Raw genomic sequence first — 144,179 nt, 5'->3', positions numbered from 1 at the left:
ATAAACACAAAGAAACAAAAGAAACAGGGACACCATATGTTCCTGGCCACATGCCAACCAGGTGGCCATGGGGAGATAGAGCAGTTTCTTGTCACTACCTTCCCCCTCCAGATACCCACAGCATTTCTTCCTCTTCACTCAAAACTTCCTAGGGAAGACTGAATTAGATTTTACATGTATCATCCTTATTTTGCAGATGAAGAAATGGCTTTTTTTTTTTTGCTTTTGCTGTTGCTTCCCCTCCCCTGTTGGAGAGCAGAAATCTCTCCTCCCAGAACCTCCATTTAAGGAGGGAACACAGGCTAGCCATCTCTTTATTTCTTACCTACTATACTTATCTGGACTTCATCACGCCCCCCTTACTAGGTACCTTCTACTCTTTTGTATATAATCTTCCCCCATTTAATTGCAAGCTCCTTGAGAGCAGGAACTGGCTTTTGCCTTTCTTTGTATCCGCAGGGCTTAGCACAGGCCCTGAGCTAATAAATGCTTAATAATGCTTAATAAATGTTTAATAACTGACTGACTACACATAAGTCTCCATGGCAGGATATGAAGAGCATCTCTACAAGATCCATGGGCACCCAAATACAAAATCTACCTCTAGATGGCAAACTGGAGACTAGGCCCACATAGGAAGTCCCAGTTTCACTCCATCAAGGGGCAAAGTAAGAGTTTTCTGCTCGACTTTCCACCTTCTCAAGAGATATTTCTTTCTCTTTTCTTCTGTTCTTCCTCTTCCCTGCCTTGATCTCTCTTTGATTCTTCCAAGTTAGAAACTTCTAATTTTTCTAATCCATTGGTACCTCCCAGGCTGTGACTTCATAACAAAATAAAATCCTAGATTTGTAGCTGGAAGGAAAAGTGGTTATCCACTCCATTTTTACAGATAAGGAATGGAAACCCAGAGAGGTTAAATGACTTATCCTAAGTTACACAGGTAGTAAGTGGGAGAGTTGGGATTTGAACTCCAGATCTTGATTGCAAAAATAGTAATTTCCCATTAGATATGGGAAACCAATCAGATACTCCCGAGTGGGAGCCCCACTTCCCCTTCCCCATTGAACACTTAAGGCTCTGATACCTGAGCAATTTTCAACACAGAACTTAACCTGAAAGCATGTAGTGAATATGAATAGCAAGAGCTTGGCGTCACCATGAGCAACATGCCCTGGGAACAGACTAGTATGGACTCTCTTCTCCTGTCATGAAGAATACCATTCCCAAGGCTCTCTAATGGTGTTCCTTATATTCTATACATACATCCATATATACACACACATATAACATACATATATATACATATACACATATATATAAACATACATATATTTTTATATACATACACACACACACACACACATATATATATATATAGCTTTAGTTCCGGCCCCGGTGTATATATGTATGTGTTTGGTCATGGCTGGGGAGGAGAGGGATTAGAGAGCTGCCTTGGTTGGAGGGGTCTTTCCTGGCCTCAGCATGCCTGGAGAAGAGGGGGGAGGTTTAGACCTCTGCCCTTATTTAGAGGTTTTAGTCCCAAATCCCCCCAGGTTTCCGTAGCATCTTTCTTTTATTTTCCTTGTCTCTCCTTTGGTGCTTATTTTGGTAGTTTTTGTTCAGCCCTAGGTGTGTGTGTGTGTGTGTGTGTGTGTGTATGTTAGGGGTAAGGGAGAATGTCTTCCCTTAAGCCAAATAACAAGGTCCTGTCGATTTCATCGACTGCCTCACCTAATTCTTCTGTATGAGACAGAGACAAGACTGGATCTATAATTTCATCAGCATAGGGTACTCCCTTGTTAAGAAATGCCCTCTACCAATGCAGCTTGGCACAACCTAAGGTCTTAAAGAGTTGTCTAGACAGAGGTGATAAGCACATGGTCCAAATGCAACCCATAACACTTTTAATGGTGGCATGAACCCGATTGAAATGTAACAAAATAAAAATAGAATAAAAACATAAATAATATTACATTTTTAAAATAAGTCAATATTCAGGGTCCACAGGAATCCTTAGGTATAAAGTAGTGACCCCATTTCTATTTAGGTTTGACACACTGGTCTAGAACATTGGGAGGTTAAGGGATGTGCTCAGGGTGACCCAGCCAGCATGAGTCAGAGACAGGACTTGGACCTTCCTGGCTCCAAAGTTACCTCTCTAACCACTGTGTAATGCTGCCTCTCATAGACTGCTAGAATTGAGAGGGAACTGAGAGATTATAAAGTTCAAACCTTTTACTTTACAAATGAGGAAATAGGCCCAGTGGGGTTAAACAAAGGAAGCATGATTAAGCACTTATATGTGCCAGATATTTTCTAAATATTATCTCACTTGATCCTCACAACAACCCTAGAAGGTAAGTACTATTATTATTCCCATTTACAGTTCAGGAAACTGAGGCAGACAGAGATTAGGTGGCTTGCCCATAATCATACACGACTAGGCGTGTCTAAAGCTGTGTTTGAACTCAGGTTTTCCTAACGCTAGGCCCAGCATTCTATCCAGTGTCCCACCTAACTGCTAAATGAGGCACAAGGTACACAGCTGGTTAGTAGTAAAGCATGGCTAGAATCGAAGTGTCCTGATTCCTAACCCTGTGATCTTTCTATGAACTTAACCAAGATTTTCTTCCAAAACAATGAAATAAACTCTTATCAATATGTCAAGTATTAGAAAATAACCTTAGTTCACCTTGACATCAGACTAGTGAGACTATTAGGACATCGTATTAAGGGAACCCTTCCAAAGAAACCTCAAAGCAGAATTCCCATGCAAAATTAGGTTAAAGTGTCACTACAGATCAGATTCTAATCTCTGCTGCACAATGTGTATAGAGCTGCACATCCAGGAGTTCAGCCACACAGAACAGAAGTAAATTTGTCAATGCAACCAATCACGTGTGCCTAAAATAATCTGGCCTCATAGGTCTCGTTTAAACAAAGGCAAGGCATGTAGACTTGGCTGAAATGCCATGCAATCACATGCTGAAATACCTCTAGCTCCCATGGATTACATTGAGTTTTTCTGGTTTCTCGCCCTTGTCTTTTGACCTTGATCCCTAGAGCAGGTATGGGTGGGGCTTTGGATGACTAACTCCAATCTCCAGCCTTTTCTCTAATCCTAGGAATTTTTTTTTCTCCCTGGAAGAGGAGTACAGTCAAGGAAGCTTGATAACCATGAGTTTGGAAAACTTGAATTTACTCAGCAATCTCTGGACCCAGATTCCAATTTGTGCTTTCCTTATTGAATCCCGGAAACCAGCAACCTTGAAGTAATCTCCCTCTATATAGGCAGTTGGGTAAGTATAGTGGATAGAACACTGGACTTGGAGTCAGAAAGACCTGAGTTCAAATTCTGATCAGACATATAATAATAATAATAATAATAGTGATGATGAGGATGAAGATAATAATACAATGCATCCAATTCTGATATTAAGTATATACAGTCCCACCTTTGGAAAGAGGAAACATGGTGATGGTTTCTTGGTCCCTTACCCTATTTCTTTGACTAGGTGTGAGTCCTTGGTTAGTTTCTACTTCTCTGATTATTGACAGTCAACAAGGAGGGAGATGGAGGAAGAGTACTTGGAGAATCTAAGACCAACCTCTTTCCCAGTCATAGTCTGCTTTTCCTATATTTTTGATTCCCATCTAGTCTGATCACTGATTTCTGACTTTGGCACACTCCATGGGGAAGGAAGTGGCTCAGAAAAAAGTTGTCTAGTCATAGCTTTTCTCTGATCTTAAAATATAGATTCATAACGGCCAAGATCATTTCAGGGTAGGAGTATTTTCATACCCAAAGACCAAGTTACTTGACAAGAAGGTAGATTTACTAGACCAGCTGTGTGTTGGGGTGGAGAGAGAAAAACAAAGGATACATATAGTACATGCTCTTCCAGAATCCTCCGGGGGGAGATGCTTTGATGCAAGGCATAATAATAACACAAAATGAGAGAAAGAAAGAAAGGAAAAACTTTGGAAATCCCCTAAAGTGTGTGTTTGCGGGGGTGAGGGGGTGGGGTGGGAGAGGAGATGAGAACTGATTAGTTCTCCAGACCTTTGTTACCTTCATATAAAATATTGCTCACTCTCCTTACATGGTTAACCTAAAGATCAAAGGAAGTGACACCAATAGGGTCGATTGCCCTGTGGACTTTGTATACCATCTGATTACAACCTTCTGGCAAAGTAGGAGCAGCTGGGACTTTCTGGATACAAGTACCCTGGTTACTTCTGTATCTTGAGTTTCTTCTGTCCTGCTTTCCTGTTGAACTAATGATGCTCTGATGATTTCAGTCCATCTAACTTTGTCTACTTATTCCTTATCCATGCCTTGTTATCTGTTTTCCACTGAGAAAGAAAAGCACAGTCTTGGGATCCTGACAGCTTCAAGTCCAATGATATATAATCTGCCTCCAAGTCTGATGATATGTAACCTGCAAGAAATCTGTCCCATCCACTGAGTACAGAGAAGTAAATGTGTTTGGATTCCTACACAATAAGATAAATTTCAGTATTGGGTCATGTATTTGTAGGTTGACTATCATTTTACTTTTCTTTTAAAAAGTAAATTTTACTTTTTCTTTAAAAAAAATCTGTCTTTTTTTTATCACATCAAATTCATTTCTAAATATATCTCTCCCTTTTCCTCTATCCTCCAACAAGCCACCCCTTATAGCAAGAACAAAGAGAGAGAAGTTCAGTAAAAGTCAATCAACCCATCAATTGTGTCTGACAGTACATGCAATATTCCACACTCTTAATTCCCCATCTCCTTAAAGTGGGGAAAGGGGATTATTCTTATCGAAATACTTAAAATGCTAATTTCTAAAAAAAAAAAAACGCCATGCCTGATGATGAGCAGAAGATAGCAGAAAGCTTTGATATCAGACTTTTAGGGCTGCCCCCATCGATCACTCTAATTTGGTCATTTTCTACTAAACATTAACTTTTCATTCAATGAATAGCACACAAGCCCCTCTGCCCTTCTGACTTTTGCCATTACACCAGGCTGTGTTTTGTTTTGTGTCTTGCTTTCTGGAATGTCTGAAAAAAAAGCCACTGATTTGATGAACTCTCCTCATTTTTTTTTAAAGAGAGGGTAGAGATCAAAGTCTAACCATAAAACGCTTTACCCCCTTTGCTACTGAGTCCACAGGCCAGAAAAGGCAATTCAATGGCTTGGTTAAGTACAGCAAGTTAGAAACATGAAAATGTCCCTTTAAAGTTTGGTTCAGTTGCTAAACTTCTGAATAAATCAGCAAAACTTGTGCAAAGTACAATAATTCATCAACAAGTATTATCTAAGCCTCTACCTCATGACTATTCTGCACTTCAGTTGGCCTGATATATAAATGTAGATCTGAAGAAATGATTTTATTGGGTGCCTGCCCTTTTACAAAAACATGGCCAGGCATACCTCAAGAGAGAAATGGTTAAAAGATGTAAATGTGAAGTTTTCAAAGGAAGAAATCCTAGCTGTCAATAGTCATATGAATAAGATAAATGCACCAAATCACTAATGATTATAGAAATGCAAATTATAGTAACACTGAGGTCCTATGTCATACCCAATGGGTTGGCAAAGATGACAAAAAGGGAAAATGACAATTACTGGAGTATCTGTAGGGAGACAGGAACACAGATGTGCTATTGATGGAGCTGTAATGTGATCTACCCTTTCTGAAGAGTGATTTGGAACTGTGCCCTTAAAGTTACTAATCCATGCATACCCTTTGACCCTGCCATACCACTACTAGGCCTATACTCCTAAAAGATCAATGAAAGAGGGAAAGAAGCCATACGTAGGAGCATATTTATAGCAGCTCTTTTTGTATTAGCAAAAAAACTAGAAACTAAGGGGGTGGGGGATGTGACCACCTAACAGAAAATAGTTAAACAAGTTACAGCATGCAAATGTAATGGAATATTATTGCACTATAAGAAATGGATAGTTTCAGAGAAATTGAGAAGACCCATATGAACTGAGCTGAACAGAGCCAGGAGAACAATTTATACAACAGTAACATAATACAGAAAAACAACTTTGAAAAACGTGAAAATTCAATCAATGCAATGGCAAGCCATGATTCCAGAAGAGTGAAAATGAATTATGCTAACTACCTTCTTGTCAGAGAGCTGATAGATTCAAAATATAGCATGACACCTACATTTTTGGACCCAACCAATGTGGGAATTCACTTTGCTTGATTATGAATATTTGTTACGAGGGGTTTATTGTTGTTATTCGATTGTTGAGAGAGGGAAGAGATAGGAAGGAAAGAAAACAAATGCTTATTAATTGAAAAAAAATTAAATTTAAAAAATGTGGTCAGTGCCTATGCTCACTTAAATCTGAATAGTAATTATACCCTCCCCCCCAAAAAAATTCTATTCTTCTTCATTATTTTCTGTCTATGGAGAAAGACAGCATAAGACTCAAAGACATTGAGTCTGAGTCCAAGCCCTGCCACTTAGTACTTATGTGTCCTTGTTCAGGAAATAGAATACTTCAGGCCCTCCTGACCTCCTGCCAGGACCATTGCAACAACCATATTCTGGAAAATGTGTATAATAATATTTACTTACACCAACTGACTGAATCAGAATTATAATTATAACAATTATAATGGACCAGAAATTATCTCCTACCTAATGTTGGAATCCCTTTCACAACATGGCTGACTGTCCATAAAACATTTATTTAGCCCCTAACTGGTAGTCATTCATCCTTTGCTTGAAGTCCTCTTGGGACCATCCCAATACTTGTTTTTGGAAGGCAGAAGTTTTAGGAAGTTTTTTCCTTACACTGAGCCAAAATCTCCCTACCTGTACATAGGAGATACTGCTCCTCGCTCTGCTTTCTGGGCCCTAGCAAATTAATCAATAAGCAAAATCAGTAGGCATTCATTAAACACCTACTACATCCCAGGCACTATGCTAGATGCTAGGGATACAAAGACAAAAATGAAATAGACCCTGCCCTCAAGGAGCTTACATTCTATTGGGGGTAACAATATATATGAATACACAAGGCAATTTTTAAGGGAGAAGATTAGCAGCTTGGAGGATCAGGAAAGACCTCAAGTAGGAGATGGGATCTGAGCTGGGCTTTAAACCAGAGTAGAGATTCTAAGAGTGTGAAGAGAATACATGCCAGTAATGGAAACAGCCTGATCAAAAGCATGGAGCTGGGAGATGGAAAATCATGGGTGTGGAACACTAAAGATGTAAGTTTGGTTGGACCTAAGAGTATATGAAGAAGATTTATGGGGCAGCTAGGTGGCACAGTGGATAGAGTACCAGCCCTGTATTCCGGAGGACCTGAGTTCAAATCTTGCCTCAGACATATAACACTTACTAGCTGTGTGACCCTGGGCAAGTCACTTAACCCTATTGCCTAGCCAAAAAAAAAAAAAAAAGATTTCATGCATTATAAGCCTGGAAAATTATGTTGGAAGCAGGTAGTAAAGGACTTTGAATGCCAAACAGAGGAATCTGAATTTTAATCTAGAAGCAAAAGGGACCCAAAAGGGAGTTTGTTGAGCATGGTCAAAATTCCTGTAATTTAGGAATATCATTTTAGCAGCTGTGAGAAGGGTGAATGGAAGAGGCAGGCAGGAAAACTATTTAAGAGATGATTGCAACAGTTCAGGCAGGAGGGAAGGAGGACCTGAAGTATTCTTCCTCATACACATGGCAGTCTTTCAAAATATTTGAAGACAGCTATCCTGTCTTCTCCAGGCTAAACATCCCCATTTTCTTCAACAGATGATAATGTACGGCCAGCACTTTGTAACCACAGTATCATATAAATGTCAGTGAATATTGGCGTTATTATTCCTGGAATATACATCTTGCTGCTCTCTATGAATAAATAAATGAATAAAACATTTATTAAGCATTTACCATGTGCAAAACACCATGCAAGCACTGAGGATACAAGTAGAAATTTAAGACAGTTCCTGTTCTCAAGAACGCTCACACTGTAATGGAGGAGACAATACATATGGAAGTTTTCAGCTTCAGGTCAGAATAAAGAGTCTTGTGGTCCCTAGAGTTCAGTGGCAAAGCAGATGTTAGTGCCTCTTCTTTAATGCCATTTCAGCTAAAATCTATGTAGGTCTATGGTCCATGGCAGGGATATCCCCTTTCTGTCCCACCCCCCCATCCTGAGCTGACTTACTCAGAGCATCTGTCTCCATATGTTACCATATGTTCTAGATTTGCAAACCTGCTCACTTTCTACTTCTAACATTTGGAGTCTCCCTGGGCAAGTAAAGCCATTTTGGATTTTTTTTTTTTTTGGTTAGGCAATGGGGTTAAGTGACTTGCCCAGGGTCACATAGCTAGTAAGTGTCAAGTGTCTGAGGCCAGATTTGAACTCAGGTCCTCCTGACTCCAGGGCCAGTGCTCTATCCGCTGTACCACCTAGCTGCCCAAGTAAAGCCATTTTGAAGAGGTTGGGGGAGAGTTGTGATCTAACTTCCCAGAAAAAAAGGAGGGAGCCATTTCAACAGCTAAGCTGAGTCTTCCACTTTATTGAAGTTGTTTAAAAACTGGACAGTCACTGGTCTGTGATGTGACGGGTAGAAGGCATTCAGCCATCAGGTGGGGGGTTGAATTCGCTAGATATCTTCAAGTTGTTTTAAGCTCTGAAATTCTGTGATTCTTCCTCTGACTTAGCCAGGGGTCGAGCAATACTTCATTTCTCACTATTTTCATTTTTTTCCACAGGTACCAACATTACCAAACTACTTTCCTGGCCCCAAAATCACTCAGCAGTATTCATGGAAAAGAATATGGCACATACAAGTTGGAATTATATTTACTAAGCAAAGCAATTTAGCACACACCTTAAAATCCCTAAAATTACCTACAGGCATCCTGCTTTATTGTAAATTTACAGCCCCCCCCCCCAATAGCAACTTAAAAGTAAATGAAGTCATTTCTAAATTGCCTAAGCAGTGAGGATCATACAAAATTAATTGCGATCCACCCTCCTTTGTCTGTCTTCCCTAATACAGTGAGTTCATATACCACTCCACCCATCCACCTGTCATTTCCAAGGCTTTAAAAAAAATGACATTGGAGTTGCCCCTAGGAAACCTGTGGCATGTTTTCACCTGCGCATTATAGACTTTTGAAGTGAGATTAGAATACACCAAGCTATCAAATTTGTATATTTTTTTTAAAACTAAAAACACTAAAAAAATATTTTAGTAACACTACTAAAATAGAGAAAAGGGGACCTCTCTCTTTTGGATGGCAGAATATAAGACATACAGAGTGTCCTAAAAGTCTTAGTGATGTTTTAAGCTTTAATAAGTCCAGAAGAATAAATGCTACAAACTTCAAAAAACTGAAAGGTCAGTCATTCAATTTTAAAATACTTATATATTTCTTATAAATCTCAACAACATCATCATCTTATGCTGTACATTCTTCTGGTAGATTTTTGAACTTTGTAAAAATTTTTATCAGCTACTGCTCAATGACTGAAGGAATTTCAATTGTAATCCTAGCCTTAAGATTATCCAGAGAAGGCAACAAGCATTTATTAAGTGCCTATTATGTGCCAGGCACTATGCCAAGCGCTTTGCAAATAACTCATCTGATCTTCACAACACCCTGGGAGGTATGCACCATTATTATCCTCATGTTACAGTTGAGGAAACTGAGGCAGAAAAAGGTTAAATGACTTGCCCAAGATCACATAGCTAGTAAGTGTCTGATGCTGGATTTGAACTCTAATTTTCCTAGTCTAGCACTCTATCAGCTGTGCCACCTAACTGCTTTGTTTATATATGTAAATGTAAGCTATCCTTAGCCACCTGGCTGCCTCAGTGAGGACCCATAAGAGGGTGGAAGCAGTGGGGAACAATAAGGAGGGAACAGATGTGAAAAATGGCATGGAAACTGAATATACAGGGCTTGTTCTCTGGATATGAAAGGTGAGGATTGGGTAGGAGTCAAAAATAATATCCCTACTCAGTGGAGACTTAGTGAGTGGTGGTGCCACTGATAGAAATAAAAAAGTCAGGAGGAGGAACAGGTTTAAGGGGAAAGATTGATTCATTTTTAACATGTTGAGTTTGAGGTGGCATTGGGACATCCTTTTAAAAAGAAATTGTCTGAAGTTCATGCGTGAGAAAGGTCTGGGAAGCAGAGAAAACAGGAGGGAGGTTGGAAGAAAGAAAGAAAGAAAGAAAGAAAGAAAGAAAGAAAGAAAGAAAGAAAGAAAGAGAAGAAGAAGAAGAAGAAGAAAGAAAGAAGGGAGGGAGGGAGGGAGGAGGGAGGAAGGGAGGAAGGAAGGAAGGAAGGAAGGAAGGAAGGAAGGAGAGAAAAAACAAGAGGGTCAAAGACAGGCCCTTGGGAAGACCCAGTAATAGGAATTAGGAAGAAGAAAAAGCAACTAGTTCAGGAAAGTGTAGACTATGTAAAGCCAATGAAGGAAACAATAGGTTATAGTGCTGAATGTTGCAAAGAACTCAAAGAATACAAGAATTTAAAAGGGGCCACTGGATTGGCAATTAGGAGATGACTAGTGAACTCTGAGTGAGCTGTTGAATAGGGAATGAAGAGAAGCCGGATTTCAAGGGATAGCAAAGAGAGTGTTTGATAAGGAACTTTGGGTATAAATTACTTATTTAAAATGTTTTATAGTGAGGAGAGAAATATGATATTGCTAGATCAGTGGAAAGGTTAAGGGAAGATTAGGGCTTTTTGTTTGTTTGTTTCTTTTGTGTGTTTTTCTTCTTAGATTTGGGAAGACCTGAGCATATTTATAGGCATATTGAAAGGAACCAATTGAGAGGGGACACTGTCAGTGGAAAAAAATAGGGAAGCTGCTGGAAAGTTCACGGAGTTGTCCAAATTATTAATAAATGTCCCCTAAAAGGTCATTATCCTGGGGCAGCTAGGTGGCACAGTAGATAGAATTCTGGCCTTGGAGTCAGGAGGACCTGAGTTCAAATCCAGCCTCAGACACTTGACACTTACTAGTTGTGTGAACCTGAGCAAGTCACTTAACCCCAACTGCCTCATCAAAAAGAAAAAAGAAAAAAAAAGTCATTATCCGCCTAGGCAGCATCTAAATACTAAACTGGAAAGGATACTATCCGGCCAATGATATTCTGTGAAGCATAAGCTCTAGAGCAATGATGTCAAACTCAAATAGAAACGAGGGCCACTAATCCATACACAAGGATCCTTGCCAGCCATATATTGACTGAGTTTTAACACATGATGTTATCCATGTTTTATTGTATTTTTATTTATTTTGTTAAATATTTCACAATTACATTTCAATCTGCTTTGTGGACACATGAGGCCAGCTGTCTGTGTATTTGACACCTTTACTCTGGACCTTGCCACACTCCTATGCTCTACCCCCAATTAAAGATGTACCCTCAAAATAATTTAGATCAATCTTATCTTTTGTTCTAGAGAAACCAGGCCTTAAAACATCATTTAAACAGTAAAGAATGGTTTAAAATAGAATCAGGAAACTTTGGATTTAAATCTCAATCTCTGGGGACAGAAGGGAAAAGGACACCTAGATTCTCAGCCAACAGAGAGTTCTCTAATGAGCACGCATATTTTTCCATTCTAATTATTGCTGTAATCTCTGCCTCTGATGGACAAAGATTCTGGCCACTCCAGTGGTACCTGGGTACGCTCAATGCCATCACCCACTGCTACTGTAGTCCTCCTCTCCTTCCTCACTCTCGTCACAACAACAGCCTTTCACCATTTCATAAAATTGCAGACTCTAGTTTAAACCTCCTAGGCCTCATAGTCTCACCATGCTGTCTTAAAATCATGAGATAGTTCCACTGAGTCACTGGACTATATTTCCCTGGTGCTTTACTTGCATTCAAACTACTTTTCCTCATGATATCTCTAGAGCCAGCCCTGATAATGGGGAGGGTAATGTAATCAGTAAACACTATATTACTGAGGGATTAGCTTTAGCATACAGTAAGGATACCTCTTCAAATAGAGTAAGAGAGTAATGGGTAACAATGCAGAGAAACAAATAATTTTGTTGAACTCAGTAGAGCATAAAACCCCTGAAATTCACTATGCTCTATTAAGACAAATAATCCACATTGCTATATAATGGACAGTGTTTCTTCCTTTTCTATTAAAAGTTGGAGTTCATCAAAAATCAGTAAACTAGCAAATGATGAGTCTTCTGAAATTCATTTCTTTTTTCATTACGTTCATAATTTCTGAACACAGAATCTTATGACTAAAACTGTTGAGGTCTTTAATAATTTAAAATTTTATAAAAAGATAATTAGGCCTATTGTTTATCTCCCTCCAAATAGGGTCAAACTAATCTCTTTGAAGCTAACCTGCAAATCTGAGACATGCCAGACTATTAAGAAGAAAGTGATGAAAAGGCATTGCTGCTTCTTTCTCAGAGCAGGTAAAAGGTACTTTATCTCATGAGATTTCTTCAATGCCTGAACAAAGGCTTTTTCCTTTGTTAACCCTCAAGCATATGTATAACTCTTTTGCTAGGGCTCCCAGACAGTGTCCACATCCCTCCATGCCCTAACAGATCCAAAGCTCAAGCTTGACCAAACTGACTGTATTGCATGATTAGAACCAGAGTCCACCATTTATTTTTATTTTAAATTTTCAATTAATTAATTTTTTTGAGATTGGGTCTTCCGTCGCACTCAGGTAGAAAGTGTAGCGGCCACTCACAGGCCCAATCTCACCACTGATTGGCTTGGAAGTTTTGGCCATCTCTGTTTCCCACTTGGACTCTTTGGGGAGCATGGCGCCTTGTCTCATTTTCCCTCTCAGAAGCTCCCCATATTGGTGCCAGATTTAGTGTAGACAGCTGATTAGCTACAAGGGCCCTAGCTGTGAATCACCATACTTGGCTCATTACTTTTTTTCTTTTTAACTTTCTTTAATTTATTGTGTTTTCTTTGACCTATCCTTTAGTCCAAAAACCAAAGAAAAGATCAAAGAATCTCTGGGACATGATACAATAGAGATAGAATCTGAACAAAAGAAGAATGAGCTAAAGCACCGGGATAAAAGAAAACTTGGCCTCTAGCAAACTCAGAAATCAATGTCAAGAAAGGGAATGAGAAATAAAGTCTGAGTTCTAAAGATAGAAATTAGTGATTAACATAACTGTTCTCCCTCCTAGCTCTGTTCCCCCCCCCATGAATCTTTATTTGTTGCTGATCCAAATGATCGAAATCCAAATGGTATGGAGATGATATGGAGAAGTCTCCCTACATAAGACATCAATATCTTCATTTACATCCTATTTGAGATTGAGTTCTGGACTTGATGATATACCTCCCTGACCAGGGTACTCAGCCCACTTACACAACACTAAGGATGATTAAGGATGAATGATTGTTTCAAAGCTAGTTTCAGGATACCTGGGCTACATCTTTGAACCTGTATTTTAAAAGAGGGAATAGGAGACATCCAGAGAGCCAGAGTTGAACATTAAGATAGAAGACTCTGGGGGAAGCTAGGTGGCGCAGTGGATAGAGCACTGGCCCTGGAGTCAGGAGGACCTGAGTTCAAATCCGACCTCAGACACATAACACTTACTAGCTGTGTGACTCTGCGCAAGTCACTTAACCCCAAATGCCTCATAAAAAAAAAAAAGATAGAAGACTCTGCCTCAGTTGCAAGGATGGGAAACCTTCACACGTGAGGGACCATCAGGAAACCATCTGGTACAAAAAAAAGAATTAAGGAGTTCCTAGGGCAAGTAAGGAACTGCACAAATGTAAATCAACAACAGAGTTCTTTAATTACTTGAGTAATTAGAGAAACAAAACCCATGAACACTGAGGGATCAACTCTCTAGCAACTACAAATGCTTTCTTCTTTTGGGTGGTTAGAGGTGAGGCATTAACCCTAGGGTAGTCCCTAGCAGAGGTACAAGCCCTTAGAGAAAGAAGGGAAATGTATTTGGCTACTTGTGGGCTTGGCTGTAGGTTTTTTCTGTTAATCCCTAGCCTGCATTTGGGGTGTTGTCAGCCTGTGTTCAAGGATGCTGAAGGGCCATTTACTTTTGCTGCAGAGACCAAGACACAAGCCATATTTTAATATTCCTAAGTGACACCCTGGATAAGATAAACATCAAGGCAAACAAATGATTTCTCTAGTCAGTCCTGTGAAATTGAGTCGTGGCATACAGAGACATAACTGAAGAATTTCATTAAAAGAATACTGTACTTTTCTTCATAGGAAATGTAACTGGATTTTGCTTCAGGAAACTGGAAACATATGGCATACATGATAAGCAAAATCCTATTTTTCTTCTTAGGTCTTGGACTACAGCCCCACTGTCTCACCCTGGACGGATGGTGGTATCAGAATTCTTCTACCCAGCAACAGATTACCTCCCTTCAATCAAGTTTGCCTTCATAAGCTCTCATCATTGCTGGATAGCAACTTGGTTGAAGTTTTCTTTTCCCTAATTGCTGCTATTCTCTTTTTATGACTTCTCCACAGTCCCATACAAAAGAGAAGGGGCTCATCAACGATTTAGATGAGCATACTATTACTATAAAAAGGACAAAAAAAGGTCATTTTGTGAACAGAATGACTTAAAAGCTATATTAACATCTGAGGTAATCATTAGATTTGATTGTCCCCAAACCACAGTTGTCTCTTAACCATTACATCAATATTCCCAAAGGATCCAGTCACTTCCCTCAGGACAGACACCCGTGGTTATATTGCACCATGTCGTGTTAAAAATCTTTGGCTCCAGTAAGACACAAAATACTGCCCCCACCTTTAACCAATCATCATGCCACTAAAAATACTCCCCATTTCCTGTAAACCCTTCAGAGGAAGCCACGCACCCAGGATAGGCCCCATTAAGTTTTCTAGGGCTTACATGAGACATGCTGCACATGCCTTAAATGATTCCTTTGCAGGACTCCTGAAAGTGCTCACATTCTCAGGGCAGTTACTACAATCCTAGAACCAAAGCAGTCGTTGTTGACTGCCAGATTTTATTTTCCCTATAAAAATGAGCAAGCTCTGACACCTGGTGAAATGTTATTCTTCCGGATGAGAGCCAATTTTATGAAATCCAAGGCATGTGGTAGACTATGAACGCTTTAAAGGGGAAAAAAAAAGTTTTGGATTCAGCATGCTTTCCATTTCTTAGACAGAGAGTAAGAACTGAAACGATTTTCCTAAGAAGGCCCTGTAACTTGATTCCACCTGAGTTCAGAGCCATGGGATTTGCCATGCATGTAATAAAGTCACGGAGTTTTCCATTTCATACCCTACAAGTATATGAAGGTAATATTTCCTATTAAATATCTGCATTGTTTAAAGAAGCAGCAACAAAAACACAATCTTTTCCAGAAAACTAAATTTTATGCTTGCATACACATTTTCAAGCAACAGAGTCCTCAAATCTAGACTTCAATTTGTTATTGTTGTTGTTGTTACTAGTTGTTTTCCAGTCATGTCTAACTCTTCTTGAGCTTATTTGGGTTTTGGGTTTTTGATTTTTGGCAAAGAGACTACAGTGATTTGCTATTTTCTTCTCCAGCTCATTGTACAGATGAGGAACTGAGGCAAACAGGGTTAAATGAGTCACCCAGTTAGTAAGTGTCTAAGGTCGGATTTGAACTCAGGAAGATGAATCTTCCTGACTTCAGGCTGGGTACTCTATCTACTATGCCACCTAGCTGCTAAATCAGTACTGTCAAACTCTAATAGAAAACAGATCCTTGTGGGCTGCATATCAACCTAGACAAATACAAATTAACATTGTCCATGTTGAGTTGTATTTTTATTTTGTTCAACATTTCCCAATTACACTTTAACTGGGTTCAGGCTCTGGAGTTTTGTGGGTCATGAGACTAGAAGGCCATGAGTTTGACACCTCTACATTAGATGATTTCCAAGATCTCTTCAAGCACCATCTATGATGGTCCCTGAGCTCATTTCTAACTCTAAAATTATGGTGCTAATAGATCAAGAGGTGGAAGGGACCTTGGAGGCCATCTAAGACAACCTCCTCTTTTACAGATGAGGAAAGTGAGGATCATAGAAGTTAAGTGAAATAAGGTCTCACAAGTAATAAATTATGGCAAAGTTAGAATTTGAATTCAGGTCCTATAACTCAAAAGGTTAAAGCAGAACTTGCAACTGCACCAGAAATAGGGTAAAGCCTAGAAGGATACTTGATTGTTTATTTACCTATACTCTTCCTCTAATGTAGCATCTACTCTCGAATTTAATCTGCTATAACATCATGACATGAACATATACTGCCAAGTTTTGATTATCATAGAAATAGTAATTCCATTAATGCAGATAACATAAAATGATAGCTGTCTTTTCCTTCCCTCTTAGGCAACATTCATTTTAAAATAATTCATCTTGTATTTCATCACCACCATCATATAAACATGTAATAAATATTTATACTTTAAAATTAATTTTTATGTATAACATATCCATAATAGCTTCTTAATTGCTCTTATCTTTTTCCACTCCGTTTATTCATTTACCTTTGCATTTCTATGCATATTTCTTTTTTTTTTTTCCATATAGTTGTAGTCAGCATATATATGCTCAGGAAACAACTGAGCATTTGTGCGCATGGTACTAGCCTAGGCATAAGGCCTAAGTTTTTACATTGGGGTTCATGAACTTGAGATTTAAAAACACTTTACAACTATTTCAATATAATTGGTTCCCTTTGTAATACTACATATTTATATATACATATATGACTTTATATATACTATATATGACTATACATGACACTATATATGTACATATTTTACTATACTATATATTTTATTTTATATAAATTTAAAAACATTATTCTGAAAAGGAGTCCATATGCTTCATCAGACCTCCAAAGGGGCCCATGACGCAAGAACGGTTAAGAATCCTTCCACGGGGAAGACAGTGTACGGGGCGGGGGAGGCGGAGAAGACATAAGCAGGAAGAGCTGAGATGCCAGTCACACATAGATCATGGGCTTTGAGAGATGTAAGGGAAGGAACATCAGAGATAATCCAATTTCTTTATTCTGCTGATGAGGAAACAGAAGCTCACCAACGTTGAATGATTTGTTCAAAGTCCCAAAGGTAGCGATTGGCAGAAACGAGATTCAAAGCCAGGTTCTCTGAAACCAGCATTCTTTCCACCCCAGCAATAGATATGGTCTCATCCTTAGCGAACTTAAAACACAGCAGAACAAATAAGAGATCAGAAACAGAGCGACAGACGGATGAATGGACAGACAGACTGGCATAGGCCTGGTAGTTTGGGAAGCAGTCAAGAGGAAAAAGCAATAAAAAATTCTGCTAATGGGAGGGGAGACATAGCTCCCCACCCCCTGCTCCCCTCCAGTTTTACAGTAAGCACGGGGAAAGGTATTTTGGACATGCAGAATTGAAATACAATCACGTTGAATCTAAATGGACAGAGAAATACAGTCCAATAAGTGAGGTTTGGAACTAGAAGGGATTTACTCAGCCAACTCCAGTGACTTCCTATTGCCTCTAGAATAAATTACGAACGTCTTTGTTCAGTGTTGAAATCCCTGCACGACCTGGCCCCGACCTCCCTTACCAGTGCCATTGGGTATTATTCTCATCTCACACTACAGTCAAGCCACATTGGTCTTCTTTGTTTTCCTTATCCAGGATACTCCACCTCCCATCTCCCATATTCATGCCTGGATTGCACTCCCTCCTTTACCTCCACTTCATAGAGTCCCTCTCCTTCCTTTACAATACAGCTCATGCACCACCTTCTGTACGAAGCCTTTCCAGATCTCCCCCAACCTATCTCCACTGCTAGTGCACTCCCTCCCCTACTACCTGGCATTTCACTACTTGTGTGTGTGTTTACATGTGTGTGTATGTGTGTGTGAGTATATAGGCATACACACACATAAACACAATGTACATATATACACATATATGTAGACATATACATACACAAATATATGTACCCACGTATACATACATACATACAAATGTAAACATATAATGTACAAAACTAGTGGAATGCATTTATCAAATATAATGTATAAATATATTTGTATATTTGCATTTATTCACTTTATGCTGTATACATTTTCTGTATGTACTTGTTGCTTCTTCTATTAAAAGATAAGTTCCTGCTAAATAGGAATTGTTTCATTCTTGGTATTTGTATCCCCAGCACCTATAACAGTTCTTTATTATAAACAAGCTCTTAATAAATAGTCCTTTTTGACTTGTCATCTAGTCACACTCATTTTAAAGACAAGGAAACTTGAGTCCCAGGGTGGTTACATAACTTGTCCAAGCTCACAGAGGTATTAAGAAGCAGAGCCAAGCTAGTATGTCTTCAACCTGCACACTGAATTACAGATATTATACCTTTTCCATCAAGAGTGTTTGAGTGCAGATAATTATCAGGGACTCCTATGTCCTATTATGATTGCATCTCTTCATTATGTTAGCTAAGCAATTTTTAAACATCTCTAACTCAGGTTGTAACTAAGTAGGGCCCACACAATACACATGTTCAGTCGGATGGAATTCCCAACCTGGATAGTTAGGTGATAACTATAGGAACAAGCAAATCCAGAATCCTAATGGCTCATTCCTAGTTTCTCATGTCCCACCTATAATCTCCATTCCACTCTTCTTGGCCACACCCAACTTCTGGTCCAATTGAAAAAGTGTTGAACTAGGACACTTGGGTGGGTTCAAGTCCTAGTTTTGATACTAATTAGTCATGTAACTTTTTCTGAGCTTCAGTTATCCTCAGCTGTCACATGAGGGGATTGGCCTACACAGTTTTTCACATTCCTTCTAGCTTTAATAATCTATAATTCTAAGGGTTAGGGAAAGGCAATTAATCATGGGAGTCATCTTTTTTAACTTTTCTTTCCATTTCTAGACATCATAGTATCTGAGAGTCAAAGGAGTCACACGCTTTTACTTTTTTACTGAGACAACTACAAATTCAACACTTATTAAGGGAAGTTGATCATCTGGTATAATTTTGCAATTGCTACTCCTTACTTTTGTGCTTTTTGCTCCAACATGGTAGCAAAAATCACTAGAAATTGTTTGATACTTCACTGCAAATAAGAAAGAAGCGAAGGTCACTGAGCCATCCAGATGGCCAACTTTTCCAGTTGTCTGCCCCTTTAGTTGCTAAAAATGTGCTTATTTTGAGGGCTGTTGAAAGAAAAGTTGGTAGAGAAATTAAATCAGGGTTATCTTACAGTTCTGTGAGTTTGGCAAATCAAAGGCACAGCTCTGTCAAGAGCTATTGAACTCTGAGTTACAGAAACGTCTGAGTCAGGAAGTATTCTCCCAGCAAAAACTACAGCAGAGCATTCCATCATTGTCAACGTTGCCCCTTCTATGAGCAGCCCCTGACAAAGTGGTGGGAACTTCGTGACTGGTCGATTAAACAAGTAAATTGTTTAACAGCTAAGATCTACTTTAGGGTCTACTTACTCTAAATTAGGACACAAGTCCTATTACTATAGTGCAAAAAGATTAATCTTTTTGTCATGGACCCTTTTGCAAGTCTAGTGAAGTTGATAGACCCTTTCTCAGAATGTTTTTAAATGCATAAAATATATAAGATGACAAAGGAAACCAATTACATTACAAATTACCAAATGTTTTTAAAATAAGTTCACCCCCCAAAAATGTTAATGCGTCTAGAATTTCTTAATCCCCAAACGCAGTACAATGACTTAATTAGAATTCACTCTAAGACATCTGTTACACTGTTTTAATCTAAGAACTCTGACAAGATGGTGACCTAAGTTGGACTACGAGGATCAAGAGGCAAAACGTGGGTGTTAGCAAGGAGCAAGAGATCAAAAGAAAAGCCCATAATCCTCAGAACTGAAAGGACAATATCCAACTTCAGAAATGGACTAGCTTAGCAAAAGTTACTTTCTGGGGGTTTTCCCATATTTCATTTCCTTTTAACAAAATATTGAGAATCTGATATGTCAAAAAAGCTAGAGTAAAACACCTTCAAAGGGAAGAACCCAACCTTCATTTCAGCACAGTTCCATTAGCCAATCACATTTAGTTTAACCACTTTGGAGGAAAGAAGTAACTACATGACGAAGCCAACGTTGGACCAGGAGTCAGGAAAACCTGATTTCAGATCTAGCTTCTAGAGACTTACTGCGTGTAATGTTGACAAGTGTAGAGCGGGCTGAAGGGGTGCCTGTTCGTTTATTACCAAAGACTGAAATTTTGAAATCTATGACATCTTCATAAATAAATCGATGCACCAACAGTAGACAACATACAACCCAAGCTAATAACTGACCTGGGAGAATTTCACAGAATCATTACGAGGCTCCTTCAAGATGATCAAATTCTCCTCTCAGTTTAGAGATGGGGAAACTGAGATCCACAGAGGCAAAGTGACCACATGCCTTTCTCCATATAACTAATAACTGATGACACTGGGGAACAGAACCAATAGCTTCTCATTCTTAATCTGACATTTATTCTATCATACCACACCATCTCCCTCAAAGCAGCTGGATGGCACAGCGGATACATCACTGGACCGGGGGTCAGAAAGACCCGAGTTCAAATTTGACCTCAGATGCTTATTAGCAATGTGACCCTGGGCAAATCACTTAACCTCTGTTTGCCTCGGTTTCCTTATCTGTCAAATTGGCATATGAAGAACAGATATTGCAGAGTTGTGAGGGTGAAATAAAATAACATTTGTACTTTGCAAACGTTACAGCACTATATAAATACTAGCTAATATTATTATCATGGATGTAACATTCACCAGATATTGGTGGCTAAAAAAACCCTCAGATTTTGCTCATTCTTAAATTAAGACCCATTACAAGAAATCAAATACCTGGGACTCATTTCTGGGCAACATAATTTTACTATCTTCTTATCCCTGAGTAAGTCTAGCCTGAATTTGGTGCAACCATTTTTTCCCATTACTTATCTGGAAACTCCAGAATCAAGTTGCCCTTGCCACAGCAGTATGTTTCCAGCACCAGCTCTTGCCAAGGATAAACAGAACCCCCCTCACACACACCCCTGGGCTGAACTTGGCAGCTAGAAGGGTTTCAAATATTTATTGGACAACTGCTACATTTTAAGATGTTTGAAATTCCATCTGGTATCAATTCTAGATCTTACATGGTTTTAAATTATCAGAGTTTTCAGATATCATCCTTGTCAGCATGAACTAACATTTTTAATGTATCTATTTTGAGAAACAAACAAAAAAATTCATGCCGCCTTTTAACCCACTCTTGGTTAGTTTTCTTCAGACTCTTCCTTTCCTATCAAGTTGGAAATACATGTTATCAGAAATCATAAGTATTTCTGAAAGGCAATGAAACCAATCATTGACTAGACCAGATGGTGGCATCACACCGCAACCAGCTCGTTCCGTTCCTCAAAAGTCTGGGTCCTAAATAATCTCCAAAGGAGCAGTCTATGCTAGGGTGAATCAAAAATAAGTATTCTAGGAAATAAAAGTGAAGATGTGGATAAAAATATGAATTTACTATTACTGAGAAATGATCTTATAAAGCACAAGTGGAGATGGGGAGGACCTCCAAACCTACTTTATACATAGCCCTTGGCTTTATTTACATGATCCACCATATGTATGTCTATCATTACAAAAATACAACATGACTCCAAGTCTTTAAGTAATGATATTCTAAGATAGCACAAGAAGGGAGCTAATTTTTCCCCTGTAAAATAAGATGTGACAATTGTTCTATTTTCAAGTTAAAATCTCTGTGTTAAAAATGGAGAGAAGCAAAGACAAAACATTTCTTCCAAATTTAAGGAGTTAAATTTTTTTTTGTAACATATCCTGACATAATTGCATATTAGTTCATAAAAAGGGGCAAATATCCTCCTACTCTTCCTCCATTAAGAAAAAAAAAAAGCAAGTATGATACAGTTGATGAGACCCGGATTTAGACTCAGAAATCTGGGCCTGAAATTCCAGCTAGGTGATTATGGCAAATAATTTAACTTCACAGAGACCGTTTCCTTGTCTGTAAAATGGGGGTTATAATAATTGCACTACCTACTTCACAGGGATAATGGGAGGATCAAATGAGATGATATACATAAAATGCTATAAAAACATGAGTTCTTAATAAATGAAATAGGTTTTTTAATTTCAAGCAAGCTTTTTTCTCCACCTTCCCTCTTTTAGCCTTATTTCACACTGTAAGATTGAAATATATTTTTGTAGTATTCATCTTATTTATTGAATTAACTCTGTGCTTACTAGTCTTAACTTAGAAATGGATGTGTGGGACTTTTTCCATTAATTTCCTTCTACTGAGGCAATATCCATTAGTGAGATAAAGCCATGTCTTAAGAGATCGAAGGGAAGTTGGATTCCCAGCTAAGCCATTTGACTCTGAGCAAGTCAGTCTCTCTGAGGTCAGTTTCCTGAACTGCAAAACATGTACTTGAACTATTTATTTTATAAGACTGCATGTGAAAATACATAGTGACCCAAAAGTACTATGTATTCAATTCAAGGAACATGTTATTAAGTACCCACTATTGTGCATACAGTACCTTCTCCATGCACAGTTTGGGGAAAATGTAAATTTTAGACATATTATTTTTTATTTTTAATATATGTAATATATTATGATGATTACTAGTGGACAGCCCCTCATTTGATTTTGTGATTTTGTGATCCTCAATAGGAAAAGTTTCCCTCTTCTGATGCAGAGTGATTAATGGTGATAGTTTATTCAGCTGAAGAATATGCGCTTCACTTTTCCAGCACTTAAACTAGTTTCTTGAATATAGTCTGGTATCTTTAACTAGTTTTGGGACACATTTTTGTTACAGTTTTACTACAGCTCTGTCTATTTTGGAAGCAATGAACTATTTCAAGAGAACTGGAGCCATACCACTTTTCATAAAAAGTACTTACTGCTTTGGTGGGGCTGGACTTCACTGAAAGTTTTTTTTTTTAATAAGAAAACTAACACAGGACATTTCTTCAGGGAAAAGAATTTGTACACTTCCTTCAACACAAAGTTTAAATTATTCTCAGCCCAAAACACACAAGCTCCATATAATATGAGCTCTGTCTCCATCTATTCAGAACATTCTCTACTCAATGATGTTGCAAGTCTCTAAAAGTTCAATAAAAGAAGCCCCTGGCAACTTCTTCCATCTAGTAGTACAGGAGCAGAGAGCTGGAGCAGGTAGGAGTATTACAAGTTATCCAATCTAATTCCCTCAATTTTACAGTGGGGAAAACTGGAACCTAGGATTTTTCTATTTCCATATTTTTTCTATGTTTGGGGTGATTAAAAGGAATGGTCAAGTCATTCCGGAATTGGCATATAGCCAAAAGATAGGAACAAATAGTTTTCAAAAGAAGAGCAAATTTGAAAACTATTTGTTCATATCTTTTGACTGTATGCCAATTCTGGAATGACTTGACCATTGTAAGCAAATTAAAACAATTCTGAGGTTTTACCTAACACCTAGGAAATTAGCAAACATAACAAAAACTGAGAAGTCAATGGTGGAAGGGTTGTCAGAAGACAGGCCCACAAATACACTTCCAGTACAGCCATGAATTCATTCAATAGTTCAAGATATCAATTTGGAATTTTGCACTCATGTCCAAAGCACTTGACCCGATGAGCCTATTCTTCGACATATAGCCAAAGGTAGTCAAAGACAAAAATGAGAGTCCAATGTATTTCAAAATAGTCATAACATCACTGTTTGTGTGTTAATAAATATCTAGAAACAAAGTAGATGGTACCAAATCTCAAAGTACACTACAGAACCTTAATCATCAAAACTATCTGCTAATGATTGAAAACCAGAAAAGTCAATTAGTGGAACTGATTAGGTACATGAGATCTGGACGTAATAAAGCATATTAGTAGGCTTAAGTTCCACAAACCCAAAGAATTCAACTACAGGGATGAGAACTATTGGACAAAAATGCTGGGAACACTGTAAAGCAGTCTGGCAGAAATTATATTTGGGTCATCTCATATCTTGTAACACAATTAGCTCCAGAGAGATCTAAGATCTAGATATAATAGCAAAAGCAGAATAGGAGGGAAGAAGAGACCTTTTATAACTAAGGAAAGGGAGAGCAATTTTATGAAACAAAGAATAGAGAGGATGACAGAAAATAAAGTGGTGAATTCTGAGTGTAGAAAATTGAAAAGTTCCTATGCAAATAAAATCAATGCCTTTAAAATTAGAAGGGAATATATTCACTGAAAAATAATTTGCAAAAAAATTTCTTTATAATGGCCTCATATCCCCACTTCTAGATCTATATCCCAAAGTCATCAAGAAAAAGGGAAAAGGGCCTATTTGCCCAAAAACATTTACAGTAGTTCTCTTTGTGGTAGCTAGGAATTAGAATTCGAGAGAAGGCCCATCAATTGGGGAATAGTTAAACAAGCTGTGGTATATGGTTGTGATGGAATATTATTGTGCTATAAGAAATGACAAAGCAGAATGATTTCAGAAAAACCTGGAAAGACATGAACTGATGCAAAGTGAAGTGAACAGAACCAGGAGAACATTGTACACAGTAACAGCAACATTGTAGAATGAAGAACTGTGAATGACTTAGCTATTCTCAGCAATACAACGATCCAAGACAATGCCAAAAGACTAATGATGAAGCATACTATCTGCCTCCAGAGAAAGAACTGATACGGTCTGAATATGGACTGAAATGTGCCATTTTTCACTTTCTTAATATCTTTCACTCATTCATTCTTTTTTTTTTAAATTCAAGTCTTCTTATACAAAGAACTAATATGGAAATGCTTCACATGACTGCCCATGTGTAAACTATATCAGATTACCTGCCGTCTGGGGGCGGGGTGAAAAAGGCAGGGACGGATAGAATTTGAAACTCAAAACTTTTAAAAACGTTAAAAAAATTTTTTAACATGTAATTGGGGAAAAATTTAAACACTATATATATAAAAAAATAAAGGCCTGGTATCTAAGAATTAAAGATTTTTATAACTACCTGAGAATAAGAGCCATTACTCAATAGATAAATGATCAAAAGATATGAACAGAGAGGTCTTAAAAAAAGAAAAGTTATCATGCAACTACATGACAAAATGTTCCAAATCACCAATAAGAGAATTACAATAAGTTCTTCCCATTAAATTGCAAAAGATGACCACAAAAAGGAAAATGACATTTGTTGGAGGGAAAGTGGAAAGACAAGCACGCTGATGCACTATTGGTGAAGCTGTGAATCAACCCAGCTATTTTGGACAGAAATTTGGAACTATTTTGTTGTAGGAGCAATTTCCTAAACCCTCACCCCACAATGCAAGTTAGGTTAGTTTTGCTATTTTGTTGGAGGTTTTCCCCCCCCTTTTCCTTAAAGGGCAATAAAGCTGTCCCCAGTATTTGACTAACCCAGAAAGCTAAGATTCGGGCAGCATACCTACTCTTAACAAATTTTCTTAGTAACTTCTAGCCACATTGGCAAGGCATAACTTTCTGGACACATAAGTACATAAAAAAAGCCATCCCACTTGGAGTTAGAACCCTTTAGACTGGCTGAGTATCCAAAGACAACACAAATTACCACTCCCTACCCTGCTGTCCAAATATATTTATATGAAAATGGCAGAGGGTGGGCGTAAGGGGTTCTCATCTACCCAAACTAAGCAACAGATATCCTTTCTATGTTATGAATAAGTTAACTTTTTCTGATTGTTTGAAGGCCATACTGGTGTTTCATTTTGTTCCAAGTCTGAATCTGAACAGGCCTGAGTCAGGCCTACCCCAACATTTGACTCAGTAATGCTACTGGGCAGGGTGCATGCACACACAAACACACACACACACACACACACACACACACACACACACACACACACACACACACCCAACGAGGTTAAATAAAAAGGGAAAAGACATAAGTACAAACATTTTAGCATCACTTTTGGTTGTGAAAATGGCCTGCAAACAGACAGTTGTCCATAAACTGGGAAATAGCTTTTCCAAAGATTTTTGCAATTTTTAAAAAAGAGTTGCTTTTTATTAGAGATTCAAATGATTAAATGATAGAACTTGAAGAAGGATAATAATAAAATAAGAAACTTCCAAGCATTGAGGTGGGAAAACATGGAGAAAGAACCTTTGACAGAAATAGCTTCCATAAACAGGCTAGCTAGCTTGGCCTGAGTCACCTCTCCTAAACTGTCCTTTTTATTTCTGCAGGGACTTTTCCTCTTCTGAATCCATGTTTTGGGTTTTTCCCCCTCAATACTCCTTATGTTGATTACCTCTTCCCATCCCACACTCCACCAAGAATTCTCACATAAATGAAAGGCTGTCAGAAATCTTGGGAGTCTGAAAATCTGCCCATTTTAGTAAAGTTTTGGCTTTGGCTAATTTATACATGGCGCAGTAATAGAAACATACCAACTACACATTTGATAAGGGTAAGAAAAATATACAACTATATTTAAGCACTTAAATTAACACAATAAGACTTTTTCCGTCTAATAAAATATCATACATTCATTTAAACACAATTTATATCCTAACACTTTTATGACTTTTTCCCCCAAATACCAGATGCTACTTGAAAATCATTGACCATTAGAATTTCCAAGGTATCTTTGAATAACAAAATTTTGACAAAGGGTTCTTTCCTAGGATATAGACACTTAACAGTTCAAAATGCAAACTGCTGAGTCACTCATAAGCCTAAAGACCAGTTGCTTTACTTTTCTGAAAGATGCTTTGGTTACCAGCAAATCAATCTTATAGCTTTTTTATCCCCTTTAAAGACAGTACATGCTAACATGACCAAAAGCTGCACAAAAAACCACTGAAGGATGATGTATTTCTTGCATGTGTAGTAAACCATATCTAATGGGTGCTTGTATGCTCCAGAATTAAATGACCTACAATGAAATTTCCACCAAAAGGGGAACGACCAAGTGTAACAAATTCCCCAACATTATTCTCTGCTTTCAAAGAAAACAAAAAAACATTTCCCAGACTTGCAGTTTCCAAGTCAAAGCTGCTATACTATTCAACTGTAGAACACAGCTTTTTCCACAAAGAACATGGTGTTTTCCCCCACTGGATCTTTGAAGCCATGGAGCTAAGCCCCACACCCAAAATAATATCTCCACGACCACAGGGCTTCCCATCGTTACAATCACAAAAAAATAAGTACAAATGGTGCCACCCACCAACAAAGTCCCTTTATCTGTTCCTGTATCAAAATATCACGCTGACTTTCAGTTCGGAGCTGTCTTCGGCTGCTAACCAAAATCTTCTTGCTTGATGGCGATATACTTCTGAATTCTGTTTTCTCCTCCTCTTCTGCCCACCACCATGACACCTACCAAATTCATTCCTGTCCAGTTACTCCAAAACTTGCTTTCAAAATAAAATAAAATTACAACAAAATAAAATAAACAAGAAGGTCACTACATAATACTGTAGGTCAAAGTACAAAGAGGTCAGCTGAGGAACAAAGGCACTTAGTAACAGAAGATGGTGACGGAGTCCAGGAGAAAGGCAAATCTCAGTGAGTCAACAATTTAAGCCTAGTGATCCAGCTGACCAGTAGTGATGGTTCTGTGGAAGAAGATTTTTTGGATGATGAAACGGAGTTCTTTTTGTTCCCTTCCTCCTGAAAGGGAATGGTGGCACTGTTGTGAAGATCCGAATTGATGAAGCACCTGCTGCCTCGTATGTAGTCTGCACCCCGGACTAGATGTCTGTCAGTCATAGGCCGGGAAAAACGATGCCGTGAGGAGGAGCTTTCTTCGATGATGGGGGGTATCCTCTCATTACTGAAATACCTGCAGAGGGCATCTTCACCTGTTTTAATATAGTCAGAATAATCTGGATGAATATTCAGACTGACAACTCAAAACCCACCTCGAAATTCTTATAAGCACTCACTCGTCAATATGACCTTCTGATATACAGTCTTCAATTATTTTATTCTTTCTGCTTTTTCAGCGTTCTACCCTTTATGTTGTCAACTAGACTGCAAGCTCCTTAAGGTCGTATTTATTTTACCAGCATCTAGCACACTGTAGGCACTCAATAATATCTACTGGTTCATTTTGATTTTCCAATGTCAACAATTCGCAAAATGGTGAGAGGGAACATTATTGAGATCTAGGTTCTCTCCACCGTTCTCTTTGTTACATGTTATACTCCTGACATGTATGCTAATCAGCAGTTAAGTAAAGGAGACAACCTCTGCCAAGTTGGCAAGACATCCTTAAAACTGCTGATGAGCTCCAGAAAATTTTAATGTGTCGTATCAAGTCAAATATAGGCTGTACCCCCCAAAATGAAATTAAACTTAACGAGTTTATTAATGGATTATTTTAAACATCTGTACATATATTTGTCTTCTCTCAGATTTGATATGGATAGATTTAGGGAGGGACAGGAGGGCAGCGAGGCCTATGTTTATGACAGATAGAGCAAATTGGAATTGCACACATGTATAATCTTCACACTTCAGATCACTTTATTTTAGCTGAATGACATTTCTGAATTTTAGACAGAAATGATAATTACAATCACTAAGAGTCAAAGAAAGCTAGGGATTTATTCCAATATCATAAGGAAAGACCGTAGATATACACACAGAAACGCAGTTGTGTAATACTACAAAACAAAAAGGCAAATCAGGGGAAATGAGGACAAAACTGTAGCACACTGACACTACAAGGCATACTAACATATGTGAACTATTTTCAATAAATTCATTCAAATGACTGTGGAATACCAATTAACTACATGTTTATCCCCCAACTACAACCCGATGGATCATAGATCCAGAGCTGGTAGGGACCTCAGAAACCATAAGGTTCAATTCCCTGATTTTATGGTCGACTTGCTTAACATCACAAAGGTTATTAAAAAGTGGCTATAGGACCTCACAGATAGGCTCACATCTGGAAAAAGAGGCCAGGATCAGGGAAATTCTAGATCCAACATGAAGTTAGAAAGGACAAATGGCACAGAGCAAAACTGGGGTGTAGAAACTAAATCTCACTCACTCTCAAAGAATCTCTGCTCTATGTTTAAATAAACACTCCTACTTCTCAGACGAGGGCTACTGAGAATTCCCTGGGTTTGTATGAAAATAAAATACAACTTGCCTTTTCTTCCATGTCCTCGGGGTCTGGCATACGGGTCCACAATTCCCACCCAGTTTCCATCTGCAGGCATTGACAACGGCCGGGGCTTCCCTATAAAGGCAAGAGAAGGAAGATGACAAGGCATGCATGTTTACACTTAATAGAAATTTTCCGGAACACCAAGCAGTCATTCCACTCATAATGCCACAAGTATTTAAGCAGTAGCAATAACACTTGAAGAATATGGAAAGTATTCCAAAGCATTCTGTTTATAAGGCAAGCAATTAGACAAGGGGCACGAAGAATGACAGGCTACATGTCTACAGAACATAATGACCCAAAACTTTAAAAGGCATGTACTAAAAGCTAAAAGTGTAATCTGATCTCATCCAGCTGGGCTTTGATACTCATCAAGAGTAATGACAGAACAAGGTTTCACTTTAGAGAGATGAATACATGGTTTCGTACTGAGATTTTCATTGAAGTTTACGTTCTCCTCAGATTACCCCCAAGAGGGTGCCAAATTCAACCAGCATTTCCAAATAAGGAAGGGGGAGGGGAAGAGGAATAAGTAAAAGACCAAACAACAGAAAACATCCATAAACTCACCATAAGACTGTGTTTTCTCTCTCATCTTTGTGGGCAGAGCATTAGCTTCCACTGAATAGCCAGGCAACTGATCTGAATCAGCGATAGTAAATCTTCGCCTTCGACTTTCCTGGTCTAAGAAGGAATTGGGGGACTCTGAACCCTTCGAACTTGGCAGTGGCTGTTTACATTTACTGAGGCCTCCGTAAACAAAACTCCCCTTCTCATCCCTGAAAATTCACAACCAACAATTATATTAATTCAAAATGGTCCCTTAACATGGCATTAAAATGAAATAATCATTGTACCTGGTGTCACTTTCAAGAGGAACTGCATATAGTTACTATTCATCTATGGAGGAAAGTCCTGAATTTAGAATCTGAAGACCTGGATCCAAATCCTGGTTTTGGCACTTATTATTTGTGTGACTTTAGGCAGGTCACTGAGTCTCTTTGGGTTTCAGTTTCCTTATCTGTAAAATAATTAATAACATCTAAAAGCCCTCCCCTCTCTAAGTCTATGTTCCAATTAGGAAGAGGGAAAAAGACTCAATAGGTTTTGAGATGTGTTCACTGAAGTTTGTCCTCATATATTTAGGTGCTGCATCCTGTTTCCTAGGAGCACATAATAAGCTCCTTAAAAGCAGAAAGTGGATCACTTTGGTCTTTGTGTTACCAGTGCCTAGAACATAGCAGGTACTTTAAAAAATACATGCTTATTGAAATGAATTGAAGAAAACAACCATTTCATACCAACAGTGTCTCTGAAAATAAACACAAATCCCCTGAAATCTCAATATTATCACGTCCCTTTCAAAGAAATGTAAAATGAAATATTTTTATATGTTTCAAAATTATACAAATATATAGCTCTAAAGAGGTCACAGAGGCAACTTTAAACTACAGGGTCTCTGCTGTGTTAGAAGAGTCGGCTAATAACTACAAAATCACATCAGGACAGAAGTTAAGAATGTAATCTCTTGAATCACTTTTCCCATGCCAAGAGAAAGATTCCTGCCAAGATCTAAGGGGGAGAGAATATTCTGCGCATGACAGATTTGCATGTGTATCTATCTATCTATCTATCTATCTATGTCTCTCTCTCTCTCTCTCTCTCTCTCTCTCTCTCTCTCTCTCTCTCTCTATCTATATATATATATATATATATATATATGTATATATATATATACACATATATATATATATATGTATATATATATATACACATATATATATATATACACACATATATATATACACACACATGAATTCTCCGTGTGTGTGTATATCTACATACACATATAATATATACATGTAGACACATGTATACATTAACTAAAATCTAACTATATGTACACATACCAGATAGCATAAAGAAGTCTTTATTCTAATAAGAGAAAGTGTGACTATTTCCAGAAGTCAGTACCAATACTGATAAAGGTTAAAACACTTCAGCTGGCTTATAAAAGGCTGTATAGCTTCTGTAGGTAGATTTGTATTAAGTGATTTCTATTAACAAAGCCTATTAGATAAATGCAAAAAGTATTGGAACAAATAACTGATCTGCCTGAATCACTTAAGAAGTTTTGATATGCATAAATAACCCACTTGAGTGTTCCTCTGTGCACCAGGAATGCCCTCTACCTCCCCACCTCCTGTGAATCCCTCACCTCTTTTAAAGTATAACCTAGAACTCATCTATCTGAAAAATCTTCTACGAACAACCCCAGCTAACTTTATTTTTCCCTGCTAGTCTATGCCTCCTTCTGAAGTTGGATGCCACGTTGCTTTGAAAAGGGCTCCTTTGATCGAGTTTGTATGGTTTCTCCAACTAGTCTCAAAATTCCATTTTCTTTGACTTCTTCCTCCATATCAGCAGACTTCTCTCCCTATACTTGCATTTTACCACATGCATTACCATGTAGGGATGATGGTTCTTGAAAGCCACCTAAGTCCCAGTAATGGAGTTGATTATGCAGGAAAACCATGGCTAACATGAGATTTTAAATACATGGTAGATTGGAGATTGTTTTTCTATGTAATTTTATGTCATTGTTGTATTTCTATGATATACAGAGAGCAATGGAGGTGCCTTCTAATCCTAACAATTTCTTTTCTCTAAATAGCTCATAAGAACTTAGAAGGAAAGTTAGAAGAGGTCTTTCTTTTCTATGATTAGGCAGGTAACACTACAGTGAGTTTATTTTCTCCTTGAAATATAAGACTTTCAAAAGGTACAGAATGTCATTGTTGACCCAAATTTAATATTGCCTTCTTATTAGAGTATGCACTGTACTCTATTACTACCACATTTCTCTATTTTGGAATAATTATTTAAGATGAATTTTATTATCGAAGATGAAGAAGTGAATACATCTGATTATGCCCAGATTTTATACCTTATCTCATATCCTCAAACTTCAAAATATGTTTGGTCAAACCCATATTCATTATCAATCTGAAATTTTCTACACTAGCCATGAGGGAGGAGGGAACATTAAGAAACTTATGAATAGGATATTACCTTTCTTTCTCCAACTTAATTATTTATGCTGATAATGCTTTCAAAATTCAATCCTACCAAAATACATGTAATATGTGCCATTCAAAACTTTGTTGTCATTAAAAATCCACAGTGAAAAGGAGCTTTGTGTATCCAAAACATGACTACTTGCATACCGGGGAGAGTAGGGGACAGCTGGTGGTGGAGGGATATAAAGATCCAGAATGGCTGATTTCTCTTTCTTCAGTGAGGTGTCCATGGTACTTTCTGGGGACTGGGTGGTAGTAGGTGGAGGAGAGGTCTGAAACAAAAACATTCCAATGATGCAGACAATATAAGGAGAATACTGGTTCTCTAAGCAATCATCTCTACTTCCTCCTCCCCCCAAATCTGCTCGGTCCTGACACTCCCCAACATTCTCAAAGGGGACAGGGTCAGCTGGTATGTTTTACTACCATAACCAAAACTCTCAATTGTACATGGAGCTCGGGCGTTTTTACAAAGATATTACCATCTTTAAATGTAATTCTTGGTCCACAAGAGTCCCTCTACAATTCAAAAAACATATGTCTAAGACTTTTAATCTCAGAATTGAAGAGGCCTTCAAGAAAATCTAGACTAACTCATACGTGAACAAGAACTTCATCTAAATACAACATCTTCAACAAATAGCCATCATTGTCTTTGCTGGAAAACTTCCAGAAAAGGAGAACTCACTATCTCCCAAAGTAGATCACTCCACTTATGGATGTCTCCAGTTAACTGGAAGTTTTTCCTGACCGCATGCCTAAATACATATCTTTTTCAATGTCCACTCCATTGTTCCTTATTCTGCCCTCTGGCACCAATCAGAGCAAGTCCAATTCTGAGGAAAAGTCCTTCAATCACTCGAATACAGCTTTCATGTCCTCTAAATTTTCTCTTTCCTTGCTAAAGATTCCAAGGCTCTTCCATCACCATGTGACATAGTTTTCCTTCTCTGAATGATCTCTAGCTCACCAATGTCCAACTTGAAATGTTGAACCACGGTGTATTTTTAGTTTTATTATTTTGAAATTAGTATGAGCTCAAAGAACACTAAAAAATTCCACTGAGTTCAATGAAATCAGCCACCTTGTCTATTTGGAATTTAACAGCACTTTTTTGTGAATGAGGAAAGAAGAGCCAGGTAGTTGATGGCAGTGGTAAATGAAACGAACAAACATTCAAGTGCTTGTAATGTGTAAGACGTTGTTTTAGACATGGTCCCTGCCTCTGAACTTACAGTTTAGTGGAAGAGACAAGGCAAATAAGTGAAAGGTTGAGTTAAGATCTACTAACTTAAACTAATAAGAGATTTAAATTTAAATAAAAATTTTCACATTAAATGTCAAACTAATTATACAGACAATAACTGCTAAAAGATTTCCCCAAAAAAGAGAGAAAGGACTGGAATGATAAAGGAAAAACTTTATAATGGAGTAGAATTTAAACTGTGTCCTAAAGGATGTGTAAGTGTTGAACAGACAGAAAAGAGGAGAGGACGTGTAGTTATATAGTTCCATCTTTTAAGGGGTCAAAAGGATTTACTGACAGTATAAGCTAATTTCAGCTCCCCTTTATTCAAGGATGAAACAGAGGCATAGAAAATGACATTTTCCTACCGCCCCCCAAACAATTAGACCACAGAAGGCTATCCCCAAATGTCTGTTCACCTTTGACGAGCTCAATGTCTACAATTGTTTTATAACTATTGAATATCTTGTGGATTTGTTGGAACATTGAGTTAACTGAGAGCTATCTTACTACACTGCCTTAAAAAAAAAATGCTCCAGGTTTGAGACTCTGGATAGTAACATAAATTAGAGGATTGTCATAGAACAACCCCCCCAATAAAAATTCCCCTAGCAGTCTGACTCATTGAAAAGACAAACACATTCAATAGTTATCAACATCTCTGTGACTTTTCTTCAACCAAGAATAAGACTAAGAAACAGTTACTCTTTACTTTGTTCCAGCATATAATTTCAGAAGAGAACTGTTGGGTCCTAGAAAGTCAAAAATGGAATTTCATGGCTTCAGGTAAAGGGAACATATACATAAAAGGAAGCATTTTTTTTAAACCAGGCCTGTGCTTTCATGAATATAGGGAGCTCTAGAGCAAAATTCACTCTATCAGTGCAAAATCAGCATCTGTACTGAGGTCAGCCCTTTATCCACTATGGCATGTTGGCTCTTTACAGAAAGCAAAAGAGGATTAAATGTTATATAAGCGGTAAGTTTTAGAATCACAAGGGCAGGTAAATCAGGAAATTTACTGGGCAGAGAATAAAACAGTAATAACAAGTTTCTAAGCTCCACAGACAAGAAAGAAAGACATATTCTTTAGAGCTAACGGCCCTGAATGAAAAAACAAGTAGCCAATTGCATGTCTCCTTTGAGACACTGCTTCAGTCCTATCTGGTCCAGCCAAACTTTGCAGCTGAAGTCTGGAAGATCTAAGCTCAAATCCTGCCTCAAATCCTTACTACCTGTGTTATCCCAGACAAGCCGCTCAGCCTCTCTCAGATGCAGTTCTCTGGCCCACAAAATGGGGACGATCATAGGGTTTGTTGTGAGGACCAAATGAGATGGCACACGTAAAAGTGCTTCGCAGATGCTGATGTACTTCTACAGAACTGCTAGTTATTGAACTGAATACTATATTAAAGAAGCTCTGAATGGTTCAGAGATTGAAATGTGGACTCTGGGTCCACACCCTGCCTCCACCTCACACTCCCTGGGTGAACTTAGTCAAGCCATGAAACCTCTCAGGGCCTGAATTTCCTCATCTATGAAATAAGAAGGTTGGACTAGATGACCTCTGAAATTTTCAGTTCTATGAAGTTCTCTTCTTAAATTTTTTTTCAGTGAACAAATTTATTTGTTCTTCTATGCCCTCCCTTTTTCCCACCTTGATGGGAGCAGAGTATAAGAATTCGGAGAAGGAAAACAACATGGAAGACAAGGACTTGGTTTCTTAAAAAAAAAAAAAGAATAATATTTGAAAATTAAGGGGGCAGCTAGGTGGCGCAGTGGACAGAGCACTGGCCCTGAAGTCAGGAGGACCTGAGTTCAAATGTGACCTCAGACCAAACACCTGACACTTACTAGCTGTGTGACCCTGGGCAAGTCACTTAACCCCAATTGCCTGCAAACCAAAAAAAAAATTTAATTAAATTAAACAGAATAAGCCCAAGATTCATAATTCATAAGTCTAATATAGAAAAATCATTATGAAAACTAATATCCAAAAATGAAAAAAAAAAATGAATACTGGAGAACACAGGAAGGGGGATGGGGTGGAGAGAAGGCATCTTAGAACCTCCAAGAAAAAGAACCCACTGCCCATTTAGCTTGTTCACAAGCTTCAGGCTAACTCTTGGTACCTGAACAAGGGGTGGCTTCCATCGTAGGTTTTTCAGTGGAGCTGGGGTAAAGTTGAAAGAACCTGTAGGGCGTTTCTTGAGGAGGAGCACCACTCCAGTAGGATTCTCTCGCAACTTCCGCACCAGATTTTTTAGCTGCCATCCCACCTTCAAAAGGGAAGTGGATAGGAAGAGGAGGTAAGACATTTTGATAGGTAATCAAAATTCAGAACCACTATCTGAAGGAGAAATCTGCATACATACACTCTAAAAAATGCTTAATTACAAGATGGTGAAGTGGCAATACAAAATAAATCTGAAAATCCTCAATGACAGTCCATGTATACATACATACATACATACATACATGCGGGCATTTTAAAGGCCGTGTAACAATTTATCATACTAGAGGGTTAGCAAGTCTAACCACCAACATCCGTGGGAACCTTGAGAAAGGTGAAAATGCCTCAGCTACAACTCTTAACATCTCCAAATCTGGTGCCCTGGGGCTCTGAAGCACAGAGGCAAAGTGAAAACCACTAAAAGCCCTAATATTGTCCCAGAATAATTCTTTGAAACAACCAATTTTCTTCCTCTAGAAGTTGGCAAGTCACAGCTACAAAAGGTTACAAGAAGAGTATGCCCAAAAGTAGCTTCAAAAACTAAAGAAGAAATCTAGAACATCTGCTTTTAATACAACTTATGTCTGACAAGTCACTCCTTTAAGGAGAAGTCAACAATAGAGGCAACAACAAGGAAACTGCCCTAGATCCAATTAAGATTCTAGGGGGACATACCAAGATGCTGAAAACAAAACAACATTAAAAGGGTTGTTAAGACTCACCACAGTCTGCTTATTAACTTGAATCACCTCATCACCAGCATGAATCCTCTGAGATTTATCAGCAGGAGACTGGATAAGAACAAATAAGACAATTTATCTAGCTATATTCAGACTATGTGTGTGAGGTTCTACTTATGCCCGCACATGGTTTTCCATGTAGAATATGACTGGTGAACCAACAGTAATTCTATTCACTACTCAAACGCGAGGTTTATAGAGAAATGGCTACAGCTAACTAGCCAGATATCTATATCTATACATCTGCTTATTGTTATCTATCTATATGTAGATTATGTGTGTATGTAAGTATATAGAGATATCTATTTATATAGAGCTATATCCACAGATAGAAATATTTACAGACAGGTCCACAAACATATTAATATCTACCCAACTCAAGGGCCATATTGCTTTGGGATGGTCCAGGATCTGTGATTTCATTGGTATTCCCAGTAAGAAACTCTACCAGCACAATTTAGAGTCTTAACAAGTTGTCTGGGGCCCAATGCTCTATAGTAAGTAATGTCAAAGATACAGCAAAGATAGCACCCAGGTCTCCTGATTCTGAAGCTGCCTCTCTCTCCACTACTTGTAGTGATGGATCATACAATTCTTTAAAAAAAAAAATCATCATTACTCTTGACTCCCTATAAATTCTTACTGGCCTTGCTTAAAGACATTATTCTATAAGGCTGGTTGATTAAAAATCATATTCATTTTAACAGGCTGTTATGAAGGGAAACCATACCCTATGAAGAAGAAAGTTGGAATGTTTAGCCTAGAGAAGAGGAGGAGGTCAGGGAATATGGAATACGACAAGGCCATTACGTGGAAATGCCTTGTTCAAATGAATTTCAGAGGCTAAAACTACATCACATAGTAGAAGTTACAGGTTAACACCTGGATGTCATTCATTTCAGTTGTGGTTGACTCTTCGTAACCCCATTTGGGGTTTTCTTGGCAAAGATACTGCCATTTCCTTTTCCAGCTCATTCTGCGGATGAGGAAACTGAGACAAACAGGGTTAAGTAATTTGCCTGGGGTCACACAGCTAGAAACTGTCTGAAGCCAGATTTGAACTCAGAAAGATGAGTCTTCCTGACTCCAGGCCCAACACTCTACGCACGGGTAGCCTAGCTGCCCTAACAACTGGATACCATAATGTTTTTCCCTGTTAAACTAAGAATTTTATAAGAGCATGGGCAATTTCTTATTACCGATAAGGAAACCGAGGCAAACAAAGTTAAGTAATTTGCCCAGGGTCTCACAGCTAGTGTCTAAGGCCTGATTTTAACTCAGGTCTCCCTGACTTCAGGCCCAGAATTCTGTCTACTGTACCACCTAGCTGTACATAAAATTAATTTTATTGATCACTTTTGTTTTATTGTTCAGCCATTTTTTAAGTTGTGTCTGACTCTGTGACCCCATTTGGAGTTTTCTTGGCAAAGATATCAAAGTGGTTTGCCATTTCCTTCCTTCTCCAGCTCATTTTACAGATGAAGAAACTGAGGTAAACAAGGTTAAGCAATTTAACTGGGATTTATATTTTATATATTGTATATTCTTAGATGAGTACATGTTTCTCCCTTGCTAGAATGCAAGCTTCTTGAGAGCAGGGACTGTTTTGTCTTTGTCTTTTTATCTCCATTGACTAGCACACAGTTGCTTAATAGATGTTTATTTATGAATTAATATCCCAGACATATGCTTCTCCCTCATCCAACAGGTATGGCACTCAACAAGAAGTTAATAAGCAAATGACATTAAAGAGTAGAAATCTTCAGTGATGTATTTTAGGTCCACTACTAAGGTATGCATGACTGCAACAGCTATTTTTGAAAACAGTCAACTCCATACCATAACAACCAGTCATGGCTCACCTGAAAGTCTAGTAATACACACAGGGCACAGCGATGCCAGCCAACAACGAATCTCCTACACAGTGCATTACTCAACAGGACGTAAGCCCTTGGAAAGTCTCTTTTCTCTAGAGGCATTTTTTGCAACTTGTCTACTTATCTAGCAGCCAGTCTTTACTTTCCTGTATTTCACCATCCTTGCATCTGTATTTCCAAGCCTGGTTAGTCAAATCTGGAACGTTTCAAGCAAATTCACAATCTCCCTGTTTGTTGTTCTTTTATTAAATGTAAAGGGAAATTCACAGAAACACAGCTTTGAATGCAGGAGAGATCTGAGAGGTTAGAGTCTACCCTCTCAATTTATAGATGAAAAGACTGAGGGTCAGACAGAATAAGTGACTTTGGAAATTAAGGGAGAATTTGAACTGGGGCCTTCCCTGACTCTGAGTCCAGCTCTTTATCCCTTATGCCATGGTCACTCTCTTATGATTCTGAAAGCAGTTTCAGGGGAATGGGATTTTTCCACTTGAAAATTTATTCAGACTCAAAGGGAGCTTTGTTTGGAGTCTCACATTTCATCCTTTAAATCACACATATATACACACAATAAAAAGATGACTCTGGGCCTCTCAGTAGTAAGGTTATAATGTTTCACATGTTTATCAGAGGTTGAACCTGCTGCCAAGCAGACTTGATAGAGATCTGGGACTAAACAGTTCTGTTCAAGTAATCCAATACAATCAGTTACTGGACCAATAGATGAAAAGTTCCAACCCTGTGAAAACCGAAAGGTAGGAATCCTCTTCCTTCTCAACTATCCCAAACCAACTAAGAATCTGCGTGATTCTCACTCAACTTACTAGATGCTTTGGAGGACCAAGTCAATAGGAACAAAAGACCTAGGTTATCTGGAATAGGTACCAATTTCTAGGGGATGGGTTCAAGGACCATTTCGATACCTTTGTACAAAATACATCCTTCGAGGTGACCCTCCAATGGTGACAGGAGATGGGATTTGCATAGGGATGGCCAAGACTAACCCAAATAAAATCAATATAGCAAGATTTGATAGAAAAACTGGTGAATCTTAGGTTGGTATTTAGCTGAGGAAGAGGCAGGATTGGTGAAAGACACCATCTTATACACTTTCTTCTACAAGTTGTGTTCACTAGGGTTCTAGATAAAAAGCTAATCACTATCTTAAATCATGTTGCTATTTTCTTGTTAAAAAGAGGTTTGTTCAAATCAAAGATAACAACACGGTGAAATATGCCTTACAATATAACTTCGCGTCATAATAAAGCCCAAAGATTTATATGAGAAAACAAAATAAAATAAGCAAAACCAAGGGGAAAAAATAAACACAAGAATTACAATGATGAAATGGAAAGAATAACAACAAAAAATAAAACTCAATGGTGTGTAATTATAATAATCAAACACAGCCCCAAAGGAAAGAGGCGAAAATTGTACTCCCTTCCCTTCTTTGCAAAAGTGGGGGAACACTGCATATATTCTTAGACAAAGATGAGATGTTGGTGATACTTCCTACGTGCCATCTCCCTCTTTTCAGAAGGTGAGCTCCTTGAAAGCAAGCACCATCTTGCTTTTCCATTTGCAACCACAACTTCTTAGCCCACTGCTCTGTATAGTAAGTACTTAATGAATGCTTTTTAATTCATTTAATTTTGTTGAACTGTTTTTCCCCTCTCTTTTTTATTCTTTGTTACAACTGAGACATATATTTGGAAATAATAATGATGATAACAACATTTATATAGCTCCTTAAGGTTTGAAAAATGCTTTATTATCCTTACAGCAACCCCCGAAGGCAGGCATTATTATTATTATCCCCATTACTATTATCCCCACTTTACAGGTTGAAAACCTCAGCAGGAGGTTACATGACTCGCCACATGGCTAGTGTCTAAGGCCAAATTTGAATTCATTACTTCCGTGCTCTATCCGCTATGCCACCTAGCTGCAACATAAAATGAATGACATAGACATTTTAAATATAATAATTGAAGAGATTCATTTTAAGGTTTACAAAGCATTTTCCTAATTTTACAATTGGAGTTGAAAGGGCCCTTAGACAAGATCTAGCCCAACTCTCTAGTTTTACAGATGAGGAAACCAAGGCCCAAAGACTGAGTAATTTGCCTAGATCACACAAGTAGTCAATGAGAGAGACAGGATTTGAATGCATTTAAAAGATGAATGCAGTGCTCTTTCTACTGATCAGGTCAGGTTTCCTCTTACTATCCCACTTTCACAAAGACTACAGTTTGCCTACAGTTATACAACTAATAGGTAATGGAACAACCCACGCTCAAACCCAGGTCCAAATCATTTAAATTTAATTTTTAATTTAATTTAAATTAAAATTTAGCCCAAATCTAGATGGCAATGGCTTTAAGAAGAAATTTTAAAATTCAGTCACTAATTTCACATAGAATTTTCATGATTTATACAAACTATGTATCCTTAGTCAATGAGAAGGGTTAAACTATAGAAATACTCTTGCTTGCTGAATTTTGCAATATCTGTCCAATACTTGCTCTTTTTAGGAAGGCTCTGGACCATCAAGAAATATTCTAGAAGTATATGCATATGATACAAAATAAAACAACCTTTACAACTGTGGTATGTTGTAATGAGCACTGAGGCAAGAGAGAGACCTTGATTCTAGTTCTAGCTTAGACACAAGGTAGCTATGTGACCCTGACCAAATCAAACGAAGGCCCTGGGTCCTTAGTTATAAAATAAGAGCATTAGATTAAATGATCTCTAAGATCTCTTATGCCTCTTAAAATTCTACTTCTGAAATTCAAAACATGCAAGGCACTTAAAAAACCCACATCTAACAGAACTTCCAGAACAAAAGAAATTAACAACATATAAAAACTTTCAGGAAGCAAATAATCATGCTTCTGCTATGATTTCAGACATTTTTCAGTCCTGTCCAACACTTCATAACTCCATTTGGGGTTTTCTTGGCAAAGATAATGACAGACCATTCATAATGGCAGTCCCTTCTCCAACTCATTTTACCGATGAGGAACTGAGGCAAACAGGGTTGGGTGACTTGCCCAGAATCATAGTTACTGAGTATCTGAGACCAGATGTGAACTCAAGAAGATCAGTCTTTCTGACTCCAGGCTCCATATACTGTACCACCAAGCTGCTCTATGTTTTAAGCTGCCCTTCTATTTAATCTAAATGAAGCTTTTTTCACCCAGAGGTCCTCAGGGTTGCCATCATCATTTACTCCATTTCCAGACTTCTCTGTCTCCCTCAAGGGCCCCACTGTCTTCCCACTTGCCCAGTTTGGCAACATTGATGTCATCCTCCATACTTCTCCTAATATAGCCAACCAATTGCTTAATACTATTGATTCTGCCTCCACAACATTTTGACCATCCTCTCTACCCAGATGGCCACTATCCTAACCCAAATCCTTATCAGCTTTATCTGTATTACTGCAATGACCTCATAACTGGGCTCTCTGCTTCAAGTCCCTCACTCCTCCATTCCATCACACATGGAGCTGCTGAAGTAGTATTCCCAAATCACAAGTCTGACCATGTCATTATTCCTCTGCCTGACAGACTTTTATGTGTCCTTATTACCTCTACGATCAAATGCAAATTCCTCTGCTTTTCATTTAAAGCTCTTCACAACCTAGCCTCAACCTACCTTTCCAGCTTGCTATAGTTGGTGGTGCCTCACTTCTAAACTCTCTGTATTTTTTTCATTCTTTTTCTATAATATAAACTTAATAAACATCAATGTGAAAATTTCCAAATCCAAAAAGGGAAGAGGACTGCACGTGAAACAGTGCATTTATTGCATAAAGCTTAGTTTTTTAAGTATATATTAGATTTAACACAGTGGTATGAGTACTATGTTTTCCTGTCTGAATGTCTTTCTGTGCTCTCTTCTATTCATTTTTTGAGGTATTTCACTGATTTTTGTCTTTCTTTTTTATATCACTATCCCTACTCACTAATTTGTTCATTTGCCATATGCTACTATGTGGTACATGTTGTCTCCCTTCAGTAACACATAAGCTCCTTGAGGGCAGAACTGCTTTATTTTTTAATTTTCTATTTCCAGAGCTAAGCACAATGCCTGGAACAAAGTAGGTCCTTAAAGGAAAGAAATGGAATAGTGAAATGGCTACATAGGATGAATGGCTTTCTTTATCCCATGATGTTCTTCACGCTGCCATTATCATTCACTTCTACTATGCTCTAAACTGATACTTCCCTTAGTCCTCTGGCTAGCAAATCTACTTTCTATTACAAGAGACCTGGATTCATATTCTACTTCTGATACCTACCAGTGCATGGCCATGGGCAAATCACTTAACCTCTCTGAGATTTCATCATCTGAAAATGGAGATAATATCTCAAAGTACCTATCTCAGAGAGTTGTGAAGGCTCAAATAAAATAACATCTATAAAACCCTCAGCAAACTTTAAAGCACTAGACAAATGTCAACATTATTATTCACAGTCACCATCTGCTTCCTTCTTCTCCCTGAACTCTCCTCCCTTGATTTCTATGATCTCTCCTTCCACTGTGTCATCTGGAATATACATTCTCTTGTTAAACATCCCTTCCACTCACACTCCCTTCTGCATAATTTTCCTCTCCTCTGGTTTCTGCCTATCCTGCCTATCCAACTGACCACTCCTCTTCAGTCTCCTATGATCTATCATCTCCCCAATCCTGACCCCTGTAAGTGATATCCTATAACTATTACAAGGCTCTAATCCAGAACTTCTCTACAGAGGTGCTCTAGTTTAGTCATCTCATTAGTTCCAATGAATCTGATTATCATCTTTATGCAAATGACCCAAATCTGGATATCCAGCTCTAATATCTCGCCCACAGTCTAGTACTGAATCACTAAGTGATTGCCGGACACCTCCAGATACCTATGTGTCCTATAAACATCTCAAACTCAACATGACTAAAACAGAACTCATCTTCCCCTCTCATCCGAAATCTACCCATTCTCCAAATTTCCCTATTTATTTATTCATTCATTCATTTAATGTTGAAGGTATTAGCATCTTTCCAGGCTCACAGGTTCCTAACTTTGGAATCTTCCTAGACTCCTTTTTTGCCTCTCCCAAATTTAATCAGTTATGATGTTTCATAAAGTCTATTCCTACAATATCACATCTTTTTTTGTTTCTCTTCCCTTTCACAGCCTAGTTCAGGACTTCAGCACTAGCTGATAAATAATTCTAATGTTAATAGCCGTCTACACCATCTCCCCATCCCCTTTTCTCCTTCTCCTATCCAATGATATCAGCTACCAAAATAATCTTCCTAAAAGCACAGGTATGAACATGCCACTCACCCCACTACTGAGTTTTTTAGTGCCTGAAGTAGAAGATATCAACCTAACCCTGGCATATTTTAGGTTCCCTACAATTTGGCTCCAAACTACTTTTCCAACTTTATTTCCTATGAATCCCATTCACACACTCTCCATTTGTGCCAGAAAGGACTAGTAGCTATTCCTTGGCATCTATTAGCAAACTCTCCCACACCTAAGAAATTGTGAAATACCTCCCACCCCATACCTAGAATATGTTCCTTCCTCCTCATTTCTGCTTTTCAGATTTCTTGTCTCCCTTCAAGGCTCCAAGTTCAACCGCCACTTTGGGGGGGGATAAAGAGGAAAGAGGATAAAGTCTTTCCAGATCCCCTAAGCTATTCCTCAAATATTCCTTGGATATTCTTCCCACCCTCTCCTTTACCCCATTCACTCAAATCCTTGTGTTATACCTATCTGTGTAATGTCTGTGAAGGCAAGAGTTGTTTTGTCTTCCTATCTCCAGCACCTGGCATAGTACTTGGCATATAGCAGTTACTTAATGAATACATGCTGAATTTAACTTAAGAACATCATTACAAAATCCAGCTCTGTAAGTGGAGGTATTTTCAGTCCAGGTAGTAGATCCAATATAGCAATCTACTGATATGGTGACAAGCTTTTAAGTAAAAATTTCTGTAAAACAAATGTGCTCACCAATCCCTGTACATGCAGAAATCACTACTCACAGAGGTAAAAAATGATGCTATTTGGCATGGGAATGAAAAATGGTCAGAGTACGAAACAGTGAAAAGTAAATACAAATCACACAGAAGGAGGAAAAAATGCCTTGAAGCCGAGTTTTATTAGCAGAAACCAACAATAAAAATTTCTATTCTTGCAAACGATATTCAACCCTCAATAGCAAAGGGTACCCATTGAAATTAACAGGATAGCCTTGTGACAGAGTAGTGACGGACTCAAGATCCAGGATAAGACTTACATTTTTGGATATGGCCAATAAAGGAAACTGTTTTGCTTGATTATGCATATTTGTTAGAAGAGTTTTGTTTTGAGTGGGGGAGAGAAGCTAGCAGAAAGAAAGAATAAATGCCCCATTTTAAAACATAATAATGATCAAAATAAACATGATAGACTTTTCACAATTCTTTTAAAAATACTTTTGAAATTTAAGTAACATGCACTTACATTTTCTGTTGTCCCAGTAATCACATGTAGTCCATCATACGTCGATTTGATGTACATGCCCTAGGGTAATCCATAAACAAATGTATTAACCAACTCCATGCTCCAATACGATGTTGGACTTAACCTTAGAAAATATTTTAACACAGTTCATTTAGAACAACAGCTATATTTGGGACCAGTAAAATAAATGTGAAAGCCTCTGGCTCCAGCTAAAGACACCTGAGGAAGAACAGGAACCTCAAACGTATGGAAAGACTAAGGAAACAACTAGAAAGCAATCTTCTCTTTGATTTACCACTTAGGCACTAGGAATGCAGGACTGTCACATCCCTGGAGACTTATCAGATGAACACCCAGAGCCAACTCTTCTAAGAAAGCCAGGCCATAGATAATTCAAGTATCCGACGAATGATTTCAGTTCTTCCCTGACTATTTCTTTGCCTAGAAACAAAACAACTGTGTTCTTTCTTTCATACCCTTGATATTTAGGCTCTAAGGGCTATTTTTAAAGCAAAGAAATTTTCAGCTCAGTTGAGCTTATTTTTTAAAGGATATTAAATTTGGCCTTAGCATTGAATATAGTGTAGACTACTTTTTTCAAAGAGATATTATTAATGCACACCAGGATGTGAGAGCAAGGCCAGAGGTATGTCTCAGAAGCTTTCAGTGGGAAAGCTGCAGTAGGGATTCCCCAGAAACTGACAACCCATTGGCACCTCATAGACTCTGTGGGTGGCGTCTCATTATATTGGGGCAAACACAAGCCATTCCCCAAGTTTCCCGTGGACCAAGTTGGTCAAAGTATTCAGAGTAAGATCAGCAGACCAGCTAAGTGAGGAATTCAATATTATCTAAGAAACATCCTACAATCTGACACATAGCATACTTTAACCAAACTCTTACTCTTTATGAGGAAAAAAGTAGACATTTATCCAGAGGGCAAGTTTTATATTTGGAAGATGGGAGAATGTTCATGTAGTTTCTTTTATTATTATCATTTTGTTTCTAAACAAATATGAAAACGATTTGGGAGCTTAAAATTTGCACCCTCCTAAAACTGGGGGCAGAAGGCTATGTATTAAATTTAAGAAACAACATTTCTGGGTTTCCAGAAGACAACAAGAAGATTCTGTCCATCACATCTGTAACTGCTGTGGGGTGCTTGTTTTGAGGTACTGCGGCTCAGTAGAGATCTTGCCTACAGAGATGGGAGAAGCTACGTAGCACAGTGGATGAAGTGCTGGTCCTGGAGTCAGGAAGACTCCTTCCAGAGTTCAAATCTAGCCTTAGATACTTACTAGCTGTGTGCCCCTGGGCAAGTCACTTAACCCTGTCTGCCTTAGTTCCTCATCTGTAAAATGAGTTGGAGAAGGAAAGGGCAAACTACTCCAGTATCTTTGCCAAGAAAACTCCAAATGGAGTCACAAAGAGTCCTATACAACAAATGACTGAACAACAAAAAATATGCAGCAGCAGGGAAGCACCTCACCAGAAGATCACTCCAGTGATGAAATTCTTCATCTAGACCAAAACCAAAAACAAATCCCACATACAACTGGGACAGCCAAACTTCACAAGGAAATATGGAACAAGTGAATAAACCAGTTCTAAGGAATGCATGAATTAACCTAGATCTAATCAATGCAGAATTAGAGGTGTCTGATAAGGAGCCTTAGGTATCAAACTCATTCATTTCTCTTGCCTGAGGTTAATTAAAAACAACAAATGATCCTTTTCACTACTAAGATACATAACCCAGACTCAAAGCTACCGTCTTTCTCTTCACTCCTAGATTCCATAAATTCAAGTGGTACTATTTCTTTTGTACTCAGTAAGTAGGTCATTACCTAAGTCATCTCCTGCACGTCAATCTCATCTTTCTAACTGCATGGAAAGCTGAAGGAAGGTTTCTAAGAGGTTTTATTTTCTGTTCCTTGGAGCACAAGGCGAGTTGGTAAACAGCACTAGTTGAGTGCTATGGAGACCTCCACCACCAAACAGAATATAACAGATGCCCCTCTCTGAAAAGCATCCTTCACATCATTCTCTACTAGGTCCTTTGGAGAGCTCAGACACCAACCTGACTAGGAAAAAAAGGTTTTAGCAGCACTAGATTCTTGTCTATCTTTCCTCTGAAACCATGCTTAATTCCACAGAAAGCCTCCAATTCCCCCAGTCCCTATCTCACCCTACCCCAATCTACCCCAGACTGAATTACCCCCAGAAAACAATTTTAATCATCTTGTCACTCACCTGCTAAGAAACCTACAAGAACTCTCTAGACTACATATCACATCAAATACTAAAGGCCTCAGTACGTCCTTAAAGGCCACCTCCTCCACTACTTTTCTACAAAGTTCATTTATAATATTTTTTTCTATACAGATCACTTTCCCTGCACACACAGAAACACATATTCAGACGAGTTTTTTGTGACTTCTGCACATATAATTCTCTCCACATGTGGCAATCTCCAATGCTCTGACAATGCAAGTCTCTCACTGACTCCAAAACCTGGTTTTCAAAAACACCTCCCTCCAGGAAGTCTCCCCAATTAAATTCACCTGATTCTTGCTTGTTAACTGACTGACTGACCACCTTTTGCTCTGAATCACTATAGCCCTAATGTTAATGAATAAGGCATTCATTTCTATTTGCTCTGAAAGTAATTGGTTGTAGCCTCGTCTCCCTTAAAAACTAAGCCTCCATCTCCACTATCTCTCCTTATCAATTGCCAACTGGGTCCTCAAATACCATAGATCCTTTCCTGTAGCCAGGACCTGGCAGATTCTATTGATGTACTTTCACAGTCTGTAAGTCTTTTTATGCAGTTCCTGAATATATAAAACCTTTCTCGAGCCTTCGCTTGAAAAGGCTGAACCTTTTCTTCAGCACCTTCCTCCCATGTTAATCCAATCAAGACCTCCTTGGGCTTTCCTAGGCCCTGATCAACAGAGCTCCTATTTTTTATTTTCCTGCCCGAAGAGTTCATCTTTTCTTTATGTAAAGTATTCTCAACACTATCAACACAACAGAATGATGGACATTGCTATAAATCCCCCCCAACACAACTGACAAAGAAAGCACGTGCTATCCTTGATATGACAACGTCACTCAAGTCCACTTTTCATCTTATATTTAAATAGATGTAAAATAAACTTCAGTATAGTTCAAGTTCACAGACATACATTAAAAAAAGGAATGGGAGTACGTATAATCCAGGTTCATTTTGAAAACTGTGGTTAAGTTCAGCAATCATTAACATAACAATTTTTATCTGCCAAGCAAGATGACATTTTATTTAGAAACAATACTGGAATACTTACCAGGCCTTCTCCAGGTTTAACATTGGGTAAATGAACTTCCTCCAGGCATGCACATTGGCTCATAACTGGATCGGTAGTTGATCTGATAGTCTTATCACAAATGCTATTTAGGACCCTGGACTAAAATTATAGGGGAAAGAAATAGGTCAAGAATGGCTAAATTAACAAACTAATTTCTAAAGCCTACTTACAAATAAACACATGACTCAATTATAATCTTCAGTTTTAACTGACAATCATTTAGGCAATAATGCCTGGTAAGTGTCTTAGTGTGCTTTACTCCTTAAAAAAGAAGTAGCTTCATATCTAGATAATGGCACAATGTGCCTGGGGGAGGAGCTGGGGTGAGGAATGATTTATCTGCCAGTATATAGATGAAGTCTTTTTATTAACCCATGTTGCTGCTATTAAAGGGCATGGATGTGTATGAAGTCCCTTGTCTTCCACTGAGGAGAGGCTGAATAAATCATCAATTAAAATTCTTCTGGGTAGAAGCTTTCCATTCTCTAAGCATTAGCCATTGGGAATGACCAAATACATAGCAAAGTTTTGGGGACTTTGTTGATGTCTCCCCATCTCATCCTCACCAGATGTTTATAATTTCTACTTTGATAGTACACTTAACCCCTTAAAAGTTGCCACACAAATGGGCTTCTCATAAAAGTCACAGATTAAGGTCGTTGGGTTTTTTTTTAATTAAATAAGCTTCAGCTCTATTAATATTATTTTTAGGTTTTGACCTGTTATTCATTCATGTGGAAAACTCCCAGTTTGAAAACTCTCTCCAATGATGCAGATTGACAACTATAATCTCCATAATTTGTCTGGGTGCACAGAGATAGTTAAGTGACTTGCACATGGTCACACTGTCCATAATAATTAGAAGCAGCTTGGAACCCAAAGTTTTAAAAACATATGTTAAAAAAAATTTGCTTTCACATGCAACTGGGAAATAAGAAATATAGGAAATGGGGTATAGAAATCTATCCTGCCCTACAGGAAAATAGAAGGGGAAGAGGATAAGAGAAAGGGGGGAGAGGTAGAAGGGAGGGCAGATTAGGGGAAGGGGTATTCAGAATGCATGCCATCTTGGAGTGGGGGGAGGGGGGAGATGGGGAGACAATTTGGAACTCAAAATCTTGTGGAAGTAAATGTTGAAAACTAAAAATAAATAATTTTTTTAAAAAGAAAGATTAAAATGATATCTGAATAAAAATAATAATTAGAGGCAGGTCTTAATTGCAAGTCCTCCCTCCAAGGCCAACCCTCTAGCCAAAGAGTCAGGCTGCCTCTCATCACATAGTTCATATAACACTCACATTACTAAACACACACTCTGCAGAATTTAAAGGACTGATGAGTGAAGGAATTCCAAAGATTAATTTTTCTTTTAAGAAGGGGAAGAGGGAGAACTTTAAAAATTCTTCCTATTTGTTTAGCCTCCCTATTTATGGAAAATATATTTATAGCAACTGCCCTGCTAAATTCCTCATCAGCAGAAGGAAGGTCTTATCAAAGAGCCTTGCCTGGTTTATGTCAAAAGGAGGAAGTGATGATGAAGTTACTAAATGCTCAAAAAAAAAGTTTTTATGGTATTTTCCCTTGGTCACAAGATTTCTGCCAACATATTTTCCCCAAAAACTTAAACTAAAAGAATATATTAGATCAAGTTCATTAAATCAGTGTTTCACTGTGATTAACAAGATAGTTACTCAGAACAACTACATCTGAGTGAGTCATAAAATAGTGAAAATGCTACATGTTACTGCTTAGAATTACATTGGCTGTAAGTTTGGAGGGGTTTTTTTTGTTGTTACTGTTGTTATTGTTGTTATTTTGCTTCTCTCTCTCTCTCTCTCTCTCTCTCTCTCTCTCTCTCTCTGGTGAGGCAATCTGGGTTACATGACTTGCTCAGGGTCACACAGCTGGCATGCAAGGTCACATCTGAACTCAGCTTTTCCTTATTCCAGGCCTAGTACTCTATCTACTGCACCACCAGCTACCTGTGTTAGCCTCTCCTGAGGCAGTAGTTGAGCTGTTCAGATATATGTAAAGAGCATAGCACAGTTCCTGGCACAAAGTAGGCTCTTAATAAATGTTTACTCCTTTCCTCCATAATAATAAGGATGTATACTTACAACATTTACAACTTTATCCTCCATTTCAGCCACAGGACAGTCCTAAAGAACAACAGAAGAAGGTTTAAAATAGTTAAATTTAAGAAATAAAAACCTTTTTTAAAAAGCCAATTGCAAGCAAACTCTACCTTGTACTTCTAGTTGATGGGAATTTTTTCCTCCTCCTCCCCAAAAAAAGATTTTTATCTTAATTCACTCTAGTATCAGACACTACCAGGATCCCCCAACATGTTGCTTTTCTTCATTTCTTTAATGAAATCATCAGGGAATTGGGGGGAGGTTGGGATAGGGAAGGACGGACACCCATTCTTTAGCATTCAAATTCAGACAGACAAGAAGGATGATTGATTCTCAACAGTCAAAGAAAATTAATCTTGAAGGGCTAAATCCATGACCCTATGGCATTAAGTGGTAATGTAGGGCCCAGGGGATAGAAAAAGGGATAAGAGCAGATAAGCTAGCAATGGGAATGAGAGAGGAGTAGGACCCGGCTTACCACATGATTCCTGTTCACCATTCATTAGGAATCTACTAAATAAAGTCACCTTAATTCTCAAATGTATTATAGTTAACTGATCATTTCCTGTATTCTCTGCACATGCTTGAAGAACAGTGAGCCAGAGGCAAAGGATAATCTACATGGCAGCCAGTGGCCAAAAACTCACGGGCACCCCGAGTCTCTTTTGGCAGCCAGGGTATTAACAAAGCCACCAGAAGCTTCTTGAGCTCTGTGCTTGCCTCTAAGAATATCTTCCAAGTAATGGCATTGGTAAACTAAACCATACCAGGTTATTTTAAGTAATGTCCAGATTAAATCAGATATTACAGTGCTTCGTAGATGGAAAAAGTACCAACAAAACATTCATTAATATACTGCCAAAAAAAAATCCCCTTAAGAACATGTTATTGCTGACAATAAATAAAGGAAGGACTGGAATGCAAAGCATTATTTACCCAGCTTAGGTACAGAAAACTTTGAACACTGAATGAATCCAGTTGTCAAATTACAGAAATCACCACTGTTCTATTTAAAAGCAGCCAGACTGAAAATGTTTAAATGCATGGTCTATATGAGCACAACTTTCAGCTGTCAGCCATCTCAACTTTGCATGCCATAGAGGATTTTAATTCAAATTTAAGGTTTTTCACAGAAATGAAGCAAGTCTTACTTGACTATCTAGATAAAGTCAAACTTGATTCAGCACCACAGAACTCAATGAGTACATTCTCTAAAGCTGATTATTATTTCACAGTACATTAAAAAAAACAAAAAACTAACAAACAGCTTTTGGATGGTCAGAGGACGGACCTCACTTAAGTCTAGAGAAAGACTTAGAGGAGACAGAATCAGAAAGCCCTGGCAACGGGTGAAAAGGAGACAGGCAACGAATACATGGGGATTGAAGAACTGTAATTTGTAGGAAGTCCTTACAAGAAACTCTCTGTCCTACCAGACAATTGGAAAAGCCCAGTCAACTCTTATAAATGGAGCTCCTATAGTAGAGATTTAAAAACTTGGGTAGTTACATTATCTCTCCAAATAACTAATTTTCCAACTCGAAAGTATTTTTCTAAGGTTTTCCTACCATTCTTCTTTTTTCTTAGTCCCTTGTAAAAGAAAATTCCTCCATGACAAGAGAAAAGAGAAGCAGAAGAATATACACACAAGGTCTACAATAAAGTAAATGAGAATAATAATAGCTAGCATTTATATATCACTTAAAGTAAGTTTACAAAGAAAGCACTTTACATGTTATCTGGTAACACGAAAAGGCAGCTGATCTCACTAAATACAATGACTAATTTTGCTCCCAAGGGGCAGACAAATGAACTACTTCTTTCCTCTCAGTAGGAAATCAAGGGACTTATGGGGCAAAAGGTTGCATGTGGTGTCAGATGCAACTAGTTTTACTTAAGTTTTTATTTATTATAAAGGAGAAGCCTACTGGGAAAGGTGGTAAAAGAGTAGCAAGAAATTACAAAAGGCAGTAGTGGTTTGTTTTTTTAAAACTCCCTACATTTTACTGGGGGTCAGGGAGGAGGAAGGTGTTTAAAAAAAAAAAGCAATCGATTTCTATTTTAAGTTCTCAAAATGTATGTTTATGAGACAAAAAATAATTCTTGCTGGAAGAATATTACTAAATTCAATTAATACAATTCAATGCAACAAATACTTACTAAACACAGAGTTTGAGCCTAAGGCATGGAAAATGTTGTATTATGACAATAAGTAAGTATAATGGGAAGAGGAATGTGTCGATCACAAAGAAGAGATCCAGAAATCAATCAATCAGTAAACATTTATTAAATGCCTACTATGTGCCAGGCACTGTGCTAAGCACTTGGAATACTACCAAAAACAAACAAACAAAAAGGCAAAAGACAGTCCCTGCCCTGAAGGATCTTATCAGTACTCCAGGAAAAACTGACTTGCTTTATTATTAGGCAATGCATTTTTATTTGCATACAATTTGTTGTGCTACAGGGTACACATTCAGAACTTCAAATGTAATTTGTTAACACAAAGTTCCAGGGCTACATGAGTAAATCTAATCTAGCTCAACTAAGCAATTATCATGTACTATGTACTAGGAATATAAAAATGAACATCTGCAGAGTTCCTGATCTCAAGAAACTTAGGATCTACTAAGGGGGAAGTACACAAATAACTGGAATTAATTAGTGAGGCAGCTTCACATAACGGATGGAGAACTACCCTGGAGGCCAGGAACCTGAGGTCACATCCCACCTCTGACATACACTGGCTGTGTAACCCTGGGCAAATCACTTAACCTCTCAGGGTTCAAAGGCACCAGGAGCTTCAGAGAGGGTGCTCACCTGTACTAGTAGAGGAACTTTCCTCACTCAAAAGTTCCCTATACCAATAAAATTAAAGGCCCAGTCCCCATCCCAATAGCTTGAATAATGATTAAATACAAAGCAAGTAGGCCACAGTGGCCCTGAGAAATTCCAGGAAGAAAGGACCAAGCTGGGAGAAGAGACGACAGGCACAATTTTAGGATATAGCATCTGAAGAGGACCTTGAAGAAGAGGAGGAATATCAAAAGGTCTATATGAGATGGTATGAACAAAGGCACCTAGGCACAGGAGGGTGGGAAGAGATGGGGAAATAGATTATAGGTCCCATTTGGCTAGGGGCACAAAGGGGAATGCATGAAGAAATTTTTAAAAGGCTACAAAGGTAGGTTTGAACCACATGAAGGGAGTTGAAAATCAGGTTAAGTAGTTTATTTTTTACTCTATAGGCAATGGGGAGGTACTGAAGGCTTTTAAGCAGGGGAGTAACACGATCAAGCTGGTGCATTAGAAAGATTACTTTGACAGCAGTATGATGGATGGATTGTAGAGGGGAGAGAACAGAGGGAGCAAATGCCAACTATAAATAGTCTAGACAAGAGGTGGGAAGGGTCTCAAAGGAGGTGTTGGCAGGGGAAGTGGCAAGGGAGAGGAGTGAATGGGGCAGAGACAGATTCGAGAGCTTGTCTAAGGAGAACCTACAGACCCTTTTGGAATTGGAATAATAGAGAGTTGGGGTGAACTCTAACGCCTTCCTCATCTGGTAAATGTGACCCAAAGAGCTTATCACTTAATGACATACTCTGACTGGCCCAGTAGGAATTATTAACAATCAGTTTTTAAAATCTGCATGCTTACAGGACCATATGCTATCATAAAAGTAATGGTTTGTATTTCTAGCCTTTCATTATGAATCTCCCTATACTTTACAAGCACTAATTTATAGACACATCATCCTTGCGAGCCAGATCATTCTCTGACATTCAGATTAATTCAGAAGGCTCATAATAAAAACTCAAGTCAATGACAGAACAGATATTTGACCTCATAGCTCGAAATTCCCAGTTTCATGGCAAACCCATAGACTGCTGCCTACAAAGGTTTACTCATGTACAGACAAAACCAAGTGACTACAACAACCTTTCTGCCACCCAAAACTGCCCCAGCCAGCTTTAGAGAAAGGGACACTCCCCACCCTTATGCCACCAGTGAGCCTGGGTTCCCACGATCTGTTCTTGTGAGGACTAGAGGAAGTGGCTGCAGGTGTGGCTTCAGAGTGTCTGGCAGGAAGCCAGAGGGATTGTCCTCCCTCCCTGCCCAATCCCTGCCCCCCCAAAAAACCTGGGAAAAAGTCACTGTCACAATAAGGCAAACGTGAGGCTGACATTACAAGCCGGAAAAGTTCATGCTAAAATCTCATTGCATCATATTGCTCTCCTAGATTTGGCAGAGGGAGTTTAGCCTAACCTGCCAGGCTAAGTTGGGAAGGGAAAGTACAAGTGTGACATTATCATCTCCCTTTCCCTATCCCCTCATCTTCCTTTTAGAGTCTCCCCAGGACCTCTCATCATAGGATCATAGCACTGAGACAGAAAAATTAACTCAAATGTCACCTAGTATCATTTGCCCATTTTATAAATAAGGATAACGGGTCCCTGAGAGAGGACATGACTGGCTTAGGGATAGAATGTAACAGAACTGAAGCCAGAACTCAGGTTGCTTCAATCCAACTTTGCTACAGCTATATTTTTACTCCCTTTCCCGTTTCCCTCTCTCCAGTTCTCTTGATTTTCTATTGCTTTCCTTTCTTCTTTCCCAAAATGGATTCTATCAAAACTTTACTTCTCTTCTTCACTCTCCTAGTGCCATTCCCCTCTGTACAACTCTGCATGCTGCTGAATGCTATATAAAAGACAGACTGTTGCACATATCCCACATCATTCCATTTTGAATTCTTTTATCCAAATCTATGGAGTCATAAAATGTTGAATTTACATCAGGATCATCTAGTCTTTACACTTAATCATCTAGACTTTACACTTAATATGGGAATCTAACCATTAAGGCACACCCCTTCATCATGGAAAAAAAAATGACAAGTGAAACATATTTGCCTAATATCCAAACAAGAAAATACAAACCATTCTTTTTAAGTAGAAGAAAAGAAAAACAGGGAAGAAGAAAAAGTGGCCAAGGAGAAAGAAATATTCCAGTGGTTTCTAAGTTCAGATAAGGAAGACTTACTCTGAAGGTTACTTAGGTAATTCACTTCAATTCAGTAAGAATTTTTAATATGCTGCAAAAAAAAATGCATTTCTCTGGTGTCATTCACAAATAGTGTAGTATTTGAGTAGAGACTTGATGAACGGACAGAATTTCAACATTTGGAGATCAGGGAGGAAGAGCATTTCTAGGATAATGGGTAGTAAGCAGAGAACTATGAAAACATGGGATATATACAGGGAATAGCAAAGATTGCAACTAAAACTGGAAAACGTGACTGGGGCCAAACTGGAGAAGGTCATGAATGCAGAGCTAAGGAGTTTGAAATTTATATTTGATAAGCTTTTAAGTAGAAAAGTAGCTGGATAAGAACTATGCATTAGAAAGGTTAATCTGGCCATGGTAACATGGATCCGAGGTAGAGAAACTCAAGACAGGGAAAATGTTTACAAGGCTAATGTATCAGGCCCAGGTGAAGAAGTCATGAACTACAGCAATGGCAGCAGGAACAGAAAGGACAGAATGGACATTACAGTTCCAAAGTAGATTCCACAGACGTAGAGACCTATAAGTTGTGATTACGAAGGAAAAGGAGGTATGAGACGATTAAGGTTTTGATCCTGTGTGACTGAACAGAAGGGTGGTGCCATTAGCAGAAATGTTAAAATCAGAGTAGGTTTGAGGGAGATGATAACTTTGATTTTGGACCAGTCGAGCTTGAGACCCCAATAGGGCCTCTAAATGGCAATGGAAATACAGGCACTTGGAAATACAGGCCTAGAACTCAAGGAAGAAGTCAGAACTAATATATAGTTGTTAAATTTGAGATAAATATTTAAAAGTTATGTAGACAAAAGTGACAGCTGAAGCTATGTCACCACGGAGGATATAGAAGAGAGAGGAAAAAGCCAGAGACAGAGCCTTGGAAGACACCTACTTTACAGGATGTGACATGACAAAAGGAGCCACTGGAGGAGGTGAAAACTTTCAGAGGAAACCTACTATCAATATTGCATTAAATGGATGGAGTTTTGTTGGTTTGTTGTTTTTTTTTTTTAAGCAATCAGGATTAAGTAACTTGCTCAGGGTCACAAAGCTAGTAAGTGTTTAAGGCTATATTTGAACTTGGGTCCTCCAGGTACTCTATCAACTATGCCACCCATCAGCCCCTATGGATGGAATTCTTGCTGCCCAGTGTAAAATGCCTAGCCATCACTCAACTTCTTAGGACAGGTCGAAATCCTGACAGGAAAATTGCATTTTCTTGTCTGACTCAAGACACATGAATTTTTTTTTTAAGTTACCAGATGATGAATCCCATTACACCAGCAAGCAAGAAGTGTCTTTATTTCATGCAAGTCTTTCCATATTTTTCTAAGATCACTAAGCTCATCAATTCTTATCGCACAGTAGTATTCCATCACAATCACATACCACAACTCATTCAGCCACTGGAGGGCAAGGGGGAGAAGAAAAATAAAAAGAAATTCACACAATAACTTTATTATATATATTTTAGAGAATAGCAAGATGTACAAAATAGATTTGCAGTTTCTTTCATTATTATATCATGCAATCATCTTTTTTATTATACTTTTTATTATATGTTATGGAAATACTTGTTTTATTCCATAAATTTCAAATAAAATAATTTTTTTTAGAAAGGAGGATCTTTACTATAGGTTTTGGAAGCATGAAGTAAGAATCTTCAGGCTTATGGTTGTCGCCTAGGGATAAAAGAGCCTGAGCCATGCCAATATCTCCATCAGTTCACCTAAATACAGTCTAGGTGGGCAAGAAACAGCTCACCCGCCTTGAAGTAGATATCTGGCCAAGTATAATTTTCAACTGAATTCCTTTTAAATGTAACAGCATAATTACTGCCATTACTTACATTTCAAACCATACTAAACACACACAGAGCTACCACACCAAAAAAGCCATCCTAACAAGGCCAATCCTGAAAAAAAAATCCTCCACAATAAAAATAGGTTTGTCCTATGAGGAGACTTGCTTGTTCTATTTAGAGCATTAATTACTGAAATGAGGCAGCTTGGGATAATGGATAGGAGGTGGTCTTGAGTCAGGAAGACCTGGGTTCCAGTCTTGCCTCTAACACATAGCAGGCTAGTTACTTAACTTCTCTTTGCCTCCAGTCAATCCTCTAAGACCATGATTTGCAAAGAAAATGTCCATCTGCATTGGTAGAGGGAGCACCTCACCAGGGATTCCCTATATACATGAAATCACAGAGTTGGTTTTAACAAAGCTCCTTTAACCATACTCGAGTTAATTTTTAAACAGAATGCTTTACAAATCAACTGTGACAAGAAGCAGCAGCTGCAGCAAAATGGGGCTATGGAACGGGGAAAACCAGGTTATGTTATTGTTGGGTGGGGGTAGGAGTGGAGGAAGAAAGCTGGAGAGAGGACTCCAGGGCCTTCTGGCTATATTTTTAATACACAGCATCAGGCACCCTTTATCAAAAGCCAGCTGCCAAGCTAAGGAAATTTGGAGTAGGGACACAGATACTTTAGGTCCTTTGTGCACCTTTCCAAAAACACACTCTCAAAAGCAGTCTCCAAAGTACATAAGCATTAAGCAAATTGCGACATGGTTGGAAGTTTAATGTCAAAAGAACCAAAACTGGCACATTCGAACTCAACTTTTTAGGGTCTAGAAACAAAATCAATGAAATCAACAATTATTCAGGATTGGGCCCCACAGTGGTTTGGTCAACAGAGGGTACAGTTATATTCCATATTCTTTTCCAGTTTGGTCATAGAACCTATTGCCAAATTCTGTTTTGCAAATGAACATGGAATAATTGTAGTATGGACAGAATTATAGAATACCAGGACTGACTGAGCATTAAAGTTCTGGCTCTGGTATTTACTACCTGGCATGATCTTGTGTCAGGCAGTTCATCTTAGGCCTCCTTTTATTTTTTTTCCGTTTGTTTCTTTTAAAGATTGGGTTTCCCCAAGGCTGAAAGTACAAGGACTACTCCCAGGCCCATTCCCACTACTGAATGGCACTATTTTCAACCAGGTCCCATTCACTCCTCCTTAGTCAACCTGGTTCCATGTCCTATCCCACTAGCTCCCAAGGGGTTTGACATACTGATGCCCAACTGGGCAAGATCTCAAGAAATCTGCCATCTCAGCCTCCCCAGTAGTTGGAATTAGCTCTTATCAGGCTACTTCCCTACTCAAAAACCATGTTTGGTGGCCTCAGTTTCCCTATCTGCAAAATAAAATGGTCTCCAAGGTCCTTTCCAGCTCTAAATACAGAGACTATCATATACACCCTGTATATGATCCTATTACCTAGTACAACCCCCTTATTTAACATATGAGGAAATTGAGGCCCAAAGAGCTTAAAAATACCTACTCAGAGTATCAGAGGGATGAATTTTAATTTTTTTTATTGCCTTTCTGAAGTCCAGGGCCTTTGAACAGAAGAAAACTTTAAGTACTACTGGACAGGGCCTAAAGGGGCAAAACCAGGAAACGCCACACATCAAAGTGAGCAAAAAGAGTTATCGAATTGAACTTATCCTATTTCTGCCAAAAAATGTTAAATTTTCTGTCTTGAATGAAAGCTATTCTATCGCATTTTTTAAGAAACAAAGGAAGGAAGGAAGGAAGGAAGGAAGGAAGGAAGGAAGGAAGGAAGGAAGGAAGGAAGGAAGGAAGGAAGGAAGGAAGCAAACTATTTGATTAGGAAGGTGATTTTTTTTTTTAACGTTTTAGCTGTGCATCTCAAGTCATGTTAAGGATGTTTCTCTCCTATCTAAAAAAACAAAAAAGGAAGAGTTTGTATGACAGGAGGAGGAAGAGAGAAAAAGAAGACAAAAAGAGAAAGAATGTCAAAGGAAAGAATTAACTGACCTTCTGAACTGAGGTGGTCAGATCCAAGCAGAGCTGAATAATTTTATTCTTTGTCACTGAGAAGTCAGTGATCCCTGTAAATGGCGTCCTAGAAAAAGAAAAAAAAATCTTTCCTTGAGACAAGAAATGTACTAGGCTTCCAATCCTGTCAGCTGATAGGCACGAAACACAATTATGAGTGCACAGGTTTTGTAGTTAAATCCATTTGTTATATTTAACCCCTTCCTATCATAACACAGTAAAACTTTATCCTAACTAGCACTAGCATAGGAGGCAATACACTGCTGAATAAAAAAAGAGCAAAAATGGACCAGGGAGTTAGCATACTGCGGAAAGTCAACAGCCCTCATGCCAACCAAATTTTCAACACAATCTTTAAAATAATTTCAGTCTTGAAAAAGAGCTGAGGTGTATCTCTTGCTGCCAGCATACTTTTAAAGGCTTTCCGAGGGGACTCTGAAGTCTGTCACTGACCCATAACTCCCTGGGGAGTGTCCATGTGAGAAGAAATCATTCAAGCTCCTGTAACAAAAGGAAGTCAACTAGGCATCCCATATCCTGACCTGACAGGAAAAGAAAAGGGAGATTAGTAAAGTTACCTATCCAGCCAAGCTAGCAAAGCTTTAGCAGCACCGATGAGCTCTACCACAGAGGTCAGGAATTCATTAGGAGGTTTGCGGGAGGAATTTCCATCGTAAGATGCGCTTTTCCGCCGACTACTGATATAATTCTGCAAGTTATTGGAAGAGGCCCGTAGTTTCAGAACCAAATTCTTCATATTATCCGTTTCAAGGCCATAGTTCTGTGGAAAACAAAACAAAACAAACTGAGTTAAACTCTGTATTACTAGTCTCTATCAACAGCACTCCAAAAGGCCAATGACAATTTTAGCAAGTTATCAAATGCTTGCAAACCCTGAATTATTGATCCCCAAAGAGATGGCTAAGCAGCTGGGCAGTAAAGTGGATAGAGTGTTGGGTCTCCAATCAGGAAGACTTATCTTCATGAGTTCAAATATGGCCTCAGACACTCTGTGACCTCGGGCAAGTCACTTAACCCTGTTTGTCTCAGTCTCCTTATCTGTAAAATGAGCTGGAGAAGAAAATGGCCAACCACTCCAATATCTTTGCCAAGAAAACCCCAAATGAGGTCATGAAGAGGGGGACACAACTAAAAGAGAATGAGCTACAACAAGAAAGAGATCCTACCAGCCAGTCGGGGCAGAAGATGGCTAGCCATAACAGAGGGTGAATCAAGAGAAGCATTCTCTGAGGCAGAGATGAGAAGGCAATACGTTCCAGGAATGGGGGACCACCAGTGCAAGCAACGGCATGGAGATGGGGGATGCAATGAAATGTGTGAAAAACAGAGAGAAAGTCAGTTGGGTGGATTATAGAGTGTAAGAGGGAAAAGTAACGTACACTGAGGTTGCATAGATGGGTTGAGGCAAGACTGTAAAGGACTTTAGAAGCTAAAGAAAGGAGTTCAAATTTTATCCTAGAGTCAATAAGGAGGGACACGTCCACATGTGCACTTATAGAAAGTCACTTGGACATAAGTACAGAAGTTGGACTGGGGGGGTGGTGATGTCAAGGAGTTTTGAAATGAAGAGAGAGCTCATGGTAAATGGCCTAAATATTCTCAATAAGATAAGAGAGAAGGTCCTCAGGTGAGAGTAGGCGTGGAGGAAGAGGAAATATGGAAGGTCTGAGAGGAAAAGACTTGGAATCAATTCTGTAGGGGGCCTCAACTGAAGCCCAATGATAAGAATTTAAAGTGTTCCTAGTCATCGTGGTTTTTTTTTTAACTTCCTCTAGTCCCATTCAGCAGCTAAAAAGGAGTGAAATTATCCAGATCTAGGAGCAAAGGATTCAAAAATTAAAAAAAAAAAAGCATAGAATTGAATTAACTATAAGGCTGAGATGAGGAAGAGAGGGAAGTAAAGTCAGAGCAAAGATCATGTCTGGAAAAAGTCCCCAGGGATTTAGGTATTAAAAGTTCCAGTAAAGGTGAAATATAGCTTTAAGAGAGGTGAGGCTTATACAGAGAGATGGAATGATAGGAGGCTATAGTCCGGCAGAGAAATGTAAAAGTTCCTGACTAAAGAACTGGAATATCTGTGGGTAAAACTGAGATCCAGAATTCCTCTGTTGGCTGAGGTAGAATGAAAGAGAAGGAAATGAGGTTTAAGGGGGTTGTGTTAAGGCATCTGAGGAAGCATCAATTTGAATGATGAAGTCCCCTGGTATAAAAGCATAAATTAAGAAATGAGAAAAGAAAGTAAGCTACTGCTGAACTCCATGAAAAGGAAGGAAGAGGGTTACCTGGCTGCAGTACTCAAAAGCCACCCTGATTTGATTTGAAAAAGTATGAAAGAGTTTGTTTCAAAGAATAAATGGCTAACGAGTGATTGTGGCAAAGGAAGAGTTTAGAAGCAGCAAAAAAGAGAAAAGAATATTCTAAAATGCTTCTCTGGAATCTGAAGGGTGGAGGAGGGGTGGGGAGGGGTCTGGGTCAAAGTACAGCCAATACTGGTAAGGATGGCCAGGGACACACTAGGGGAAACCAAGACTCAGCGAATGCAATGAGTGGAAAGGAGATTTAGAGGAAGAGGTCCAGAATGAAGGGAAGTATATTCACTACAGAACAGGAATGCCAGAAGGCACAATGGATGGAGTAGGAAGGACTGCAGTGAGACGTGAGTGAAGTAGGGGAGAGGAGGCTGGGAGTGACAGAACAAGAAGCAGGAGTTGAGTATTGCTTGCTGCCCCATTCCAACCTACATAAAGGCTATGGAGATCTGGATTTAAATTGAGGGAAACTCACTTTCTAGTTAGTTTTACTAATTCCCTGTGTGATTCTGGGCCAATTTCACTACTCTGGGACCATTTTCTCACCTCTAAAATGAGGAAGTTGTAATAGAGCTCTTAAGCTCTATGGTACTTTATTGGCCTGGCCCATTCCCTCTTGAACAAAACGTAAATTCCTTTCAGCTCTTTCTCTTCAGCCTTGACCTTTCTCACCTGACTGACACCATGGGCCATCTTCTGACTTCCTATACTACTGCTCTCCAAAAGAGTTCTAATTATAAGCACACCTAATCTAATCTATCCAATAACAAATGTTCCTTTCCTTCTGAGAGCACTTAACTCATGTCTGAATTGTTTTATGAAATATCCTCAAAGTTTCCCCCACTATAAATCACAGAAAGTGAAAAGTTTAATTTTTTTAACTACTCCTGCTAGCCAATCAACACTAAGCCTCCTTAATTCTCCCTCTGATTTCACTGCCACATATTTTGGAGCTAAGTTTTAAATTTAGGCGGCTTTCCATAGCTATAAAATAATAATTACTACTGGGGGGGGGTTCTTAAGCCACTCAGATACAGAAGGTCACAGATGTTTTTATCCAGTTACATACAATTAAAACTAAGCTTTTTGCTGGATTTAAACAAAATACTGCAAATGTCATAACAAAAAAATGAATGTTCTATGTCAATACTGCCTGAATGTGCATTTGTCCTTTACCAGTTATTTCCCAGACATCAGGAAATGACATCGGTGACAAGGTTCTTTCCTAGATAATGACAATAACAAAGCTGGATGTTCGTCAGAGATTTTTTTTTAAGCTGACTGATGATATAAAACCAAACGTTATTTTTAAAAACTACCCTATACACAGTTTGACATAAAAAGATCTGTGATTACACCTGGGCCTCTATTCCCTTTTGGTCAAAAACCACTTGTCCTTTCAAATCACTGTAAGTGCTTTGAGCTACAGGAATACAAAGCAACTTCCTTTCCCATGTAGCCAGCTCACAGCAGCACCAGGATAAGTTACTTGCTTCTCTTTATCCCTGTCTACTCTCTATATTCATGTATGTCACCCCTACAACCCACCCACCCACCCAGAGAATTCTCCTGGAAGGCAGAGAGACAATTTCATCTTTATCTTTGTATCACAAGAGTAGCCCAGTACCTGGCACACGGTAAGTGCTCAATAAATGCTTGTTGACCGATTTAAAAAAAAAAGTCTTAGAAAAGCTTTAGTTAATCTTATCTTTCAAATATCTTTTTATTTGAATAATTTTTTTTTTTATTTCAATAAACTCCAGTGGCTCCCTCTTACCTCCATAAGGAAATTGTTTGGTTTTTAAGGCCCTCCTACTTTTCTAATCTTTTTATACTTTACTCTCCCCCCCCTCCTGTGCTCTGTGACCCCCATCACACTGTTCCTTGCTGCTACTCATACAGAACAATCCATCTCCTCATCTGCACATTTTCACTGCCCGGGGACGCTCTCCCTCTTCATCTTTGTGCCTCTTGACCTCCCTGGCTTCTTTCAGGTCCTAGCTTCTGCAGGAAGCCTTTCCCTGTCCTCCTTCAATCTCACTAAAATTATCTCCAATTTATCCCAGATATAAACTGTTTGAACATAGCTGTTGCCTCTCCCATTACCGAGAGCTCCTTGAGAACAGGGACTGTTTTTTGCCTTCCTTTGTATCTCTACTGCTCTCCACCTTGTCTGGCACAGAGCAGGTGATTAATTAACGTTAGCTGACTTGACTTTTGGGGAGAGGGCAGTGAAAATGCAAAGAACAGATTGAAAAACTTTCAACATCTGGCTAAAACAATACAATAAGTTCCCTACTTAGTGTTCTCTTGTTTTCCTTCTCTCATCTTTTCCTGATTCACATTTATTCTCAACCATTACACTAGTCCCAGGTATGGCCCTGAAAGAATAGGGGACGAGGAAGAAAAGGGGGGAAAGAGGCTTTAAATTACACTCATCCTGCTCTAGTCTATCTACATACAGAGGGCCCCTCTACCCCCGTCTCTCTCCACACCCTACCTCACCCCCCTATAACATGGAGAAAATAACAAATGGATTATACTGGCTTGGTAAGTACCACCTACTGTACAAATATAATCAGGAAAGGATTATTGATTTAAGAGCCTGCTGCAAAGAAACACAGAAAAAGAACAGGTTCTCAAATTGGATTTGTCTGTTTAAATAGTAAATGGGGAAGGGAGGAGGAGGCCTTCAACGTGACATTTGTACTTTATTACTGCAAAAACTAACCTGGAAATCATTGCAGCTTCAAATGACTTAACTTCAAAAAAGCAAAAAGACCACAGGGTTTAGGAAGCAGAGGACCTCGGGATGAGTCCCAGTTATGAATCTCATACTTAAAAGGTATATAATTGTGTCACTTAACTATTCAAAGACCTCAGTTTTCTTTCATCTGTAAAATAAGGAAGCCCCAGCCCCAGCCCTACTATAAATACTATAGCTACATTAGAGTAATGTCGCTGTGATACCACAGCCCTTCCTACCATATATAAAAGATCCACTTATCAAGGAGTTAGCTAGCATTCATTAAGCACCCGCTACATGCCAGGCATGGAGGACAGAAAAGCAAAACATGGACCCTGTTCCCAAAAAGCCAACCATCTAAGGGGGAAAGACAATGTACAAACAACTATGTAAAAACAAGCTGTATTCAGGGTAACCTAGGAGACACTCTGAGATGGAAGGGCTAGGTACTACGGTGAGGGGGTACCAGAGAAGGCTTCTTGCAGAAAATGGGACTTTAACTGAAACTTGAAGATGTTGAGGAAGTCAGGAGGCAGAGATGAGGAGGGAAAACATTCCAGGGATAAGCAATGGCCAGTGAAAAATCCTATTATATGCAGAGCATTGAGCTTAACAGACATTTAGTTTCCGCCCTCAAGTTTGCGGTCTAGAGAGGGAAAGTGACTCGTACAGGTATAATAAAACGCAAAGCTAGGAATATGTTTCAAAGAGGCTGATTTAGGCTTGGTAAGAATGGACCGACTTGGATTTCCCCTCAAAGGTCTTCAAGCCAAAACCAGACGATGGAAAATAATTGGAGTGGTGATCACAAAGGCAGAAATAGGGTAGGTCCTAGAAGATCACATTTGGGGGCAAAGACAGTTTGGGCTCTGGTATCTTTGTCATTTGGTTTCAAACATGTTGAGTTTGTGGGACATAGATCTGAAGCTCTGGAAAAAGTCTGGTCAGAGCTCAAGGTACAAATCTGGAAGAATTGTATAGGGTTGGCTAAAGCAATAGGAGTGACAGTTAGGGATGCAGAGGTTGAAGAGAAAAGCGAACCAAGGTGTGGTTAGAGAAGCATAAAGAAAAAGAGAAAAAATATGTAAACCAACTGGAGAGAGAGTATGTCAAAAGGCAGAATATGCAGATTTATTTTTAAGAAAGGCCTTGGTAACCGTGAGAAACACAATGAAGTGAATCTTCCACAGGGCTTCTTAAACTGTGGGTCTTGAAACCCATATGGGGTCTCTAAAAATTTGGCAACAGTAAAAGATTTTTGAATACGAAACCAAACGGGTAATGAATCCAAGGTGTTTCTGGCAGCGTTTCCCCGAGGCGCATCGTGCAACTTTGCTGCAGCCATGGTTCTGAACACACAGTGTGAGCACTTTGCTCTCATGCCACACAACACCAAGAAACACTGCCAAAACACAAAAAGAGGTGGCAAGTGGAAAAAGTTTAAGAAGCCCTGGTGGGACTTTAAAAGATTATGTCCTAAATACTTTTTGAATTCTAGAATGAGATGAAAATTACCTTAAAGATCTTTTATTCTCCCCTCATTCCCATTTCACTAATAAAGTAATTGAGTCCTTTAATATAACTTACCCAAGGTCACCCAACTAGTTAGTAGCCTACAGAGATCTAGACACCAAGTTTGTCTCCTAAAATCTGGTAACTACTACACTATTTTGTAAATTTTGGCTTAAAAGGTCTAAGTGGTTTGACTCTATTCCCTCCCACACTTCCATTCTCCCCCCCCCCATAGTTTCACTAAATACTTGCTACTGATCTAAACAGAAGGAACAGGAAACGCTCAGAAACAGACATTATTAAGTTTCACTGACGTGGAATGTTAGTGATGGAGTTCTATATCTTTCCCACAAAATACACAAGTTTATGATATTCAAATCACAATCCAACCAAATGCAAGATGTTAGCAAAGATTCTCACTGTCCAGAACATGAGAGGGGAAAGCAATTAAACTGAAGCAACAAAGATATTCATTAAAGCTAGAGTGACTAGTCAATTACTTTAGAAAGTCAATGAAAGAGCATTAAGACAGGGCCGAGAACTGGTCAGTTTCAAGATGAATTATGGAATCATATAAAGTCTTCCATGATTGTTACCAGAAACCATCCTGCATCTTAAATTTGTACTTAATAATAAATTTTCATTATCTCAAACATCTCTATGTTCCTGAAAATAAATAAGTCTTTTTCAGAATTTTTTCCACAAGGGAGTAAATTAGCATCTCTAACTATTCCATCACTTCTGATAGCCAGTACCCCCATTTTGGACATCCCACAGGTTATGTGGGGGGAGAAGAGAGGAAGGTGCCCAGCTCTGTGACTTTACCAATGTAGGAAACTTCATTTGAGGAAAACACCTCAGATGAGCAACCTTTCTGCAATTAAGTCTTACAGCATTCCACATTCCCTCTTCTGTAGTACAAATCTCATGAATTATTTGTGAAGATTATATCCCCAGCTATGGAGAGGAAACACAGTACAGTGGATAGAGGACTAGCCTTGGAGTCAGGAACACTTGGGTACACATCCTGCCTCAGACATTTACTAGCTTCCTGACCTCGGGCAAGTAATTTTTCTCAGCTTCAGTTTCCTCAATTGGTAAAAGTGAAGGAGTTGGACTTTATGACCTCTAAGGTCTCATCTAGCCTTAAATCCTATGACCTTTTATATTCTATGAGGATAAGGACCTGTTCCATCTAAGCACAGTTCTCTAAATATAGCAATGGTTTGAGAAACAGGTAGGGGCTCAATGGATAGTGTTGGGTTTGGAGTCAGGAAGACCTGAGTTCAAATCCAGTCTTAGACACTGTCTAACTCTGTAACCCTTAAACTCTCTCTGCCTCGGTTTCATCGACTATAAAATGGGGATAATGATAGGGCCTACACCTCTCAGGATTGTTGTGAGGATCAAATGAGATATTTGTCAAGCACTAAGCATCATGCCTGGAACATGAGAAGTACTTAAATCCTTGTTCTACTCCCTGAAGGGAAGGGCAGGATCTTGTTCTTGAGTGACTGACTTCCTTGTTTTTTCTTCTCTATAAAGAATAAATGAACCTCAAACTGCATGTGAACTATGAACCAGAATAAGGTGTAAAGTGACCTCAAAGTAAAAAATACAAAAGCCTGGAACCATATGTTGTACTTGAGTGAAAGAAAATCTTCATAGATGAGAAAAAGCACTAATTTTGGACTCAGAGGACCTAGATTTATAGTAAGTGTCAAGTGTTTAGTTGAGGCCAGATTTGAACTCAGGTCCTCCCGACTTAAGGGCCAGTACTCTATTCCACTGTGCCACCAAGCTGCCCCTGAGGACCTCAATTATTTAAATCCTACTTTCAACATCTATCTACTTGAGTGACCTCAGGTGAATCATTTAATCTTCTTGGACCTTGGTCTCCATATCTATAACACAAAGGGGTTGGACCAGACGGACCTTCAAGTCCTTTCCAGGTTGAAATCCTCAATCCTATGGGGCCAATAAGGCCCTTATTTAAATGGGATCAAGAAATCTTGAAAGGAAAGCTAATGATTTGTCTATTTAGGCAAATTATTTTTAAAAATTTAAATCACCCCCTTGGGAGAACACTATAATTTTATCCCTAATTTTATCATGCCTTAATTGAATTCTACTATAAAAATGAGGTAGAGAAAAATCTGGAGCATGAAAATTAAAGGGATTGAAACAGGCTTGGTTAGAGGAGCCTTACTTTTTAAAAACTTGCATTTCTACAGTTTTTCACTTTTTGAAGCAAGTTTGCATTATCTTCTCTTATTCTACTATCATTCAGCTTGAAAGTTAATCCTTTAAGACAAAAGATACCTGTCCTTTGTAAGTAAAAGGCAAATCTAATAACAGGATAACTGTAAGACCACATATTATTCTCTCCAACAGAAGAACCTGCTCATTTGCAACTGCCTTCTGTTATCAACAGGCAAACAGATTTGAGGAATTATCCTCTTTGAATTTTGAACTCAGAACTTTATGCCATAGTCAAGTACGTTTCACAGTAGGTAGATACGTGGAAGGCCTGGTCATCTCACTATAAATCCATATTACCCAGCTGTGACTGGACCAATACCTATCCAAGATTACCCAGGATCTGGGTGGGGCAAGGTTCAACCCCTACCTCACCTGATGCTGCTGCCTGGTGGCCTCTGGTTGCACTAACATGTCTGCCTGATCATTCATAATTATTAAAGCATCAACATGGGTTGGGGCCATTCTGCCTAGATGGATAGTTGAAGGCCACCAGAGTCATCTCACCCTGCTGACCAGACAGATTTCCACGTAAAGAAGAGGGAGGGCCTCAGTCTACAGCTGTGCTACTGCATCCTTGTTACATATCTTTGTTAAATAATCCTCCTTTTGTTAACTGTTTCATGACCTATGAATGAGTGCCTCATTTGGTCCCCATGTTGAATTGCTCACAACAGCATGCTGGCCTACCCCCTAACACTGGTAATCCTCTTCTTATTTTCTGATTGACTATCATGCTATTGATCTCTTTTAAAGCAATGTCACTTTCATACCTCTCTTTCAGGAGATCAGTTTGCCTCCTACTTTACTTAGCTCTGTCCTCTCCCCATTCCACACCCCTATAATTACTCATCCTGGCCTTGGCTCCAAACTTTGCGGAAGGGTTGGTCCTCCACTTTGCCAAACAGCTTCTGTCTTCCACTTTTATCTCCTGGAGCTTGCCCCATCAATCATTACCTGTCTAATCATTCTCAATCTTACTTTATCTATAAGCACCTAAAACTCACTGCCCAGACCTCTCTATTCTTTAAAAAAAAAAAGATTTTAAAAAAACAAAAACCTTAGCCTGGCTGGCCCTGCAATCCCCTCAAACTATAAACTTGTATCCTCTCTCCCTTTGAATTCTAAGTTTCTTTAAAAAAAGAAAAATCCATCACACTCATCTCCTACTACTACTACTCACTTCTTCACCTTCCACTCCTTGAACTCCCTAGAATCTGACTTCAGAACACACCACTCCATGAACACAGCTCTCTGCAAAATAATCATTGATTTCTTAACTTCTAAGTCAAGCGATCTTTTTCTTTCTCTTCAACCCCTCTGACTTCTCTGCAATTTTAGATACTATCATCTCTTCTCCTCCTCCCTACTCTCTCTTCTCACTATCTGCGAACCTGTTCCCTAATTCTTTTCCTATTGGAATGTGCCTTTTCGATACGTATCCTTTGTGGGATTATTTCTCTGTCTTCCCTTTAGGGTAGATGTCCACCAAGGCCATCCAGAGACCCATTTTCTCTTCTATGCTTGATCCCTTGCTGAGTTCATAAGCTCCCCCTAAATCCAACACTCATTTCTCTCTCCCCGTCTCCCTCACATTTTCTCCATCTCTCTTACATTTTTCTCCCTTAACTCCCCCCATACACACACCCCAACTAAAGCCCATCTAACTTTTTTTTATTTGTATAAAGAGTCATCTTCCCTTTTACCCAGGCTTTCAGCCAAATGGTCAAGAGGACTCCATCAATTAAGAAGCATTTGTTATTTATTATGTGCCAGGCACTGAGTTAGGTGCTGGAGATACTACTACTACCACTACCACCACCACTACTACTAACAACAACAACAACAATAATAATAATAACAATAATAACCAATATTTATATAGCATTTACTACGTGCTGGGCACTATGCTAAGCACTTTACAATTATTATTTCATTTGATCCTCACAATAATCCTGGGAGGTAGGGGCTATTATTACCTCCATTTTACAAATGGGGAAACGGACAAATAGGGATTTTCCTGACTCCAGGCGTGGCACTCTATCCATTTCACCACCTACCTGCCCAAAGTACAAAGAATAAAACAATCTCTATTCACAATGTGCTTACATTCTAAGGAGGAAAGATAACAATTACAGATAAAAATATATACAACATAGATATAAAGTGAATAAATGCAAATATATACAAAGTAGTTAAACATAAAGTAGTCGGGAGATGCAAGCCATTAGCATTTAGGCAGATCAAGAAAGGCATTCATGCAGAAAACCAGTGCTTGGGCTATATATTTAAGGAAGAAAGTGATTCTATGAGAAAGAGGTAAGGAGGGAAAAGATTCCAGGTGTGGGGGTCAGCTAGTACAAAGGCACGGGGATGGCAGATGGGGTTTTATGCATGAGGAACAAAGAGGACAGCCAGCGAGGCTGGATCACAGAATGCTGGAGAGTAATGTACACTATAGCTGTAAAGAAAAGCTGGATTCCAGGGATGCTGGGCTTTAAAAGCGAAACAGACATTTCTATTTGATCCTAGAGGCAGTAGAGAGACACTGAAGTTGGTTGAATAGGACAGTCCCATAGACTGATCTGCACTGCTTTGGCAGCAGTGTGTAGAATGGATCATTGGGAGATTTGAGGCAGGGTGATGAACTAGGAAATGTGCAATAGTCTAGGCACAAAGCGATAAGGGCCTGAACTAAGGTGGCAGCTATAGGGACAAAAGGAAGGGGTCAGATACAAAAAAGGTTGTGCAAGGGAAAACAGAAAGGCATGGCAACTGACTGGGTATGTGAGGCATGAGACAGCAAGGAGTCAAGGATAATGACGTAGTTTGAAGCCTGGGAAAGGACAGTAAGTAGTGCCTTCAATACAACTGGGAAGGTGGAAGGTGGGGAGAGGGCAGGAAATAATTACTTCGGTTTTGGACTTGAGAAGTTTGAAATGTTTCCAAGACATCCAGTTTGAAACGTCCAATAGGCAATTGGTGAAATGGGACAAAGCTCAGGAGGGGTTGGGACTGCAGATACTCGTATCTGTGAGTCATCTACATAAAGATGATAGCTAAACCCTTGAGAGGCAGCGTGGTTGTCAAGAGTCAGTCACAATCAGTTGGGGGGAGGAGGTAGGAGGAGACGGAATAAAGAGAGAGGGAGGTAAAGGGAGAAGGACAGATGGAGAGGGAAGGAAAAAGAGGAGAGGGGTGAAGTAGAGGAGGAATGAAGGAGAGGGGAAAGGGGGGAGGGAGGGAGGGAGGGAAAAGAGGAAGGGAAAGAGAAGGAGAGAGGGAAGGAGGGAGAGAGAGGAGGGGGAGTGAAGGAGAGGAAGAATGAAGGGAAGGAAGGGATAGAAAGAGAAAGAAAGAAAGAAAGAAAGAAAGAAAGAAAGAAAGAAAGAAAGAAAGAAAGAAAGAAAGAAAGAAAGAAGAAAGAGAGGGAGGGGGAGGGGGAGGGAGAGAGGGAGAGGAACCTAGGACAGAATCTTGGCTTCCAACCATAGTCAGGGGTTGCTATATGGATAATGAGCCAACAAAGGAGATGGTGAAGTAGCTTGGGCAAGTAAGATATTCCCTGGAAAGAAGGGTAATTCATCACCATGATTTCTGTGTGGTTACTCCCTCAACCCCATCAACAGAAACAACAAATCTTCCATACACTAAAAGACTGAACCATTCATCACCTGGAAAACAGCCTTTGAATAATGAAGTGATTCTCCAAATTTAGCTAAGCTGGTCCTCAGTAGACCCATATCCTCCAAGTCTTTCTGGTTAGCTAGCATAAGAATTCAGAGTTTCAAGTAGCATTAAATAAGACATATGAGTTGCAATTCACTGAATCATGGGATGATACGTTTTAGCGATGGAAGAGACTAAAGAGGTCTGTCTGTGAGTCTACCTCTCTTATTTTACAGATGAGGAAACTGAGGCCCAGAACATGTTAAGTGACTTGTCTAGAGTTGCAAAGCTCCTAAGTATCTGGGATAGGATTCAAACCTAAGTCTTCCTGAGTCCCACCCACGTTCCACCCACATTTTCCACTACAACACATTGCCATTGATGTACCAAAAGAGCTGAAGGCCTCGCAACACAAAAGGGAGGAAATGCTATTTAAGTTAGGACTGAATTAAGAATATTTAAAAAAAAAAAAAAAGATGAATGCCATGACAAAAAAGGCATTGCGTCACAGATTAAAAATGGAACAATTATTCTTATAAAAGTCCAGTTTGATTTGAAACCAAAGACATCAAACAGTCTCGCCACCCCCACCCCCCACCCACCCAAGCACTTTATTTCAACTACATCACATGAAGTTTCTGTCTAATGCATTAACTGGAACTCTGCTGCACAAAGCATTTCCAGAAATGGGTCTGAGGTCAAAACTTTGTCTACTAAGGATATTAGGAGGAAATTGTAGGAGATAAAGCATAGCTTTGGGATCTGGCGTGTCTCCAGCTTTGTTCACTCTATTCTAGGTAGGAAAAAAGAGAAGAAAAAGGAATGCCCTGAGGTAGCTGTCATGTCCATTATTTCACTTAATGTACATACTGTGTGCTCACATGATTACCCACTCCTTCCTTTCATTTTTTGGTGCCAGACAAATAGTATTCCAGGCTACTTTATCTGTCCTTCAATTAACACCATAAATGAAAAAGGCAATGGAAATTTAAGAAATTTAAATTAAGATTTTAGCAGGTCACATTACAAGGTAATTTTTCCACTATGTATTTTTTTAATCCTTCCCATACCCCAGCTAAAAGTAAAATCCCTTCTTTGCAAATAATAGCATCGGATTTGAACGTGTGTGTGTAACTGGCAGAACTCCTATAGCACACCCCACCCCCACCCAGGAGTGCAAAGAATTTAAACATTCAGACACCCAACCACGTCTGAGGCGAGTGTTACAGTATAGCTGGAAAAAACAGACCCCATAATGTCCCCTGAAGGTCACGAAGTGAATCACTGACAGCCAGGATTAAAATTCAAAGATTTTGACTCCCAGGCCAACACTCAGACCACTTGGCTACAGTGTCTCCCTTGTGGCAGCTCATTTATCAACTACAAATAAATTCCCCATTTTTTTTCCTAAACAAGGGCAGTGCATTTCAGAGAGGAAGACAGGGCTCTGTCCATTTTAAGAATACAGACAATGCAGCAAGTGTTATATAATCAATGGAACTTAGAGGAGCAATGGCAAAATAATCTAGAGAGCATTCTTTCCCACCATTCTCCGTGATGTAATCGTATACACTTCTGGCACTATTTCCTAGTGTTACAAACACAGTATGAATACTCTCAAGTTTGTCTGAACCCGGACTCTTAAAGAAATCGCATCCACAACATGACACCGTCAAAGGCGACTTTGATCGCACACTCAACAGGACCATTTCTAAGTACAATACTCCTACGTATATTAATGTAATGGAATATCTGATGTCACAAATATGAAGCACACGAGGAAATGCAGGAACATGCACAAGATGATCTGGGCAAAGTCCGAAGCAGCAGAGCTGTAGTTTGCATCAAATGAACAGCAACCATCTTTTAAAAGATCTGATCATGAACTCCTAGAAGGCAAAGATTCTTTGGGCTTTTCTTTGTGTTCTCGGCTGTCTAGGAGGGAAGCTAGGTGGCACAGTGGATAGGGTGCTAAACCTGGAGTCAAGAAGACCTGAGTTCAAATCTAGCCTCAAACTCTTACTAGTAGTATGACCCTGGATAAGTCACTTAAACTTCGTCTGCCTCAGTTTCTTCAACTGTAAAATGGATATGATAATGGCACCTACCTCCCAAGGTTGTTGTGATGATCCAATGATATATAAAGATATATAAACCACTTACAGTGGAGTACCTGACACATATTAGGAGCTTAACAAATGCTTGTTTCCTTTCTCAACGTTTAGCACAGTGCCTGGCACATATGAAGTGTCTAAAAATGCTTGCTGACTTGTCTTTAAGGGAAGGAAAAACAGAGACAAAGGTGAAACTTCAAGCAGGCCAGGAGGGGTCAAAAAACATTTTCAGTGCCACTTAGCTACCCAACAGTATTGTTAAAGTTCTGCTAATGTCGAAAAACCTTTTTAAAAAGTAAATTGCTCTGATGTTTGTAGTGTTAGGCATTTTTAAATTCACTATTTTGACCATTTTTGTGGATTATATCAGTTTTTTTGTTGTTATTGTCTTAATTATCTTTGAAAAGCAGTACAGCATGGGGCAGCTAGATGGCACAGTGGATAGAGCACCAGCCCTGAAGTCAGGAGGACCTGAGTTCAAATCCAGCCTCAGACTAAACACTTAACACTTACTAACCTTGGGCAAGTCACTTAACCCCAATTTCCTAAAAGTTTAGAAAAAAAATTTTTTAATTAAAAAAAAAAAAGAAGAAAAGAAAAGCAGTACGGCATAGTGACACTGGCCTCCTGGCTATTGCACTAACAAGATACACTTCTGGCTCCCAGAATTTTCTCTAGCAGTCTCCAATGCTCACTTTCCTCTACTCCAACTACTGACTTCCCTAGCTTCAAGTCTCAACTAAAATCCCACCTGCTACAGGAAGCCTTCCCTAACTCCTTTTAATTCCAGTGCCATCCCTCTCAATTATTTCCAGCCGCTGCTGTTTGTCCTTTGTTCTTTTTTTCTGGGGGGGGTGAGGCAACTGGGGGTTAAGTGACTTATCCAGAGTCAACAGCTAGTGAGTGTTATGTCTCTGAGGCCAAATTTGAACTTAGGTCCTCCTGATTTCAGGGCCGGTGCTCTATCCAATGGGCCACCTAGCTGTTCCCCTGTCCTTTCTTCTTGAAAAGGACCATGACATCAGGGTGGTGATGCCATGACACACAAATGAACTGGATTTAAGTGAGGGAGGACAGTGCAAAGTCACCAGCCTCACTTTCTCTCTGGGTCCAAGTGGCTAGACATGGATCAAGACGACTGGAGCCTTTTCAAGCTAAGCTCTTTAACAGTCTCAGTTTGACTGAAGCAACACCCATTAAGGCTTAGTAAAATGAGGTTAAGTATGGTCTCTTAAAAAAATAGATCTAGGAGGAGAAGACTCTCAGGGTTTCCGGGGAAAAAATTTACCCGGTATATACCTTGTTTTGTATATATTTGTTTGCGTGTTCTCTCCCCCAGTAGACTGTGAGCCCTTGTGGGCAGGAGTTATTTTGCCTCTTTTTGTATCCCAAGCTCGTAATATAGTGCTTGGCACACAGTAGATGCTTAATAAATGTTGGCTGATTTGAGTTAGACCCGAGATCAAGCATTACCTCTGACACATACCAGCTGTATGACCATGAGCAAATCATTTAACCTTGCCCCAGGTAACTAAGATTATAAATTGCCGATTAAATAATAGTGGTGATAGTTGTCCCAGACAAATGAAGTCAAAGGCTCAAGGACCCCCTCCAGGATTCTCCATCCTACATATTAAAAATGTGGCCACTTCAAAGAGCTTGGGTTTGGGGCTCTTCACAGATCACTAGAGTTGAAGTCAGAAGATCAGGGCTCAAGTCTCAGCTCTGAATAATTACTACCTTGGTGACTGACATGAGGCAACTTGCATATTTTTGGCCCCAGTTTCTACATTTGTAAAATGGGGGGTGGGGTAATCTCTCAGGTCCCTTCCCAGTAGGAAATTATAAAATATCAGCTATTATTAAAATATCAATTATCTGTTATTCCATTAAACATCCAAGCAACTGACTGCAACACAGATGCCTGCACAAAAATTAAAACCCATTGCTACTATTATTTTAAACCCAAGCTTGTATTTCCTTTCAGGACTACTTTTCTACTGTATGTTAGTCAAGAAAATATGAATCTAACACCAAAAAACAATTCATTTGCTGTGGACAGGGTACTGGGCCTGCAGTCTCAAAGACCTGGGTTCAAATCTGGCCTCAGACATTTACCAGCTATGTGACTTTAGGCAAGTCAATTAATCTCAGTTTCCTCAACTGTAAAATAGATATAATAAGAGTACCTACCTCCCCAGGTTGTTTTGAGGATCAAATGAAATACCTGTAAAAAGCACTTAGCATAGTGTCTGGCACATAGCAGGCACCATAAAAAATTCTTACTGCCTTCTCTCCTTTCCCTTTCCCCCTTTATAAACTGTTTCCTTGGCGTAAGCCAAGCTTCAAATAGAGAAAAGATGGCAGATTTGGTTTTGAACAGAAAAAAAATTAGAATCCTAAGGTGTTTTTTTTCCAAATATTTCTACTACTAGATGTGTGTGTGTGTGTGTGTGTGTGTGTGTGTGTGTGTGTACACCCACACGAGTTCACTCTCACGTATGTGTTTTAAACAATGTAACTAACCAATGCGCACAGAAGATCCACAGCCTCCAATACAAGTTCCTGGTGCCCAATTCGGGTGACACCCAGTTCCTCAAGATCCTGGTGGGAAATCTGCAAGAGCTGTTCACCATTTATTTTCTCCCGTTCAAATTTATGAACATACTGCTGGAGGCAATCATCCAATCCTATCAAAAGAAAAGGAGAATCATTAGAGTGTCTTCATTCCATTTCCATACTAATAAATCATGCTAATGATCACTAATCACACCGCTGCCATTCTACATTTTTACTTGTTTTCCACACTCACTCTCCGGAATTTTCTGAAAAACACTTTGTTCAACAGCAGGTATCTGGAAGTTGGCTTTTTAAAACTGATTTTAAGAATTTTAAGGATTCTAAGCCCTAGAGGGCTGGGGCAGGATCATCTGAATCTTAGATATAGAACAGGCAGGGACCTCAGAAATTATCTAAAGAAATTCCCAAATCATCCTATTTTATAGAAAATGAAGCTGGGGGTCAGGGAGATTAGGTGACCTGTCCAAGGGTCACCTCTAGGTAGTAACTGGCAGAGGCAGCTAGATAGTGCAGTGGAAAATGCACTAGACCCAGAGTCAGGAAGATGTGGGTTCAAATCCAGTTTCAGATACTCACTAGTTGTTACCCTGGGCAAGTCACTTAACCTGCTGCTTCAGTTCCTCAGATGCAAAATGGGAATAATAATAGCACCTACTTCCCAGGGTTGTTGTGGAGATCAAACAATATTTGTAAAGGATTTTGCAAACCTACTCTACACAACTGCTAACTATTATTATCATTATTAGGGACAGCATTTGAATGCAAGTCCCCTGACCCTAGTCAGGACTCTTTCCCTCTCCCACAATCACATGCTAAAGAAGATATCAATAGTAAGGAACAAGTCACCAAGCTGTGATATGAAGAAAGGCAAAAGAGCCTCTATTCTCAAGGAACTCACGATCTAATGAAGGAGACAACGAACAGGTTATATACAAGCAAGATAAATTGGAGATAATCATTACAAAGGGAAGGCACTAGCTTTCAGAGAGATCAAGAAAGGTTTGTAAAAGGTGGAATTTCAGCTAGGAAAACTAAGAGGTGAGAGGTGAAGAGAGGGCACATTCCAAGAGGGAGGGGTGCAGCCAGTGAAGAGGCATGGAGATCGGAGATGCAGAGTCTTGTGGAAGGAACTGCAAGGAGGCAAATGCAAAGTATAAGCCTACAAAAGGCTCATGCGTATTCCCAGCAATAGCTGCTTAAAAAGCAGCATTGTTTAAACTGATATTATTCGCTTAAGGGGAATTTTAACTCTAGCATAAGACAGAATAGCACAGTGGATGATGACCTGTCCTTGGGGTCAAAAGATCTGATTTCAAATCCTACTTGAGTCCCTTTCTAGTGCTATGAACAGAAAAAGTCATTTAGTCTCCCAAACTCTCTTCTTATGCTTCTGAATAAATTACCTTATATAGGGGCAGCTAGGTGGTGCAGTGGATAGAGCACCAGCCCTGAAGTCAGGAGGACCTGAGTTCAAATCCGGCCTCAGACTAAACACTTGACACTTACTAGCTGTGTGACCCTGGCCAAGTAACTTAACCCAAGTGTCTTTAAAAAAAAAAAGTACTTTACAAACTTTAAAGCAAGCACAATATTGTCAAGATATTAGGAGACATCCTGTTTTCCAGAGCTAAGGCCCAGCAAGCAAGCTGTGCCCTGAGCTTGACATAACAACAATCCTTTACGCTCACACTCCCCCTTCGGCAAAATCACATAATTATCGTATTGCCTGGTGTTCTCTAGCTCAGACAAGCCCTGGACAAGTACCCATGTTCTGGTCATGAATCCCTGCTACGAATCAAACGTATCCCATTGTTGCTGATATCCCTCACTGTCAGGGCTATAGCTCACTTTGTAGCTATTGGTACGAGTCCTAAGATCTCCCCACACTGCCTCAGGCCTCCCCACTAGGGGTGGGGTCCTGGCACCAGTGTCTAATCTGCCTTCTTGCTCACAAGCCGTTTCTCTCACTTTGAAATTAAACTTCTGTTTGATTCCTGACTCTCCTGTCTCTAGTCTGCTCTGTTCAGCTCTGGCCACCTACAGGTTAGAGGCTGGTTCCATTCAGCCAACAATATAAATATGAAATGTGATTACTTGGCCTTCTTTCCTCAACTGAAAAATACGGGGCAGGGGAATGGACTACATGATCTCTCAAATTATTTCTAGGTCTAACGCCTTAAAGGGAAACGGTCCATTTTCCTTGCTGTACAAGAATATTACAACTCATATATTTCTTACAACACATAACTTGACTAGGATGACTTAGAAATCTTTTTGCTAGATGAGACATATGTTGGGTGGTCTCCAGATATACTTGTTGAAATAAGTTTTTACCAAGAATCATTTGACTTAAGGTGAAATGTTGCACATATAAAATAAATACGTCCTCAACAAAACTGGGTCTTATAAGCTCATCACCAACATGGAAGGAACCTATAAAAAGTCTTCTTATATTATCTTCCGAAGTAGTCCTTCACTTAAATAATTCTTTCAAAGAAAAATAGATATTAAAGGAGTATTATAAAGTGTAACTTTAGCAGACTTTAGAGAGTTAATGTACTCCAACTTACTTCTTTGAGAAATGATGAATTGAGTCTGGAGTTAAAGAAATTTTCCCATGACAAGAAATGTCACATGATAAATTTTTGATAAATGTAGAACAAGTATATGGATTAACTAATTGGTTATTAGAAATAGTAATAGAAACAATACAGCCTTCCCTTGTATCTCCATTATTAGATGTGATTTGAATCACAATTTGAAGAACCTTGGAGAAGATCAATTCCAACTGCCTAATTTGGTAGAATGGAAAAGGAAATGGCCAACCACTCCAGTGTCTCTACCAAGAAAACCCCAGACGGGGTCATGAAGGGTCAGAAATTCCTGAACGACAACAATTTTGTAGAAGAAGAAACTGAAGAAACCAAAGTATAAGAAGAGGAATTGCCCAAAGTCACGTAGGTTAATGACAGACTTAAAAGAATCAAAGTTTCCAAATTCCTATCTTGTTCAATGTCTTTTTAATGACATTGCACATACTTTTTTTTTTAAACCAACCAAAAAATCAACATGAACTTCATGCAGTAGAGGTACTTTTGTGGCAGGAACAAACTGGAAACAAAGAACAAGAGAAAAGCAAAATCAATAAGCTTTTCGTAAGTACTTATTTTTGGCTTTTATTTCTTTTTTTTAGGCAATTGGGGTTAAGTGACTTGCCCAGGGTCACACAGCTAGTAAAGTATCAAGCATTTGGTCTAAGGCCAGATTTGAACTCAGGTCCTCCCGACTTCAGGGCTGGTGCTCCATCCACTGCACCACCTAGCTGCCCCATAAGTACATACTTTTAAATATTAATTTAAAATGTTACTTTAAAATATAAAATTATATTCTGCAGCACAAAACTGAAATTTTACTAAATGAGAGGAAATAACTAAATCTTTATAATTCTTTATAATAAACCTAAAGATACAGGGTCAGTTTTACAGCAAAATGGAAATACCTTTAAAAAATTTCTGGAGGAAAAAAAATCAGTTTGGCTACAATTTACATGAGTCAGCTAAGTCTGAAAACTAGTGAATCATAAAACCAACCACATTTCCATTCTTGCATTCCCCCATCAACTGAGTAATGGCAAAACAGATTGCGGCACATGAACATAACGGAATATTTCTGCCTCATAACAACAATGGAAAGAAGAATTCAGAGAAGTGTCGGAAGACTTACACAAGCTAACAAATGCAGTTTAAAAAAAGCAGAACCAGGAAAACAATACACACAATGACTACAACAATGTAAACAAAAACAATGAAAAATGAAAATGAATGCTCTGTTAAGTACAATGACCAAACTTGGCCTCAGAAAAGAGTTGGAAAAAAATGAGATGAGTGAGGAGCACTGTATATGGTGTCAGGCATAGTAGATATGTTGTATAATGCATGGTACAAAATAGAGACTTAGGACAGTTTAATGGCTACAGGGTCATGACATACTTAAAAGGCTCTTAAAGCTCACCCTTGGGAAGCATACCCAGCCTAGGACACAGCAAATCATGACATTCCTGTAATCATATATCATTTCTAACCCAGAGAAATGAGAAATCTGGGGGCCTGCAATATCACCAGTTCCTCCCACACAAATTTCTTGAGTAAAACTTAGGTGAGTCAGGAAAAGGGCTCTGTGTAGTTTATAAATTACACACCTACCAACAAATCACCTGATGTGGTTTCCCACTTGAGTAGCTAGCGATAAGTCCAGTGAACAAAAGATGGTGATATCAGCCCTTTGATGTTCAGTTACTTTCCAGTCTCAAGATTAAAGCAGGTCATTTCCACACAAAGTGAAACTCAAGTTAAATGAGCAGCAAAAATGTGAGTTGTGTGTGGAGTGTTTGGTTTGTTGTTGTTTTTTTTAAATAATGGATCTCTGGCCCTTGACAGATGGCATTCTTACCGTTCACTGAAATCCAATTTCAACTTGGTTATTAATAAGCAAACAAAAAATAAAAGGCTAGCTTACAGGAAAATTAAGGGGAAGTTACAGCAAATGTACTAATGTGAAATACGTGGAGTTCTTCTTCCCCTCAAGTATAAGGCTGACATCAGATAACTAATTAGGCCACAACCAGACAACAGATCTGCCCCTTAACTAACTGGGAACTAGTATCTAGACTCCTCCTCTTCAACCTTCAGTTGTCTGGTATGTGAAGTACATAGAACTATGACATAGTTGAGCCTCAACCTATCAGATGTCCTTTAAAGTCTATTCTTCTGTAACCCATACAGCAGGCACACAGACTTGGGATCCTGTTTCACATCTTGTACCTGAATGTCAAAGCCTTATCTATTTTCCCAGCACTCTATATAGAAAACTTTTAACTGATTTTTTTTAACTGAGGGTACTCCTCCTACCCAGCTTAGATATTTTATGACCTGCTGTGGCAATAACAAATAGAAGCAAATGACTCCCTCTAGACATCTGTCTCATCAAATCCCTTTGAATTTTTAAGACTTTAGAGCATTGTTTTCTATTTTTAGAAGCCTCTGACAGTCACACAAGTAAAGTCAACTCTTGATTCTCTATGCCTAAGCATGGCAACACAAGGACAGAGATAAAACCTAAAACTCAGTGATATTTGCCTTTGGGGTGTGTTTTATTTCGTTGTAACTCAAACATGTCAGTTGTTATGGAAAATCATAATATTTAGAACCATATAATCAAGCCATATTGTAAAGAGATAACTGAAGAAGAAAGCTTTGCCAACTCTTCCCCCCTCACCTCCCATAGCTCCCTGTGGCCCCCTTGATGCTTGGAATGGATAGGATTATCTCTGATATTGAAACTCAAATCTCTTCCCTTAGCATTCCATAAGCTAAGTGCCTAAGAGTAAGTAGAAGTAATACAATATGTATGTTAAGGAACCTAATTATTCAGAGTGGAAACTAATTTAAGAAAAGGAAAACAAGCTTTCTTCCAATCAGGGCATTTCCCTTGATTATTGAGTTTTAATCTCGATATCTCAAAATAAGTTTATTTGGGAAGATGCAATGAAGTTACAGAAAACCGAACATTGGCTGGACTTGAAATCTGTAAATTTGCCTTCCAACTGGGATGTTCTAGCTGTATGAATGACTATGGAAAAATCATTTCAACCCTTTAGGCCTCAGTTTTCTTCTCCATCTGGAAAAAGGACATAATATTGCTGCTATTTCCTACACTGGAGGATGGTTGTGGACTCTAAACCATTCAGTAAGTTTTTATTTTTATTTATTTATATACAACGTATACATTTTATTTTATATACAACTTGCAGCTATGAAGAAAACAGCTTAGGCTCTGACTGTGCTATGTGTTGGTTACACTATGCTAAAATGGCTTGGCCTCTAATTTATTATGGTAGTTTTTGGATCAGTCAGTCAAGAAACATTTTTATTAAGCACTTACCATGTGTCAGGCCCTGTGCTAAGTACCTTAACTTAAGTGCTTTAGCTTACCATGCTAAATCTATGTTTTGGTTGCAAAGTGCCTAGTTCTGTTGAGAACCCAGGTTATAATAGAATATTGTATCATTTACCCAGAAAGAACATTAGGAATGTCTGTAAGCAAATACAGTGACACTGCATGCCTACAGTATAAAATTTTGGTGGCTGATAAGCTTGTTTTGAAGATAGAAAAGAACCGAAACCTGAAAACTTCACAGAGCCTATTCTGGAAGATGAGACAAAAGATGAGTTGAGCTGCGTGTGATTCCAGTAAGCAGCAAGGAAGGGTCAAAGTGGTATTCAATACCTGCTAACTTATAACACTTAATTGCTAATAGTGAATTGGCTACAGATATAGTGAGAAGGCTAGGCAACAGTGTAATCTTTATTTTCTACACACATTTTGTTTTTTATTAAGGCAATGTTTAATTCACCTTTTAAAAGTGAATTTACTTAATTCCTTTTTTGATCTTCTAGAAGTAACCCTGCTGAGTTGAGTATAGAAAACCCTATTTTCTCTAGCTTTTCTGAGGCCAAAGACAGTTTAACCTCCACATGAATGCAGTACAACTTATCCTTTGATGTCAATTACTGGATGTAAATACAAAGCACAAATCTACCTCCTTCTATCTTACCTAAAAAGCTCACCCTAGGACAGATCACACAGGTAAGAACAACGATGAAATCAATTAGCTGTGACTTCACTGACACTTAGAGTTTCAAGGCTCCTTATATATCCAAGTAAACCTTTCTTGATTTCAGCTGTGAACAGGTGAGGATGTTAGCTGACCTCGGTGCTCCCTTGTAGGAAGCTGAGTCTGACTCCTTGCAATTTTACTATGTTTTAATTTTATAGCCCATTATCTTCATCTCAGTTTACTGAGATTTTTCTCTTAAAGGCAACAGCTAAGAAACCAACTCTATATTTGGATTAAGAACAATGTCCTTCTAGGGCATGTCCTAGGAGAGGCAGAATTCACTCCAATCGCCTATACTTTCCTTCACAGTGCCATACAATGATCACAGCTATTCAGAATGTTTCTGATAAGGTACAGCAATATTCCAGATCAACAAAGATATGGAACATAAATGAATGTATTCTTTTTCTTACTACAGCAGTAATGTGGACTCTTACCGTTTCCTGGGGCAAGGTTTCTGGTTCTCTAGTTGGTTCTATGTTACCCCATTTCTTTTTAGTTATTTCCCCAGGTAAACAGCAAATATAGCCATGGCCACAAAACCAGATGTCAGAGTACTTTCTGCCATAATATCTCCCCAGAAATACAAATAATCCCCATACCAGAAATTCAGGAATTGCTTACATACACTTAGCTCTCTATCTTCACAGCTCCTTCCACTCACACCCAAACCTCCAAAATTACATAACCATTGACTATTTTCATATTAATCAAAATAGATCTGGGCACACAAAACAAACAGTAAGGTATCAATATTCCCTCTGCACCCAAAACAACGCGCCCAGGAGACAGGACGGTATCTAACCATGTGAGGGCTAAAGCAAGATAACTGAGGCTTATCAAAATGATTCATTCTTCCTTGGATTCCTGACCTCCCAACATTCAAGGGATAGGATTTCCAGATCAAGACCGGAAAAAAAAAAATCTCAGACCCCTGATTCCTGATATTCAGAATTTCCCTATTAAAATAATTATAGAAAAACTTTAATCTTCCTTCTCTATAAGAAGTTGACCCAACTACATAGTGAGGGGAGATGTTCTGTTAAATATCTTTGTGTACCCTATGCTAAGTGGGAGCAAAATAACGCTACAACTACAGTAAATGGAAACTGAAGCTCACAATGCTTAGAAAACTGATCTAGATAGCCCTGAATGGCTAACAAAATAGTAAACAACGGATTAAAGGTTAAAATTTCTTAGTACTGGCAACAGAGTGAGCAAAATCAAAAAAGTTTTCCTCCTTCCTCAGAACGACCATTTTTTCAGTCATTTGGTCGTGTCTAACTCTTAGTGACCCCGTGGACTTTTGTTCGGGGGGTTTTCTTGGCAAAGATACTAGAGTGGTTTGCCATTTCCTTCTCCAGTGTGCCCCCATTTTACAGATGAGGAACTGAGGCAAACAGGAGTTGATCTGCCTATAAAGGTCAGCTATTATTCCTCTTATCATCAATGACTCCTGAGACCTGAGCTCTACCAGACTTTAGAAATTAGCCAATATTCCACTTCTGGGGAGGTACCCCCTAAAAGTAACAACTCCTGGTTGGATGCTACCTTCCAAGTTGGTTTTTCCTTTGTATTTTTTTACACTGCATTAGTGAACAATACATAATTTGAAATATAACATCAAAACAGCGGATCTGTAAGATATTCTCTGGCAGGGATAATTTAACTTAAGGAAGTAAAAACAGTAGATAGTAAAAACAGCTCAAAGACTCAGCCAAAAGAACAGAAATCAGATGAAGTATGGCCCTCCCAAGAAGTTTCTGAATTTCTAAGTAATGCATCCCAGCTGAAACTTCAACCAGGAATCTTTGGCTGCCAAAGTTGTCTGCTTTTTACTTTTTACACCTTCTGTATGGCTTTGAACCTCTTTAAAAAGTGACTTGTTTCTCCTCTACCTGCAAAGACATCCCAAGGGCCACAGCGGTACTAATGGATGAAAAAAAAAACCCGCTCCAGTGTTTACACTGGAACTGTGCTGTGCCTAGACTTAGCACAGTGTCCAACAGGCAGCTGAGAACCCCATTGGGTTCTTCACTGACAACCTGAAAGGGAAGCTGTAAGCCTTTCAAAGCTTCTTTGTCAATTCTGGCTGACCATGGCATCAGCTGCAGTATCAGCAAAGTATTTGAAATTCTGGTTTCTCACGCTTTCTTGATTTATGAGATATTTGGAAGAAAAAGTTGTTGTTTTTTAACGGTTCATTGGATGCCAGTATAAACTTTGACCTCCCAAAGTTACACTGAGAATCTCCACATGCTCCTCCCTGAGTTGGTGGTACTGATTCCTTTGGTCCTCCACCTCCCTCCCCTAGCCAGCTTCCAACTGGGAGGATCCATATGCATCACTGCATCCCCCTTCCCACTCCTCTTCCAATTATAATGAAAACCTCAGAGAAAATCATTTTTAAGCCTGTACCAGTACAGAATCTTTGAGTTCTAGTATCTATCTAGTATCTATAGTTCTAGTATCAATCAACGACATAAATAGTAACAATTAGCAAAGTGTGACAACAGGGAATAATTTGGAAAATATGCAGAGTCTGCTGTACTTTGTATCTTCAGTACCACTAGAACAGAAATTCAAGAAATCTGGATCCACAGCTTCCCACTGTGACTCAGACAAAATAATTTTCCTTACAATTCATTTCCTCCATCTATGAAGTAAGCAAACACACCTACCTACCTAATCCTCACAACCATATGCATGAGGAATTAAACCAGAACTGCATTCCAGTAGAAAGTAAACTTTTTGAAGGCAGGGGCTATGTTTTGTCCTTGTGTCCCTAGTTCTTAGCACAATGCCTTGCAAAAAGGAGTTCAATAAATGATTGGTGAATGAAGAGTAAGATATTTACAGATCTCACTGAGCTACTACTGTCAAGACAAGATATCCACAAGCAATAATACATACAATGCCTTTTATTATTTCTTATTTTAAAATATGCACCCAAAACCATAACAAATTTCTTAATCGCTGGAAGGACCTGTAATTAAATGACTGGACTTGTAAGCCACTGATATAGCTCAGTGCTGATTTAGAAGGAGTGCTCCAGGGATCTGTTGTTGGCCCTGTGATGATCAATATTTTAATTATGAGAATTAAGGTATAGAAGGCTGGGAGGGGCAGTTAGTACACTGAACGGCTGAGTGAAGACAGAAAGAGTGTGACCAGTTAGAAATACCGTTCTTAACCTGGAGTCTGTGCACTGGTGGTGTTGTTATTGCTTATTCCAATTGTGTGCGATGTGTGTACATGTCTTATACACTCAGGGTCCATGGCTTCATCAAACTGCCAATGGAGTGGTGTCCATGACACACAAAAAAGTGAAGAAATCTTACACTAGCACGACAGCCTGAATCAAATGTCTCAACTTGCGAATGAATTGGATTTAAGTGAGGTACAGCTGTGCATGGTCATCAGCCTCACTCTCTCTTCCAGAGTCATCGAAGTCCAGTGGCAAGACAAAAGTCAAGAACACTGGCAATGACTGTGCATGCAGTGGATGACTTTGACATCTTCAGTGTCTGACCAAGCTCTAAGAACTCCACAGAGCCTGTTTCAGCTGCTTGCATGGCCAGTGGGACAAATTGTTCTCATCCACCCATTCTGCCTGGGGATACCTTCACATATTTGGTGCAGACATCCCCCTAACTCACCAACTGGTTTGAAGTCTGTTGGTTACCCTCAATCTGGTTTAGCCCATCTGCTGAGACAGTTTTACCGAGGTATGGCTGCTGCACAGGCTACAGCTTCTATTATGCTACATATCTATTAAATCTTAAGTTTATATTTGCATTCCAAAATAAAAAACCAACTTCACAAGTACAAGATGGAGAAGGTGTGATTAGACAACAGTTCATCTGAAAAAGACAGGGTTTTAATGAACTCCAAGCTCAGCAAGTGTGACGTGACAACCCCCCCAAAATGCTAATGTGTTCTTAGTCTGAAATAAGAGCAACTGTATGCTGAACATTTTAATCATTGTTCTACTGGACTCTTCCCTGGTCAGTCTACACTGAGAATAACCAGTTCCCTTTTGAATCATTTAAACGTCCTGTTTTCAAAAAGCCACTGAGAACATGCAATGTGCTCTGAGGATGAAGGTAGTGGTGAAAAAGCTAAAAGCTGGGCCCTAGGAGGAATGCTCAAGGGAACTGGGAATGTTTAACTTGCAAAAGAGGAAGCTTAAAGCGGGCATGACAGAAGAGAGATCACACTTGTTAGGATCAGTGACAAATGGAAGAGCAAAGAACAATGGGGAAAAGTCAGAGGGGCACCTTCCTACATGCCATACAGAAAAACTTCCCGCAAAACCTGTCCAAAAGTAAATTTAGCTGCCTCAGGAGGTAGCGACACAGCCTCCCTAGACAACTACAAGCACAATCTGGACAAGCATTAGTTGGGTTACTTTAAAGAAGGTTATTGTTTAGGTATGGGCTGCATTAAAGTGTCTCTGATGTCCTCTCCTACTTCATGATTCCACAATTCTACCTCTGTTTTCACGTTAAAATTATAAACGAGATATCAGCAAAAAAACAAGATGATCCTCCACCTGAATAAGACAAGCGAACACCTAGAACTGACTGAGTCCTTGGGCAAGTCAATTAGCACATTCTGGGCTTCAGTTTTCTTGTTTATAAAATGAGGCTAGACTATATGACATCTAAGGTGCCTTCCAGGTTTCTAAGATATCAAAACCCAAAACAATATGTTACATAGCTGGATTGCTATCTTGGTTTCACTCTGACCCCAAGCTAGAGAGTGGGTCTAAAAACATTCTCTAATAAATCCAGGGATGGGGAACCTGCAGCCTTGAAGCCACATGTGGTCCTCAGGTGTCGCCTTTTGACCAATTTTTTTTTTTGGAGTCCAAGTTTTACAGAAAAAATCCTTCTATTAAGGGGATTTGTTCTGTGAAGTTTGGATTCAATCAAAGGGCCACACTGGAGGACCCAAAAGGGTCACACTTGGCCGTAAGGCCAAAGGTTCCCACCCCTGGGTTAGGCCTTAAGTTTCATTCAACTCTTTCATCTTGCCCTTAAGAACAAAATTAAACTATCCCCATTAGGTTGCTAATGATAAGGTACAATGGAAAGATCACTGGTTGTGGGTCACAGGACTCTTCCTGACTCTTATGACCTTTGTAACCTTGGGCAAACCATTTAACCTCTCTAGGCCTCAGTTTCCTCAACTATAAAATGAGGAAGGTTAAATTAGATGGCCTTTAAGGTCACTTCCAGTTCTAGATATCTGAAAAGGTGGGAGAGTAGACAGTGGGTTGGGGGGCAAAGAGACTGACATCTTTTAAATCAGGATTTGAAGATTTATGTCATTCACAGGGATCTCCACCCTGAATTTCAACTTATTTCCTTTTTAAATCGAAATATTTAAGAAGAAAATAATACTTTAAGGGAAATCTAAGATTTCACTTTCTTAGATTAAGTAAACTCAGAGTCTCTATAAACCACACCTAAAGCTAATTAAGGCTTTCCAAGTTTCCTGTGTGTCAATAAGAACCTGAAAAATGAGACAAAGAAACAATACAACTAGAGAAGGAAAATGATAGGTGGGTCTTCAATGCAGGTCAGTACAGACCTATATGCCCCAGGGCTTCAGAAACAAAAATAACTGTCTGTGGTATATTTATCACACAGAGAACATCCCTGTTCACTCTGTCATGTACTGGCCTGCTTCTTAGCATAAAAACAAAAACAAAGGAAACACCTGTACTGCAGTAGAGACACACACATGCAAAAGTAATAATGTGGCCCAAAATGTAGATGCTGTAAGTAAGTGTTAATGAGGGGTGGTTAGTCGTAAGGGGGAGAACAAGTAACAAATTATTTTTCCCAAATCTGACTGGTGCTGGTGTGTGATGGAGTACTATCAAGGGGAAGGTTTCTTATCCTTTTTGTGTGGACCCCTTGGGTAGGTAGTCTGGTGAAGCCTATGGACCCCTTTCTCAACATAATGCTTATTACCTTCTCCTTCTTCTCCACTTCTGCTGGTGGCTGCTCCAGAATCTGGTAACACATTTAATAATTTGACACCAAAAGCAAAATATATGTCTCATACTTTGGAGAAAGAAAGCATTCCTAAAAATATAAAAGTCAACTATATCCAAGACCTCGTACAGACCTCTTAAGAGTATGCTATGGGCCAAGGCAGGGTGGCACGTATCTATCATCACTGCTATCAGGGAGTCTGAGAGTGGTGGTTCACTTTAGCTCAGGAATTCTGAGCTATATAGTATGTTAGCCTGATTGAGTTGTTCTATACCACAATGGTGGATCCTTGGAGCAGAAGGCAAATCGGCCCAGGTCAAAAACAGAACAGATCAAAGCTTTGTGCAAATCCAGAGCAAGATCACACCTATGAATGGCTTTTGTATTCTAGCCTGGGCAAAATGGGGAGTCCTAGTCTCCCCCAAAAAGAGAAAAACGAAAAAAAGAGTGTGCTATGGGATTCACAAAGAAAACACTCAAACAGGTGTTTCTAGAAGACAGCACACAACTGGAATTATTCTGTTCTTTCCACCACAAGACAACTTGCTTAAAACCCACAGGTCACATTCCTAAGCCTTGACCCCTGAAATGCATTCAGCTAGCCATACTACAGTTAAGGGGCCGTGGGAAAGGATATTTTATCTTGTTAAAATAACCAATTCACACACATGGGAAACAAGTTTCCTATAGAAAAACATGGCTTACTGAATTTCAACTGAAAACACTGCCAAGAGTGGTAGGTTTGGGCCACGCAGAGACTTAATGATAAAGAGTCCGCAGTTCAGAGCTTCAATCCCAAAATGAGTTGATTAGTTTTGGAGAAAACAAAATTCATTTTACTATCAGCCAACAGGCTCACAATTATGCGCCACTGGTTATAAGGAGGTATTGACCATAATGGTGTGGATGGCTCAGTGCAAACCATGGACATATTACTGGGGAAAAAACTCAAAACATATGTCTTCTTGATGGTGGGTCAGCAGCAAATAGCTAACATTTTTACAGTACTTTAAATTTTCTCTAAAAAGCAGTTGGCAGAGAGGAATGACCAAGTCTATGCAGCATGTCATAACATCACTTTTGTAATAAAAATCATCTCCTAAGACAGGCCACTATGAGATCTTCTCCACAACTAGTTTTTTTTGGGGGGGAGATAATACCATTTCCAAAAACAATTATTAAATGTTTATTACGTGTCCTGTAAAAAGCTTGTTTGTACATATCTGCTTGTTGTCTCCCTCACTGGATCATAAGCTCTTTCAGGACAGAAACTGTCTTTTGCTTCTTTTTGTATCCCCAGTGTTTAGAACAGTGCCTAGCACTTAGTAGGCACTTAATAAATGTATTCTGACTGTCAGCAAGTGCTAATATCTGTGGCTACAGAGCCCAAAGTTAAGCAGTCCTTCTCCTTAAAGAGCTTACATTTTAATAGAGCTCCTTCTTTTCTGATGGCTTATAACCATCATTGGCTTCTTAAGTTGTGCCCAGTAGATTAAACAGTCTGAGTCAGGAGAAGCAGATGCCAAATACCAGGCCAAAAACTGCTAATTTGCAATAGACTAAAGACATCTCCTGAAAGAGAGATGCTTCAAGTCAGGCGTATGGCAATCATACTAGGGCTATAATGATACTCAGGCTTACTTTGCACTGAAACATTCAAAAGGCAGCTCGTGGAACAGCTTTAATAACCTAATAATCTACTCCACTTGGCTGAGACATAGCCCATCTTCATGTTAACAAATTGTGTTTAGCAAATTTCCAATAAAGCCTACTAAATTCAGAGCCTGTCCTCACTCTTGCTGGAGGCACCTGGCTCTTCAAGTTTCAACAAAAAACACTTTCAAAGGCCAATTTCCCTGAGCAAATAGATGTGATGCACATTAAAACAAAGAGCACCTGCACAGCTCAGGCAAGTACAGACAGCTCAATTCATAATGGGACAAAGTGCCTAGATGGGCATTGGTGAACACATTGGCCCCAACCGCAGTAAAAACACAATCATGTATTTGTGGCTAAATGCAACTCAGCATCCCCTATCCAATCCAAAACATCTATTATTAACAAGATAGATCAAAAAGTCAGTGACAGCATAGTTAGGCATTTCTAGATTTTAAGGACAGTTATTATCTGGCTTACATCATCTAAGCTTAATAAAACAGTAAGCCCCATACTACATCTTAAAACACAGGTGAGTCTTACCTTTGGAGATAAGGGGCCATCCAAACATCCAAAGCATAGCATGAATGATGCCAACACTAAGAAAATGTTACAAATCAAAAAGTATGATATCACTTTGATTATGTAACTTGTACAGGTAAGTTGCTTCTTCTCCTTGAATCCAATAAAATCCACCTTTTTCTTTTAGAAGCTAATGCCCACAAATAACTGTGCAAATGTAGTCTAAATTTGAGACTCCCTGCCTTAAACCTCTCCACACATCGGTCAAAATGCACACACCTGACCATGTCACTATTCAACAGACTCCAGTGGCTTGTTATTGACTATATCTGGAAGGGATATCAAGTCTAGTCCAACCTCCTCATTTAACAGATGAGAAAACTGAGGCAGAGAGAGGTTAAGCGACCCAAGGTAATGACCAATAAATAAGCAGAAGTGGGATTTGAACCCAGGTCTTCTGGCTTCAGAGACTGTGATCTTTCTACTATACTTTAGGATATAATACCAGCTCCTATTATGGTTAACCTAACTTCTACCTACCTAACCAGATTTATTATACATTAATCTCTTCCCACTCACTCCCAAAGTCTAGCCAAACCAGCCTTTTTGGTTCTTCTCATATCTGGGCCCCCATCCCACAACTCTGTGCCTTTTCAGTGAACAAATTCTTTTAATTTGTTCTGTCTGTCTGCATGTCTGTGTGCACATCTGTCTCCTGCCTATGGAATCTCCACATATGGAATCCCTTACTTTCTTCAAGATTCAACTTAAGCACCATCTTATAAATGAAGCCCTTCCTGACCCAACCCTACCCCTTCAACTGCTGGTGCTCTTCCTCCATAAGTCACCTTGTATTCATTCGGTGTGTGCAACCTACATATACACATAGCTATCTAGCTATACACACACACACACACACACACACACACACACACACACATATAAGCACATATAAGAATATATAGACACAATTTTTACATGTGTAAAATTGATAAATCATTAGTTGTCTCCCCCAAAAGAATGCAAAATCCTTAGGAACAGGGATTGTTTGATTTTAGTCTATCATCTTTCCCAGTGCCTGTCACACATTCAATACTTAATAAATGCTTGTTCATTGATTAATGCTTTCCAAATATTATCTCATTTGAGCCTCACAACAACCCTGGGACCTAAGTGCTATTGTTGTCTCCATTTTACAGATGAGGAAACTAAGGCAGACAACTGTTAAGTGACTTGCCCAGGGTCACACAGATAGTAAGAGTGAGGCCAAATCTGAACTTAGCCTCTCTTGACTCCAGGCTCAGCACTCTATGCATTGTACTACCTAGCTGCCTCTAAGCTCAAGAAGGAAGTGGAAGATCACTGTAAACTGGGATAGTCAAAGCAGGCTTCATAAAGGGTGTGAAACTTGACTTAGAGAATGTTACAACCTAGATATATAGAGAAAACATTCTCCTAAGAATCAAAACCCCAAACAAAGGTCAAACAGGTAAGTATGAAGGAAGGATGGAGTATGCACATACAGAGGTCATTAAACACACATCTTGACTGAAATGGGCACTTCATTTTGCAGAGCAGAGGAAAATAATATCAGATCCATCGACTGGAGTAGATTATAGGTGGTTTTAAAAGCTAAACTGGAGTTTGAATAGAATGATATGATGAAAGAGGTGTTTAAAGAAGATTTAGTATGCATGCATGGACTGAAAGGGGGAATCAGAAAGAACTGCTAACAGGAAGCTGTCACAGTGGTTGAGGAGTAAGGAACGGAAAGCCTGGACTTGGGTGGTCTCTGTGGAAGCAGAAATAAAAGAATGCTTAGGCAGGAGACAGACGTGCAGACAGACATGCAGAGAGACAGAACAAATTAAAAGAATCTGTTCACTGAATAGAAAAGGTAGACAAGATGTCAAAAAATTACTCTAAGGGCTAGTGTAAAAAATTGAGAAAAAGGACATTGAAAGAGATAAGAAAACTGAGGAGTGGAGTAGCTTATTTAGGAACACAGGAGCCAGAAGAAGTGATGGGACAGCTAAGCAGACATGTCTGAAAGAGAAAGAGAAATACAGATTTGGAAGTTATGAGTATTAAAGCTACAGCTGAAGCCAAGGAAATGGTTGAGCTCTTCACGGAACCACAGCATGTCATAATTCAACATTTCATCTCAGATATCCACCTCCATCCAATCCAATCAAGCAAGCATTTATTAAGGTCTATTATGTCCAAGACACTTTGCTAGCCATCCAAGCTCTCCCTGTCAGAATGCCTTCACTTACTTTTTCTACCTGCTAAATTCTCCTCTACCCTTTAGCCCACATAACATCCCACCTATTTAATGACCACTAGTACTCAAAGTGCTCATTCCTTTGAGTGTCCCCAGCGCTGGATTCCTATACCACTCATTCGGCACTGATGAAAGACTCCTTGTTATTATAGGTGTTTTTTTCATGTGTACTCCCTTTAATCTTATTTCCTTTTAGACCTTATACCTTACACCCTACCCCACTCCCACCAGGTACCCTGTAGGGGTGACACTAATCTCCCACAAGAGTCAAATCAAATCAACTAAGTTCTGGGAATAAAAACAGAAGAAGAAAGACAGTTCCTGCTCTCCCTCTTTTAATTATCTCCTATTTATCCTGCATAGAGCTTGCTTTGTATATATTTGTATGCATGTCTCTCCCGATAGATTGTAAACTCTTTGAGGGCAGGGACTGTCTTTTGCCTCTTTTTGTATTCTCAGGGGCTTAGCACAAACAGCAGGCAATTAATCAAACTTTACTGAACTAAATTGTCCTCGGGAGCTCACATTCTAAAAAAGGAGTAGGAAGGAGAGGAAGAGAAAAGAGGAAGGTATGCAACAAAAGGGTCCTTTCTGTATATGAAGAGGTTTTGAGAGAGAAAATGACAAGACACTCCAACTCCAGACTTCAGGCATTTTCACAGGCTGTCTCCCATCACCTGGAACTCCTCCCTTGAAATCTTATCAAAGCTCCCCTTTCTTCAAGTAACTTTTCCCAGTCCTTCTTAATCTGAGTGCCTTCCGTTTCAGACGATTTTATCATATATGGATGGACAGACAGACAGATATAGATTGAATGGAGATAGATATAGATATATCCTGTTTGAATGTAGTTGTTTTCATGTTATCTCCCCCATTAGACCATGAGCTTACTGAGAACAGATTGTTTAGGGTTTGTTCCTCTTTCTTTGTATCCCCAGCACTTAGCCCAGTACCTGGCACACAGGAGGCATTTAATAAATGCTTGGTGATTGACTACCCCATTAAATTAATCGCAACCCTCCCGCTGCCACCCCAGCAAAGAAAAGCACTTGTATCTTTAGTTCTCTGTATCTTTCACCAATCACTGGGAGTCCCTACAATATGAACCCAGTCAATCCTATTAGAGAAGGGGTTCTGAGGAATTGGTTTACAATTACCAACTGTGTTGGTTTACAATAATAAGATGTAAAAGTAGTTTTACCTCTGGGTAAAAGGTTCAGGCCTTTACTTAGAACCTTTTTATTCTTAAAAATCTACAAATATTGGTTTGATTTCCCAATCTACAAGGAATTAAGTGTCACAGATCAAAAGCAGATCCGGTACCTGCCAGGGGCAGAGCACTGACAGCCACAAGATGAGGCACCTGATTGCAAGAGAAAAGAGGGAAAAACTAGATAAAAAGCAGACACAGATGGTTTCTCTATGGACAAACAGTTCTGCACACCACAACAGTCACCAAAGCCTTCCTGTTTTCTACCACAGTTAAATAATTTATGATCATGACAGCAAAAATAGGATCACAGATGAGATTTGGAAGGGACCTAAAAGGCCATCTAGTCCAAACCTCTCATTTTTCAAATGAGGAAACTGAGGTCCAAGGCCTCAGGGGAGAGAGAGTGGAGAGAGAGAAAGTTTGGATGCTACAAACAAGTATCCTTGATCTTTAGCTTTCCTCCCTAGAGATGAGACTTTGGGGGATTTCCCCTTGGGTGACATTCCAGGCCTCTCTCTTAGATAAGAACATCTCACCATGTTCTCATTTAAAAAACTCAATTATTCCTGTGTATTTTCCAGTATATTCTAAACTGTAGAACTACAATTTCTATTTATTATATGCTTGGATAAACAGTTATCTGGTTAGTCTTTTCTCTAACCAGTGTTCAGTGGGAAGGAGTCAAGATTGCAGGTGTAAGCTTGGGCCAGACCTCCTCTCTTAAGAGCGATCAGATAGTGCCTTTTTTAAAAAACAATACTGTGCCCCTACACCACCAAGATTTAAGGAGAGAGACATAATTCTAGTCCAGTATTCTTCTCAGAGACTAGAGAATAGAGTGCCCAGCCTTGTGGCCCTTTTCCGGTTTCCCTCAAGGTAGGAATCCCAGTCTCCCTGGAAGAAAGGCAGGCAAGATTCCTGAGATAACTTATCAATGCCTCCTGCATATATATGCTCCTCCTCTTCCTCTTCAATATATGTCTGTATTCAGAGCACATACCAAGCTGACTGCCCTCTGTCACTCCTAATGCAATCCCATTAACAGGGCCTCAAGTACCTAACAGGCACTCACCACTGAGGAGTGGACACTACTGTTAAGCCAAACAACTGACCGAAAGACAAGGAAAAGGGGGGGGAAAAGTCTTACCACGTGTATGTCTGTGGAACTGTGAGATTAAATAGGATCATCAAATTTAGAGACGGAAGAGACCTTAAAGGTCACCTAGTCCAACCCCTCCTGTTGTAGGTAAGGAAACTGAGTCTCAGAGATGTTAAGTGAGGGAGAATTTGAACAAGGAAAACCTGAAGTAGAGAGTCTCAGATGTCTGAAAGAATAGTACAAAATATAGTGCCCAGAAAAAACTAGCAGGCCTTTGGGAGCGGACATAAAAAAAACAAGGCAAGGGGGGAGAACTGAAAATAAATTCCAAGTATTTTAGGACTGGCGAAAATCAGGCATATGGTGATGCCAGTAACTGTTGAGGAAGGTAAGAAAAGGTTAGCACTTTTTTGTTAAAGATGGGAGTGGGTCAAGCCATAGAAGAGTCCTGACAGCTTTTTGTGGATTTCTGTACTAAATACCTTATAACATCGTGCTCTCATTGATTCATTTCAAAATATTAGGTAATTCAACCTCACAAAAGGAATCAACACCCTTATTTACCATTCCATGGTTAATTGGAACATTTACTTGGGGGTTGGGGGTATGGAATGAAAGATGATTTATTTATACATTGGTTTTGTTTTTTAAACATCTGTCATTTTCTAATAATCACCTCCACCCCACCCTCTAGTAACAAAAACAGATTCTCCATTGATAGGATGTAATCTCCCCGAGGGCAGGAACTGTTATTTTTGTATTTGATGTGCCTAGCAATATCTGGCATCCAACAAATGTTTGATAAATGTTTACTGATTAAGCAAAACCGAACACCCCAGCTCCCTCAACTCTACAACTATTTTACTGCCAATATCCATGTTTTCTTCATCAGTGCATAAGCCAGACCTAGGGATCTTTCCAAAGAACTGAAGGTCTTTTTAAATCTTCCTCCCTGATACCGTAAGCCAACCCTAGTCATAACCTAAATGGATTTCTCTGCCTGAAAATTCCACGCTTTCAAGGTCAACTAGGGATGTTATAATCCAGAAGCAATCACAACTCCTAACCTTCTTTGATGCTACTGTTAAAAAAGGTTCAGGAATGAAAAATTCACCTTAACTCTCTAGCTCTCGGTTTCTTCTTCTATAAAATAAAAAGGCTGGACAAGGTCCAGGGGTCTTAACCTGGGGGGGCTGGAAACTTGTTTTGTTTTAAATACACTAGTAACTGTATCATAATAACTATTATCCTTTGTAAACCAATGTATTTGTATTTCATGCACTTAAAAACATTATTCGGAGAAGGGATCCATAGACTTCACCAGACTGCCAAAGGAGTCCATCATACAAAAATGGGAAAGGACCCCTGGACTATGTCATCTTTCAAGTCCTTTCCAGCACTAAACCTCAACCTCCTTCTCCACTGCAGTCTCAGTTGTTAAAGACCTTCGCTTAAAAAGACCAAGGTCTCCCACTGCATCCAGGGCCACCTCTAATCATGCTGACCTGTACCTTGCCACTGGACCCAGATGGCTCTGGAGGAGAGAGTGTGGCTGGTGACTCTGCACAGCCATTCCTCACTTAAATTCAATTCACTTGCAAGTCAAGACATCGCCTCCCTGATGTCACGGTCCTCTTCAAGAATGAAGGACAAACAATGATTACCTGGGGAGCCTCTAAGGTGAGGGGGAAAATCTCTTCTCCTTTTGGTGACTCCAGTATCAGAACCTCAGCGACGCTTCGCCTCGCTCTTAGGCTCTTGCCTAGACTATCATCCCTCTACTTATTTGACTGCTGAACCCTTAATCCTCCTTTAAAACCTAACTAAAAGGGGCAGCTAGGTGGGGCAGTGGAGAGATCACAGGCCCTGAAGTCAGGAGGACCTGAGTTCAAATCCAGCCTCAGGCCAAACACTTGACACTTACTGTGTGATCCTGGGCAAGTCACTTTAAAAAAAAAAACCATACCTAACTAAAATGCCACCTCCTGCGAAGCTTTCTCTGATTCCCCCGAAGTCAGTAACAGCATTTATCACTATCACCCTCACTGCAGTCAATTCAAACAGCAGTTGATCTGTATGTTCTCTTGGGCACCACAGTATCCTATCTAGACATATATACATATCATCTCCTCTAGCCAGATTGCAACCTCCTTAAGGGCAGGGGCGCTGCTTTCAATTTTGTTGCTGTGTCCCTGGGCACACGGGAGGTACTTACTATATGTTTTGATTGAGACAGTATAAGCTCCAGAAGAACAAGGATCCAATCTTAATAAATATTTCTTGAACTGAAAACAGCGTGCTGCAAGGGAAAAGCTCTCTGCTAAGCTACTGGGAAAGAAAAGCACTAAAGATGTCGCACGATGAGGCTCTAATAACGGATTTAAGGAAAGAAAAAGCCTGCAATCCTCTTTAATGTACATTTCCCGCAGCCTGCCAGACTTAAACTTGATTTATCGAGACAGCAAGGTGTCCAAATGCATGTAAAATGCATCTCATATTTTTGGTCAGCTTCAGAGAAAGAAGCTTTCCGTCCTTCCATCCGCCACTTGTAGTCAGTGGAACATTTTGGACAGCTCAGTACCTAACAACTCTTGTTCTCAGGATACCCAAGAAAATAGTGTACTCAAAAGAGTTGAAGGGTACCGGCTGGGAGGATAAAGGGAAAAGAGAGAGGAAAGATGGTGACTTTTTTAAATCAAGAGATATAGGCAGTGATAATGGAGGCTCATTCAAAGGCCAACTTTTGCCTTCAAATGAAGCTGAACTCCCATATTGAATGTTCTGGTATTGTCCCACATAACAGATAAGACAGAAAAGAGAAAGTGAAGAAAGCTGTGATTCCAGGAGCCAGAGCTTTGAAAGGGAAATTCCCCAGCCAGGGGCTCTACTGTTAAGGCGATTATTTAAAAACAATTAAAATCCAGGAAAACCTCGGTTTTTCATTCACTGCAGTAGATAGTTGCATTCCAAGCCAGGGTGTGACTGCTCAAATGTGAGTAAGTAAACACACATTACTAACAGAGCTTGAGGTCCTTGCTTTGCTTTAGGCCAGAACCACTTTTGAATCGGAAGTCCCCTTAAAAACAAGAGAATGAAAAATGGCTCAGCTGTTCATCTTCAGTTAACAAAGAAGAAAGGGGGAGGGGGGAATCTTCTCCATATTTCATATAAACATAGATCTTCCTGCTACAAGTTTAGGAATGTGTGAGTCAAAGGAATATTTGACTGAGAACTCCACACAAATAGAGCCCTTGCTAAAAATTCCCCAATGAAAATAAGCAACATACAACTAAAAGTACATCTGTCCATATTTTTCAAGCATTGATAAGTATGTCTCTCCAGATAGTTTTGAATAATGAATTCATTAGTGAAATTGCAAATTTTAGACTTACTGATGGGTACCATTAGCAGGGAGTCTCTAAAAGACATAACTTGGCGCTAACTGGTACCCACCTAGTACATGACATGGTATACCTTTCACTTCTGGAAGATGTACATAGTTGTACCAATAAGAACTATTATGATAACAATAATAAATATAACACTTTAGGTCTTGCAAAGCTCTTTATAAATGTCATCTCATTTAATCCTTACAACAATCCTTTGAGGTAGGTGCTTTTATTATCCCCATTTCACAGATGAGGCAAACAGAAGTTAAATGACTGGTACTTGAGACTAGATTTGAATTCAGGTCTTCCTGACCCCAGGTTCAGTGCTTTATCCACTGGGTCACCTAGCTGCCTGAAGATCCCTCCCACAACTAGATATGTACCTAAAAGGTCATGAGCCTCTTGTATTGCACTGGGGAAGAAATAATAGAGTAGGGGAAAGCTATGACTCCAGTGGCCTAAGGGAGGGGAATTTTCTCTGAACCAGCTTTGGTTTCAAGGCTGCTCTTTCTCCTTACAAGGAGATACAAGAAGAAGATGATCAGAGAATCACAGATTTAGAGACTTCAGAAGTCAGCAATTCCAACCTCCTCATTTTACAGATGAGGAACTGAGACCCAGAGATGTTAAATGTCTTGTCCCAGGTCATATGTATTAAGAAGCAGAGTTAAGATTCAAACCAAGGTCCTGACTCCAAAGCCAGCACTCTTTATCTCCACAAATATATCTCCTCTCTAAGACATGGTCCCCTGCCCTCAAAGAAAACAGGTAACCAAGAGTGTGCTGGAGCCAGCTCACACCAGCTCCCTGTTGTTAAATTTCCAGTGTGAGCACTTAACGCCTGGGAAATTGGCTAATGCTACAAATCAAGGTTTGATTTAATGTGTTGCTGAATGCTATACTTAAGAAAATAACAGTGGATAGAGCACCAGCCCTGGATTCAGGAGGACCCGAGTTCAAATCTGACCTCAGACACATAACACTTATTAGCTGTGTGACCCTGAGCAAGTCACTTAACCCCATTGCCTAAGCAAAAAAAAAAAAAAAAGAATGGAGAAAATGTTAATAACAAGGATTAAACTTTGCCCTAATTTCATATTTAGAGATCCCTTAAAGGTTTGGCAATAACTTTCCTCACAAGAGACTTCATTTTACAGAAAAAGAGACTAGGGTTCAAAAAAAGTTAAATAATGTGCCCACAGTCACAGCCAGTAAGGCGAGAAGCCAAGAATTAAACCACAGCCTCCTGACAAGTCCAGGCATATCTCCCAAAGAGACCTAGTTTACTGTATTTTTTTTAACCCAAAGATTAAGCACACTTATAGCAGAAATTGTTGATTTTTGTCTGATGGACTCCAGGTCTGCACACCTATACTACATTACATCAAGTGTTGGAATGTGAATTTAAAAATGAGTCTTACTACCTCACTAAAAAGGTGTGAAATCCGAAATGCTATTACAGGGTTAGCAAAAGAACCATCACAGTAACAAATCACAGTGGTCAGCCCCACCTTATGATATTTAGCAAGTATCTACTTAGAGTTCTCTCATTTCAATAAAAACGACAGTGAAATGAGAATCAAAAGACCATAGTCATAGCTCTGCCAATAGGTGACATCACACAATCAGCAGAAAGTTGGGAAATTACAAGCACAGATAGCTGGGCATCTTCCCCATTACATCAGATTGTTTTCTTTAAAAATAGACTTGAAGACCAAACCCTCGTCACCTTCAATATAGTAAAGAGAGAAAGACAACAAGTGGCTGGGAAATTTTCAAATGACTAAAGCACTTTACCATTTGCCCAAATAATGTACTCTGAGGTCATAGTGAGAGCATCCCATCTGCAATCATCCTGCACAGACCATCGCTAATGCACCACAGGGAGCAGGCCTAAATGCAGATTGCAGCATGCTGATGTATTTTTGTTTTGAATCGGAGCTTGCCAAAACTTTAGCTCAGAAGGTTGTCAAATGCTCTTTCCTCCTGTTATCCAACTGGAGTTTACAAAAACAATGAATTGGGCCATGGTTCTCCCACCCATTGGGTGACTACCTATGACAGCTGGTAACAAGGATCACAGTTCCCCTTAGGAGTTCTGTGTACTACTGCCAAGCATCAAAATCCAAAGGTATCCTTTTTGGCTCCCCACAACTCTTCAGGCCCTTAACTATTCAAATCCTTTTGTACAGGTTCTGGCAAAAATGATGAAGCAAACCCTGGCTCAATACCAACCTGATTTTGAAAGATCCCCCTACTTCTTAGATACTGACTAGAAGGGTCATAGAAAGACAACTTTTGGTAAGAATATCCACACTAGGACAGAGGCAAATGTGAACAGATATGACTATTGATGGGATAGTCTATCTCCATGAAATGCCTAAAGGGTTTTTTTCATGAAATTGTTGACATTTAAGACTCTACAAGGCAAAGATAAGCAACATTCTTCCCATGGTGTTGTTCTTATGTCTTTTATTAAGTGTGATGCTGGAAATTCTGAATCCTTATTTTTTAAAAAAAGTATATTCATGTTAGTTCTCATGAAATAAATATAAACATTAGCTAAGAGAATAACATTTCACCTCTTAATCCAAAAAAAAAAAAGGTTTGAGAAGGAGAATAGGCAGGAGGAAATGGTCAAATCATTTTGGGAACAAACTGAATATTAACAGTATAAAGTAGATAAAATTCAGCAGGACATATATTAATGTAACGGGGGGGAGTGACTCTTTCTAACTGTGCATGCATACTTCTCCCCATTCCTAAAATACATGTAAACATTTCTAACTTTCCACTTGACTATGTCCTAACATTTAAGGTTTAAGTCACTTCTGAGTTTGGGGTTCCTTATCCACAAAATAAAGGGCTTTAACTGAATAACCAAAATGTCCCCCTTGATGCTCTATTATTTACTGAATACTTTCATACCAGTCTCTCAGTCCATAAGTTCCTCAGATAAGAGCTCTGTTTCTTTTTGTATATACCTTATACAACTGGATACAAGTATCTTGCCAATAAAATGATGGCATAAGATATCAATAATAGTGATAGCTAGAATTTATATAATATCTTAAATACTATGTGAGTACTTTATAAATATTATCTCATTGAACACTACAAATATTAACTCACTGAAACAGAATCTCAGTGAGTTTACTGTACTCAGCCTAGACAGCGCTGGTAGTTATTTGAGGTAAAGTAAGACAGGATTCGAACTCATATCTTCCTGACTCTACAACATCTAGCTGCCTCACAAGCGTTTCTTGAGGTCTATACAAAACGCCCACTTTGAAAACCTTGGTGAAGTTACTTAAATTGGGCCTGTGAAAAAGAACACAGCTATGTAAGAGAAGGGAAAGGATGAGGGAGCCATAGGGACTACATTCCATATCTCTGACGTGTTGCATCTGAAAGGATTTCCCCACTAACGGTTCTTTTGAATGTTAAATTTCTCCATGAGGTTGGATTCCTTTCTAAGTTATAAACAGCTGTTTCCTATCATTCATTGCAAGTTTCCTCCATGGCAACAAAAACCGAAAGGCAAGCATTCCTAAAGATCACATGCAACACAGTGGGCGTCCAGGCACACCTTTCGCATTTATACAAAATTGTATGACAAATTAAAAGTAGCTAATGTTATCCAAGCCTTCTGAATGGATATCCTTGAGAGTGACAGGACTCTGCAGAACCTTGGGATTACAGAGTTGGAAGGGACCTGATCAGCCCCCTGGCCCAAATGGAATCCCCACTATAAAATACCTGAGGGGGATCATCCAGCCTTTGGCTTTAAGAGTTCCAAGATAGAGGAATCCATCATTTCTTTATTTTTTTAAAACATGAAACTGATAAACAAGAACATGAACATTTCCACATAAAAAGAACAGAAAAAGTAATGTATATGAAACCATGAATCTCTATTACATAGTGCTGTTTTGTTTTGTTTTGTTTTTTCTTGGAAACATCTGGGGTTAAGTGACTTGCCCAGGGTCACAAAGCTAGTAAGTGTCTAGATTTGAACTCAGGTCCTCCTGACTCCAGGGCTGGTACTCTATTCACTGGACCACCTACCTGCCCCTCACAGTGTTGGGGTTTTTTTCCAAGTAATATATTAAAAGTATATATATTCAAGTCATATGGTAAAAGAAGGGTCCCTTTGTTAACACCCTCTGTTCTCTTCCATGTATTTTCTTTAATGTTTCACTGACACGTTCCCTTTTTTGTACCACCAATGCTACCTCCCCATCATCCTCCATTACTCTCTCTGCCCCTCAAATAAAAGCCTTCCCCTTGTAAGCAAAATAAGCAAGCAAAATAATTCCATACACGTGTCATGCCTGAAAACATAGGTCTCCTTCTGAACTATCATCTGTCACCTCTCTGCCCAGAGTTTTTTGGAATCATGACCAGTGAGTACACTGATCAGAGTCCTTAAATCTTTCACCTCTGCTTTCCTTTGTGATATTGTCGTCATTCTATAAACTGTTTTCCTGGTACTGTTCACTTCACTATGCTTTAGGTTATATAAGTCTTCCAAGGTTTCTCTGAATGTCTTTTATTACTCTTGTAGCACAATCTAATCCATTACATACATACATACACGATTTGTTCAGGCATTCACCAACTGATGGATACCCTTTTAGTAGTTTCCAATTCTTTGCTACCAAAAAATGCTGTTATAAATTTTTCATGCATATGAATCGTTTCTTTCTGTCTTTGATCTCTTTTGACCTATTAGAACACATCACCTTTGGGCACCTCTTCCACTTTTAGATAGCTCTTAATTTTTCCTCACATAAAGCCTAAATTTGCCTCTTTGCAACCTCACCCCCTTGCTGCTCATTCTCCCCTCATAAAGGCACTTCAGATACCTGAAGAGAACTGTGATAATCCCACCTCTGAGCACTGCCCTCCATACATACACACACAGAGTCTTCTGTTCTTCTGGATAAACAACCCCAGTTTCTCCAACTACTCCTCATGACATGCCCTTCTCCATATTCCTCTAGCCTTCAACCCATCACTGCTAAATTCAAGCCAAATATCTCACCACCTCCCAATCTTTTTCAGCTCTTTGCCCCCACCCCTCTATTTTCTAGCCTACCATGACCCGCCATCCCCTTCATTTCCACTACCCTGTAACCTTCCAACACAGCTCTTCCCTCATCATGCTACTAAAATATATTACTTGTATATTAACTACCATCAAATGAGTTGTTTCACATATATTAATAAAGCCTCAGATGATGGAAATGCAGGCTGTGAAAGAGACCAGTAAGCCATTTCACATGCCCCACTGTTTCCTGCTACGATAGCCAAACATGTTTTTGGAAGTTTACAGATGAAAACTTTCCTGATCTAGTGTCTGAAAACCCTCAGAACTTCCCCATGATGTTTGAGTAGAGAAATTCCAAGAAATGTTAAAACCTTTTAGCATAGTATGCCTCCTTCCAAGCTACAATAGAAAAGCAAGGAACCCAAAATTTTATAAGATCATAGTTTGGGAACTGGAAGGGACTGTGGAGATTATTTAATCCAACCTCATCATACACAAATGAGGGAAATGAGGCCTGGAGAGGTGAAATTACTTTCCCCAAGATCACATAAGTTGCAACGACAGAATTGAGATTCAAACAAAGGCCTGATTCCAAATCTCAATTAACCCTGGTCTGGCAAAGGCATTGTACTCCTGGATTTAAGGTCAGTTTACAGAAAATTTACAGAGGAAAAACATAACCATATAAAGTTGGGATAACCAAATATTAATAAGACCTGTCCAGGGTTGGCTGACTCTAAGAAACTTAAAAAAAAAAACTACCTAAAATTAAGGCTAAAGTTGTTGTCTTCATTCCTATACCTTCTACTTTCTCTCCACCTGAGGTTTTATTACCTACTCAGCTGCCAAAAGGGAAATCAGAGATGGGTGGGGCAGGCTCCAAAATAATTTAGTGGTCACATCACTTTCTTGTTTTATTGTTTGGTCAGGGGTTTTTGTTGTTGTTTGGTTGATTTCGTTTTGGTGTTATTTGCAGTGGTTTGGGGTTGTTTTGTATGGGGTGTGGGGAAGTACAAAAACAATCAGATTAGTACAGTAGAAAATGCACTGAATTGCAAGTCAGGAAACCTGATTTCTGGTCTAGGCTCTTCCACTATGGGTAAGTCACTTCACCCCTCTTTGCCTCAATTTCCACATCTGTAAAATGAGAACAGCTGCAATGTGAACTTGCTAATAAAGCCTCAGATGATGAAAGTGAAGAAGCAAGACCACTTGACAGGGATCAAATCCAATAACCCCAAACTTAGAATCAGGAAAACCTGGACTCAAATATCTACTACTAGCCATATGACCCCAGGCAAGACACTTAAATTCTCCGAGCTCAGCTTCTTCATCTGTAAAATATGGTAAATAATAACCTCACAGGGTTGTTTTGAGGCTGAAATAAGATAATGTATGTTATGCACTTTGCAAAACTTAAAGATTACACAAACATCAGACAGGAGGAAGAATGGAACAACAGAAGAGCGGAAAGAACATTTATTTACTGACTAAGGAGTCAGAGTATCCAGGTTCAAATCCCTCCTCTGACCATTAGCGTGTGACCTTGGGAAAGTCACAGCCTCTCTGGGCTTCACTTACTTCCTCATCTGTAAAATGAAGAGGCTACAGAGAATGATCTCCAATGTCCTTTTCACATCTAGATGGATAATCCCATGAAGAACATCAGCACCATAATGTTAAAAAACAAAAACACACTTCAGAACCTTAAAATGAACCTCTCCCTATCTCTCTCTCTCACCAATGGGAATTACCAAACTTCCAGTTCTCCCAAAATATAACCTTGTTCCTGTTCATCTCCAAAGAAAGTGCAACTAAGATTGAGATTTCAGTCTCCCAAACACTTGTTTCTCATATTAAGGACCCCTTCCCTCCAAGGGTGAGCCCAGAAAACAGCCTCAATATACAGGTCCAGCTTCTTCTGACTCTCCGTATCAAATGAGATGATTTCTATACAGTTTGGCAAGGGTCGGATATTAGCATTTATGTAATTATAACATAATAATGCAATTATATTAACAATATTACTTTTGAGAGGCATAGAAGTAAAGTGAATGGAGGCAGTCTCAGCTCAGGAAGAGCCATGTTGAAGTCTTGACTCTAACACAGCCAACGCGCTGCCCAGTCAGTATATTCGAGACAGGACTTGAATCCAGGTCCTTCCTGATTCTGGCCTTCTATCCACTATTCCACGCTGAATATCTTCTTTATGTATAATAATTATTATTATTTCATCAAGTTAGAGGTGCTCCTTTGGCCTAGTACCTCAAATTCCTGCTTTCCTCAAGACTGAGACTCATATTTTTTTTTTTTTTTGCTTTTTGGTGAGGTAATCGAGGTTAAGTGACTTGCCCAAGGTCATGCAGCTAGTAAGTGTCAAGTGTCTGAGCCCAGATTTGAATTCAGATCCTCCTGACTTCAAGGCTGGAGCTCTATCCACTGTGCCACCCAGTTGCCCCAGAGCCTCATAAATTATTAGACAGACCTAAAATTTCTTGCAGGAAGCAAGGTGGCTCAGTGGATAGAATGCTGGGCCTGGAGATCAAATCCAGCTTCAAGATACTTACTAGCTGTGTGACCATGGCAAGTCACAACTTCTGTTGGCCTCAATCTACTGGAGAAGGAAATGGCAAACCATTCCAGTACCTTTGCCAAGAAAACCCCATGGACAGTACTGGTATGCTATGGTCCACAGGCTCATGAAGAGTCAGACAGGACTGAACAACAAAATTCTGATACTCAATAAGTATCAGGATTCAGTGACCATGACTCATTAGCTTAGATTTCAACTGGCCATCTCAGGAAGTTGAAAGAATTTTGTAGTTTCCTTTGATTTGCCTCAACTTCCAATTCTGAAAATGAGGATCTAAGATGACCTTCAAGTCCAAAGATTACAATATTATATAATATGCATATATATAATATAGAGAGTATGTATTATATATAATATATACTCTATTGCAATAAAGATTCTATTACTCCCCAAGGTCATCTGGCTACACAAAGCTCTACTAAGTATAGATATTTTACAGAAATTAAGAAAAAAGAACTGTTTAATAAATGAAACTTAATTGCTGTTTCCTGGGCTATTTGTTTAAATCAATAAAAATTTGCATATCAGCGAATAAACACTTATTAAGCACCTATTACATGCCAGGCACTTTGCTAAGTGGTAAGAATACCAAAAACAGGCAAAAGGTAGTCTGTGCCCTCAATGAGTTCACAATCTAATGGGAAAGACAACATGCAAATAGCTATGTGCCAACAAACTATATACAGGATTGGGTTACTATGAAGGTGGTGCCTTGGTTGATGAGGACTGTGATCAGAGCAAGAGAAAATGTTCATCTTGGCAGAAAGCATATCCTGTAAGCATAAACACACCAAACAAAAAACCCTTCCCTTTTGTAGTAGGATATCTTACAAGAAGCTCACTTTATCTACAGACAGGCTTATCAGGTAATACTTTAAGCTTTCTATTTAACATATAAACCCAGCAACTCTCCCTCACACACAAAAATGAGACGTAGAAGGATTACCCATTTCAAACCTCAGTTTATTTTTAAAACAGTAATAGCATGCTGCCTGTTACTTGTTTATGTTTCTCACGTGGGAGGTTTTATGGAGCTCATAACTGTGGTTTAAGTATGAGCTGTCATCCTTTCTTCTTGATAAGTATCTAAGAGTACCCCTCCATTCAGAAGTCTCTGGATTTCTGCAGCTTGGAAATGAGAGGGAAGTGGTTCTGGTGACTAATGAAGGTCGATAATTAACATTGATACCTATTTCCCACAGGGCTTCTAGCAGCAGCAGGTCTTGTGAAACATTTCTTGGCAAAACCGGCTGATTCCCTTAATTGGGCTTGGCTGGACTCCGGATCCTGCCATGTGCAACTGTTGGGGCCAGATGATGACAAGGACTATTACTCACTGGTGTATGCATGTAGGTACCCGTGGATTGTCACACCCATTGGACTAGTCAAAAGAAACAATTCATAGTAAAGGAGTAAATGGAATAAACCTTCTAGGTGTAATAAAACACAAGCAAAAAATAGACTCAGAATACCTGACCTTAGCTCAATTTAGTTGTTGCACCAGAAATCACCAACAACAGCTGTCTAACCTGGTGACACAATGTTAATGTAATGGTGGTGGTAAAGAGAATGAAACTCCAAAGATTCATTTAATATCCAGTTTCATCATCTGTAAAAGAGGCGTAATAGTAGCCTTACTTCAAGGGCTATTGTGAATATTAAATAACGCAAAATACGAAAAGTGCCTTACAAATCTTAAAGTGCTATATAATGCTAGCTATTGTTACTACTACTACTACCACCCCATTCTCTACCCTCAAGTATGTCAAGGTCAGCATGCTCAGTAAACACAGCCCGTTCTTTTTAAGTTGTTTTCTAAGACTAAGACTGCCACTTTCTTAAAAACAGACACCTTAAAATAGCTATCCCCTCAACATTCTTGCTCAGATTTCAAATTCAACTTCAAAAAACATTTATTAAGCATCTACTACACAAAAGGAAATGTGAGATGTTGGGTGAAGAGGATAGCCCTGCTCTCCTAAGGGTTACAGGCCACTGGGATAGGAGGAAGAGGTGGGCAGGGGGAAGGAGATGGCACTCATAAAAGAAAGTATAATGTAAGATCAACTGAGGAAGAAAATGCTAGCATTAGGAAAGCAAGAAATAGTTTACCTATCAGATCTATGGAAAGAGAAGAATTTATGACCAAACAAGAGATAAAGAACGTTATGAAATGCAAAATGGATGACTTTGATTACAGTAAATTAAAAAGGTTTTGCACAAAGCCAATGCAACCAAGATTAGAAGGGAAGCAAAAAGCTGGGAATCAATTTTTACAGCCAATGTCTCTTGATGACAGCCTTATTTCTAAAATATATAGGGAACTGAGTCGAATTTATAAGAATACAAGTCATTCCTCAATTGATAAATGGTCAAAGGATATGAATAGGCAGTTTTCAGAGGAAGAAATTACAGCTACTATAGTCATGTAAAAAAATGCTCTAAATCACTACTGATTAGAGAAATGCAAATCAAAACAACTCTGAGGTACCATATCACACCTATCAGATTGGCCAACATGACAAAACAGGAAAATGATAAATGTTGGAGAAGATGTGGGAAAATTGGAACACTAATGCAGCATTGTTGGTAGAGTTGTGAAATGATCCAGCTATTCTGGAGAGCAATTTGGAATTACGCCATCCTTTGACCCAGCAATACCATTTCTAGGCCTGTATCCTGAAGAGACCAAAAAAATGGGAAACAGACCCACATATACAAAAATATTTATAGCAGCTCTTTTTGTGGTGGTTGATAGACTTAGCCCTTCTCAACAATGCAAGGATCTAAGACAACTCCAAAAGACTCATGATGGAAAATGCTATCCACATCCAGAATAAGAACCATGGAGTCTGAATACAGACAGAAGCATACTATTTCCTCTCCTTTTCTTTTTTTGTTGTTTTATTTCTTCTTTCTCATGGTTCCTCCCATTAGTTCTAATTCTTCTACACATCGTGACTAATGTGAAAATATGCTTCATATGAATATAAGTACAGCCTATATCAGATTACACACTTTCTTGGGGAGGGGGGAGGAGAGGGAAAAAATTTAAAACTCAAAATCTTATGGAAGTGAATGCTGAAAACTAAAAATAAATAAATTATTTTTTAAAAAAGAAAATACTAGCAACTTGGGGGGGTGGGAGGCATCTGGAACTTATCAAATAAAACAAGGCTAAATATATTTGGATTCCGTTTGACTTAAAACTTATGTCACTGGAAACGTGAATCTCTGCGCTCAGAATTCCTAGAATCTATGTTAACAGGTATAAATTTGTTTCGCCAAACAATATTGTTCCCTCTTTCCCCAAAAAAATTTTATATTCTTCCTTTATACAAAAAAAAAATCACATACTCCCATTATACAATAAGCATGTATATTTAACTACATTCCAATAACTGAAGTGACTTAAAAGGTTCATTTCATCCAATGGTAAAAACGATTGTCAGTTTTAACCTTTGTCATCATCAATCCTTTGCTAAAAGCCCTAATATAATCAAATATAAAATCCTGTTAGGCACTCAAAGCCCTACACAACCTAGCCTGTCCCTATCTTTCCAGCTCTCTGCCTAGCTGTTCCAGGAACAACACGCTCCGTCTCTTGACTCCAGGCACTCTCTCTGGCTGACCTCCATGCCTAGAACACTCTCTCCCTCCTCCACTTTATCTACTGCCCTTCCTGGCTTCAGTTAAGTCCCAACTAAAATCCCACCTTCTGCAGGAAGTTCCATGCTCCTTCTTAATTTCAGTACCTTCCCTCTTTTGATTACCTCCTATTTATCCTAGATGTAGCTTGTGGTCTCTCCTGTTAGATTGTAGGCTCCTTGAGGGCAAGGGCTGTCTTGATCCTCTTTTGGCATCCCCAGCATTCAGCTTACTGCCTTGTATATAGTAGGCCATTAATAAATGTCAACAGGAAACTGTACAGAGAAAAAAAAAACCTGCAGATATTTTATAGCATTTTTAAGGTTTGCAGAAGGACTTTTAGCTACATTCTCATTTGACCCTCATTTCCTGTTTAACTCATAAAAATGCTGAAATCTTTTGATGAAAAGGACCCTATGAGTACCCCAACTCTAAGAGATCATAAATTAAATTTACTTAATATATCACTCATCTCAAACCTACCATTCCAAGAAATCTGCCCAAATTAAAATGTAAGGAAACAACTGTTTCTTCTTGAGCAGTCTCCCTGAATTCTAACTGTATTTACTCTTTCAGTGTTTTGGTTTTGGGTTTTTTTTAGTAGTTTAAAAAATATTTACACTTTGATAGACTGATTTTAAAGACCAGGTTTCCTTGTCTACCACTCTCTAATAGGGAGTGGACCTGTGATTTCCCTGGTATGGGGAACCCCCAAGTAAGGGAACATTCTCCACCCAGGCAGGTTAGCACCTTCTTTGCAATTTATCATCTTAGAGAGTTGACCAGAGCAAAGGCTGTCAAACACCAGATGCAGACCGCAACACTCTAGAGGACAGCCTGAACCAGATTAAAATAGAATTGGAAAATATTTAACAAAATAAATAAAAATATAATAAAACATATTAATATGTGTTTTTTAAAGTCAATATGCAGCCCACAGGGAAATTTACATATGGTTCAGTGGCCCCATTTCCACTTAAGTTTGACACCTATGGTCTAGTAACTTGCCCAGGATTACACAGCTAGTATGTGTCAGAGGCCAAATTTGAACCCAGGTCATTCTGACTTCAAGAACAACTCTCTATCCATTTTGCCACACTGCCTCTTCCATGGAGTTCAACTCAATCTAAAATTCAGAAAATGTAATCATTACAAATGGGGCAACTTTGAGAGCAACATGCTGAATTTATTATTATTTACAAAGAAAAGCAAGGTCCACCTAACAGAGACTCACGGTTTCATGTATAACTGGACTATCTGTTGTACTATGTATATGGAATTGCTCATTTCATTTAACTTGTTAAGTTCAGAACTTTAAAAAAAATAGGAAAAATTCAAAAAATGTGAGAAAATTACCAACCTGCATGTTAACAAGATTACAAATTCACCTGACTTCTACATTGTTTGAATAAAATGCTTTGCAAAAACCACTTCTAGTCCAGCAGAATACAGCCTCAAGGTTTGCAAGACAAAAGCACATTCTCACACCCCCCCCTAGATTTTTAAAAAATAAAACAGATTTCAAATTGCAGAAGTATACACTCAATGATGTTAGATGGCTTGAAGTAACCTCTAAAAGTGTGAGAATCTTTATCAAAATGAGTGTTTTCCAAGAGACCAAATTCTCCAAAACATGGCAGGTAGGGAGCTAAGTGAATCAAGCACTTGGCCTGGAACCTTGAAGGCCTGAGTTCAAAACCAGTCTAAGACATTTACTAGCTATGTGACCTTAAGCAAGTCACTTAACTAAAGACTCAGTTTCCTCAACTGTACAATGAGAATAAAGCACCCACCTCCCAGGGTTGTTGTGAGGATCAAATGAGATGATATTTGTAAAGTGCTTAGCACAATGTCGGGCAAATAGTAGGTACCTAATAAATGCTTATTCCCATCCCCTTCCCTCTTCTAAATATCACTAAGAAAACATGCATGAGAAAATGCTAGTTTTCAAAGATGAATGTTAGATGTTAACACATGATACGAGAGGGCTGGGATATTTTTTAAACCACAACCCCACTATCCTACAGCTTTGTCTTTATCAGATAAAACTACTGAGTCTTCATAAGCTGCCTATCTGTTTAATCCTGGTAATGAGTTGTCCATGACAGCATCGCCTTATAATATGGGAAAACCTGCAAAACAAAGAGATGGTTTAAGAGAGAGACAGCCCATTAGAACTTTTGGTGTCTTTTTTTTTTCTAGGTCACAACCAAGCCCTATTAGTTTTAAGTGTAACCTGTATGCTCTTAGAAGAATACTCAACACCAGACAAGTGAATATGAATGGGAAAAGTTCTGTATCCAGTATATCAGGTATGTGACTCATACATCTCTCTGTAAAGGTGATGAGATTCTCACACAAGAAGATTTTGAGGTTTGATTAACAAGTAACCCACCAATCTCAAGCTTTGCTAGCCAGAAGAAAAAAGAAAAGCCACTAAAGTTCTATCTTTTTTTAAACAAAGTTTTTATTTAAAAAAATAAATAAAAACAAGGCTCCACTGTGCAGAATAACCTTCTTCTCCCCAATCCCTGTTGGCTTCTTTGATTACTACATTCAAAAGACTCTCCAAAGATTTAAGAACTAAAGAAACTCAAGACTATGAGAATCTATGGTTATAAATCCCAAAAGACAATTTCAATTCAACAAGCATTTATGAAGCATCTTCTCTGTGCTAAGTAGTATCCTAGGCCTTGTTGAGGGCAGTAAGACAAACAAGAGGGCCAATACTTGAGGAGTTTACATTCCACTAGAATAACACACTGAAAGATCTCAACACCCATTGATCTCCTCTCTCCGTCTTCCTCTCATAGGGTTGCATATTTAGAGGCTGAAAAATCCTTAGAGGTCATCTCATCAAAATCTCTCATTTTACCAGTAAAGAAAGTGAAGACTTCAGAGACTGAATGACTTGTTTGGACAAGGTCACCCTGGTACCAATTAAGTGAAAGTCAAGATTTAAACTTAGGTCCACAGACTCCAAGTTCAATACTCTTTCCACATTTCCTTATTTCGTAAGCTCAGCATGTTAAAGCTTGAAAATATCACCCAGTCCAGGAGTGAGGAACCTGGGGCCTCAAGGTCACATGTGGTACTCTAGGTCCTCAAGTGCAGCCCTTTGACTGCCTAGAGGCTGCAGGTTCCCCACCCCCGAGTCCAACCTCTTCATTTTAGAGAGGAGGAAACTAATGACCAGAGAAGCAATTTAGCCAAGCTCATATGCTAAAGAGCAGGGCAGAGCCTAGATCCCACTCTCAGGCCAAAGTTCATTCTCCTATGCTATTTGCTCCCTCTCTCTTTTTCTTCCACTACCCCAGTCTCCTATAGAGCTGGCTATAATGCTGAACTAAAGCATATTTTTAAATATTTGCAACTACTTACTATAATTAATATTTCTTGTCCTTAACCACAATGGACATGAAATTACTGCTGTCCATTTCCCAAAGGGGAAAAAGGATACCCCAAAACAAGAGTTGTATATGTATAAGAACGTGTAAAATAAATACATTTTACAAGTCTTTCACTTATTTCCTAATGGAGTCTTTCTGTGGTCTTTTGAGGGAAAAAAAAAAGATCAGTTTCTATACTTGCCATCAATTTACCTAGTCTTTAAAACAACTTCAGAATTATTAACTTGTTGTGGGTCCAGTGATCATATTTTTTGAAAATTTATTTCCCATATTTTCTAACACCCTTCACCAACAAATTAAAGCATTCTTTTTTCAAAATCCCATTAAAATTATAGCTTGCTTTCTTAAATAGGGTCTTCCAGAAAATCTGGCACTATAAGAAGCAGAGGGCAAGTACAATAATGACTCCCCATACACCATTTCTATAAACACATCTGGCACTGTGATGCTCAAATTCAAACGTGCCTCTATTTTCACTGATGATGAACAGTTATAAAAATCTTTGCTCCTAACTTCATCCTTAACTGCCCCAAAGTTGACTGTTTAGTTAGGCTCTTCCCTAAACTTTCTTTAAACTAGTTTTATACATCATTATTGCTATCTAATTAGGTGATACTGCTTGAAACTTTCCACTCTTTTCTACCACATGCCAGCCATGGAAAAACTCTCAGGTCTTGATTCTAATCCCATCACCTGCACAAGGGCCTTTAGCCTCTGACAAATCAATATTGAGGCAATAGCATCTGCTGCACCTAGCAGCAAGCTATTTTGAGAAATGGATCACAGACAACATACTGATAAATGCCATTTCACAAGACCATGGTACCTCTCCCACGGTGCTCAGCACCATATGCATTTTAAAACAGCAATGGCCAGCACTGGAGAAGCTGGCCAAAATCCTTAGGTGAGCATGAACATCCTTGATGAATCACATCTTTGCAGTCATCTACTTGGTCACTAGAGAGAACCCCCTTCAAGGTCATGGCAAACCCTGTCACCAACAGTGCTATCCCCCTCCCTGATACTTCCCACCCCTTCCCCACAGGGCAACATAGCAATCTAGCTGCTCGAGACCAACCGTCTCCCAAGTGTCTGGTGAATGAGTTCATCAGTGCAACCAAGAGCTCTAATTCCTTGGCCCTTATAAAGAAGGATGAACAGAGCGAAGCAGCCAAATCTAACCAAAGCTCTCCTTCGGCCCAGATGAAGTTCCTTGACACAATAAATATCCCCTTTCTCCAGAGGTGGAGGGGGGGAGAAAGAAGAAACAAGTGGTGCTCAAATCTATGTCTGATTCTGGGATAGAGAATCTGTGTAAATCAGAAATGATAGGGGGCACCCTCCAGCCCTTTATTCAAACTCCTTTTATTCATACATATTGTTTCCCCAGGGCAGCCAGGTGGTGCATCAGATAAAAGCACTGGGCCTAGAATCACGAAGACATCTTCCGGGGGTTAAATCTGGCCTCAGACACTTCCTAGCTGTGTGACCCTGGGCAAGTCACTTAACCCTGTTTGCCTCAGTTTCCTCATCTGCAAAATGAGCTGAAGAAGGAAATGGTAAACCACTCTAGTATCTTTCCCAGGAAAACCCCAAAGGGGGTCACAAAGAGGCAGATACGACTGAAATGACTGAACAGCAACAAAACAACCTAACTAGCTAACTGGTTTTCAAAAAACTGAAATATAACAATACACAACAAACAACAAAATAGTAATAATCATACAATAATTTTCTTTTGAGAATTCAGAGGGCGCATGAGGCTAATTCCATTATGAATATCAGTCATTGCTTTACAAATGCAAAGAGCTGCAGATTAATTGTATATTCTGTTTAAAATACTACATTAATAGTAGTCATAATTAAGAATTATTAGTATAAGACCTCTATTAATGAAGAGAATACTCCAATGACATGCTTCTTTGTCCTCACCTTCATCACCTGAAGCTAAAATAATAATACACGGAGGTACATTCTAGTACCTAAGAGAAGATTATTAGAAACAATTGTGATGTCTGAATATCATCGCTGACTTGGAATTCTTAATAGAAATTCTAAGAAGCCAGAGTATTCTGGGATTGTATAAATCACAAGGAAGCTGTCATTTTCTGGCTGGTCCCTTCTAATAGCAAGATAGTGTGGTGTATCGATAGAATGCTAGTTTTGGGGTCAGAAAAAACCTAGGTTTGAATCCTGCCCTCAATATTTACTGGCTGTATGACCTCTGAGCCTCAATTTCTTCATCTGCAAAAATTGGGATGTCAATATTTGCACTACCTACCTCCACAACTGTTGTAGAAGAACAAATGAGAACATAAAGCATTTTGAAAATCTTGAAACACTAAAGATCAGCTATTACCATTGATGCCCAATTAGCTAAAGTTAGTTGTCAGATCTTGAAGTTTAACCATGACCTCTTCTAAGAATCTGTTTGTTAACTTGACTTTAGGACCGGCCTGATCATAAAGGAAGCCTCTTGTACTGAGTGGTGTTTAATCACCAGACAATTCTTTAAGCGAAGGGACTTTTAACTCCTGGCCACCCCCCCCCAAAAAAAAAGAGTGGGGGGGGGAGAATGTCAAGGCATTTGAGAGTTTGTAGTAACAATACAGCATGGATGTTCCTGTCCCTGTTATTTGACTCTAATATGTTAAACTCTGGAATCTACCCCAGGGTCTGGCTTTAGACCCTTCTATAAGAATCTCAACTTTGCATCTCCCTTAGCATAGTGCTGTGCACACCATAAGTACTTAATAAAATATTTACTGATTGCTCTGCAATTAGCTGAACTGGAGAAAAGGTAGGATAATGCAGTGGGAAGATCACTGACTTTCAGGACAAAAGACCCTGGTTCAAAATCTTTAAAATTCACTATCTGTGAATCCTTGGGCAAGTCATTTAACCTCTCTAGGCCTCAGTTTTCTGTAAAGTGAAGAGGCTAGACTAGATGACTGAGGTATCTTCCAGCTCTAAATTCTAAGACCCTGGGGCTCATGAATGTTACCCTCCACACACCTGCTCAGAGGCCTTCAAATAGTGTTAACTTTACTTAGTGCCCCTAAATGAAGTCCCTTAACTTCTAGGAACCACATCCCAACCTGAACCACAACTGTGGCCAGGTGAGCCATTCTGGATGGCCTCCATCCTGCTCTTCTGTACCTGCCCTTAGTTCTTGGATGCCCTCCAGTGACCTCTTGCTACACTATCCTACTTGTGGTCACAAGCTCACTCTGCGTGCAGGAAGCAGTGACCTAGTTATCTCTACATGCTGCCTCTTACTTGGGATAAGTAAGGATGTGGGTGCAGACACTTGTCACAGCAATTTGCAAATCGCAACAGCCACTCAACTGCAGTCTGCACAGATATCAAATCCCCTTTGCAATGGGGGAATAACATTTCTACTTTGAAAATAAGCACTTAAAAAATAAGCCAGAAAGCAAACTATGCATCTGAGAGTCTTGAACAGAGGAAAGAGTTAGATTAAAGTTGGTGATAATCAACATTAAGTGATAGGCAGGGGGGGAAAAAGGAAAGAAATACAGAAGGACTCCCAGAAGGGCCTGGGCTAGGGCAATATGGTTCCAGAAGCTCAAGGAAACCAGAGGATTAACCAATAGCACCCAGGAATTGGCCTATTCTAGCTGGGCTAAGGCCGTCATCCTCCTCCTCAGAGTAACAGCAAAATCGAGAATATCAAAGAACAAATCAGAGATCAAGTGACCTAAGATTTTCCCATTTTGATTGTACAAAATGATAGAAATTTTGTCCATCCTTCAAGGTCCAGTTCAAATGTTCTCTTCTTCTTGCCACCCAATGAAAATGATCCTGGCCTTCCTCTGAACTCTCACAGCTCTCATTTGTCACATCATCCCTTTCCTTATGGTCATTCATGCTTTTCTCTTTTAGCCTCTATTACAAGCTCCTTAAAATCTGGTGCTGATACTGCTTCTCCCCCATCACCTAGTCCAGTCCCCTGCATAAGCGCATGGTGGGATTTTTTTGTTTTGTTTTTTCAGGAATAAGCATCTACTGTGAAATGTGTCCAAGTTCTAAGCCAATGGTCTCATGAAATTTCTGGAACTAACTGTCAACCTAAACTAGGTGCTACAGGGAACTATGGTTAGTTATACGTTTTAGATATCTTCCCCTCACCTCATCAATTGTGATTACAAATGTAATTCCCCATTGATCACACTGGAATAGGAGTCAGAAGTCATGGAGCTAAGGGAGCTAACCCTTGAATCTTATGCTAGCTAATAGACTATGGTCAAATGACTTAACCTTTCTGAGTCTCAGTTCTATCATCTGTGAAAAAAGGAAAAAAAACAATATTTTTACCAATACCACAAAACTGTTGTCAACAAAGTATTCTGTTGACCTTTAAAGGGCTATATTACCTAGATCTGAGATAATTTTTTTTTAAATTGTGTTTCAGGAAAAGTTGATTTAGGATCATCAACTAAGATATATATATATATATATCTATACATCTATATATCTATATATCTATATATCTATAGACATAGATATATAGATATATAGATATATAGATGTATAGATTATATATATATGGATATAGATATATGGATATAGATATAGGTACAGATATACAAATAACGTAAAAAATATATTCTCATAAGCCTAACCCAGTGATAAACAAACAAGAAAGTCTATTCACATTGCTGTTGGGACAAATTAGAAAAAGAATTTGGCAATACAATGAAAGTGAAGAGTTTTAAGACTACATAATAGAATATTTCAGTTGCTCTAATAAATTCCTTCTACAGTTTGTCTTGTCATTCATGCAGTCTTATATGGCTCACAGAATGGAACTCAAGTGACATATATATACATATATGTACATACACAATACACATATATGTATGTGTACATATATGTATATGTACATGTGTGTGCATATATATACCCATATAGACATATGCACATATATGTATATATATGAATGAAAATAATACTAGGTATTTTGGTGCTTTACATTCCTTCTGAAGATTTCTAATAGAGATATTAGCCCAGAGTGTTACGGCTCCAAAAAACACTGGGTTTCTTTCTTTTTTTTGTAATCTTTTAGAACCCAAAACCTACAAAAAACAGACTAATATTACTCCTGAGAGATTTGTGTAGTAAATTTGAAAAGGAGTATGAATAAATAGCTGAGCTGTACATATGCTCCTCCACTACAAAGATCAATTTGCAAAGGATTAATATTAAGAGAAAAGTAGCATTTCTGTTCTAAGTGCCCTGGAAACTTAAAAAAATAAAGCCCAGGATTCCTTTCACCTGCCTGATCCCTATTAAAAAAAAACCAACACATTTTTAATTGGGGGAGGAATTTAGTATAACCAAAGGTTAGTACTCTTGAACGATTAAATAAATCTGACTTTACTTTCAAAAATTTTCCATTTACCAGTGGTTTCTCTTTCTTGCTAAGCTAACTGAAAGGAATTAATAGACAAGGGAGAGAAAAGGTTTTAAGAAAAAAACATTTTAAGTTGAAGTATAGAAGATCTTTAATGAATACTTCTACCACATGACCCATTTATGCAAAATCAACTGATTTACTTCCAGAAAATTGGATCACATTTTTTGCTTGCTGGGTTGGAGGGTTTTATGGTTTGGTTTGAGGTTTTTGATTGGGTAGGTTTATTTGGTTGGGTAGATTGGCTGGGTAGGTCTTTTGCATTTTGGATTTTGGGGATAGGTGGAAAAGTTTGATGAAGAGTGTCGTGCATGGTGCGCCCGCGCGCGCGCGCGTGTGTGTGTGTGTGTGTGTGTGTGACACCACACAGCTAAAATAGACCTTCAGTACTGAGCAAATGATCAAGGCCTTCTCTCCAGGCAAGACCCAACACATGAACCCAGAAAGAGAACAGAGTTTATATTCTTAGAGAAGCAGTGACCAAAATCAACTCAGAAAACTTCTACCATGAAAGTCTCCTTCCTATCCCATGTACCCCCTTATCAAAAAGTGGTTTTAATTCCAAATTTTAAAAAAGTATTTAAAGCTAAGTAAAATGATCACAAGAAGCATCATGCTGACCTTGGGGTCAGAAAAATGTGGGTTCAAATCCAACCTCTGACACATGCCGGCTGTGTGACCCTGGGTGAGTCACTTAAACTCTCACTAACACCAGGAGATAAATTAAGTTGCAGGGAAGATATATTCTTCTCAGTAGAGGGAGTTCTCTAGATGGATACAGAGGTCCAGTTAAAAAAAAAGTCAAATATTTAAGAGTTGAGATCCCTCTCTTATATGTTGCCAGTATCTTAATCCAGGTCTCCTAAGCAGAGATAATGCTCTCCTTACCTCCAAACAGATCATTCTTTAATAGCACTCCCCTTCAATAAATAAGCTTTTTTATTAGAGAAAATAGACTCCAATCAGAAGAGATAATATCAAGCTACTTTATAATTATGTGCCTGAAAGTCTTAACAGTAACAAATATTTATCTTTAATACTTGTCCCCAGCAATTTTAAGCATTTCTTTTAGAAATGTTACCAATACAAGTTTCATCTGTTAATGGTTTGTTGAAGGCTCCAGTTGCAATCTATGTTAAGATGGTGCTGACAACTTTTAACAGGTGTTTCATGAAGTTTGGGCCACTGTACATTAAAAGTCTGTTTCACTGTTTTAGGGAGCAAATCCCTGAAAGTAATATATACTTGGTTGTCTCAAGCCACAGTAATGTAAAATGACCAAGGCCAGGAACAAATGAAATGAATGAAAACACATTTATTAAGTACTTTATGCTGTGCCTGGCACTGGGCTAAGCCAAGGAAAAAAAACCATTCAATTAATGCATATTTGAAGAACTCTAAACCCTCTTTCCCTAAAAGGACACGAGTGTAGATATTTCCCCACCTCCAAACGACTGAAAATAAGGAAATGGAATGTTTCCTTTCAAAAAAGGTTTTTCCTCAGGAAAGTATGATTCAGATGCACATTTTGCACGTTTTTCCGTTGCGTAACATAGAGGGGTTTCCCTCAAACAGTAAGGAAAACAATGCGATTCCATTAGACAAAATTTCAAATACTACACAACCAAAACATTTCTGCATTAGGGTTTGGCCCTATTTCCTAATTTTGAAAACTGGCTGATTAAGGTTTAAAAGAAAACTTTAGTTTTAAGAACACATTTGACCTTCTGACTGTAGAGCAAAAATTATTTGATCAGCTACTTGATGTCAAAAGCAAACAGACTGGGTTCTGTCCCACTTTCACAAAAGCCCCATTCACAGGCAGATGAGCAGCTTCAGAAAGCAGAGCACACAGCAGAATGCTCCAGAAAAGAATAATGACATGAACGAAGCATGTGAATACAAAAACCCTTAAAAAAAAAAAAACCACAGGTCTAACAAAACTTTGAAACCTATACTAATACATCCATCCACTTTTAACTTCAAGTTTAAAACAAAAGAACGGTCGGAAGAAAATTTCTTCAAAGTTCAAGATCAAAACCCCAGATGAGTTTTTAGAGACATTCCAGAACCCAGGGTATAACTACTATTTCTAATGAACAAATGTATCAGAACCTCATTACAATGCTAATAAAAGGCAGTATGCTATAATTAATTGAGTGCTGGTTTTGGGGTCAGAAAGGCCTGAACTCCTATCCTAACTCAAACATTAACAGCAAGCCATTCAAGCTGAGCCTGTTTCCTCATCTATGCAACGAGGATAACAATAGCACCTAATTCAGAGCTATTGTGAAGGTCAAAAAATACTGTATCTAAAAAAATTTACAAACTTCAAAGTGCTACATGAATGTCAGCTAGTATTGTTATCCCTCCCCCACCTTCTCCCTTTAAATGGCAATTCCCTTCAGAGCAGAAACTCCTGTCATTTCTTTGACTCTCTCAATATCCCAATACCTTCACAGCTAGGGGATGCAGTGGACAGAGTGGTGGGCTTGCAGTCAGCAAGACTGGAGTTCCAATGTGCATTCAGATATTTACTACCTGTGTGACACTGAGCAAGTCACTTAACCTCTTGTTTAACTCAGTTTCCTCAACTGTAAAATGCGGATAATAATAGTCCCTACCTTGCAGGGTTGTTTCAAGAAGCCAAAGAAATAATATTTGTTTTTAAAAAATGCTTAGCATAGTATCTGGCACACAGCCGGTGCTATATAAATGCTTACTCTCACCCTCCCTGGTACATTGTCATGAATAAAATTAAGAAGATACAGATTTGGAATTCTATTCATGCCATCTCTCTCTCTCTCACACACACACACACACACACACACACATTCTGAGGAAAGAGACGGTTTTATTTTATTTTATTTTTGGCTAGGCAACGGGGTTAAGTGACATGCCCAGGGTCACACAACTAGTTAAGTGTTATGTGTCTGAGACCAGATTTGAACTCAGGTCCTCCTGAATTCAGGGCCGGTGCTCTATCCACCGAACTACCTAGCTGCCCCGAGATGGTTTTATTTTTGTCTTTGTATTCTTTGGCATATGGAAGTACTTAATAAATGCTTGTCAAATTAATTATGGAAAAAATTAGAAAATAAAACTGGGGAGGGGAAATTTGGCAAGATTTTGGAGAAGCTGAAGGAGGAAAATCCAAGAGGAATTCAAGCAGGAGGTCTGGGAAAAGAGGATGTAAAAGATTAAGAGGAAGAAGAGAAGGGGAAAAGGAGGTTGTTGGCAAAATAAGGTAAGACTGCAGACCAGGTAAACAGGGTTAGAAAGAGAAGGGAGAGGGTGTGATTGTCAAGGCCCTTATAAGATGAGAACAATGATAACTTCACAGAAAACTACTCTACCCCACTTCCCCACCAAACAAGCAATTTGCCACAATAATTCTCCAAGGGTCCTACTGGCCAAAACCAACAACAATAACGAAGACTGAGAATCTCACTTCTAGCAAGTATGAAAGCAGAACAAATTCTGAAGTGACTTGCACAGAGGGCACCATGGCTGTCATTTCTACAATGGGCCAAGTAACTGCTACCTATCATAGCTCCAAGTGCAGGTTGGGCTTCCTGCTAGAAAAGCTGGGAAAAGGACTCAAGGAAAGCCTTCTCCATCAGAGAAAACAAAGTCATCTGGGACAGGGGAGGGCGGGGGGATTGAAAGGATTTCAATGTGAAAACCTAGGAGGGAAAGGCACAAAAAGAGCAGGAGGAGAATCCTGACCTGTGGAAGACAGAATAACGTCAAAGATGATCAAAGAAAACACCATCACTGAAAATTTGGAACTAATTAAATATGAGGCTGATTTCAAGAGAAAAAAGGATGTGTAGGGCCATCTGAGGTGGAGTGAAGGTTGGTGACTCTGAGAACAGTAGAGAGATCTGCTGTTTTCCCAGGGCATGTATCCAGGGCTTGACAGAGAAATCTTGCCAAACCAGATGAGTATTACCTACTTCTGGTGATTCACTTTGGGCACCAAGGATACTGACAGAAAGAATCTAGGAAGCTTTAAGAAACATTATGAAGTCTGGGACAAGAAATAAAAGAACTTGGGGATACAAGTGGTATTTTTCTCTGTATTACTTGCCCTTTAAAAACAATGACTTCGGCGGGGGGGGGAGGTGGAAAGGCAGATTTTTAAGAGAACAGATGGTCAAGATGAGAATCCCATCTGAGAATGGAATTTGGATTTCGGGACTACAGTCTGGAACTATGAGAATAACCAGTTCCTCTCATTGATGGAATAAAAACTAATAAAGATTGATAAGGATATGTTTGCCTGGAATCATACAAACTGAATCAAAGGGGCTTTAAACAAAAGAAAGAAAGAAAGGGAAGAAATGGCAACACATAAACATGAATCTAAAAATGGAGATAATAATAGCACCTACTTCACAGAGCTATGGGATCAAAAAAATGTATCTAAAAATCTTTACAAAATTCACAGCGCTAGTTGAACATCAGCTAGTATTGTTACCCCACCACACCTTCTCCAGAGTAACCATAATGTAAGAAGAGTGTCACAGGAAACAAAAATCCAAGAAAGAAGCCAGTAATAAAAACCAAACTACAGACAAATACAAGGAAGCAAATCTGACACTACAGCTATCATTGATATTGGTGGGGTGAAACCCATTTTGTACAATATGGTGCTAGGAATGGTAATCCTTCTTCAAAAAGAACAAGAAGGGGGAAGAAGCATTTATGTGACACTCACTATGTGTCAGGCATTGTACTACAAAACTTTTTTTTTAAACAAATATTATCTCATTTGATCACAAAAACCCTAAGAGGTAAGAGCTATTATTATCATCATCTCTATTTTACAATTGAGGAAACTGAGGCAAATACAGGTTAAGTGACTGGCTCAAAGTCACACAACTAATATGTGTCTGAGGCCAGATTTAATCTCCAGTCTTCCTGACTCCAGGCCCAGCCTTCTATCTACTGCACCTCCACTACCTCTAAACAGGTGGGGAAGAAGAATGGAGGTAAAAGGTTGGGAGGTAGTAAATGGCACTGTAGTTTAAGAAAACAAAAATTATAAATAATATCAAAAACCACCTGTAGAGAGTATCTGGTTGAAGATCAAAGGTAAAAACAGAACAGTTATAGAAATATACTACAGACCACCCAAACAGAGAGAAGAGATAAATAAGGACTTCGGGAAACCAGTTTCAAGCCTGGCATGGAATCACATCATAATATAGTAATGACTGTAGACTTCAATTATCTAGTCATCAGTTGGAGTTCTCACTCTGTTAAAATCGGAGCAGCTAATATTCCTGACTTGCCTTAATGATCATAATCAGATCATCCTTCAAAACGTTAAGGAACTCATAATGGGAACTGCTATTCTGGATCTCATTCTTATCAATAAGGAGGAGCTGGCTGCTAGGTTAGAAGTGATGAGACTCCCTAACAGGCGCTGAACACTCCATCTCGAAATCTGTTAGAAAGAAAGCCAGGCTTGTCTGACACGCACCTTACATTTGGAGGTGGCAGGGTTCAGGAAGGTCAGAGGAAGGAGCTGATGGTCTAAAATTCAAGAGGGGGAATGGGCCCACAATATATTGAAAGTTCTCAAGAAAATTTTAATGTTCAAAGAGAAAATTCCTATGTGGGGGAAAAGTGGGAAATTCCCTAAGGAGTGTATGCCCAATGCTACCTACTTCTTTGGAGAACAATAGATTGAAATGAAGTGCAGAATGAGACATGGCAAAAGTGTGGGTTTGTTTTGCTTAACTATGCATATTTATCACAAGGATTGTGCTTTACTTTTTTTTTTCTATTGAAAGGGGATTTGGAGGTAAAAAGAGAACTAGTGACAGCATTGCCAAGAAGAAAGAAAAGGGTCACTGAAGCATTTTTTTTTAATCCACAGAAGGGAACACAGACAAACAGTTCAGCTTTGAAAATAACATGCTTAAGTTATTGTACACTTTTTTCTAAAGAAAGCAGGCTACACATAGTAGAGGTGTGATGATTTCACATATAACCTTTTAATTTTGCTTTGGATGATACGGAAGTGTTCTTTTCCTGGATGTTTGTGAGCTCAGAATATTTATTTTTTAAACAGCATATATGCAAAGGGAGTCCAACCAGCTTAGATTTCAAAAGGACTTGTACAAAAAGTGGAAGCACAAGCTAGAAATGGACTAGAAGAACTTGGTGAAGTCCTGCAAGATTTGCTAAGAATGCTAAAGCTTAGAATGAAAATAAAATAAAAAGCTAGAGATGATAAAAGGAAATTTAAGGTTATGTTGGGGAAAAGGAGACTTAAAGAAAGGATATGACAGCTGCAGAGGGGAAATGGAAAGGAGGAACTGCTCAGTTTTTTGTTGTCGTTGTTGTTTTTTGCTTGTTTTCTCTATCAGGAAGTTGAGACCAAATATTAGTTAGGAGAAATGTAAGCACCTAGCTGGCTGCCTGTGATGAATTCAAAACACCCTACAACCTAAGGTGTTGAAAAAAGTGAAAGTTGTAACAGAAACACTGCGAGTGAGTGATCCTCGAAAGATTATGTAAAATAGGAAAGATACCACAGGATTGGAGAAGGACAAATCTCCCAGTTCTCCAGGGGGAAAAGGAAAAAGAAAACGAGTCCTCAAAATCACAGGACAATGAATTTGATTTTTATTACTGTTGAAATTTGAGAATATTATTAATAAAGGAATGATTGCTGAATAAAAGGGAAGGAAAAATAGCAAAGAGCCAGCTTAACTTCACGAGAACAATAAGTACCAGACTAACCTTATCTCCTTCTTTGACAGGGCTATTACTTAGAAAGTAGATTAGGGAAATCCTGAAGATACAGCTTACTTGCATTCAGCACATATGACAAACAATCTCATACTACACGTGGGGAAAAGATGGAAAGGCGTAGACTAAATTGAGTGGTTTCAGAACTGGCTGAATGGCCATTAAAAACCATCAAAGGGGGGTCATTAATGGTTAGCAACTTGGAAGGAGGTCTCTAAGGGAGTGCCTCTGGGATCTGTACTTGGCCCTCTGTTGTTTTTATATATTTTTTATTAACTTCAAAGTTTAGGTGGTATGTTTATCAAAGTTGCAGGTCACACAAATCTGGGAAGAATGCTACTCAACTCTATCTTCCATTACCTTTTTACCTATCCTGATTCATTTGAATGAGACATACCCATTCAGAGGCATGGGTATCCCTCCACCAAGTCTCGATGGTACCTAATATGGCATCCAGACTGGTGCCCCTTGGACTAGGGCCTCCACTTCTTTTTTGTTTACTGCCTAAACTTTGGGTATATGTATGCAGATATTTGAGACGATGGGTTTTATGAATAGCTTTTGGATTTTGTCACCTGTGAATTTCTAAGGATTTCACCTGCTATTCTTCTTTCTTTCAGGCTACTCTATGGCAAAAGGAGGTAGTCATCTCAAAAGGACAAGAATGCAGCTGACTGATTAGTAGTGTCAAAGGAAGGGTATGAAATCATTCAGATCGGCCCACTCCTGCCTCCCCCACTTACTACTATATTTCCTTAGAACATCTACCTGTTAAGAGAACCCAATCCCGAAACCAACCTCACCAAAATTTCTGGAAAAATGTTTGTTTGGCTTTTCCTACTGTTTCTAGGTGGTGCTTATACATATAAGTAAATACCTTAAGGTTCATTTTTATTCTCGTTTGCTTGCTACCAAACTCAGAAAGTTAATCTTTAGATTAACTAAAGCCATTAGAAATCCACCTCAAAATCTAACAGATTAGTCTGTACAAATAGCACCTGCTTTAGTGAACTTGAATTGAGTTACTATTATTTAGAGTTCTAAGGATATTTTCCAAGTTACAGTCAAGATCAAGGGTCAGAAAAGATGAGAATAATCAATGTTGGAGGGGTTATGGGAAAAATAGGGACATGAGTACATTGTTGATGGGACTGTGAAATTGTACAACCAGCCCGGAAAGCAATTTGGAATTGTGGCTAAAATGTCTATCTATCCCCTTTGACCTAGGGATTCCACTGCTAGGCATATAACCCAAGAAGGTCACTGATAACAAGAAAGGCTCCATATACTGCAAAATAGCACTTTTTGTTTTACCAAAGACCTGGAAACAAAGTAGATGCCCATCAACTGGAGAATGGCTAAATAAGCTGTGGTATATGAATGTAATAGAGTATTTTTTCAATGTACTGATTGGTTTTGTTGTGAAGCCTGAGCTGAGTTTTGAAAGAAACAAGGGATTCTAAGAGATGGAGATGAGAAGGAATGCATTCCAGGTAGGGGGAAGAGCTAATAATTCAGAGCAGGAACAGAGGTGACATCACACAATCATAGATCTAGGGGAGGGGCCCTCAGAAGCCATCTAAGTTCACTTTACAGATGAGAAAATTAAGGCTTAAGGAGGTCATTCTAAGGTCTCTCTTGCAGCTCTACTCGTGGGGATACCACTTGGTGAGAGTGAACACCTTTAACAGAAGCTAGATGAACCAATTGTCACTGATATCAGCCCTGGTTTTTCAACCAGAAGTCTAATATCACCCACAGAAGTTTAAATTGTGGATTTTGTCCAGGCTCACTTCAATCAATGCTGTTTTTCTAATCTAAGGATTTCCATGGAGTTCATAATTCCAAGGACTCTGTTAGAGTCCATGCATTATACTGCACCAGCAAAATCTTCATGAAACTTGCTTCTCAGGGGAAATGTGTCATGCTATAAAATGGGGATGGAGAAGTAATACAAAAGACAGATTAAAAAGTCAGAAGTAAGTCTGCACAAATCAATGTTTTATATTGTTAGAAATTTTAAAGTTTTAAATAGGGTTTCAGAAAAAAGGCAAGCCACTGCAACCTAGGAAAAAAGAACTTTTTAATATATGAATTAGCTATATACTTTGACCCTCCCTTCTACGGCCTTCTAGGCTTAAACAATGAAATAATCCAGGTCACTCTGTGTCACTGTACTGGTAGTCCAAAGAGGCACTATCATTTAGAAAAGTTGCCAAGTGTTGACCACAGGTATGCAACTAAATCAGCGCTCAAGCCTCAGGACACAGAAGTATTGTGCTACAAATAAATGCTCTTTCAGGTCGGCAGGGAACTTTCTTGAGAGAGAAATCTTAGCTTGTCATAATGTCAAGGCAACCTGATGCCAAAAATATTTTAATCTGCTCTTCCTTTGCAATTGATCACACTGAACAAACATAACAGGATGCAAATTTACACCCTCCTCATTTCGCCACACCCACACACATCAACACCGTCCCAGTCCCAAGGGGAAAACAAATATACATACACATGTCCTACAGGATGTGATACATTTCCCCAGTTACAGTCAAGACCAAAGGTCAGAAAAGATGGGAATAGTCAGTGTTGGAGGGGTTATGGGAAAGATAGGCGACACGAGTATATTGTTGGTGGGGCTGTGAAATAGTAGAACCAGCCTGGAAAGCAATTTGGAACTATGCAAACAAAATGTTTAAAACATCCACCCCCTTTGACCTAGGGATTGCACTGCTAGGCATATCCCCCAAGGAGGTCATTGATAAAAAGAAAGGCTCCATATACTCCAGATAGCACTTTTTGTTTTAGCAGAGCTGGAAATAAAGTAGATGTCCATCAATTGGAGAATGGCTTAATAAACTGTGGTACATTCATGTAATCTCACTGCATGCCTGTTACCTGGTAATGGGACATACAACTAGAAAGGACAGAGTTAAGTCTGTGGCTGCTCTAGAAGAGTTAACCCTTTCATTTGTTGTTCAGTTTTGTCCCACTCTTTGTGATCCTATTGAGGATTTTCTTGGCAAAGATACTGGCGGGGTTTGCCATTTCCTTCTCCAGCTCATTTTACATATGAGGAAACTGAGGCAAAAAGAGTGAAGTGACTTGTCCAGGATCACACAGCTAGCACACACCTGAGGACAGATTTGAACTCAGGTCTTCCTGAATCCTGTGCTCTATCCACTGCACCACCTAGCTGCCCTAACTCATTAACTGGTATTTATACAAGGCAATTTACTACTAGGTGGACAGAATGTTAGTAATAACTACAAATCCAAGAATTTTAAAAACTATACCTATAGCAAGACAGCTTCTGAAACTGCTAAAAAAAAAAAGTATTTTTAGTGTTTCAAATCCTATGAACTTAGGTTAAAGAGATGTGGAATCCAGTTAAGAGTTCTGAAGACAACCCTCCAGGAGATTGTAAGCTTTGTACACCTATCACCCTGTATATTTCTTCCCCTAAATTTGAGATTTCATCTATGTAGGGAACTCCCTCCACTAATTCAGACTCGTTAACACAGTCTTAGAAAGTTGTGTATGGTCACTGTTTAGAGCCTTAGGACTAGTATGAATCACACACTTGGAACCTGAACCGAAGTCATAACACTAAAACCAATACTACACTATGCATGTTAATAACAGATATTTATTAAGGAGCTACTGTGGATAGTCATAGGATTACAGGTTTGGAGCTAATCCTAACCACCTCCTTCTACGAATGAGTCAATCCTAATAGCTAACCTTTATAGAGGCTTTAAGATTTGTACAGCACTCTACATACATTATCTCATTTGACCATCACAACCACAAGTAAGCACTATTTCTTACCCCCATTTTACAGATTAAGGCTGCATAAGGCTAAGGGACATGCCCAGGGTTACAAATCTAGTAAATATGTGAAGTGAGATTTGAACCAAAGTCTTCCTGACTTCAAGTCCAGTTTTGGGTGAGCTATCCGCATTTGAATGCAGGCCTTTGTGTACGAAATCCAACAATACTCATTCCACTGCCCTGGGTTGCCTCCCCTAAAAAAAAAAAAAAAAAAAAAGAGAACAAAAAAATCTTAACTAAAAACTATCTGTCTTCAAGGAGCTTACTACATTCTATGGAAACATAAACACATTTCCACATGAAGTAAACTTAAAGAAATCAGAGAATGCTTCTGGAAAGGGAGTCCCAGTTTCTTCATCTGTAAAATAAGAGGGAGGGATTTCAAGTCCCAGCTCTAATAGTCTGGTTCCAATCCTTACTCAGGTATACCATTGGATGCATGAAACACAGCAATTACTAGAAGAGATTAATAGTTTTAATTGTGGTCACACCCACGGGAGAGACAGAGTCTTAAAAGCTTATCCAAAGTTTGATCCTGTCATGAGAAAGGATACCCAGGAAAGTAGAGCAAAGCATCCTTGAGGTAAAAGGAGTAGCACGGTTCTTTTGGACAGAACCCGCCCACTCTACAAAAGAGGCTTAAATAGCCGTCGTCGTGTTCTCCCTAGCGCAGGGAGATGCCGCATACACAGCAGGTCAACCCAGAGTGAAAGTGACTAACATGGGCTCCAGACGAATTGCCGAGGTCCTAGTCAAACAGACACACTCCTACCCTCCAAGACAGTTTCAATAGGCGACAAATAGATATTCTCCTGGTCTTAAAACAGTTGGAAAGTTCTTTCTCTTCATTTTCAATCCCCAACCACAGCCTAGGAATGCAACTTTCTCCCGGCAACTACACCCTCCCAGAGCAAAAGACAAAAGACAGCTTAGTGCTCCAAATTCCTGGGGTCAGGGTTACTAGCGAGGCGAAATGTTACAAAGTTAATGTAGCGCAGGTCGCAAGTTTTCGCCGAGAAAAGTGAATAAAGCAGCCAGTCAGAATCACACTTTCTTTCTTTACCTGTCTAAACACAGCCTTCTCGTTCCTCTGGGTTGTTCTGGACAGGGTGCCTTTCCGAGGAGCGACCGGAGCCACCCACACAAAAGGTGCGTTGTGTCTCGAAAGGCCACAAGTAAACCAACAGAGGCTGCTCAGCCGAGAGCTGCCGAGTCCGAGCGCAGCCAGCCCGAGCCGTGGCCGGTCAAGAAAAGGCCAGCAGAGAAAAAGTTTTGCCGAACTGCGGACCTGGGCGCGCGTTCTACCACCCGCCGCCCCCTAAATGGCAAAGCAAGGGTTCCCACGTATTCGGCAAACTTTCGGTTGCTAAACGCACCCGAAGCTACAAGCCTTGCCATCCCCCTGCTTCCCCCCCAAAAAAAAACAGCTGGGAAAAGGGGGAAGGGACTTGGAAGATGTCTGGCGAACCAGGCAGCCTGGAGCCAACTTTTGCTTCTCAGCTCTCTGGGCAGCTGTGTCCCTTCTGCCCTTCAGGCTGAGATGGGACCATTGCCCCCGGCCCCTCCAAAAAGGACAGTGCTCCTTATCAAGCATTGCACTCCTTTCCCTCCCCAACCCCGCTTCGGACACAACGCAAGCGCCCCCCAAAAGTTGTTCTCACCTTTAGTCCAATCCACCACTTGCTTGGGGCTCCACTTGGTTACGGGTTCCATGGTGAGCCAGCCACTCTGTCCCCGGCTAAGCTAAAGGGTCCGCTCGAAAGCGCCCGGCGCCCGAGTCCCGCTAACACCTCCCTCCTTCAGGCAGGGCTGAACCTTCTGATTCTCTTTTTTCCGGACTAAAGACCTCGCTCCCGACCGTCCATCGCAGTTGCTAAAAGAGACAGTATCAGCAGGTACCGTCCTGTACCTCACAACCACCCTCTTAGCAACGTCCCTCTGACTCCCAGGGAGGGCAAGTCCAGCCTCTTCCCCAACACACAGACACAGCTGTGGAGCTCCTACTCCAGCTGCCAACACGCCAGCTGCGGCAACTCCTCCTCCTCCTGCTCCTCCTCCAAATCCTCCTCCTCCTCCTCCTCTTTCTCCTCCTCCCCGGCTGCCCGATCCGATCCACTGCTACAGCTACGGTCACAGCTGGCCCATTCTTCTACAGCTGAAGCCCTCCAGCAGCAGCCCCTGACACTCTTTTCCTCGCCCGAGCCCCACGGTCCAGCACCGCTTACTTCCGAAGTTGTCACGACGTGCCCTTCCCTTCGACTCCAGCGCCTCCTCTTTAAAAAGTGGAAGATTATTCCTGCTCCCACTGCGCTCTAGTGTGCATGTGCGTGTAGGACACGTATTCCTGCTCCCCCTGCGCCCCGGTGAGAGAACGAGATCCTCTCCGTAGCCTTCCCGCCAGCAGGTTCCAACTCCTTAATCTCCCGGGTGCGCACATGGAAAAGAGGAGGAGGGGAGAGTTCTCGGGTTACAGAGTTTCTGCTCTTTCAGTTACCAACAGAAGAAGGGAGCGGGGGCGGGGGCGGGGGCGGTTCACTCAAGTGAAACCCATGAGACGGTGGAGGGCGGGTCCCAAGCCACCCGGCTCCCTAGTTAACTTTCCCTCTTTTCAGTCTTTCTCACTCACACCCCAAGTGGCCGACCCTTTACTTTCAAACTTCCCAAAAAACCCAGCCCCCATCCCGGGCTGGCTTATTGTACAATGTGCATACATCCAGGACAGTATGCTCAGTTATGCTAGAGCCGTGTGTCCTTGTTTTAATGGCCTTGGAAAAGTAGAGCAGTGCTGCCTGTCAGGGTTTGAGCAACAAACCACATACACGTATACACACACGCGCTGCATTTCTTTCTGGTTACTTGAAGTACTTTTAGAAACTATTGCGTTGTGATGGCTGTGTTCTTAATTTAAAAGTATTCTAGTTCCTACCAAAATATACTGCTTGGTTTTCAACCCATTCCATGGAAGCTTTCCTCCCCTGTATCTTGGCTCATGTGCTGCCTGGGCCTCCTACTCCTTCACCACCACCACCACCACCTCATCTTTCCTGGCTGAAATCTTAGCCTTCTTTCCCCACCGAGGTCAAATGCCACCTCTTCCACGAAGGCTTACTAGAATGTCTCAACCAGGATCTGCCTGTCTCTGTGTCGTCGTCGTTGTCCTCCTCCTTTCTCTCTCCTTCCTTCCCTGTCTTCAACCTCTCTCTCTCTCTCTCTCTCTCTCTCTCTCTCTCTCTCTCTCTCTCTCTCTCTCTCTCTCTCTCTCTGTTTCATTTTGTACCTCTTATGGACAGGCAAGCTAAAGTCACTGGAAAGAGCATTGAATTGGAAGTCAGGCAACCAAGGGTCCAAACTGTCAAGTCAAAGCATTTATTAAGCACCTACTATATGCCCAGCCCTGTGCTAAACACAGGGCATGTTAAAAAAACAAACAATAAAATGAGCTGTTGGTAATTTAGATCATAGCTATTTCTTTGTGTTCTAGACTCACACTAAATTGTAAACTTGGGAGGGAGAGCAGAGACTGTACACAGACTATCCCTGGCTCTTTCTAGAGGTGATCTCACCTATTTCCAGCTATCTTACTGCAGCTTCCCTGGACAATTTGTAATACCCTGCATCCTCCTCCCACCCATGCACCTCTCCATTGACCTCTGAGCGACCAGCTGTGGAGACTCGCAGGGACTCCAAGCAATACAACAGTATTTTGATATTTACATTAGTAAAAGGTTTTAAAGAACCATTAAAGTAGAAGCTTTGTGAAGGCAATTTGCTCAGCACACCTTTCACCAAGAGTCAGTGGAAAGAGGAATCTTCGGTCAAAGAACCTGAATGCACATCCTGCCTCTGATGCATGTAGCCTAAACAACCTTGGACAGGTGACTTAACCACTCTGGGCCTCAGTTTCCTCATCTGTAAAATATGAGGGTTAGACCAGATGGCCTCAGAGGTCCCTTCCAGTCCTGGAGCTATGATCCTAAGCAGTTGTAAGTTCTCAGTAAATAAAATAAGATATAAAATATAAGGAACTCAACCAAAAAAGATTTTGCAAAGTTTTAGCCCGTTGTTAGGGAAGCTAGGTGGTGCAAAGGATGGAGTGCTGGGCCTGGAGCCAGGAAGACTCATCTTCATGAGTTCAAATCTGGCCTCAGACTCTTCCTAGCTGTATGACCCAGGGCAAGTCACTTAACCCTTTTGCCTCAGTTTCCCCATCTTTCAAATGAGCTGGAGAAGGAAATGGCAAACCACTCTAGTATCTTTGCCAAGAAAACTCCAAATCTGGTCACAAAGAGTCAGACATGACTTAACAACAAAAAGCCCACTGTTCACATGTGCTCATTGAGTATCCCTCTTAATTCCTTGAGCCCAAAACATTGTCCTGGCCACTTAATATGGAGAAACAAATCATTCTTCCAGGTGCTTAAGAATATACAATCCTAAGTGGAAATTTCAGAATTCAAACAAACCTGCAACAAGGCAGTTATACAGCTCTGCTCAACTGGGCACAAGGGAGGGACTGACACCAAAGTATTTGTTGTATGGTGATGTGCAGATAAAATTTAGATGTGAACAGTAATCTAGCTATGAAATGGAGCAAGCAGTATATACAGACTTCTGGCTCCCATAAAGGAATCTGATGGAGTGATTTAGAGGAATGGATGGAGATTTTAAAAACAAAAATGCTGAGTAAACTCTGAGATTTAGTGGCAAATTGGAATTTTATCTTTCAGTTGCAAATTTCAGTTGCAGCATATGAAAGCCTTGATAAGGCCTCTGGTCTTCTGTTTGTGGTCTCTAGTTCATGTCCCCAGACCATATGGCCTGGCAATGTATATTCCTTTTACAAAATGAAAACAAGGACAAAACAGTCTATTTTCTTAGAAATCTCATCTAATTTTTAGCTAAGACTCAAATCCAGCCTTTGAGCTATGTTACCCTGAGCAAGTCAACCTCTCAGCCTCATTTTTCTTATCTATAAAATGGGATTAATAATAGTAACAACTTCACAAGGTCAAATGAGGTCATACTTGTGAAGTACTTTGCAAACCTTTCATCTCTGTAAATGCTCCATATCATTATTAATATTACATGCATCCTATGCCAAGCTACAATTTTGTCTTAGCTGAAAATTTAAATTAAAAAAAGAAGAAGAAGAAGCCAGGGTTAATGGTTAAAGTGCTAGGCCAGGAGTCAAGAAGACTTGGGTTCAAATCCAACCTCAGACACTTACTAAGAGATCTTGGACAAGTCACAACCTCTCTGAGCTTCAGTTTCCTCATCTGTCTTATTTATAAATACCTGTATTACTTACTTCACCGAGTGGTTATGAGGCTCAAATGAGACAATGAATATAATGTTTTTTCCAGACTTTAAAGGCTACACCAATGTCAGTTATTATTAAAGTCAAGTTATTGTCTGCAATAGCTCAGAATAATTAGACAATTAATGAATTATTTTTCTGTTTATACTTCCTGCCCAGAAAGCTAATTGTTATTTAAATATAAGCCTTTCTGCCTTTAATCGCAGGTGTTTGTTGGTAGAAATGATATCTGACCCTGGCTTCCTGGTGCAAAATGCAGAGTTGTGAAATCCAAACACAGTTTCATTTCTTAATGGATACTAATAGCTTTTAATCAAATCAGAACCTCTTAGGTAAACAAGTTTGGTTGGGTTTTTTTAATTGAAGTATAAACAAAAGGATAATTCATGAATTTGCTAATTCTCTTTTCCTAGGACACTAGTCTAGATTACATCTTTAGCCATAAAAAAAAAAATCCCTTCCCCCCAAAAAAAACCCAGCTTTTAACATTTTGTTAGCGCCTCTTTTGGGTCCTTTCACATTCTGCTTTGCATTGTTATTATTTGTGAATAGAATCTTATCTTCCCTACTGTAACCTCCAAGGCCAAAGGTACTGAATCTTATTGTATTCCCCCAAGCCCTAGCAGAGTGAATTCAAGCAAATGCCTTGAATGCTCTGCCATCCAGTTCTCACTCTGCAATCTTCTGGGGCTATACTTTCAGAATTTTATCTTTTGGCTCCTCTGAGCATGGAACATAGACATAATCAAACTGGCTTACTGTCAGCACATCTTTATTGTCCCAAAATACCTGCTTAAGGGGTTGGGATGGGGGAGAAAAGGGAGTATTACATCTTTTTTTTCCTTTTTTTTAATATGCAAAAACAATTTTTAACATTCATTTTTTTAAAAAAATTTTGAGTTCCAAACCCTCTCTCTTTCTCTTCTCTCCCCTCATTGAGAAGTCAAGCAATTTGATATAGGTTATACATGTACAGTCATGCAAAAAGTATTTTCATCTTAGTCATGTTTTGAAAAAAAGACTAAAAAGAAAAGAAAAATAAAGTAAAAAAGTATGCTTTGATCTGCATTTAGACTCCATCAGTTCTTTCTCTGGTAGTGGATAGCATTTTTCATTGTGAGTCCTTTGGAATTGTCTTGGATCATTGTATTGCTGAGAAGAGCTAAGTCATTAACAGTTGTTGATCATAGAATATTGTGTTCTCCTACTTCTGCTTACTTAACTTTGCGTCAGTTTGTTTACCTCCTTACAGGTTTTCTTCTGAAAATGTCCTGCTCATCATTTCTTATATTGTATTAACATTCCATCTCAATCATATACCACAACTTGTTCAGCCATTTCTCAATTGATGGGCATCCCCTCAATTTCCAATTCTTTGCCACCACAAAAAGATCAGCTATAAATATTTTTGTATGTATCGTTCCTTTTCCTTGTTTAAAAAAATCTCTTTGGGAATACAGACCTAGTAGTCATATGGCTAGGTAAACGGGTTATGCATAATTTGGTTGCCCTTTGGGCATAGTTCCAAATTGCTTCCCAGAACAGTTGGATCAGTTCAGAACTACACCAACTCTGTTTTAGTGTCCCAATTTTTCCACATCCCCTCCAAAATTTGTCATTTTTATTTTCTGTTATATTAGCCAATCCGTTAGGTGTGAGTTTAGTTTACATTTCTCTAATCGATAGTGATTTATAATATTTTTATATGACTATAGATAGCCCTGGGACTTCAACCCAGAACCTCATATGGGCAATTCAACAGAGTCCTGTACCCAGTGCCAGTAAAGGGTCCCCTGTAATCTCTTTCTAACCAGTTGTTTTACCTCCTTACTGTCTATGGGCTAAGAGCTCCAGAAGCTGCCACGGCCAGTCCAGTCACCCTCAAGGCCTACTGTTGGCTTGCCAGGGCCCAAGTCCTTCATAACCTGACCCCTTTCTACCTTTTCTAGTCTTCTTACATCTTACTCCTATCCATATATTCTATGATCCAGTGACTCTGGCCTCCTTGATGTTCTTTGAATAGGACACTTCATTTCCTGAATCCAGACGTTTTCACTGACTGTCCCCATGCCTGGACTCTCTCCCTCCTCATCTCTTGTCTCCTGTTTCCCTGGCTTCCTTCAAGTCTCAAGAAAGTCTTAACTTTCACAAGAAGCCTTCCTCAGTCCTCCTTAATCTTAGAGATCCCCCCCTCTTTGAGATCCCCACCCTTTTATCCTGTTTTCGCCAGGTTGTAGGGAGGGAGGTTCTTTCTTTTCTATTTAAAGAAAAAAAATCAGTTCTCAAAACTGAATTCGTTGTGTAAAGTTGAACGTAGCCAAGATCTTGTTGAACAAAGTTATTTTTCATCTCAAAACCAAAGATCCCAACTTAAACTCCCTCCCTGTTCCCCAATTCAAAGCAGTATTATCAAGAATGGGGGGGGGGACTATGCAAGGCTAATAAACAAATTTGATTTAATCTATAGATCCTTCTTTTGGTTCATCTACTTCCATTATGAAGTATTTGGAAGTGTAACTATTTAACATTCTCTTAACAAAAGAATTCAGAGTTGTCTTGTTTTCTTCACACTTTGCTCAGATCAATGAAGATGACTTCTACTTACAGGATTATTTCAATCAAAGGCAGGATGTAGTGGTAGAGAGAGCCAGGCTAGGAACCAGGATGACCTGTTGAAATTTCTGCTTTAGACAGACACTAGCTTTGTTATGTGAGACAATTCAATTAAAGTCTTGGTGCTCTCAGCTACTCTTAGTAGCAGAGAAGGCTCCACCTCTTTTCTGATACCTTCTGATTATTCTGATACCCTCTTCTCTCTAACTTTTTCTGACACTGCTTTCTCCCGGTTCTTCTGTCTATTTGATGGCTCCATCTCTGTCTCCTTTGCTGGTTCTTCATCTACATCATGCCCCTTTCTTATGGGAGGAATTCCTCGAGGCTCTGTCCCTAGCCCTCTTCTCTTCTCCCTCTATACTATTTCTCTTGGTAATCCCATCAGTTCCCATCCTTTCAATGATCATCTCTATGCAGATTATTCTGTCACCTACTTGTCAAACCCTAACCTCTCTCTTGGCCTCCAGTCTCACAGCTCCAACTGCCTACATGTTGGACTGACTCTGATGTAGGCATATTAAGCACATCCAAAAACTGAATGTCCGTGTCCATGTCCAAAACTGAACTTATCTTTTCCCCAAAACCTTCCTGTCTTCCTAATTATTATTACTATTACCTATTACTATGGAGGATACCATCATCCTACCAGTGACCCAAACTTTCAACATAGGTGTCATCCTCAACTTCTCTCTCTCAGTCCCCATATACAATCAGTTAGCAAGTCCTATAATTTCTCCCTTCATAACATCTCTTGTATATGCCCCCATCTTTCCTCTGACACAGCAGACCCTCATCACTTCAAGCTTAGACTATAGCAATGACCTACTAATTTGTCTCTTTGGTTCAAGTCTCCCCAAACTCCAATCCCTTCCTCACATAGCTGTCAAATTGACCTTCTTAAAACACAAGTCTGCCCACGTCACACATACCCTACCCAACCTCTTCAGTCAACTCCAGTGACTCCATATTACCTCCAGGATCGAAGCCTCCATTTAGCTTTCAAAACCCCTCATAGCTGGGCCCTTTCTGCCTTTCCAGTCTTCGTACACCTTGTACTGTGCAAATCAGTAACACTGGCCTCTTTGCTGCTTCTCTAATTAGACTGTTCACCTCCCAATTCTCAGCATTTTTACTGGCTAACCCTCAACCCTGCACAAAATCTTCTCTCTCCTCTTCTCCAACTCCTTCCTAGCTTCCCAGGCTTTGTCCAAGTCTCAGATAAAGTCTCACCTTATGCAAGAGACCTTCCTCATTCCTCCTCAATTTTAGTGCTTCCTTCTGAGGCTACCCCAAATTTATCCTTTATACATCTTGTTTGTACATAATTATTTGCATTTTGTCCCCTTCCCACCTGTTAGACTGTTAGCTCCTGGAGAGCAGGGGCTGGTTTTGTGTGTGTGCATGTTATTATTGTTTTGTTTTTTCCTTTCTTTGTATCCCCAGGACTTAGCGCAGTGACTGGCCCCTAGACAGTGCTTAATAAATAAATCCTTGTTGGCTGAGTCAATGACAGGGAGTATTTTCTCATCACCAATCAATTAGCATTTATTAAAGCACTTTCCGAATGCCGAGGCTACAACAGGAGGTTCCTAAAATCAATCAATAAACATTTATTAAACACCTGCTATGTGCCAGGCCCTATGCTAGGCACTGGACAGTTGGACCCTGTAACAGTAAAATGCCAGGTCCAGTTCCCTTCCCTATTGGTGAAAGCATAAGAATCCCCATTAATGTGTGGAGACTTTCTTGAAGTTGGGTCTACCATGTTTATCTATAATATTACTTCATTATATCATTATTAAGAAATTGATTAGCTAAAGATCTCAGGCTGCAAAAATGCCAGTCCATGGGTCAGCCTTTCCCCATCTGGCAGACGGGAAAGTACTTAGCTTCCTATCAGGGTAACAAGGTCTCAAAGGGTTCTTATCACAGAAGTGCTTCAAATTCCTTTGATCTCTGTAGGCAGGTGTGCTAATGAAGCCATCCATACTGGGGGAAGCTGATACCTGGCTTGCTTTTACTGAGCCTTGTCTATGGGCCTCAAGGCTATGTCCTACTCAGTGGGCACCTGGAAATCTCTGTTTTTATAACTCCTGAAATAACTTGATCAAATTAAACCTTTTGAAAAGACTTACTACTTTAAAAAAAAGGATATTGGCACTCTTAAATACTATTCCCAAGAAATTCAAGTTGCATTTTTCAAAAGAGTAGTGTGCAAAGAAATACTCACAAAAGACCTGAACAGCCTTGCCCTCAACAGCTGAATCAGCTAATAAAAGGACTTCCCATAGACAAAGAGGGTCATGGTTTCTTCTCTGATTTATGCTAGTTGTTCTCTTCTCTACTGTCAAGTTCCTAAGTGTTCAAACAGAACCAGATATATTTCTTGCCAGTTGTTTTTGCAGTTTCAACTTAACTTTGTGGCATATCTTCTCAATGCATAAGTATATTTCCAAGTTCCTGAGACATCCTCTTTTGCTTCAAACAGAAATTCTGTATTGATACACATCTCACATTGTTGGGTGATTTAATTACTAGACATAAAGCTCCTTGAGATCATTATCTGGAAGCTCCTCTGGAAGAGATATGTATACAGAGAGAGAGTCTTATGTGTGTTTTAATTTGAACAACTGAACTCTTAAAATGAGAACCAAACCTCATAATTGAAAAGAAAAAAGTAATATAAACAAAACTCCAAAACAGTTTTCCTTTAAAATAGCTAAATATTAAGGACTTTAAAAGACAAGAATTAAAATTTTAATTTATCTTTTAGGTTCATCTATTTTGATCCAAATGCAGCTAGGTGGTAAAGTGGATAGAGCACCAGGCCTAGAGTTAGGAAGACCTGAGCTCAATCTGGTCTTAGACACCTACCAGCTGTTGTTGCCCTCGGCAAGTCACTTCACCCTGTTTGCCTCAGTTTTCTCATCTGTAAAATGAGCTGGAGAAGGAAATGGCAAACCACTCCAGTATCTTTGCCAAGAAAACCCCCAATGGAGTCACAAAAAGTTAGACATAACTGAGCAACAAGACCATTTTGATCCTGGCTAATCAGCATTAATTCTTCAGTGTATCACTTCAAATAAAATATGGAGAAAATTCTAAATTCAATATATTATTCCATAGAACTCTGATATATCATGGGCAGTAGAAAGAATTGAATTTGGGGTCAAAAGATCTGAATTCAAGTCCTTATTCTTCCACTTACTACCTATATGATCTAAATCAAGTCACCTAACCTCTCTGAGCTTTCTTCACCTATAAAATTAGTTGAACTATATGACTTCAGAGTTTCTTGTATACTCTCTATCTATAATTCTATGATTCAGAGATCATTTTAAGAAGCTTCAAATTTATATAACCAAACATGTAGCTTTTAAAGACAAAGGGGGAGAAATTGGTCCATGCAGTTGTACACCGTAAGAGTTATTTAAATCTGCAAGTCATAACTAGTCAGGAACATAATCAGATCTACCCATGAAAAATATTCCCACTTGCAAAGGTGGGGTGTACCTAAGTATGTGAGCCTGTGGCCAGATTAGAATCCTGAGTATTACCTTCCTACAAAAGAAAGTATGCAAATACAAGAATCATTTAAGTCAAGGAAAGGTGGGAAGAAACAGAAATAGACTAAGAGGACAGGAAGTAATAAGTCCATGTAAATCTAAAAAAAAAAGGAAAAGAAGAACAAAATATATGAACTCAATGTTTTCCTATAACCAAGCTCCATGTGACTTTAAGAGTAACCTCAAGGGTAAAAATGAACAGGAAAATTCACACTTTCTGTTTAGAAAAAGTCAGCAAAATAGAAGTTAAAAACCCCAACTAGTTCACAAACATTTTAGTTTCATAGCAACAGCAATTGTTGTACAGTGTATTTTTACTCTGGAAGAAGCTTCCAATTCATATTTCTGCCTCCCTATTAGAAAATTCACATTGCAGAGGCCTAGTGAAAGAAGGCATCCTTTCTCTATATCTTACCACATAGTTTCCCTGGGATTAAGCCCAGCAAACAAGCAGTCTGCATTCCAGAGATCTCCTTGATGTTTGATCTGAAACTGGTAGAAAACTCCTCTTCTAGATGAACCTGTAGTTTCTCTCTCCCACAGGGGTGGGGGGAGGGGGATAAGCATTTCAATAACACTTACTGTGTGCCAGGCACCATACTAAGCATCTTTTGCAATTATTATCTCATTTGATCCCCACAACAACCCTGGGAGGTAGGTTCTATTATTATCTCCCATTTTACAGTTGAGGGAACTGAGTCAGACAGAGGTTGTAATTCACCTAGGTCACTAAATTTCTAAGGCCAGGTTTGAACTCTGATCTTCTTGACTCCAGGCCCCAACACTCTATCCACTTCATCACTAGCTGCCTCCAAGTAGATGGAAGGGATTAAGACCTAATATCGAGGAAGTAGGTCAGTAGGTCTATCTCCACAATGATCCAAGGTGTGCCACTTGAAGGAACTGGGAATGTTTGGCTTCTAGAAGAAAAAGTTGAGGGAACAAGACCACAGTTTTTAAATATTTTAAAGCTGGAAGAAAGAGAGACATAGATGGATAAATAGACACGTAAAGAGGAAGCACATTTATTAAGTGCTTACTAAGTGGAAATGGGTGGCTGACTCCTGGTCAAGGATGTTCTAGAAGGGCTAGAAGACTGCTGAGCTCCCTTCCAACTCTTAGAGTCTAGAACAGAAGAGGCACTGTCTACTGAATACCAGGCACACTCTAGGAGCTCAGTTCAGTTTGATTCAACAAATGTATGCCGAGGACATTATCTTTGTAAGGCACTGGACTGGGGCCAATGAGAAAATAATGATGAGTCAGATGTGGTCCTTTCCCTCAACAACTCAGTTTAACACGAAGGGAAAGACAGTCACAAATACAATACACTACAAAACATAATGTGAAAGTGTTATAAAAGGAGGAAAGAAAAAATGTTAAGAAGAATTCCTTAGGTACCTACTGTGTACCAGTTTCCAAATATTTTCTCATTTGAGCCTCACAATAACCCTATGAAGTGAGTGCTATGATTATCCCCATTTTACAGTTGAGGAAATTGAGGTTAAGTGGCTTGTCCAAGGACACACAGCTAATAAGTATCTAAGTCCAGATTTAAACCCAGGTCATTTAATAAATGTTTATTGACGACAGACTCTCACCTCTATGAAACTGATTCCATGAACTCTCTTGGCCTTCTTTTTTAAACCTAAAGAAAGAAATTTAAGAATTTCCTACTCATAGAAAGCTAATTCTCAGGTCCAGAGTAACAAGGACCTTCTTTAACTTCTTTTAAGTCAACCTTTGAGGTTGAAATACTTATTTTATGGATTTCCACTTGACAAGGCAGCTCGATTTTGTATAACTACTACACCTTCCTCTTTCTCAGCCTGCCACAACCTACCCCCACATCTCTTTCAAAACCGCGATGCATAATACCCTCAAACTGTTGGCAGAATGGCCTCTTACCCTCTCCCTTTCCTTCAAAAACTCCAGCAGCATCACCAGCCTCTCCCATTCAGGTGGGATGGAGGTTAGGAGTGATGGAGCTCTCTTCTACATATAGCTAGTAAAGGGCTTGCATATTGTTGGAAAGTCAGACATACTAATAGTAGACAAACTCTATGGGAATTCAACAACTTTATAGCCCCTGATATGTAGCTAATGATTACCTTTTGTTTATGATTTTTTTCTATTATTATTGTCTCTTATATGCCTTACTACTATTTTACAAATGGAAGCATGGTACCAGACTGGAACATAGTTACATCTTCAGTTACTAATTAAGCAGTTAAAAAACTTAAAAGGCTTCCCTTACAGAAAAAGGACTCTTCACAGAGAAGACAAGAGATCTTTGTCTTCCAAGGGCCAGAGGCTAAACCTATGTCAGTCTCTAGTAGATTTTCTATACTTAAGAGACTCCTCAAAGTCTCCACGTGGTAGAATGATCCAAGAAGAGAATCTCAACAGGAGGAAAAAAATAAAGCATGCAGAATTCAAAATTTGCCATTTCAAGTAAGGAGATAAACCTTATAGTGTCTCAGCTGCCTGCTGATACTGCCATAGGGAACAGAGGAGAAAGAAATAGCTTGTTTCAAACAGACAGGTAGTACACACA

General features: G+C 39.3%; 1 protein-coding gene across 1 annotated transcript; it reads right to left on the bottom strand.

The window, feature by feature from the left end:
• Nucleotides 1-26,496: 26,496 nt before the first annotated feature.
• On the bottom strand, nt 26,497-132,589 carry CNKSR3 (CNKSR family member 3). The gene is made up of 14 exons (XM_020986645.2): nt 132,352-132,589; nt 131,788-131,999; nt 76,486-76,649; nt 59,908-60,110; nt 59,309-59,396; nt 50,376-50,417; nt 48,238-48,357; nt 44,912-44,971; nt 36,509-36,577; nt 35,686-35,832; nt 32,455-32,579; nt 29,798-30,006; nt 29,210-29,299; nt 26,497-27,905 (listed from the first exon to the last, which is right to left on the bottom strand). The coding sequence occupies exons 2-14, from the start codon at nt 131,837-131,839 to the stop codon at nt 27,607-27,609; spliced, it is 1,668 nt and encodes a 555-aa protein (XP_020842304.1). The 5' UTR covers nt 131,840-131,999; nt 132,352-132,589; the 3' UTR covers nt 26,497-27,606.
• Between the last annotated feature and the right edge of the window lie 11,590 nt (nt 132,590-144,179).

Source organism: Phascolarctos cinereus, unplaced genomic scaffold (assembly GCF_003287225.1).
Source record: "Phascolarctos cinereus isolate Bilbo 61053 unplaced genomic scaffold, phaCin_HiC Scaffold_5;HRSCAF=322, whole genome shotgun sequence".
In the NCBI taxonomy this organism is placed as follows: Eukaryota; Metazoa; Chordata; class Mammalia; order Diprotodontia; family Phascolarctidae; genus Phascolarctos; species Phascolarctos cinereus.
This window is presented reverse-complemented; position numbering and strand designations above follow the sequence as displayed.

Bases quoted from the DNA above. Each gene is read 5' to 3' on its own strand.
- CNKSR3 (XM_020986645.2), bottom strand. From the start codon at position 131,839: ATGGAACCCGTAACCAAGTGGAGCCCCAAGCAAGTGGTGGATTGGACT. The intron at 50,418-59,308 runs GTCAGTTAATTC...GTTGTTCTTTAG, and splicing joins TGACCACCTCAGTTCAGAAG to GACTGTCCTGTGGCTGAAAT. The intron at 30,007-32,454 runs GTATGCAAGTAG...GTGAATTTTCAG, and splicing joins GCTGTCCCCTACTCTCCCCG to GGATGAGAAGGGGAGTTTTG.